Source organism: Crinia signifera, chromosome 6, assembly GCF_055691185.1.
Source record: "Crinia signifera chromosome 6, ASM5569118v1, whole genome shotgun sequence".
NCBI classification, from domain to species: domain Eukaryota; kingdom Metazoa; phylum Chordata; class Amphibia; order Anura; family Myobatrachidae; genus Crinia; species Crinia signifera.
Genome location: NC_139222.1, coordinates 138,841,588 through 138,985,766, shown reverse-complemented (window position 1 = coordinate 138,985,766; position 144,179 = coordinate 138,841,588). Strand labels below are relative to the sequence as shown.

Here is a 144,179-nt window from a genome sequence, read left to right as displayed (position 1 = left end):
GCAACAAGGTCGACAGGGTTCTAGGTCGACATGGATGAAGGTCGACGGGTGTCTAGGTCGACATGGTTTTAGGTCGACAAATGTGTTAGGTCAACATGGGTTAGGTGGACAGGTCATGAGGTCGACATGGTTTTTTTCACTGTTTTGTGAGCCGACATGTGCCGACAGGCAGTATTTCATGACCTACCATCCACTAGGGCGTGGTGGGAGAATAAAATAGTGTGCCCAAAGCATCGGGGGCGATGCGAGGGGCTGAGGTTGACTTCCAACTGTGTTGACGTTGGGGTCAAAAAACAGTGAAAAAACCCATGTCGACCTCGTGACCTGTCGACCTAACCCATGTCCATCTAACGCATTTGTCGACCTAAACCCATGTGGACATTGTCCCATATCGACATATACACGTCGACCTTCACCCATGTCGACCTAGAACCCTGTCAACCTTGCTTCCTGTCGACTTAACGGTGTCGACCTAATGACTGTCGACCTAAGTCGGGTCGACAATACAATCCACACCCATATAAAAGGCTAGCTACTCCTCACCTCTATGAGGTGAAGTACCACTATGAGGCATAGTTGCCTACCCTCCTGCATTCTGCAGGAGACTCCATGAAATAACAGCAATCTCCCTCTCTACCTAATTAGTCTAGCAATCTCCCTCATTTCACCTAGCCCACATTACACTGTTACATTTTGGGGGGAAAAAAGGAATGAGAGATAGACACATTTACATTAAATTATCTGTACCATTTCCCAGCACTTTACCAGTATAGTAGCTCTTACTAACTGCTCTGGGGCTCATCTACATTTGGATATAAGTCATTTTAAAAGATTCCTCCCAGATGTAGCAGTACACATCTGCGCTGTAGGTGCCACGTTCACAAATCTCTTTTCACAATCTCTCCATATATGGAACTAGACACGCCCTTTGGGTGGAGCATGACATGCCCCCTCAATGGGGCGCTAAGCAAAATTCTATTACCAACTATAATCTCCCTGAAACTAGTTTTCAAAAGTAGGCAAGTATGCTATGAGGTGAAGTACCAGCACCAAAGGCCACTCAAATGACTAAATCACTCCTTAACAGAAAATAAATGCAAAATGATCAGTTTCAAACTTGCTGGATATAGACAGGGTAAGCTGTGAAGACAGAGATCGTAGGTAGGTACAGATAGGGACTGGGGCTGGGGTGAAGAGTTTGTGGGCTATAAACTGTCACAGCTCAAAATGAAAGTAGAAACTGTCACAGATCAAAGTGAAAGTAAATTGCAGAAGCTGGCATTTTTACATGTAATATTATCCAAGGATCCTGTGTTTCATGGATTTAAGCAGCAATATATACACAAATGTAGAAGGGCTTCTTACTTTGAGTATGAATGTATTATATACACCGAGGTCAGAGCAGTAGATGACCCAAAACTTTCTAAACAAAATAGCATGTCCTCCCTAAGTGTTTCCTATCAGTTTACACCCATAAAGCTGTCACAGTACGCAAAGTACCTAAACAAAAAATGACACAAGGGAAATTGTGATGGGTTTTACATACGCCTTTTATTAAACACTTCACATGCACTTACTGTTTTTGTTTTCTCAACACACACTTTATACATACGTGTTTATATTTGTATGTACAGGTACACAGGGTTAACACTTGGAATTCTCTTGCTATATTGCAGGCCCTCAGTCTGTGTCTCCTTTTATGGTATCTCAACATGAATAAGTGCTCTAGGAATGTTTGTGGGAGCTGACTGGGACTGTGCAGAGACTGGAGAGCGCAGTATTAAGTGTGCTGCATGTATATATACTATAACTAAATTTACTTGTGTAAAACTACCATAGGTGCAACATTTTTTTCTGTGAGTGTGCAGTCTAACTACACCAGGGTTGCCTACTTTTGAAAAATCATTTCAGGGAGAAATATAAAAGCCAGGGGGCGGGCCTTGCGTCGCCAGGGGGCGGGCCTTGCGTCGCCAGGGGGCGGGCCTTGCGTCGCCAGGGGGCGGGCCTTGCGTCGCCAGGGGGCAACTACAGTATTTTTATAAGCATAGAGCCAGATTGGTAGTAGGGACAGTGCTGGGAAACCAGGCAGAGGGGGGGCAAGGAATGGGTAGTGTAGTGGGGACAGTGCTGGGAGACCAGGTAGAGGGGAGTCAGGGGAAGGGCAAGGAAGGAGTAGTGGGAGCAGTGCTGGGAGAACAGGCAGAGGGGGAGTCAGGGGAATGCAAGAATGAGTAGTGTAGTGGGGACAGTGCTGGGAGACCAGGCAGAGGGGAGTCAGGGGACAGGGCAAGGAAGGAGTAGTGTAGTGGGGATGGTGCTGGGAGAACAGGCAGAGTGGAGTCAGGAAGAGGGCAAGGAATGAGTAGTAGGGACAGACTAGTAATGGGAGAGCAGGCAAAGTCATGGGCTGACTGGCTGGCAACTTTCAGTGCAGGTGGCAGCACAAAGAAGCAGCCCACCACCTCCGTTAACCACCCCTCAGAGCAGCAAGGATTAAAATGAGCTATTTATATATAAATATACAGCTAGCAGGACACGCACCTTCGTCACCAGCCACTTCCAGAAGATCTGCATCTTCCACCAGGGAGCAGCCGGACACGCTGTACTTGTGTTTGTCCAGCCACCGCAGCTGCAATGCTGTCAGGGGCTCCGGCAGACACAGGAGACTGGCCATCCTCTCCTCCTGCTGTCTCCGCTGCTGAGCTCCCGGCCGCCGCCTGCGCTCAGCGCTGCTCCTTCCCGTTTGGGGACAGGATAGGCACAGTCGGCAGCAGCAGGGACAGGGGGCCGCCGGACCCCGAAAGCGTATGTAGCCGCAAAATCCCGGAAGAGCTGGCCTGACTGCTGCTGCCGCTGGCGGCGTCTAGCGTATGCGCACTTTATATCGCGCAAGAGACGGGCAGCTGCTGCGGGAGAAAGGGGCCCTCTTCCGGGAGTCCGTGAGATGCCCCATGATTCCGGGAGTCTCACGGACATTCCGGGAGAGTCGGCAACGCTGAACTACACATCGTGTGCTACACATCTACACAAGAAGTTGTGGCTAGTAAACACCAAACATAGATTTCCAGGTACACTTTGCTAGCGAGCTGGAACTTTCTAAGCACATTGCCTGTGGCACTTTCCCTACAGATGTTAGAGCATCACATCTCAAAGTAGCCTCATATACTGTAAGTGGAACCAAGACAATCAGGGATGGATTGGAAAATAAAAGTGGCTCTGGAAAAATTTCTAGTGTGGCCGGCACCAAATCAAATGTGGGTGGAGCCTACACCAAAATAGGTGGGATCAATACATCACGACACCTGTGTGGAAGACCTTGGTTTCAATATGCTTGGCAGATTAGTGGCCCCACAGACCTTTTAAACTGCTATGAGGCATGACAAACCTCCACATGTCACATAACACCCCACAAACAACTCATTACCATAATCCCCTGCATATCACAAATATTCCCACCCCTCCATCAGTGGAGCCTTGAAACACCCCAGACATTGTTACACCCACAGATAGCGCACAATCCTGTCCCTTGAACAGACGTCACAATGGATAGAGATGGGCACCCATTTTAGATGAGTTTTTACAGCATCAGGTACTCTGTGACCCAGAAAAGTTTATGTGAGAGACAGGAGGGGTGGGGCTACATCTTTAAAAAAAAAAAAAAAATCTGACAGGTGGCCTCACAGGTGCAATGGCCTCCCGGGAATCTTCCCTGTAAGTGCTATGGCCAATCCGCCCCTGAAGACAATCATGGGCTTCACAGTGGCTACCATAAAACAGAAATAGCATCCTAGTGTAAGCCATACAATAGAGTGACAAATATGATAAAGAGAGCTTCCCATTGACCAGTTTTCAATATAGAGAGCATCTTAGTGACGCATGTATAACACAGATGTATTAAGCCTGGAGAAGTGATAAACTGGATACAAATACAAACAAATAATATCAGTCCCAAGGCGCAGTCGCTTTTCTTCTGCCAAGTCCGAAAAAAGGGGTCACCACTCAACACCGTATTGGTACAGTTTGTAGAGAAGGGGACCAGGCGATGAAAAGTTGTCACCACATCGGAAGAAATATGAAAATAAATTTTAACAGTGTGTTAAGTATAAATCTTAACTGCCTGAAGGTACACAATCTGGGAGAAAGGTCTCAAAAGGCGTACCCATACTCAAACTCAGAAACAAGGATGGTGCTCATAAAAGTTTCTTTAACATCTATAAGGAATTTCACCACAGTGGATATATAATTTAACAATGAGGTGCATACCGTACTCACAAGTAGGTATGGCTGGTACAGATGCATCTAGGTATCTTTAAAGAGGAAACCCAATTTCACAGGTAGACTGCCTTTTACATAACAACTCTCCTCTCACCGTGTCTGTATAGGAAGATAAGACAGAGATCCTCTTTAAGTATTGGTATACATTTTATTCACAAAGACAGTGACTGGGAACACAAGATGGAAAACCACGGTACCTGGTGACTGGGGTATTGGCCTTATACCCCAATCGCAACAGCATGAAAGAATAAATTTCCAGTATAGGATACAGCAAGGCGTCTCTCCTGCCAACACGTTTTAACAGGATAACCTGTCTTTTTCAAGGCTTGGAGAGGAGTCACAATAAGACAATATTTATACACCTGCACACTTATGGCATCCGCCGGATGTACGGAAAACCCGGAAGTCAGATTAATTATTAGCAAAGTAATAGTTTCTCTAATGGTTACTGACTGTAACCATCTATATTGGGTATAAAACATGATGTCCTGGCTAATATCTTCATGGCCCGCTGTGAAGACACCATGGTCTGGACGGGCCATGAATGGGGGGGCGAACCTGGTCCAGTGGTGGTGATATATTGACGATCTCTTATTTATATGGCGCGGGGAAGAATCACTCCTCAATGATTTTTGCAACTTTTTAAATACTAACTTATTGAATATTAAATTAACTTTTAATATCAGCAAATCTAATATTATTTTTTTAGATTTAAATAATTATGTTGAAGGAGAGACATTACAAACAGCTGTATATACTAAGCCTTCAGACTCAAACACCTATATAGACAATAAGAGTAACCACCTTAATAGATGGCTTTCTAATGTCCCTGAAGGACAATTCATTAGAATAAAAAGGAATTGTTCCAAGCCTGAAACTTATGAATAAAAAGTATCAAGGAAATTAAAATGAAATTTTTACAAAAAGGATATAAATCAACAAATTTAGACAAAGCGATTGGGCCAAAGTATTACCAGACAAACCGAAATGTATTTATAAAAGAGCGCCAAATATAAAAGACAGAGTGATCTCAAGTGCTTTTATAGAGAAACCATTGGGGGGCCTGATCAGAAATAAGGGTTTCCACAGATGCGGAGACTGCGCTATGTGCAAATCCTGCCCTACTACAGATAAAAAGACTACAGAATTAACCTTCAACAAACAAGTTTTTAAACTTAATCATTTTATGACATGTAATTCGAAATTTGCTATATATGTTTTTATGTGAACTTGTGATAAGTTGTATGTGGGGAAAACTACAAGGACCCTAAAGATCAGGTGGACGGAACACGTAAGGAATATAGACCACCACTTCTCACAAAATTTTTAAGAAATTCACCACTGTTCCCCCAACCAAATAAAAGGATTTTGGGGTGTTGAATTAGTTAAGGATAATTGGCATCATAAAAATAAAGAAAATATTTTAGCCAAAAAATAAATGAATTCATTATCCCCACATGGTTTAAATTTCAGATTTTGAATTGAAATGGTTCCTTTAAACTGTTTTAATATATTTATTACTTTGCTAATAATTCATCCGATTTCCGGGTTTTCCGTACATCCGGCGGATGCCATAAGTGTGCAGGGGTATAAATATTACCTTATTGTGACTCCTCTCCAAGCCTTGAAAAAGACAGGTTATCCTGTTGAAACGCATTGGCAGGAGAGGAGCCTTGCTGTATCCTATACTGGGAATCACTACTTTCATGCGGTTGCGATTGGGGTATAAGGCCAATATCCCAGTCACCAGGTACCGTAGTTTTCCATCTTGTGTTTCTAGCCACTGTCTTTGTGAATAAAACTGTATACCAATACTTAAAGAGGATCTCTGTCTTATCTTCCTATACCGACACAGTGAGAGGAGAGTTGTGTAAAAGGCAGTCTACCCTTGAAATTGGGTTTCCTCTTTAAAGATACCTAGATGCATCTGTACCAGCCATACCTACTTGTGAGTACGGTATGCATCTCATTGTTAAATTGAATATCCACCTGTGGTGAAATTCCTTATAGATAAAGAAACCTTTATGAGCACCATCCTTGTTTCTGAGTGTGAGTACGGGTACGCCTTTTGAGACCTTTCTCCCAGATTGTGTACCTTCAGGCATTTAAGATCTATACTTAACACACTGTTAAAATTTATTTTCATATTTCTTCGGATGTGGTGACAACTTTTCAAGTGATAAACTGGGGTTAAAGTTAAAGGAGATAAAGCACCAGCCAATCAACTTCCAGCTGTCATTTTCAAACACAGTTCATTGGCTGGTGCTTTATCTCCTTTCACTTTATCTCCAGTTTATCTCTTCTCCAGGCTTAATACATCTGCCCCACTGCTTCCTAGTAACCACAATGTAATAATGATTTTCCTAGTTACCTACCAGTACAACATACAAAAGAGCATCCTAGTATCTACCAAACAACAAAGAGGGCATTGTATAGGCAAATATTATAGACTCAAACCAAAAATTGTTAAACCTCTGTCAGTTTTGCTGTATTCCCTGCAGTACGTTTCCCTGCCACAGGAGGCTCCTGTTATGTCAGTAGCAGAGTGTGACCCATACCAGAGGTCCTGCTCTTAGGCCTTTGGACCCAATTCAGACCCGTTCCGAGGGCTGCAAATTGGCGTTGATACAATGACTTCTGGGTCATGTAGCGGCTGTGCGCACTGGGCACAGTAGGAGAAATTCAAATGCAAGCAGATGTGTACGAGTTCTCATCCATTCGCATCCCTGCTCAGGGATGCCTTTGGTGGGAGTGGGGTGGTGCATTCGCTGGGGCAGCGGGGTGGCGTTAAACTGCTCTCTAGGCTGCGAAAACACGCATCCTAGCGAGCAGGACGGGCCCATTGCTCTGCACTCAAGTGTCCCAATTTTCGTGGCACAGCCCTGTTATTTTGGGACTATCCTGTGTCCCATATGAGGCCGACAGCGTCCTGCGGTCGGGGTCGGGGGCAGTTGGAAGTCCCCACTACCAATTGCTGATCTGCCTAGCAACGTAGCAGTGACAAGACACTGGGCTAAATTTACTAAGAATACGACTATGTCTCATCCATATTGGTATTTTGTATACAACTGAATACGACTGTTATCAGTGGAGGATTCCATTTACACTTTCGTATTCCGGCGCATAATTTACAAAGGTGTCGTATTTTGGAGATTCGTATTCTTCTATGTCGTACGGAGGAGTCATATTATTTTGGAGTATTTTTTACAACTCGTACTAGAATACGCCTAGTATACGTTCATATGTTGAAACAGGACTTGATAGTAAATTTCAAAATTTACATTGGAGTAATGTAAAATTCAAAGCGTATTCATTTGTATTTTTTGTAAAAATATGAATACAACAGGTTGCTACAGTCGTAAAATGCAAAATACTAACGTTATTTAACATTAGTAAATTACCCAAATACAAATACGTGCCCTGATATGAATATGACTAAGGCCCTTATTCTGATCGGTGCGGATATTCCCGAATTCTTTCGGATGGCGTTTTTTAGCCGTCTGCGCATGCGTGGAGAACGCTACGCGCATGTGCCACGCATGGTCTCCGTACTTGTTCTCACTAATCCCGTACAGAAATGTGCACCGCAATCATTCGGCCAATATGGGTGTGTTATGGGCGTCATGCGGAATGACACAGGGGCGTAGTTTCAAAGTGGGCTAAACTGGGCGGAAACATGGGCGGACACGGGGGAGTACACACATTTTGGTAGGCGTGCATTCGGACAGCACGCCGAATGCACGCGAGCAAAAAGGGAAGAAATGTGCGGTGTACAAAAGGTTACTCTTGCTTTGCGTACACCACTCGGTCATGCGCTAGGCAATCGGAACGCCTAATCAGGACGAACGCACCTCAAACAATGTCACCTGAACACAATACAATCACATACTTTACCCATTACTTGTTAGTTACACGCTTCTCACTGCTACAATTGGAAGCATTGCAGCTTAAAGGGAACATTACATGCTGCACTTGTCACACACTTTTACACTGCAAATAATCAACACAACTTAATATTAATAATACTAATACACATGGCACTTGTGCATGTATCAATTAATACAGACATTTGGGGGGCCAACATACAGTACAATTTATTAAACAAATTTTGGTACAAATTTCAAAACCATAACAAAACAAATGGTACCATACCAGGACAAAAATGACATAATATATAATAAATAGCCACAGCAGAATCATTGGGAACACATCAGGTGGCTTCACAACAAAAGTACAGCACCAACACTTCAAGTACAGCACACAGTAATGGTAGCCGAAACAGGGCAACAGGTGAACCAAACATGACATTTGAACCGCGGGCAAAAGTGGTGACCCTGGGCACGGATTTGGACACAGGATGCTGACACACACAGCTCAATGGAAGATTTGGGAAGACATAACGGAGGAGATTAATGGGGACACAAGTTCATTTGCGAGCACGTTTGCCCCTGGCAGGCTCCTTGCCACGTGCAGCAGCTCTTCGGCCTCGTCCACGGCCAGAGTCCGATGGTGGCTCATGTGGAGCACATGCTGGTGAGGGGGTGGATCTTCTTCCCCCTCTGGCAGCAGGGAGTGATGAGGTTGGTAATGCACCCGAAGCGGGTGACATTAGGGCCCTATTGCTGTTAACTAGCTCCACCATAAGTTCATTATGGCGGAGGAGGAGGTCGTTTTGCCGCAGGGCTTGATCAGCCAGCACCTGCAGGCTACCAGCAATAGCTTGGTGGCTGCCAGCCATAGCTTGCTGGCTGGCACTCATAGCCTGCAGGCTCTCAGCAATACTCTGCTGGCTGGTGGTCAAACCCTGCAGCACCTCCTCGGCCCTACGCACCCGCTCGAATGCCGACTCTCCCTGCTGCACAATACTATCCAGCACACGGCCCCACATGGACAATTCAGCCGCAGACAATCCCGGCGGCTGCTGCACGGGCCTGCTACTGGGGCAAGGTGGCACAGACTCCACAACCTCCTCAAGAGAATCTTGACCAAGCGGTGGCGATGCTGTTGACCAAGAAAATTCCAATTACCACACATTCCATGCAAAATTTAAAACATTTACTTATGGCCTGGCAAATAATTACCTTCAAGAGTAGAAGCCATCACTTCCGCTGGGGACTCGCTGTCTATAGTACTCACCCCCCGGACCTCCTCCACTGCAATACAGCACTGGGCCATCTCTTCCAGGGGGGTGAGCTCCAGCTTGGATGGCATGGGGCCAGCCCCAGAGGTCTGGCTGTGTTGCCACCGCTCGGTCAATTTCTTCTTGAGGTTGCCTTTGAAGTCGTGCCACCTGCAATCAAAGTGTACATATTAATACATGTCACTCCTCATGTTTGGTGTAGCACCCATTGCAATCTGAAACATAATACAACATGTGCCTACTGACACCAAACTTACATTATATTCATTTTTCATACCAACCCTTAGAAGATACAAAAACAGTCACCCTCCAATAACTATCAATTCAATGTCATGGCCAACATGTCTGTGCCTCCAAGCAACGTGAACACCCATTGGCCAACTCCATCTAATATTGAATGTAAACATTACTGGACTTGTACTACTCTAATGTAACACACATGAACTTGCCTCTTCTTAACATGCTCTGTCTGACGAACTTGTGGAGCCACTGCATTAATCTCCGCCGTTATCTCCTCCCAGATCTTCCATCTCCTTGTGTGTGTCAACTTCACCGCTGGACACTCATTTAAATCACGTGCCCGGGTCACCAGGATGTCAAGCTCCCGCGGTTCATATGCCATGTTTCGTGTTGTTGGTTCCCGTGTTGCCCCACTGCGGCCACGGGCACGGGCACTGCCACGGCCACGTCCACCGGTTGCTGTACCTGAAGTGCTGGGCTGGCTACTCTGTTGGGAAGCCACCTGCTGTGTTCCCAATGATTCTGCTGAAGCTGAGGATGGCCCAGCTGTTGATTGGCCTGATGTTGATGGGCCATCTGGGTCCTCTGGGTTGAGGGGGACATAGGTGGTGTTGGCCTCCATGCGTGCCAAGAGATTCTGCACCACCTGGTCTTCCTCTGACTCTGAGCCTGGCATGTTTGCAACAAGTGTTTGCCTTTCTAGGACTACTTTAAATACTATTTCTGTAATTTCGTAAATCAGCTGCAACCTGCGTTCCGTACGGCCGCGTCCCGTACGCCAGCGTCAACCGTGCGGCGCATACGGGCCGCCCCTTGGTGTTGAAAAATATTTCCAAAAAACCTGGCAAACTCAGTAAGTGTGATTTATTAGATAAATGCAGATTCCAACACCAATGACCAAATACAACTGAGGTCACACATGCAATGTATATTTCAATGTACTTCTGTACTGTGCACTTGTTTGCTATGTAGTACAACTGCCACTACTCATTCCATATGTCAATCCAGTCCACCACTTAGCCACAAGTAATCAGTGCTAGCATCCAAATCACATGTGAAAGCACTCCACATTCAGGTTAGATGCTAGCTACTTTTCATGACACCTCTGTAGTAGGGGCCAGTAGAAGGTAAGTGTACACATGGCAGCATGTGAAGTTAGGTGTAAGTGTCTAGAGATGCACACTATTTCACCAGTTGCTTAGACCCATGTTTGGTGAATGTTATAGATTAGATATAATGTGTTTCCATCTTATTTTACACTGTTTAGGATGGGTGTGCAATGCAATGGGTTAGCTGTCTGTTCGGGCGCATACACGCTGTTAGTGTACAAATGAACAATAAAGTTAATACCAAATATCACTCTGATCAACCAATGACAGCACATGATTGTTTGATTTGTGCCATTGCTAAGATGGCGGCTTATGGCAGAGCAGCACCCTTCTCTGCAGCCGAGCTGAAGACACTGGTCTCCGTTATGGAGACCAGGCTGGGTCGTGCGGGCCCATTCATCACAAATAGGCAGAAACGCTCTGCCTATGCGGTGGCCCGCCGGCGGATATACGCCCGCACCCATGTGCGGCGGACCATCGCTCAGCTTGAGCGGCGGTGGTCCGACCTCCGGCGCAGGGAGCCAGAGAGGCTTCAAAGCATAAGGGCCAGTATTGCTAGATGTGAGTATTTCAACAGTAAATGTGGATTTGTACATGATTGCTTACCTGACATTATTTAATCCACTAAGGTCAGCAGCCTGATCATGAGTTAAACATGCCATACAATATATGAGTGCTACTTCCTGTTTGACACCCTTTAATGGTCATAAAATATGTTATTGGGGAGGATTAATGCTTGTGATGCTTACAATGGCCCAAATGTCACAGCATACCTGCCATGTTACAGGCTGTGTTTTGTAAAGGCCACTGAGGAGCTGTTTGCATGTACAAGTATCAGTACCTCTAACCTTGGCATTTATAGGTTGATAAGGCTTAATACAAATTACCACTAATTGGCACTTTTTTCATTTTTCCAAAACACAGCACGTGCACGAGCAAGGCAGGCCCGGGAGGAGGCAGAGGCAGGGCAGGCCCGGGAGGAGGCAGAGGCACCCCAGGCCCAGGAGGAGGCGGAGCCAGTGATGCCCGAGGAGGAAGAGAATGAGGAAGGGGTGGAAGAGGAAAGTGAAGGAGTGGAGGAGGCTGAGTGGCCAGTGGAGGCAGAGGTGGCAGCCGAGGAGGAGGTCGTGGCGGCCGAGGAGGCCCAGGAAGAGGGGGAGGATGAGGAGGCCTGTGTGGTGGAGCAGGCGGCCGAAAGTGGTATGTATACATAAAGATTCGTTCTTCCTTTTGTCATCCACTATTTGATATGTAGCACTGTTGATTCAAATGTGTTTGAAAATACTATAAAGGAAAACAACAAATTGGGTAGCAACAGACACACTTTGGGGTTAGATAGGGTGGCCAAACCATCCCTTTCATCCTGGACACATATTAATGACACAGGTTGTGCGGATGGCTTTCAGGTCGAATTGAAGTGCCACTGAACCTGTGTAGTTAATCTGTATCCAGGAAGAAAGTGATGAGTTGCTCATGTAAGGGTTACATGTCCCTGCTGGTTGCATACAATCTGTAGGCTCATATAGGTGAGTAGAGTTTACTGGCGAATGATCTTTGTTAACTAGATTCAGTATGGCATAAATGGAGTATGGCCAGGCGTGGCTTAGACTGGAGTAACAAGTGGTGAGTGCCCCTGGGCCCTCCTCTAGCTAACCACCCCCTGCGGTCTGCATGTATGTTTTTCACCATAATTGTGTGTTGATTTGGTCTTAGTAATGCTTTTGAGCATGGGAGTGGGTTAGTGCTGCAGCTTCCCCTAACTGGCATTCTGACAATGATTTCTGGAGCAGACCATCAGCAGCCAAGCCATGCTTGATTGCACAAATGTACTGAGCATTCCTGAGAGTTGTGTAACTCCCCTGCCAGGCTCCATCATATAACAGACACTGAACTTTGTTTGCCGAATTGTGATTGGTGCAGCGCGTGGCATGCTTCTCAGAGCTTAGTCATGGGTGGGTTTGGATGGAGAAGGAGCAGTATGACTGTGAGGTGTTCTACAGAGTAAAGGGTAGAGGGCCAAAATCAGGCTTTCCATGTAGTATGTATGCATGTATGTATAGGTGTATGTCTCATATATATAGGTAGATATGTGTGTATATATATATAGTTATATATATATATATATATATATATATATATATATATATACACACACACCTCTCAGAATGCATGTTTAAAATGTAGGTTTGACTATGTTAAATGTATGCATGAATATCATTAGTCAATTTTCATTTTTAATTTCCTCCACAGATGAGCCTGCCCAAGCAGAGGAGGGTCGCCGTGGGGCCCTCCTTAGACTCCGAGGCCTGATGAGGGAAATGTTGGTCCTAATGGACGAAATAATTGATGGGGAAATGTAAAGTTATTTTTATTACGGTTCTGTATGAATAAATTGTTCTTTAAAGTTGAAAGTTGTCAGTGATTTTTTCTAACATGCTAAAGTATATGTGTAAGTTGTTTAAAATGTTTAAAATAAGCAAAATGTACATAGTGTATCTAGATGTATGTTAGGGTCACATGCTGTAAGGGTTAATGTGTGTCATGAATGTAGTAGGAATGTGGGTCAGTATAGATGAGCATTTAATTGATTGCAATTGCTAACAATCCCTTTTTCAGGAGGTTGCCTAATAGCCTAAGTGGGTCATGTGATCGCTGTGTGTACTCAGTACAAAAGTGTAGGATTGTGCGTAAATACTCCGCATCGGGGCGTACGGACAGCTTTCCGTACGTTCTCACGCGGTAAGACCGTGCTTGTGCGGGAAGACCGTGCAAGAATCTGTACGTTTCCCCCGCACACGCACGGTTTGTATGTCGTCCGTACACACGCCCTTTTCTTAAAGAGTGACTCCGTCCGAATGCGGAAAACACGTGGGCGTTTCTACGGACGATGCCCGCACGCTGCCGCACAGCGTTGCGTGCGGCCCGCACCGTAAGAATTCGGGAATATCCGCACCGATCAGAATAAGGCCCCAAATACGAATACGCATTCGCTTTTTGTGAGTCCCGAGTCCCCCCAGCCGAAAATTGGGAGGTATGCTATAGTTGTGGCAGTAAGATGCCGGAGCCACTGGGTTCTCAGTTGCAGGCACTCCCTGAAAACTATGAGGATACACCTACATTTATGCTGCCACTCCTTCTAACCACTCTTAAATGGTCCCTGAGTCACTCACTTTGCAAATAAATCCTCTTGGTGACCGCCATTATAAGACCAATGTGGCACATGCAGAGAATGGCATAGAAGCAGTTGGCTGATAATCACCCTTATAAGCTTCTCCTGCTGCTATTACTAGAACACAAACTGTACCAACAGGAATATCTTATACAATTGCTTTTGAACTTCTTATCATCTAGATTACAGCTACAGCTAGACATGGAAGAAGACCACACCAGGGGCCCTCAATGCCAGCCGACAATAACTCACTGGAGGCGCACTTGTCAAAGCAAGGGTGGGTGACTCCAGAAATGTCAGCTGCTACAGGTGCTGATTCCAAGCCTGAAGAATACAATGGCAAAAAGCAGCAGAGATTGAGGAAGAAAACCACAAAGCCACAGACTCAGAACTGTCTGCCTCCAGAGGCTGCTGGCTATAGCAGAAGTACCCACAGCAGCTGACCATTCAGTGGGGTTTTCTTCCACAGGCACATGCCTTTAGGCATGTACCTGCACCCCCATACTACCTAGCTGAGATTGAAGAAGCAGTGTGCTTCTATGATAGTGCCTTCTAGAGCCTGTCTGAGGGGCACCATGGTTCAGGAGCCTAGACACAGCAATCTCTAGCAGTTAGGAGAGCAGAAGGTGCAGGCGGCAGGCTCTGTCCCTGGACAAGAGTAAGCATATCATCTGTCTACCTTATCCTGCCCCACAAGCCATACAGGGACATGAACAGGCTGCCACTACAGACATAGAAGCAAGTCCCTTTTGTGAGTATGATGCCGCAATAATGATGTTACATTGCCTGTCATGGGATCAAAGGTAGTGGGAGAGCAGGAAAGGCCCAGCTTAATACGTACATGAATGGCAAGGGTTATTATCATCCAATATTTGCAAAGTCAGAGTACTACAGTGTTTGTATCCTGTTAGTGATGTACAAATAAAACAGTTGACTGTGACTGGTATCCATTGGCAGTGATGGCTGTTAACCACCAATTACTTGTCCTTATTACAAGTCGGACTAATGTATGGGGGCCTTTAGACTACATATTCCTATTGTTATCTATAGTCTACTATCACTCTGCACAAGATTCCTCTATCGTTTTGTACAACACACCATTCCCTTCCTCAAAATGCTGACTATTTTCTTCCATGTGGAGGCCAAGGCCAGGAGACTTGAAAGCCATGTGGGTCTGATTATTATCCAGCGATACAGAGAGTAGAATGTTTATTGTGTAAAGCAGCCATGGCCACATGGACATACTGTATATCTGTACATAAGTCTGAACACTGCCCGCTCATCCACAAGATTCATAGGCTAAAGCCTCATGCACACTAAAGGTCAGGATATAGGAAAAGATACGGCTCAGAAAAGGCATACTGACCTTCTCGCCTCATCTTTGGAAGGGTAGTCACATATCCAAAATACCGTAACCTGTCTGTATTTTGTACTATAATTGATGTAAGCTTTTTAGCTTTATGTGCTTATACACAGTTTTCTCTGTGTCCATGATGATGGTGCCCACTTTTGAGTCCATTTCCCCCTGGGGAGTCAGCCGAGGTGCCAGTGTGGTGCACATCATAACGTCATTGTTATTCCCCCATGCGGATGGACAGTGTTTTTCTAAAGTCTTCCTTGAGTGCCAGCCATTACTCTCTCTCTCTCTCTCTCTCTCTCTCTCTCTCTCTCTCGATATATATATATAAAAAATTTTGATCCCTGAAGACGGGCAGATTGTGCCCGAAACATGTCGGAGGACTTGTACCAGCAATAAAATAGCTTTTTTCACATTGCTAAATCCGTGAGTGACACCTTTCTGCCTACAACCTATACAAAAAGGACGAGTTCCTAACAGGGAGGCACCGGGTAAAGAATTCTTGGATTGACGCTGAGGGAGTGCCGGTTACTGTGGACTGTGTGTACATACAGTATATACATACAGGTTTGTTAATTGGACCGGCACTTTGGGTTCTGATGGTTCCTAATCAGGTAGGGGTAACCTCATCAGTTGCAAATGTAGGGAACAGTTCCATTGGTCCACATTGATGTGAATGTAATACCTTTGAATATTATGTTAGAGATTTAGCATCCATTACAGACATAGGCAAATCTAGGGGGTGGTCCGGGGGTGCACAGCCCAGTCCCGTGTCTCTAGCCCCCTGGGAACTGGAGATACTGCCAGGCAAAGCTGGAACGTTTTCCCTATAGGATAACATGGGACCCGCTAATTCCGACCCCCACCCAGTTCAACGGCTGCCAATTCCTTCGGCATCACTGAAGCTCGAGGTTGATCTCGGTCGAACCCAAATCGCTGGGCCTTCAATCTGATACCAGGCTGGATCCATATGGGTTAATTGGTTCCAGGGATATTGAGGTTAAACCGTTTTTTTATTTTATTTCTTAAATGTAATTTCATGACTGTTTATGTTCTTTGAGGGCAGATTTCTCTGGAACCAAACAGCCCAGTTTCACGGGACCAAAATCATTCGAAGCCAACCCAAAAGTTCTTCAATATGATCCTGGTCTCATGTAAATGGGTCAGTTGGTTCCGAAGACATAGCTGGTTGGTTAAAGGGGGGTAGGGAGAGGGGAGTGGTTGTCTCTCCCCCTCACACCAGAAAATGCAGGGACTAGGCTGGTGTATAAGGGGTCAGCCTGGGAATGTCCCCGCATGATCCTGGGACCATATTCCCGGGTAAATTCCTGCATTTTCTGTTGTGAAACGGGTATTATTTCAAACAGCCATGACCTGCAGTGCTCTGAATACAGCCGGGCAGCCCCCTGCTGTCTGCCAAGCTGTCAATGACTGTCACCCCTGCAGCTTCTGCTCCAATTCTTCTCCCCGCTTTCAACTCAGCCCGCCCCCCTTTAATCATGTGGTGTCGGCGCCTGGCGTGCTCCCCCGACATCACGCACAACAACAGCGTGCACACTATTTCAAATGTCCACTCGGCTAGAGGGGACACCAGGAGGGGAGTGGGAGCGTGCTCTGCACTGCACTCTGCTCCTCTCCCCATAGAAGCAGCTGATATACGGCGTGTGGCTTTATGTGTAATGGGTATTACGGAGTTTGCTAAAATGTTAAATGGGCATTACTGTGTATGGTCTAAAGTGTAATACCACACCCCTTTTTGTGATGCCACGCCTCCTTCCCATAAGGCCATGCCCTCTTTTGCTACGCGGCTACTCTGCACTAAGGTCCCCCTACTATTATGTCTAGATCTGGGACCACCCATTACCATAATTCTAGATTTGCCTATGATTACAGACACCTTCGGTGGGGATTTTGTATGCACATTGTCCACATTAGATTTTCCCGGTGTCTTAATCAACTCAGAAATGCCTAGCCTGGGTAAGCAGCTCTGCGCAGTTTCCACTAAGGTGCATAACATGGCGGGGAGTTCATATATATCCCCCACCTAATTGGGGAAGTCAAAAACACCCAATTAATAGTGCCACTAAACCCTCAGTATATAATATGCAGCATATATATTAACGGGATGCAGTTAAAATCCCGGCGGTCGGGATCCCGGTGTTCAGAATCCCGACGCCGGAATCCCGACCGCCGAAATCCCGACACATTCTCCCTCCTGGGGTGTCCACGACACCCCTGGAGGGAGAATAAATTAGTGTGCCGAGCGTAGCGAGGCACCGTGCCCGCTGCGTGGCGAGCGCAGCGAGCCCGCAAGGGGGGGCGATCCACTTCCCCCCCTTGTCGGGATTTTGGCTGTCGGGATTCCGGCGTCGGGATTCTGAACGCCGGGATCCCGACCGCCGGGATTCAGTACTGAATCCATATTAACCATCATCAATTTGAGACACTGCAAAACCATGTGGAATTTTCAGTACATTGATTCATCATTATTTATTTATTACCTTTCTTATATAGAGCATACATATTCCACAGCGCTTTACAGAGAAGATTTGAACATTCACATCAGTCTCTGACCCGGTGGAGCTTACAATCTATAATAATAATACCACATGTACATGCATATACATTCATTCTAGGGTTAATTTTGTTAGGAGCCAAATAACCTACCTGTATATTTTTTGGTTTGTTGTAGGAAACCAAAGTACCTTAAGGAGACCCACGCAAGTACTGTATGGGGAGAATATACAAGCTCTGCACAGTTAAGGCCATGGTGGGAATCAAACCCATGACCTGTGATGCAGCAATACTAACCATTACACCATCCGTATTGCTCATTATGTGTTTACATTGTCTATTACTATGTGCTCTTTTGTTACAGCCGCTTGGTGAACGTGGGCCGGCGAGGCTCCCGTTGGAGCTAGGTTCTCTGTCGTCATCGGTAGGGGGAAGAGACAAACAGGGGGAGGGCAAGGTAATGGAAGGGGATAAGGAAAACGGGGTGTACTCGGCCGGAGAAAAAATGACTGGACCTGCTGAGGAACTCTTAATTGAGACTATAGCCGAATCAGGGTGATCAAATTCAGTCCGTCAGTTCAGGCAAAAAGCGAGAAAACTCCGGACGCTGGCCCAATAGCAGAGCGTAGCTAGTCCCCGAGTAGGATGGACAAGGATGGGGGAATAAACAAGTGACCTCAATCAAACACATACATACAAAGCGCAAAGGACCTGCCGCGCAGTAGGTGAGGCCTAATGTACTATTGAAATTGCAGAGCGCCAAACTCGCTGGTAAAACGCCACCTCAACCTGGCAAACTGACAACAGGTCATCAGAAAGCCACTAAAATGCAGGATCCAGAGCCTGCAAAGGAAGGCTCGACCAGTATATAACTGTTCGCCAAGGCCACTGGGTGGATGACCAGCGTGGGTCCTAGAAAGCGCTACCAGCTAAGACGCCCTAGGGGCAGCATGCAGCCGCAGAAAAATAAAAACAAGGATGGACCATAGCATACCATAAGCAGAGTCTGAGCAACCCTACCCTAAACCAGCAGCAAGCTAAAAATGAGGGGGAGCGGGAGGGGCATCTCTTGGAACAATCAGAAAGAAATACCCGTTAGGTAACGCGCCAGTACTACCCTGGAGCTCGCGGCACTAAACATCTCCTAGCATAGACCATATTAACCCCAAACCCCGCCAACCTGACTGCTCAGATCAGCTATTAACCCAATGCCCGGAACATACCGTTCCCTAAGTAGGATTGCAAAGTGCAAACATTGCGGGGTGAGCGGCCCCCAGCCCCCGCAACCAAGGGAAAGCGGCCTACGCGTTAAACAGCCGCAGCCCTGCATTGACAGCTACTAGAGCCAGCCAGGTTCAATCCCGTTAAGTTCCCCCAGAATGGAGGTCCCCATCACCAAGTACCACCCAATTAGTGCAGACAAGAGAACCAGATGATGGGATCTGGCCATGCCCGCAGTGGCCCTCATTAGTGAGCGGCAAACAAGCGACCCATGTGTACCAATGTTTTTAGGTAACAGATGTCATACACAGTGGCAACCTGGGTTCCCAGAAAGGACAGGTAAGCAACAGATCCTCCCTTCCAACCTAAACAATCAGTGCACCAAAATTTCAGAATAGAGATCAGTAACCACCCAGGAGCCTAGCGCAGTGTTCAGAATAAGAGGGGGAAACAAGCAGCAATTCCTAAAGGTAGTGAGAGATAAGGCCCCGACACGAGGACGCCTCAACGCCCCAGTGTAAAGGTGTGTGACCCCTTGACTTATGCATGAGAAATGGAACACTCCATCGGCAAGCACTTGACGATGAAGTATTCGACGCCTCTCCGTTAGAATATACATTCGCTAAGGCTAGTGAATAACAGGCTAAAAGGCGCCATAATCCTGATTTATTCATGGCATTGCCATTCAGTATTTGGTAGCGGTAATTTCCCTTGCTCGCATATTACTTTTTTTTTTAAATTCAATAATTTTTATTGAGATTTTGAAATATGCAAAATGAACCCCCGAAACAAACATAGGGTATCGTAGACACAGACAGTGATTTCCACAAGTACTGAGACAAAAACATATGGTGCACCAGAATATAGAGCCAGGGTATTGGTAATAATACAATGGTGTATGAGAGCAACAGCAAAATGAGGGTATTATGAGTGGACACATCAAACAAGATCTCTGTATTGCAGGATATATCAGCTCCCATTGCCCAAAGGCGCCATCTGGGCCCTAGGAACTGCCAGGCGCATGGCACACACACATACAGAGTAAAATATCACACCACAATATAGCAAAGGGATGCTATTACGGATAAGGATGTCTGATAAGACAGTACATTTCTCAGCTAAGAGAGGTTACTGTACTAGGAGATATTAACATTGCAGAATCTAAAGTCTGGTCAAACAGGGGGAATATAAAAGAAACCCAATATATATATATAAACTAACAAGCCCACCCAAGGACCCAAAGCAACCCCCCCTATAACCCCTCAAAGCAACCCTACCATAAAACCCCCCACCCTGTACAACCCACCCCCAACTTTAGGCGTACCTGGATCCCCGAAAAACGCTTACCCTTACCCCACTATATATTAAGGGTTACAGGAGATGGCAAATTAGTGGCCTTTAGCTATAATAACTAATCTAGCCAAACAAAGATCTAACCTACCTCTGCTGCTTGACCCAACCACCCCCCCCCCCTACCCTACAAACTATACTAACCCACCCCCAAAGAAACACTAAAATAACCCAACCCCACTCCCATGGACGGATAATGAACGAATGGACTGACTGGGGCAGTGACACAGCATTTGTCAGGAAAATATAGTTAGGATATGGCCGTGCAGCTACAATGTAGGAGAAGGCTCCATCATATACAATACTAAACAGCATAACATAGGGCCTTATTCTGGTTCACTCCTTCTGGCAAATTACTTCTTAGATGGACAAAACCATGTGCACTGCAGGGGGGCAGATGTAACATGTGCAGAGAGAGTTAGATTTGTGTGAGTTATTTTGTTTCTGTGCAGGGTAAATACTGGCTGCTTTATTTTTACACTGCAATATAGATCTCACTTTGAAGTAAAACCCCACGCAAATCTAATTCTCTCTGCACACGTTACATCTGCCCCACCTGCAGTGCACATGGTTTTGTCCGTCTAAGAAGGAATTTGCCAGAAGGAGTGAACCAGAATAAGGCCCATAGTGAGTGAAATCATATAACAGGACACAGGCATCTTAGCATAGAGAAAGACAGGATAAGCTAAAATAAAATGTAAATATTAGTCCGGCCATGCCTCCATCAAGCGACAGGGCAGGAGTAGCATCATCCCATCATCACAGGAATCAGAGTGGATATCAAAATAACCAGCATAATAGAAAATTAAAGATGTCAGCATATTCACTAGGAACAGGGGTAGCATCATTAGCGGCAATGTGGACAGTCCAGAGCATGAAAACCTGGAGTGGTAGGGGACCGAGAATCCGGATATGATCTCGGAAGAAAGTCGGTCGCAAATATACTTAGGCTGAAAAGGAATCGTGGAGTTGTTGCATGAGAGTGTAGCTGTCCTTTCACCATTAGTAAATGACCGAATGATGTACCCAAGACAAGGTGTTTCCATAGGTAAGGCGGCGGGGTTGATATCAAATATCTCGCTGCTGCCATCTTCATGTGCAACACCATAGACAACAGGGGGTGTTTTCAGCTGCATAATCTCATGGTATGTGGAAGTTGCAGAGTTACAACAGATAGGTGCAGCATCTGTAACCCTGTCAACGCAAGCATCAGGGGTATAGGAAAAGGGAACATCGACCACTTGTATCCCCTCAAGTGTTTGGAGGAGTCTTTGGGTGGAGGCTTGAATAAATGTGAGGATTTGAGAGACATCCATGGCTGCGTTACAAAACATGCAGGATCTAAGGCACACCCCAAAGAGTCAGAAGGGGCAAGGTAGTGGCGGCTAGCACACCACACACTGAGTGCAATCTGAGGGATACTGAGGCTGTATTCAGACCCAAAACACACTGTAATTAGAAGGCCAAGGCTTTAACAGTATAAGCCAAATATGGAAATCACGCAGGGTAAATAAAAAGAAAAGTTCCCAGAAATTTTCCCAGTGGAATTCAGTAGCTTCAGGGGCCCAAGTGGAGGAAATGGCGTCGAAGCAACAGCAAGGGAGTCGCGGATGTCACCCTCCCCATCCACTGTAGTATCAAGCAGCGTAGCAACCGCTCACAGGATGTAACAGCCAGTGAAGTAAGGTCCAGCCGGGCAGAGGATGAAACATCCAGCTGGATAGCACAGTGCTCCCACAATCCGCCCCTCCAAACGCTCAGCAGTGGAAGCAGGGCGCAGTTGGACACCAGCCAAAGGAGCGCACCACGAAACAGAGCCTTCCAAGATGGCGCCGGGTCACGAGCGTCCCAGAGCCAGGAAAACAGCAGGAACCAGGCCGGGGGTCCCGCCGCCGCTGTGTCTGACGCCCGCCGTGGACACCAATCAGCTCACCGTGATCAGCGCTGGAAGGTGGGTAAGTTTAAGCAGGGTAGGAGCGCCTGTGCCCCCGTGATCAGGATTTTTTGTCGGATTTTGCACGGAGCTCTCTCCCCCTGCAGCCGCTCAGATGCCCGGCCAAGCCACGCCCCTTGCTCCCATATTACTTAGTGAGTTACAGGGGACGTGTGCACCCACAGATTGCTGTCTTGCACTTAAGGCCTATATTTGAAATGCACCCAGGCGCGTAAGCCCACCAAAAATCAATTTGTTCCTTGCAGCCAATGAATTTTAGAAGTATAATTGTGGAATAATAACACAGAGCTGCCATGCACAAACCTGCTGAGCCCGGCCAACAATCATGTCATATTTCCCTCGCCTATCATAATTTTAGTATTGCCAAGCAAATGACAGGTCCTGCGCCCTAGAATATAGCTAATCCGGCCCTTAGAAGGTGATGCTCTTAAATAACGCATTATCTGGCACCATGCTTCCACCGTCCTAATATGTAATCTATTTATTCTGCAGTAATAACACGCTTCCGGAGAAACGCCCTTGATAAGGATGTTCCCTGAGCTGCACTACTTTATTAGGAACGCTATATCCAGGGCAGGGATACCTAATCTTTTTCTACAAGAGTCACTCTAAAGTATCAGAATTTTCCAAAGGCACCCCTAGACCCCAAAATATGGAACAAATAAAGTAGGTTGTGTTCATATGTGATTCTTAGTTTAGTTATGTGTAAAGGAGAGGGATTTGGTTTTGAGTCTAAACATGTTATGATTGGCAGCCACAAGCACTGGTCTAGTCCATAAATAATTGATCGTAGCTAATTTGCATATAGACACAGGGTAATTGCCAGAGCCATGAATTCGGACCTTCTCACGGCCGCACCACTGGCCCAGCTGGCCAGGAGAACTGCCCAAAGCATGACCCTCCCTTCGGCTAAGCCCCAGAACGTTGAGGAGTATATGGCTGCAGGGCAGTTACTAGAGCAGGGCGATATCCTTCCGCCGCGTCTAGATGCACCCGGGCCACTAAGGACCGCACCACTACATACTATAATTATTATATTGTTATTCTAAGGCTCCACAAGTGGTAACCCGTGCTGTACCTATAGCACGCATTACAATAGTACAGGGTTTACTAGCACCTGGAATCCCTGATGGGATGGCAGTCCTGAGTGCGGCGGGACTGACCCTCTATGCACGCATCCGGCCTGTCTTTTAGCTACCACGCCAGACATGCAGAAATCGGCCGAATTTACCTAAGACCGAAACCCGCCGTACCCTATACCTCCCTTCGCTATATTGGCAATAAATTCCTCCTTGGGCTCGTCAGCCTCCCTCGTTCCCTGTGCGTGTACACTGCCACTCTGATGTGGTACCAGCGGTAAAAGGGGGGGGGGGGCACCCCAATTCCTTACTAAATTATTTAGTAGCGCGTTACCTGGGTAGGCAGCGCAACCCACCTCAGCACCACCTGTGGAGGAGGAGAAGTTGGAAGAGTGGCTGGCGTGTGACCCCTAAGGGGAAAACTTCCCACAGACCCAGCCTAACCAACGGAGGAAACCTCGCCCGCTGACCCGAGCAGCTCGGCCAAAGTATCATCATCATCGACCCTCCCCGTCACTGCCCCTTTGGAACATGGGGAGAATATACAAACTCCGCACAGTTGGGGCCATGGCCAACCAATAGACCATAAGCGATGCCCCTCCAGTAGCAGGATCTGCTCAAGAAGCAGGGCCTGTGAAGACATGCATGGGGGTAAGGCCCTTAGAGCCTCCCCTCGTAGCCCCGATGACCTGCGTTGACCGCCCGCAGCATTACTAAATAATAGCGTCCCTCCCTTCAATAATGGCCCAGCCGAGCCATGTCCCTGAATGCACCCACAAATACAGCAAGAAGCCCGGCATGACCTACCCCGCAGCGCCGAATGTCCGTGGTCACTTGCCCCGGATTTGCAGGCCCATGTGGAAACCCATTCGGCCAGCGTCCCCAGCTACAGGTGTTAGGGCAGCAGCACGCAGGCTGGAACAATGAGAAAACTAGCAACACCAGCAATCCCTGCAGCAAGGCCCCCGTTACACCCTGGAAAGGACCCATAGCACCCCTTGCGGCCATGATTCGGCCTGTCCTACCCAGTCCCAGCGATTAAAAAGAAATTGCACTGGGATAAGAACTAGGCACCATAGGGTCAGGGCTAAGGAAGAGACCAGCGCCTGGCCCACTTTACTACGCAGGCTACTGCGCTGCCACGTGGCGTCTCCCACGGCAACCCGGGATCCCCGGAGTGGCCGTGTCACCTGAGGGGACTACCACAGAAAATGCCTGGGCAGACGGCTAACCTACTGCGCTATCCATCCCACACCCTCTGTTCCCCCTCCCTCCCCCGCACGGAGAAAAACAGCCGCACCCGCCCCCATCAGCCATCCAGGCCAAGACGCAGAAAGAGAGAGCCGCGACCGAGCCTCCCCGGCCGCCAGCCCCCTCCCCCGGCCAGCCTGTGAGCAGAGATGGGGACAAGGCCACGCTGCAGAGGTACAGTGGCCGCGTCGGGACATCCGGCACTTGCCGTGAGATCCCTCCCTGCCAACAAGAATCGCCAGCACCGGGGACACTTACACAGCTGCCGCAGGCTTCACATGACCCGCAGCAGCCGAACGCTCCCCCGTGTACTGGGAACCGGGACCAAAGCTGCAGGGGGAACCAGCACCGGGCCGCCGCCGACCAGCGCGATGTCGCCGCAAGCAAGCGGGCGGGTGAGCTGCGCACCGCGGGCAGAGAGAGGGACAACAGGAGAGCGGGGCAGCAACACTACCGGAGGTAATAAAAACCCCAACGCAGTTAGCCTTAAGGATGCAGGTTAAAGCAGAGCCCAAATAAAACACAGCCACTCACCCAAAAACTTTCAGGAAAGAGAGGAAGACTCCTCCCTTTCCTGCCCTGATATCCCAGCTAACACTGCCCTTCCCTAAGTCCTTATTGGACCACCGAGTCACATGCTCCCCTAGGTCACACAACAGTCTTGGATGTTTAACCCACTCCATGCCTATTGCAGTCATTACGTTATTCTTACATACCATATTTAGGCAGGTAGAAATTAGACAGAGAGGCGGAACTCTTGAGGATAAAAAAAAGCAACTCTGGGCGATGCTATGCGTCCTAAATAATGTAAATAGTATAGAATGTCAGCTACTGTACATATAGCACATATATATGTGTGTGTATGTGTATAGATACACCACACACACACACACACACACACACACACACACATATACAATTGTTGTAAAGAAAAAGTGAAATTGCCACCTCTACATCAGTAACAGATTGAACAACTTTACAATGCTGTAGACTTCAGCAAATCCAGATTCTGCATAATGAAGCCCAGCAACATCTGTAAGAGACAAAACACTCTAACTGTTCCCATCACTTGCCCACTATTGGCTGAGTTCCATGAAGACCACACCCTCACAATAACCTGCTCCTCTTTCATGGCTGCTGTGCTGGAAATCACTGTCACATACAGAGATTACAGCTACTGTATGTGTTTGAAGTTTGCAGAATATTGCAGCCTGTGCTCTCCTGCAGAGCATTGCTGCTCACATTTTTTCTTTCATCTCAAGGGCTGGAAACAGAAATCACATGTGCCAGAGATTGAATGACCTTTCATTTGTAGCAAAAGAAAAGTTAGATGGAGCCGCTGCAATGAGAGGATATCTCAGCTAACAGTCTTTTGTTAGAAAATAGCACAGAACAGCATGTAGACACCAGAACAATCCCTGAGATTACTACTGTATGTACTACAGTACATGTGATCAAAGGTGTAAATGTGTGTAAATGAGCTTTGTGTCCTGTTGGATAGCGGAAACGTATTATTATTATTATACTTTAATTATATAGTGGCACAACATTTACTCTGCACCTAACAAAGTACATAAACAAATGAGGAATACAAATCAACAGTTACATATAGTACAATCCAATGCATGGTTTCTATGCATTGCATAAATAGTGATGATAACACTCAAATAATCAGTAGCAGAATTCAAGGGTTAGGTGTCGTTGTAGGGAGTAGATGATAGTATAAGTGAGGGAAGGCAGAGCATATGAAGGAAAAGGGCCCTGCTTGTGAGAGCTTACATTCTAAAGGGGAGGGGCAGACAGACAGGGACAACACAGGTGAGGTAGACTATAAGTATGAAACAGAGGGTAAAGATGAGAGAAGCCTCGATTTGATGAAGAGGTGGGTGTTTAGAGCCTATTTGATGTTTTCTAGAGAAGTTTAGAGTTTCATATAGTGGAGCAATACTGGCAAAATCTTGCAGGAGAGAGTGGGAGGAAGTAATCAGTTGGCAGGAGAGGCAACATACAAACATACCTCCCAACATTTTGTAACACAGACTCGGGACTCTCTGCGCGGCCCTTCACCGCATGTCCCAAAAAAGGGGGGTGGCCTTGGGTAAAGGGGGCATGGTTTCACAGAATGACCATGATGGTGAAGCCATGCCCCCATTCTGTCACTGTGGCGGCATTGGCCAGTGCTCTGAGAGCTGCTGGCCATGTCCCCTCTTCTTTCTGTCTCATTGCATAGGCGCTAAGCAGGGGGACTCCTAATTGCCCAATCCCCCCCCCCCACACACACACTCACACCCCACTGTAGGACACTGCTGGCCTGGGTGGGACATGGGATAGTCCCAAAAAGAGGGACTGTTCCGTGAAAATAGGGACAGTTGGGAGGTATGTACAATTATGTCTTGCCCCAGGGCTGTATTAAGACTGGCTAGGCTAAAGGCTAAGAACCCTGAAGGGAGGGCCCAAAATACCTGAAAGCCTGGGGTCATGGGTTATTACAGCCCTTCCACACCCCATTCCCCAACTTAAGTGCTTAACTGCAACTATGCACAATTTTATTACCAACCATTAATGGTCAGAATTCATAGAAGTTGTCTTTACCATTTTTCTTTTAAATTCTGTAGAAATCATCTGAATTACTTTGTAGACCTAATAATAACAGTAATAATACTATTATTATTATTATTATTAATAATAATAATAATAATAATATATTATCTAAAAAGAAATGGTACTTGTGTATTATCTCGGCGCCCATGCGTTTTGCATACGATTGCAATTTGCATCGCATGATTTGCATCACATGTGTTTTGCATATGATTTGCATACAATGCGATTTAGCAGACCACCACTAGCCACATGAGCCCGAAGCGTGGCGAGCGCAGAGAGCCCCGTGTGGGGACGTGGTATGCGTCCTCCCGACCTGTTCATACCCCCACTATCCACATCGGCGTAGAGTTGACATTATAAAGTGTGGCGAGCGCAGCGAGGCGAGCGTAGGCATGAAACCCCAAGCCCAAAGCTAGGCAAGCACAGCACGCTTCGGGCTTGGTGGCTCACTGTGCTCGCCACACTTTATAAAATCAACTCCATGCTGATGTGGATAGTGGGGGTATGAACAGGTCGGGAGGACGCGTACCGCGTCCGCTCACCACGCTTCGGGCTGACGTGGCTAGTGGTGGTGTGCTAAATCGCATTGTATGCAAATCGTATGCAAATCACATGCGATATGGCACACGCCATATACAAAAAAATATTAAACAAACAGAAAGGGAAAAAATGAATTAGTGTTGATTGTTAATGATTTAATTATACACCAAATGCTTCTTATTACTTATAATGAGAACTGCTATACGTTTATATGGAAGTTAACGCCTGGGGCAGTGAGAGGAAAGGTATTTTTTTTAAATAGTTCTTTCAAACTTTTGGATGTTTTTTAAAATAGCTATTAGCTAAAATAAATTGTAACACAAGTTTTGTGAATTCCTTCCATTAGGTAGAAAATGTAGTGCATTTCACATATGTCAAAGACGCAGAGAGCAAAAGAATGACACTAAGCAGTCTACATATTAGAAAACGTTGAGAAAAGAGAATTTCTATTGCTTCATCTCAACAATCCATGATCAAACCAATGACTTTTTGGCCAACCAGAATGGGTCCTTCTGTGCACATTTAGCCAGAGTGATGCTGGGTAAAATTACATACAGTATGTACACTTCATTGGAAGCCCAGTTGATTATTTAAAAGTTAAATAATAGAAATATATAAGATTTAAAATATAATTTTTCTTTATTGAAAATATTTCAAAGGAAGCAATGTAATAAAATAAAGCATTTTTCCCTGCATTAAACTCTGTTATCACTATTGGTATAGCCGACTCCACATCATGCCCTAAATGCAATCATTCTCCAGCCACATTACTCCATTGCCTCTGGGAATGTCCATCAAAGTCTTGTGGACTAAGATTCATGTAAAATCGTTCTCTGGTTTTACTTTCTCAATAACCCCTGAATGGGCTAGGTTAGGGATAACAAACTCCCTCTCCCATCTCCCAAAGGAAGACCGCCATTTTAAGTCTGTTGTAGCCGGTGCAGCCAGGAAAGCCATACTCCAGCAATGGTTATCACTACACCCTCCATCCATTTCTCTATTTCAGGAAAAACTTTTCTTTATTTCTAAAATTACATGGATTGAAGTCTAACATTTTTATATGGCGTATCTTGCTTCCAATTGTCCAGACTAGTGATCATTGTCTCTTTCCCAGAGCCCAGTGCATAGTTATACCTATTATACTAATATAGTATATAGTATAGTTATACCTATTATACCTATTCTTGTATGGCAAGAAAGAAAAAAAATATTGGGAGATTTTTTGCGTGCACACTGGGGATTGTTGTGCGGTTCATTCAACTAATTTGAGAAACTGTAATTCTATTAAAATGTAACCTTTATTTATACTTTCATAAAAAAGGGGGGAGATATATGTTATCACTCCTCTACACAAAAGGTGATAGTGGTGTTCTGATTTTCTTAGTGATATTGCTCGTATTTCTGTGTTGATACTTTAGGTACCCTTTGTGTTATCCAATGAGGATACACTTCATTCTTGTTCGAATTCTTCTTGAGTAAATTACTCTCTCTTTATTTAGTTATCTCGAGTGAAGTGGGCTAGATTATCTGTTAGTATGTGTCTTGTGTAACATTTATTTAAACTTTGTATCACCTTCAGTTCTATTCATCTACTCCCATAAAAATCCTGTGTAATGTAATGAGGTCAAAATATAAATAAAAAAATAAATAAAAAAAACTTGAACCCAACATCTAATGCCATCATCACACAGTGCTAGCCATTGTAGCCTATGGACTAAATAACACACATTTATTGGACGATGAATCCTGTTTGCTTGTGTCAAGATTATTTTCAGCAATTAAAGAAACAATATTTTGCCCCTGGTGTTAGAGCAGAGTATAGCCTATGATATCTATGGCATCCAAGAGTACAGTATTGGATTTTCTTTTTAAAACATATTTGTTTATATGACTGTGGAATATCAAACATATTTTAAGGTGCCCATACACGGTACAATTGCTGAGTGTGATGAGATGCGCGTTCCCTTCACACATCTCATGGGACAGTTCAAAAAGTATTTGCTGCACATACTGTACTTTTTGTGCTAGATCTCATCTCATCTCATTGCATTGCAAAACGTATGCGATGCGATCTAGTCCAAATTGCATATAATAATTGTACCGTGTATGGGCACCTTTACATAAATAATTCAGTTTTAAAAAGTGATACAGTATTGCATTTTAACACATGCATTGGTGTGTAAATATCAAGGTTAAAGTAGCCTAACCATACCTAACCCTAAACCATACCTCCCAACATTTATGGACAGTATGCATGCGCACAGCGTCTATTCACGGACGACAGAGGGGGACTCCCAACTGCCCCCCCCCGCGCAGCGGGATGGTTTGGAGGTATGCCTAAACATATATCAAACCATAAACAAGTACACATATTTTGTTATGACCCTATCCTTCACTGTGTGGCAAAAGCTTTATGTTCATAGGCAGCCCCATGGCCACACATGTTCAATATCAAAGCTAAAGTAGAAGTAAAGCGATAGATATAACTTTAATAGCAACCTCTTCACCAGAATATCTACCTTTTGGTTTCCCTTTTCCACTAACACCAATGAAAAATAGACCACAAACATTTTATGCTCGACTGACCAGACCGTCATACCTACTTCTGTTCCATTTGTTAAACCAGGTGATTTTGGTATGCGGTCGAATGGTCAACTGTGAAAAGGTCAACAGTCATTAGGTTCACCACTATTGGTCAACAGGTAAAAGATCGACACAGCAAAAGGTTCAACATGCATTTGGTCTGGTCACATGTCTGGTGATTAGGGACGGGACGGGCAGCTGACATCCGGTGATGACGGAAGGCAAGTGGCCACCCGCAAACCCCCCCCGTTCGCATGGGGATGCCCAATATTTTTTTTCCGTGGGTACGCACTGAAAATGCATGCGAATGCCCCCTGCTGGCCTCCTGCATGCCCCCCCCCCCCTCCTGCATGCTGCAAGCTCCTCAGAGACTATGCAAGTCTCTGAGGACGCCCGCAGTGAAGACTTGCACATGAGCCTGAGCGATTATACGCAGGCCATCAACATCGATTGATAGCAGTGCTACAGATAGCTGGTATATAGAATCAGTAACTGGGAGGAATATTTTGAGCCGGGATGTTGCAGTTGTTATAAATGTATTTTGTTATAAATATCAGATAGTCAGACAGCACACCTAGAGGTGGAACTTCCATTGGTTAAGCAGGTGCATTGCACCTGGGCCCCTGAGGAGTAATGGGCCCACTTCTGCACAGACCGGCAATGATTTATCCCATTTTATGCAATATCAGATGAATGGCCCAGTGCAGAGAGCACCTTAGGGCTGCTTTTCTGGGTCAGATGATAGGAGAGTCCTGCCACCTATCAGGACTATTGATCACAGTCATATACTGCTATACTGCCTCTGGTTAATAGGCCATTGTACACTTTTTCTTATTCAACCTCTCCCTGCAATACAGTCATCCTAAGCCTCTCCCTTCCACCCAGTGCCCCCCCCCCCTGTTCACTTTCCTTCTGCTGTCAACCTCTGCCTCCCACTGCCTTATGCAGTCATCCTCCACTTCTCCCTGTCACCCACTGATTCCCCATACTCATACTGTGTGACATATTGTGAACTGGGGTTGGAATTAAGGCGGCCCAAATAATTTTTTTTGCACCTGGGTATCCACTTACAAGTTCTGCAACTGAGCACACCTACAGTATGTAGATTCCTAGCATAGCTTAAATCCACAGACATTGGCAGCTGAAGGCCTATCAAGCAGGTAGTCATGGTTTATCATTTAGTTTTCGTACTTTCTTTCAGCTTGACATGGTATATTTTCTTACTTTTTATTGCTTTTTGCCTCTTTATCTGACTAAGCCTGATCATTTCTGCAATATCTTTATCTAGCAACTATTCTTTCCTTTATTTTCCTTAACCTTACACTAAACTTTGCAAGTGTGGCGAAGGATTTGTCTGCCACTCCCCACAGAGGGAGGGAGGGAGGGAGGGAGGGAGGGAAGAGAGAAAAAGAGTGATCCAGATGGAAGAAGGGGGAGACAATACACGCAGAACTAACAGAGGCGGAGGGAGGAGAGAGGTCTGGAGTTTATCCCAAAAATGTATTGTATCTGCCACATCAGCACCACACTAACTAGTCACTCAGATGTGGAGCAGATGGGGAAGACAGCATTGGCTTTCAAGGGGTTATTCAGCAATGATTTGTAGATTTGGGGTAGGAGATGGGTTAATGGTTGCACTGCAGAAAAGCTGAAGTATTTTCAACTTTCTTTGATACGTGGACACATCCAGGTGTCTTCTACATTACATTCCTTGTTTAGATAACAGTACAGTCACTAAGTTACAGAAATGTTGCATTCCTGTTCCCCTTAATTTATAATGATTAAAGATATCCTTTCAGGTTTGTATTGATTAGTTAAGAGAACTTTTTGATTTGAATATAATACTTTGTGGCAGCTCCGTTCTGGACTCATAAAACTGGTGAGTCAGCTGCTGCCAGCATGGTGCAAATAGCAGTATTAGCTGAGTCTAATGATTTAAGTGCTGGGCATTATGCTCATTCACACACACTACAGAAGGGGGAGCTAAAGAATTGCTCTCTCTGGTTCTGTAGTTATTTCCTTTCCTAGTGGTGAGGTATTTGGTTCTAGTCTTAATAACATTAATAAACTTAAATACATATTGGTTTGAATAAATGATCCTAAGGGGGCCTTTAATGAATGCATGAGTGCTCACTCACGCCAAAATTAGGTTTAGTCTAAGGGGGAAATTTCCAAATCGAATGCACCCATTCATACCCATTCAATGTGATATACACGGCATTGCAAATTGGCAATCAGGCTAATTCGGCTGATTTGCATTTTTTACGAGCGGCAACTTCACCCGCATTCATCTTTAGGAATTAATACACCATGAATACAGCATCTATAGTAAACGGGGTATATGGACTTCTAACCGATCGGCAAATTTACAATCATTCCTATGGCTGAATTCAGCAGTAAATACGAATGGAAAATACACCTAATTTTCCATGCGTATTTGGCTGAAGCCTGCACGGATCTGTGTAAATGAAAATATATATATATTTTTTAAATGGCGTGGGGTCCCCCCCATGAGCAGAACCAGCCCCAGGCTCATTGACATGGTCCTGGTTGCAGACATACATGGAAAAAATGTAATGAGTTCCCCCTGCATATATATAACCAGCACTGGGCTTTTGGCCTGGTCCTGGTTCCCAAAATACGGGGGGACAAATGATAGAGTAGGGGTCCCCCATATTTGAGAAACCAGCAGCGGACTCAAACAGCCAGCAGCAGGGGCGGATTGGCCCGGCAGGAAACTGGGCCATTTTCCGGTGGGCTGGTCCAGATCTGGCCACTTTCCCCCTGGCTTGGCCACCGTTTTCCCCCTGGTTGGGCCGTGGACCACACTACCACAGCGGTTAGCGGCCGCGGCCGCAATGACCGACTCCATTTGGTGAGCGTGGCGGTGGGCGGACTCGCCATTGCCGGGTAAGTAGCCTTACCACCTCCCCACCTCCAAGCCGGGTAAGTGTATTTCCTATGTAGGAACACACATCTCCATGGTTCTAATACAGGGTGTGACACTTGCAAAAGTGATGTTTAGAATAAAGAGAGTTGTCCTGTTAGGAGGCAGAGCAGCCACAAAAGCAATATTGATGGCTTGCAGGTAGAGAGAGAGGTGCCCGGTGGCAGATTACTCCATTGCCTCCTAGAATTAAGCCTCTGCCGCTACCCCTGGGATGTGGGTGGTGGGCTGAGGGTGTGAAAATGTGAATAAATGGTAAAAAATAGATATTGGGTTCTGTAGTAGAACTACAGGGCCCAGGAAGCCACCCTGCATGCTTGAACTTGGAGAACCACAAATCCAAGCATGCAGGGCACTAATGGACCCTCTGGGACTTGTATTCCTACTACAGAACCAATACCCTAAGAACATACACACACCTGTTAAAATAAAACTTTAATACCTACTACATGCAGTCATCCATATGACCTTATGTAAAAAATGTTTCCCTGGCTGTGGCATGACACCGCTGGCTGTGTGAGCCCAGTGCTGGTTTCCAAATATGGGGGATCCCTATTCCTTTTGTCCCCCATATTTTGTGAACCAGGATCAGGCTAAGAGCCCGGTGCTGGTTATAGACATTGATTGAGAACCCATTTTATCCCCCCTATATATCCTTATATAAGTTGCCTGGCTAAAGTAGTGACACATACAGGAACGGCAGATAGGTTCCCAGTTTGAGAAAAGAATATACACGAAAATGTCTATTTGACAACTCAGAAATGACAAAATAATTTTATACAAATTAATTTATTAATTAATACAAATTACAAATCAATGAGGTTAAATGTAGTAGGTACTGTGGGGTAGATTTATTAAGCTCGGTGAAGTGATAAAGTGTCTGGTTTTATCACCGGCCAATCAGCTCCTAACTGTGGTAACAGGCTTGGTTTGAACAATGACAGTTAGGAGCTGATTGGCCGGTGATAAAAACCAGACACTTTATCACTTCACTGAGCTTAATAAATCTACCCCTGTGTGCGTAAAAATATGATACTTATAATAGCAAACGATAAATGAATGCAGCAACCATCTAGAAAACAACAACTTTTTTTTTACTAAACAAACCAATTACAGGTTGAGTATCCCTTATCCGAAATGCTCTGGATCAGGACAATTTGGGATAAGGGATTATTCTGAATTTCAGAATATTTTTAGTTTTTCATAATCACCTGGTTCAGAGGCGTCCATGGTGTCCAACTTCAGGTGCATCCCCAGTCCCAATGATGCATTGGGAGGCTGCGTGGGTGTGGTCACCTGTGCATCCACACTATGCTTCAGGAATGCTCAACAATGAGGGCAGTGGGGACACACTAAATTAAGTGGGGGGGGGGGGTTTGCAAGCATCTGGGGGGTGAGTGGCGTATGAGTGGGGATTTTGGGGCGGACGGTATGGTAAAAGAAAAATAGGACATTCTGTAATAATTTGGGTAATGGATATCTGGATAAGGGATACTTAACCGGTATATCATTTTGAATGGTGTTACTGTTTTTCTTTTCCCCAGCACATTGTGGTGGCAGCTACAAAAAGCAGCAAATAGCAACAACTTCAAATAGCTTTAATTCTGTTATCAATCATGGATAATCTTATAGAACAGGAGCATCCCAGTACTACTACAGGCAATAGTAACAGTATGGGTGCTCCCGATCAAACAATGTTTGCAGTCTCAAAGAAAACATCAACATCTGATTTAAATATTTAGGTAAAAATTACTAATGAATGGGAATTGTTAAAAAATAGGAAAATAGATAAAATCCTGTACACCACCTAAAGTGGCAATGAAAGGCCCAGACCTCACCCAATTTTTACTAATAGTGTTCTAGTAAGTGTCTAGGTGTGTCACCTCTATAACAGGTATCTATCAAATCAGTGCTTGTGAAGAACACTGATGCTGACGAACAAATTGAATGTTAACAGAATTCTGATGACAACTTAAGTGGCGTATATATCATGCAATATTTACATCCCAACTCGCAATGAGGTAACTAAAGTTACTGCTTATGTTTGCAATGTGGTAGTTACCGAATTTCAAAAGCCCCATCTTGGTGATTTGCTATATGCAAAGTGATAGCTTCCAACAACAGGAAAGCATACTGTGCATGCACTTCTGCCAGCCTGTACATGCAACAGTGGGGCCAAATAAAGTGGATAAGGAGGACCCCCCCCCCCAAAAAAAATATATATATATATTCAAAAGAGTAACCCATATGCTTGCATGTGTTTATGCCATCTAAAAAAACATAGCGCTTTCAATATGTTGCAAAAATACAGGAATGTCATAACAAAATGGCTGACCCTGCTAAGACTCCCCTCAAGTTTTTGAATCGGCAGTTGCTGCCTGGTTGACTCGGGTCAAGGTGCGGTGTGAAAGCACCAAACCTAATAACCCGGGTCGACCAACCTGGTAATTTGACCCTTGTTTAAGAAGGGTTAATCCTGGGTCGCCCTGTGTATAATGGCCAAGCCGGGTTTAGTGTGAAGGGCTAGACCTGGGTCAGAGCCGGGCTGGACCTGGGTCAGAGTCGGGTCGGACCTGGGATCAAGATCTCTGGTCTGACGATGTGAAAGCGGTAAAACAGAGCAAACATTGTGTGTGCATTACAATTGAGTACATTTCAAACATGGCTTGCTTTCAACCCACAAAAAACATGGTGCCTCAGATTGTCCTAAAAATTTAGAGATCCGTGCAGAAGAACAATGGGCCTGATTCTGGTTGACTCAGTAAGCTGCAAAGCTCCCAGCTTACCGAGTCCCAGAGTGCCCACCCCGCCGCTCTGCTGCCCCGCCAAAAAAAACCACCCCCGCTGCTGGATACCCTCGCAACCGTGTGATGAAAACACATCCCCTTTGCATGTCCAGCAGCAGAAAAAATCATTCGTTGGTTGGCGACCATCAAATTATTTATCTGGGTTCACAAATATAAATCATTGGAGACTGACTTATATTTGCGGGCTCCCGACCGAAGACAGGGAGGGTGGCTGACAACATGTGACATCATCCACCCGTCCCCGGTACACCACGTCACAGATGGATTTACATGGGAATGCCCAGCATTTGCATAGGGATGCCCAAGAAACACTGGCCATTTCCATGTCGAAGTGCTGCCACCGCCCCCGTAGTGGCTTTACCTAGTGGAAACATGATTCATGCTAATTTATTCATCTATATTGTAAGTGCGATGTATCTTTACAATTTGTGTTTTTATCTGGAGTACTGCACAATCATGTTCTTTGTTAATGTCCTCTATATGATTCCCATGCAAACTGGAATAGGACTTATTGTAATATTTTAAGTGGACCATTTGGGCTAAATACGTCTTACTCCAGGCCACATACAGTATATTTTTTATGATATACACATCAGGTGTGTGTGCTAACATAAACAAAGTGGCGCTAATCAATTTCCTTTTTTTTTCTATGCACCAATCTTTGACAATCACTATTTAAGTGAAAAAGATACCTGCGTATCTCTGATTTGCACTTTCTTTGTAAACACCTCCCTCCTCTGACAAGTTCACATAACATCACCTTCCAAGGTTATCACAGCCTTTTCAACCTTGCATGACTTATTTTTATATAAAGTATTGACTTATGGGCTCCCACCACCTGTCAGTGGACAATGAATCTGCTCTTAAGGCCACACCATTAGTATGCAGCTGCATACATGAAGGATATCCCCTCCCAGGACTAAGAGTCACGTATATCTAAGGTGTTACTCATGGTGGTTGGTCTGATTGCCATTTCTTGAGAATTACTTGGGGTACAGAGTATGACAATGTAAAGTCAAATCCCAATTGATCAAAGTGAAGGCTAACAGAGACTAACCCCACAAGTGCAGAAGACCCAACTGAGAACTTTCCTGTGTCTAGTAGTAGTGTACAGGTGCTGGCTTAGCTATCATGAAGTTTGACACTAGAGCTGCTCCTCTTACCGAGCTCCTTTAAAAAATTGTCTAAACAAGTTGGTTTTGGGAGCTGCCTTTCAAGGTCTCTGAGTAGCTCTGAGTTCATGGCCAATTCTAGAAGCACCAGGTTTTACATTGGTTACTGACCATGCCTCACTAAAGTGGATGCAAAGGAACATGGAAGTGAAAGCCTTAGCTTCCTAGAGCTCCATCCCTACAATTTCACAGTGGAGCACAGGCCAGGGAGTTTGCATAAAAATGCAGATGCCCTTTCTCACCGAGATGTGCTTTCCACAGTGCTTGTGTCACTGGCGGTGGTGTAGCAGAGCGCTGGACATTGTAACAAAGAGATATCTCCTGTATTGAGGGATAGCTGAAATAAATAGAAACATCCTGCAGTCACGGTCTAGCTCCCTCTGGGTTTTTCTTGTCGCACACAAACACATAGATACACATAATTAATGGATTTGTACTTTTCTGTGATTTGTAGTGCTTGGGTCGAAGATAAAACACTGTCTGTTCTAGTAGGTGGGGTGACAGCTGGTTGGCCGGTGACTAGGCAAGCAAATTGTGTCTAGATAGAGCCAGGGTCACCTGGTGTCATCCTGATTTTTGCTTGGCTGTACTTTGTATTACTAGGTGGCCAAAAACTTTGCATGCTAACGGGCCAAATGTCAATTTTTAAACAAACAATACAATGTGCAATTCTAAATGAATAATTCGGAAGGACAGGGGTCCAGATGCACTAAGCTTCAAGAGTGATAAAATGGAGAGTGATAAACAGCCAGCCAATTAGCTCCTACCTGCCTTGTCACAGACCATGGGCCATGGGCCAGATTCTCTAAGCTTCACAAATGATAAAGGGGAGAGTGATAAACAGCCAGCCAAACAGCCAGCCAATCAGCTCCTACCTGACATGTCGCAGACTGTGCTTGAAAAATGCCAGGCAGGAGCTGATTGGCTGGCTGTTTATCACTCTCCATTTTATCACTTTTGAAGATTAGAGAATCTGCCCCTGTGTTTGAAAAATGTCAGGCAATAGCTGATTGGTTGGAGAGTTAATCACTCTCTATTTTATCATTTTTGAAGCTTAGTGCATCTGGCCCTTAATCTTTAAAATGGTACCTCATTTATAAATTTTTTGGTCAAGTATGAAAAGAGAGAAAGGGATATGGAGGATGCTTTTGCTGTGCTGTTGAAACCCTTGTATACTTTCTTGTACAGTATTTCCTGAAAAGTGCAAAGGGACCTCTGCTGTATTGTGGCGTTAGCTGCAGATCTGGGTATGTGAGGGCAGGCAGACTTCTTTGTAATCCTCAAATTGAAAATTCCACGTATAAGACCTAAATATAGAAATGGGATGCAGCACTGGGAGGCATTGATGAGTAGGAAAACTGGATAGAGTTTACACCCCTTCTCCATTTACACTGTTTCATGTATTATTTCTGCGCTATCTCTGGGGCCGAGAGCTAAATCCATAGGTGCATTACCCAGTTCCCATGCAGGGCGTGTACAATGTCTATGGAAACACTTTTACAGCTTTCTTCAATCTCTATATGTAATACTTAGACAGCACTGATGTGGAACACAGCTCATACATTAGGAATTCAAGTGAACGATTCCTAAAACACAGCGGTCACACTGAGAAAGTACGGTATCATTTGATAGTAAGATCATTTGCAAAGCATTTAATTCATTTCAGTCCTTGCAAGTGTCTCTGCAGTGAAGTTAAATAAAAAGCTGCTAAAGTGTCAGGGATTTAAGGGACATACAGTATGTGACATGCAAACTGGATTGCGGGCCAGATGCACTAAGCTTCAAAAGTGATAAAATGGAGAGTGATAAACAGCCAGCCAATCAGCTCCTGCCTGACATTTTTCAAACACAGTCTGTGACATGGCAGGCAGGAGCTCATTGATTGACTGTTTATAACTCTCCATTTTATCACTTTTGACGCTTAGTGCATCTGGCCCTGAATATTTTATGTTAACCAAAATAAAGAAATAACATCATTTTTACTTTTACTATTTATGAGTTTAAAATACTTTAACAAATCCTAACTGAACCAGTATGGAGAAGGTGAGGTTGCTTTTGCTATCTACATTTGTTTAATATTTTATATTTTGCTTTTTCAAGTCATACATTTACATGATACAAATCCCATATCTGCTTGTGAAGGACATTAATGAGGGCCGGTGCCACCACTAGGCAGCCTTAGGCATTTGCCTAGGGCGCCAGCCATTGCAGGGCGGCACTTAGGAGCAGGTCCCCGTAGATGGAGGTTAGCGGCAACTCTTCCCGCCACCGCCGCATCACCCCCCATGGAGTTACTTTGCGGCCCTAGCCGCTTCACACCCGCTTCACACCTGCCCCTTCCTGTTGAACAACGCTGCGGCCCGCACCGCATTACTGGGCACCCCCCAGTGGAGCGACGGAGCGACCCCCCTATGGTGGAGCGGGTGAGCGCCGGGGCGCCCCCTCGCCTGGGACGGTCCGGTGCCTTGCACTAACTCTGATAACAATATGCTCCATAAGGCATACTTTAAATAAAGTATAATAAAGGCATGCATTATAGCTAAAGCCACTTAACTTAGTTGCCTCTCCAATATTACTTTAACCTCCTATAACGTAAAAACTTCAATTAACCAATCATACTGAAAGCACTTCTTCCCTAATTGCAAACATTGAAACTTTCAAATCTTATTTTAGCCCCAAGTTCAAAATACTTTCTGTCAGCAACAGATATGTTATGCACAAATATAAATTGCATTGGGGTCACTATACTTTGTGAATGTTGACCATGTAGCTCCTTGATGGCTAACCTTGACACTCCAGATGTTTTTAAACTACACATCCCAGCATGCTCTGCATCAGAGTTAGCATTGCCAAAATAGCAAAGCTGAAGCAGAGCATGCAGGGATGTGTAGTTTTATTTATATAGCAATATAAACCATCAAATGGTTTTATTTATATAGCAATTATGCTTTTAAATCAGACACTGGAAGCAATTTATAAAGAACAAACACACCACACCACTGTGCAAATGGAGCTTTAGATATTGCAGGCACCATGATTTCTGCAAGTGCGTCTTGATTTCCTCATATACAGTATTTATTGTGACGGATGATTGCAATCATAGAGGAGCAGCGAGTTGTTCAGGTACAGGGGAGGAGCTGGGAAGAGGGATGGCATTCCTAGTAAACTATGCAGAACACATCATTTTTGTGGAGCAGAATTACTTTTTGGAGATAGAATTCTGCGTTTAGATAAAGAGAAGAAATATTTTTAGGAGTGGTCTTTGTGTTTCAGTTGTCCTGTATTGACCCTGTGCTGCTCTTCAGTAGAGGCAGAGGCGGATTCAGAACTTATGGGGCGCCAGACAAGATACTGGATTAGGGCCCTCATCCCTCCTACAATCCATAGCATTTTTTTTTTTTTGGTGCTGATTGCTGAATGCAGGCAGCATACTGTAGAGAGAGTACCTTGGCGCTTGCACAGGCTACCGATAAATGCTCAGCTGCATTGCATACAAATCTGAATCAGGCTCTAGAAATAGAAATAGGCTTAATACATGTGTCACGTAAAGTAAGCTGACTGCCCACATACAGTGGATGAAACCATTTTGTGGGTCCAAATATATTTTTATCCTGTCAAAGAACATCAAAGGGACTTTAAAAGTGTGGGCAGGTTCACGTGATGTCATGATGTCAAGTCGCGCAATGCTTGTCTGGGAATGTTCGGACCACCAGGACAGGATATCTTTATGGGCCCCTTGGGACCTGCTGGGCCCTAGGCAGGTGCCTAGGATCTCACAAGATCACTTAAAAATGCCCCTACATCGCTCCGTGTGTAAGGACCATCGCGACAGCAATGCGTAGCCCTGCACACCGCTATTGTCCAGCATGGTGGATAAATCTATAATCGCCTGTGTCAGGGCCAGTGTTCTCACTGTAGAACACTGGCCCTGACAGATCGCTCAGCACACAGCGCTGTTTGCTGAGCAAAATTGGTGAAGCATTTTGAGCGATCCATCCTTAAGAAATACAGTCCTGATGTCCCCTGACCCCTTTCAAGGGTGTGGAAACAGCTAAACAGCCAAAGTGTTACATATATCTTGTGCTACATAAATTACTCCTATTGTTGCTTTTTGAGCTTTTGTATAAGAAATGGAATAAATTATAATGAATATGCTTTGAAGCGCTTTCCAAACGTCCTTACCATACACTGCACCTTAACGCTATACCTTCATAACTGATTGTATGCTGCCCTCTACAGGATATTGTGCAAATCTGAAGATAAAGATCTTTAAGCATCATGGATTTGGCTCATTAAACACAGCCTTAATAGTTTATATGGCGGTTACATTAAGAACTCCGGTAAATAACTGTGGTAATGATGCAAAAATAAATTAGAGACTGTAATTAGGAAACAGTTATCAGAAGATCATTTGGTGGGCCCTAGTTTAATTTTGCTTCTGCACCTGTCTACTAAAAAAAAAAAAAAAAAACACAATAGAAAAAAAAGGTTTTGGGGTCTTTTTTTTGGGCTGTCTGAGCTCACAAATTCTCTATAAAATAGATGGGAGTAGCTGTATGACTGTGTTCTTCCAACCAAATTCAGATATTCAAACTCCCCATAAAAACACTGGGCATTCCCCTGGCAATGCAGGCATGGCCTTGCCTGCTAGGGGGAGGGCTGACATCATGTGACATCAGAGCCCACCCCGAATTCGCTGATCTGCGAATTGAGTTTAGACTGCCAGTTTAGACTGTTAACTCTGCAGCGGATGTGCTGCAGAGCTCAATTGGAACATTAGTTCCACAGAAAAACCATCGGCGACCATTGAAGGATTTCTCTCACCTTTGGCCGCATGCGAGGAGATGTGTTCTCGTACACATCCCCTTGCATGCTAATGAGGGTATGTGGGCGGAGCATATCTGAGAGTACTACATTGATCACACTACAATATCTCATATATTGATAACAAACTATGCATTTTGAAATAGCTATTTGCAGATGGATTCCAGAAATATTTTTTTTAATAATGTGCCAGTGTCCAAGTTAGAGAATATGGCCCTTATTCTGCATCGTGCGGTACGGCCCGCGTGCGGCCGTACCGCCGATGTTTTCAGTCTGCACATGCGCAGAGGTCAATCTGCGCATGTGCAGCCCAATTCGCCGCAGACGTAGTTCGTCCGCCGCAAAGGGGGCGTATAGGGGCGTGAGGGGCTTCATACCCTCATTTCCCTATGCATACGCCCCGCGTTTCATGGGCGTTCCCATGCAAACGCGGGGCGTATGCATGCTAATGAGGGTATGACGCCAGTGATGGGGGCGGAAAGCTGACGTCGCCGGATGTCAGTTCTCCGGCCCCATACAAGCTATCACACGGACGATTGTCCGTGTGGTCTCAGCTTGCGGGACCTGGTGGGGCGTGCGGCCCTGCCTTCGATGGTCGACGACCATCGAATGCAGGGGGCAGCTCCCACCATGGTGGAGGCGTACGCCCCACCATTTTCTTGCGGATCGCCAGCCGTCCGTGTACGGACGGCCGTGGCGATCCGTATCGTGGGCGGGGATTGGTTTGTGCGGCCGGAGCCCCGTGTGCGGCTCTGGCCGCACCAACCAGAATAAGGGCCTATATGAAGAAAAGAAAAAGAACTTTAAGCAACATCCAAGAATTTCTGGAATATAACTTAAAAAAGTCTGATATCAATGTTTTGTATATTTGATGAATATAGGAAAAATAAATTAACTGTACAGTGGATTTGCTAAATAAACAAATGTAAAGACAACCATAAGTGAATGATGTATTTGTATTTCTTAATCTGCATGGAGTACTACGGGGTGATATAATCCTGAAAGAGAAAGAAGAAAGCGAAATAGAAAAAGAGTAAGGGGGATAAAGGGCGGGATGTATTAATATACATCGCCGCCCTTCACCGGCTGTCCCCCACGATGCCAGCGCATATGTACTAACATATGCGGCTGGCATCGCGGTGCGGTAACGGAGCCCCCCGCGATACCTGTACTCTGGTCAGCGGGGGTCTCCGTCACCTCCCAGCCGGCTCCTGATGCCTACACGCCGGGGACAGCCTCCTCCTCCCCCCTGCAGCCGGAAGGACGTCCGGCTGCGTTGATAGGGGGAGGAAGGGCTTACCTTCCGGGGTCAAGGAGGACCTGCAAGAAGGTAAACCCAAGGGAGGGGGAGAGGGTGGGTCAGCGAGGCGGCGGGGTTGCGGCGACGCAGCGGGCAGTGAAAAGAAGCCCATAGGCTTCTATAGGGTATCGCCACCCAAAGGTGGCGATACCCTGTCCTGCGATAACGGTGCGGCCGGGTAATAGTACAAAGGAAAATGCGGTAAAACGGGGGTTTTACCGCATTTTCCCTTTAGTACATCCCGCCCTTAGTAATCATTTAGTCTACAGGATGTTGAATTACGTTGTTATTCACTGAAGGTACTGAGAAACAAGCATTTATTTGTCAAGAGATTGCGACTGAATATATCTTACCCCTTTCAGACCGCACTCTCAACCCGGGTTATTGCGGGTCATTAAGTCACCAACCTGCATTGGGGTGCAGTGTGAAAGGACCACCCCGGGTCGAGAAAACCGTGAGTTCAACCCTGGTAACGACCAAGGTTAAACACGGCTCTGACCTGGGTGTGAGTGTGAATGGACCTTTCACAGTATGGAGGAGGCAGCGCCATCAGCTCCAAGCGATGCCCCCTCTACTGCCCCCAATGATGCACCGCCGCTCAGCCCCGCCCCGTGTGACATCACCGACCCGGCAATAAGCTCTGCATTTGCAATCTGAAAGTGGTATTTTTCACATATCTGAAAAAAATTGTTTGGTATGGAGTTCTTTATGCAAGGATGCCTCAATCCAAGACATTTTAAAAAATTAAAAAGAGTGTTATAGAGGGGGGATTTGGGACGATCCATTTGTGCAAGGGGGGGTGGCGTTTCATCCACACTCAATGCTGCGAATTTTGCAGCATTATGTGTGGATCAGAATAAGGCCGACAGTGTGTTGGGATGAAAAAGATCTGCTCAGTTGTCAATCAGCAGCCATGCACCCCCCCCCCTCCCCTGACTTAAGGTGGCCATACATCAGAAAGACCTGTCCTGTAAATGTAAGAAAATACATTAATTTGCCTTATTTATTTATCTACAGTTTCTTACATAGCGCAGCATATTCATTTGTGCTTTACAATTGGAAACAACAGTGGTTAAACAAACTGGGTAGATACAAACTGACAGAGAGATAGGAGGGCCCTATGTGGGGGATTCTCTTTCTGGCATGGAGCACCATAATGTCAAGATACGGCGCTTTCACTATGTTTGTGAACTTACTGGCATTTTATCAATCCTAATAATAATTATAATTATCAGAGCAGTTCCATTGTTATTATCAATAATTGTGTTAAAGAGAAACATATTGAAAATTGTAGTCAGACTGTTGGGTACTTGTTTCCTATCTGGGCGCCCAGGTTTTCTACGTACGGCACCGTAATGAAATCGGATCGCATCGCATGCGGTGACGCGATCAACCCCCGATTTTTACATTGGAATCAATGTTAAATGGTCCCTGAGACCCGATTTTACATTGATTTCAATGTAATAACCCCGCAAACCCACGATTTGTATAGGAACCCCCCCCCTGATGGTTTAAAATGCGCCTCCATTGTTAACGCCACCCCAGTATTGACGTCAACCCGAAGCGTGGCGAGCGGCGGCGGTACGCGTCCTCCGACTTTTTTATACCCCCACTATCCACGTCGGCGTGGAGTTGAGAATAGAATAGTGTGGCGAGCGCAGCGAGCCACCGAGCCCGAAGCGTGGCGAGCGCAGCGAGCCCCGCGAGGGGACGCGGATACCTGTGAAGCCCGCGAGGGGACCCAGATACCTGTGAAGTATCCGCGTCCGCTCGCCACGCTTCGGGCTCAACTCCACGCCGACGTGGATAGTGGGGGTATGAAAAAGTCGGAGGACGCGTACCGCTGCCCCTCGCGGGGCTCGCTGCGCTCGCCACGCTTCGGGTTGACGTCAATACTGGGGTGGCGTTAACAATGGAGGCGCATTTTAAACCATCAGGGGGGGTTTCCTATATATCCTATGGGCCAACCATAAAAGCGGGAACGAAATCGGATCGCATCGCATCGTTCAATATCGTGTATGTGCATTTGTGGTATCCGATGCGATGCGATCCGATTTCTATACGGAGAATAGCATGGTGCGCAATTAACGTAGCGGGCGCCCAGATAGGAAACAAGTACCGACTGTTGCATTATAGCATCATCTAGTGGTGATAAGGATGTATAGCAAACAAGAATAATACATTTATTCATTAAAGGTTATGTACTGTATAGTGCACACAGTGACATATGCAGAAGTTCTTACCAGAGAAAATGTAATCATTCACATTAAAAATTGCCCCAGTGGAGCTTACAATCTATGGGGTGAGTGTATCAAGCTGTGAAAAGAGTGGATAGGTTGCCTATAGCAACCAATCAGCTTTCAAGAAGCATTTATCAAGTATATGCTATAAAATGATGGATACAGGGGCATAAACATAACTTTGTTGGTAACATATTGAAGTGGCCCCTGTCCCAATGCTTCTTGAGAGACACCTCTCCACAGTATTTATACTTTTCATGCCCCATAATAGTGCCCTGGTTAATATTATACCCCATAGAGGTGTCCTACAGTAGTTTATTTTATGAACCATTGTATTTCCCTTGTTTATATGATGCCACATTATTAGGCATGTATATGCTACACAGGATGCTTAATTCACATTCTGTCCTCAGTTTATATTATGCCACATTACTGTGGCATCCAGTTCATACTGTGCCACATTAGAGTGCCCTCCAGTTAAATTATGCCACGTTATAGTATCACAGTTTTTATTATGCTATTCTGCTTGGTGGAGGATTAGGGTCGCTCGGAGAGGTTCGGTCATTCGTGTTTTCGGGCGTCCAAACCCAGGAACAGAATAGAAGAACGGCTGTGTTACCAAGCACTCCAGAGCCCCCCTGAAGCGGGCGCAAACTTCTCCAAGCTGCCGCAAACAGCCGAAGCTGGCAGCAGAAGTGCCAGGGGAGCAGCGGCTGCTGCAGAATGCAGTGGCTGGCCCTTCTGTGGTGAGTATTTCTGGGGCAGGACAAACCTACCCATAGGCCCGCCTAGGTCTGTTGGAGGGGCTGGGTCCCATGCCCCCTGCAGAGAACGGGCAGTGGGAGTAGAGAGCAGAGGCTGCCGCAGCAGCAAAGCCTCTCTCCCCCACTTAGCATACGCTGGGGGAGAGAGGCTGCAGCAACAGCCGCCGTGGGGGTATCGCGATGCATGCACCCCCCTGTTACTGCCACCTCTCCTCCCGATCCCAGCAGAGTTCCTGTCACCTGTGCTATGTTGACAGGTGCCAAGACTGGCACATGCACAGTACAAACCTCTTTACTGCGCATGCGACCAGCTTCTATGGGCTGCTTCGGCAACAGCCCATAGAAGGGAATCATGGATCCGGTGCCTGTATAATACAAATGACAGGCACCAGGCCTGGCGTGTGCACAGTACCGATGTAGGTACTGTGTATGCGCAATATTTTTGCTCAGCAGCCTGCAGAAAGGCATCCCAGGGCGAGGGAACACCTCCCAATACGACTGCCTTGGTGACGCAGGTCGGGATTCCAACACACTCCTCTAACTGAAGATGACACACAATTAAGGCTGGATAATGGATCAGACACAATGGCTAAATAGGCAAATCTGGGAAATTAGTATGCAATTTTGAAATCGTTATCCAGCCTTGTGGCCCCATACCAGTAGCACCCTCTATCTACTACATTTATGCCCATGTGTAGCTACTGACTGGTTGCTTATGGCAACTTCTCTTTGTTGTCGTAATTACCAAAACAATATTGTATGTTCCCCAGACATTATTCCCCAAAGCATTATAGGTTAACTTACAGCATTGTCATGCCAGTGTAACACCCCTAGTGGTGCTGTTGTGTTTCAGTGTGGACATACCTTATTTTTAGGTCCCCTACCCCACACTGAGATATAGGAAACTCTCTTGGTTCCTCATTACAATGACAAAACAAATGGGTCTGTTTTATTGACCTGGATCACTCTGTCACTTTTAACCTGTTTCAAGTAAAAGCAGAAATACTCCCACAGTGCAACGCAATATCAAGTGAATACTTCACCTTGGCTGTCGCAGCTACTGACTCTGTAATGCTTTAACCTCAATACTAATGCAGGTTTATTATCTATCCCTTATCTGAAATACTAGCGACAACAAGGGATTTTTTTGGTTTTTGGAATATTTTTTTTTCATACTTACCTGGTCCCCTGGTGGTGCCCAGATGGTCACCCAATGTCCACGGTGTCCGCCGGTGTCCTCGGCGGCCTTCAGGATCCTCTTCAGTGGCATCTCTGGTCCCAGCAGTGCATTGCGTGAGTATGGGGTCGCGCTGGTGGAGTCACCGGCGCCACCGCGCACTTGCACCACTGGGAGATGCTGATGAAAAGGATCCCGGAGGCCGCCGTGGACATTGGGGCACGGAGTAAGTATGAAAAAAAGAGGGGGGTGGGGGGCGGGTGGGAAGCCTGAAATATTCTGAAAGACCCGACCTGTAGCGCAAATAATTCTCAATAACAACTCTGTGTCCAAGATTTAGCTATCAATGCTGAGCACAGTTTAGCAACAACAAACACACAATAACAATAACAGTTGTACAATAGTGAATTAGCAGGCGATGACTATATACGCATATAAAATGTAACCTTTAAATAGTCTTGTTTTACAGAATACCCTTGGAATCTTCAGTTATGGTATAGGTGGTCGATAATGTCTAGGTCGACAGTCACTAGGTCGACCACTAATGGTTGACAGCGACTAGGTCAAATCCTGAAAATAGTCAACATACTATAGGTCGACACAAGATTAATGTTGATATGGTCATGGTCGACGTCCGGTTTTCACGGATTTTGGGCCTTATTCTGGTTCGTGCGGCTGGGCCGTACGCGTACGTTCCGGGTTTTTTTTTCATCTGCGCATGCGTACCATCTGCAATGCGCAGGCGCGACCACTCCACAACGCTCACGGACGGGTCTTTCCGTGCGAAAAAACCTGTACGCGAGAGTACGGTCATTGTGGGCGGCATAGGGGCGTGTTGAGGGGAGCGGCCGAAATAATGAGGGAAAATGGGCGTAAACATGGGCGTACACGGGGGTGTGCACCAAAAATAAGAGGTGCTACTACCGCTGGATCGGCTAAAGCACCGTTCATTTCGGACACAAAACAGGCGGCCGCCAACCGCCACCTCAGACCACCCCTACAGATACCGCATGACAGCGTGCGCCTGGGTTTGCTAATTTACGCTGATTACTACTCAAACACATACACCTGAATGTAATAAGCAATGCTGCAGTCTATTAAGTCCAAACCATTATTTCACTACCTGCAAGCCACACACAGCACTCAAACACCTTGGAAGCTTATCTTTCTATACTTCTCGACATTTAAAGGTTTGTTTAATTTAAGGTAAGAATCTTTTTAAGACCTGCTTATATATGCTAAGGTAGGTATTTGTAAAACATTTATACACATTCACTACGTGCTTTCATAGACTTTGCACAGTAGCACACTCAATCTACACAAGTCGACATGTGTCAACGTGTTCACTCTAATACAAACATAGGTTTCGTATTTATGATACAATAACATAAACCACATCTAACACCTACAAAGAATGTTTCAGCAATGTTTTAAGCCCATGCCCACTATTTTGCGCACAATCTTTGTATAGTACCCAAAATACCGACCTGTACCACTTTCTGATCTGCTATGAATTGGATTTTACTACACTCTGGATGTAAGATGCCACCAATCACATTATTGCACTCACATCTCCCTAACAAAGGATTCCTACATCTGCTTATGACACTGTAAACTCATATATATTTAAATAGTTAAACATGTTTGTTCACAAGCAATTTTATCATGTTTGGCCGATTCACACATTTTTTTTAGGGAGGACACATATGCATTCCTACACAAATGTCCCTTTTGCCCCTTGTTTGTCTACCTCACCCACTCCATGAGGAAATCATTGTTCTGGACCTGCTTTTACCTACTAATGTAGGAGCTACCTCACCTGCACACAAACTGCTTTCTCACCTATTAAATTGCTCTGCACATGTGCTGACACAAACTAATTAGCAGGGAAAAGTTGGATATGAACATGTGAATGGCCATGGAGAGGGTTACACATGGGAAACTTCTACCACACTTCAAGAAATGCTCAAAAATACCCTGGTCAGTAAGTACACATAAATGTATTATTTGTTTCACACAAGAAATTACACATACAACAATTGTGTTGTAATTGGGAAAATAAATTTATTTGCTGTTCAGAATCACAGCTTATTTGCCACTTTAATGTCATAAATAAAAATAAAATATAAAATATACACAAAAATAAAAATCAGCCAGAACAAGAGGTTGCATATCTCCAAACATGTGGTACCCTGCAAATGCAATGGTGAAAGAAATGTGGACACCAGAATACGTACTGCAACAACCAGGGTGAATACTAAGCATGATATACACCACCAAAAATTTATCCTGCATTTCTAGAGGTCAAAATAAGAACTTTAATGCCCATGGCACGAAAATGGATCGATGGCCAACTCAGGAAGTGGATGTCCAGTGCAATTTAAACATTTGGGGTTTAACCACAGAGGAAGTGAACCAGGTGTCATTATTTTGGCCCTTTTTTCCCCTTTTTAGATGGGGCCTTGGGGACAGGGGCCTTTGGCTCTGATGGCTTGCGCGGCCTTCCCCTACTGGACACAGGAGGGTCAGCAGAGGTGAAAGGTTGGGGAGCAGCTTGGGGTGGGCCAGCAGATGGGGGATTGTCCCTTAGGGACCTGGCGGTGGTGAGCAGCTCCACCAGAATGTCATTCTGGCGGCTGAATTGCTGGACAATGCTTTGCATGCCAGCCGCCAGAGTGTCATTGATGCGGTTTAAGGCCTCACACTGCTGCCTCTTTGTGGACTTCCAATCTGCCAGAAATTCCATAACCTTCTGCTGACAGACCGCAGACTCCTCCCCTCGCTGCTCCATCCTCTCCAGTATCACCATCCACCTGGCATCCCATGTGTCCTGTGGCTGGGGGTGTCGTGTTGGTGGAGGCTGGACCACTTGCTCCACCTGTGGCTCTGCAGAGGAAGATGCTGCTGGTTCATCCTGTGTTTCTGCTTCTTCTAGGATAATAATTGAAAACAATGTCACCATCACATACACACTAAAAAAAATCTTTCCAAATACAATGCATTACTGTGACTTACCATCAAAAGCAGCAGCAAAGACCTCCATCGGGAGCTCACTATCCATATTGGATATCCCCCTGACCTCGGCCACATCAATAACATCCAAGGCGTCCTGCTCCAGGGGGGTATATTCCAAATGATCTGGCATAGGCCCCCTCCCGGTGGAGATGCTGTGGTTGTACCGGTCAGTCATCTTCCTCTTCAGTGTAGTTTTGAAGTCTGACCACCTACAAGTTAAAAAATACAAATATCACCATGAGATATGTGCACCACTGTGCTAGTGAACATCATGACTACGTTACATTTGCTAGTGTGGGTGATCTTATGTTTTTTAGCCATACTGTATGTTTCCCACACACACATTAATGTCTCCATTATGAGGCATTTCAGTGTCTCATCTCATTCATTAGGCCACTAAATGCACATTCATAGATCACTATGCAGAAATGACATCATCCATGGCCAAATTATGCACCTCCACCTGGTGTCAAACTACACATTCCACCATAGCTTGACAGTGTTGTTATTATGGAGTAATTTAACTATGGGAAGGCATACTGTTATGTGTAGTTTCTCACCAGCTACATGTGCACAGTTTGGTCATTCTTGTTTCAGTAGCATCATATGGAACATGTTACAACAACTCTTTTTCAACAACACACTTTCTATTGTCCCATCACATACTTCACATGAGCAGAACTGTGCCCATAACCTCACATCACACCAATGGTGCATGTTTCATATATAAATGTGGGTTATTAGACATGGTTGTGTTCACATGTGACATTGAAGTGTAGCACTATCTACAAACACACCTTTCTATTATTCTCAAAACATACATGTAACATATGTAAACACATATGACATTATCAGGGGGAGAAACACACTTGCCTTTTCTTCACTGCTAGCCAATCTCTGACCACTGGTGACACCTGGTTCACTTCCTCTGTGATCTTGTCCCAAAGGTTTCTCTTTGCACTGACACCCGGCTTCCTGGTTGGCAATTCGATCCATTCTCGTGCCCTGGGCACTAAAATTCTCAATTCTGCCTCTAGAAATGCAGGGTTTCTCTTTTTGGTGGTGGTATCCTGCTCAGTCCTCGCCCTAGATGTTGCAGCTCGTTTTCTGGTGGCCCCAGTTCTCTCACCATGCACCTGCTGGGTCACACCTGTTTGGAGAGATGCAACCTCTTGTTCTGGCTGGTTGCTTGGCCCTTGTGTAGCTGGTGGCATTGCAGTAGTGGCTGTTAGTGAGGGGGGCCCTTGCTCTTGGGTCCTCCTTGTCCTCTCCTGCTCCCTGTGCCTCAACCTTTCAAGCAAGGATTCTGCTCTTGCTCTCTGTAGAGCGTCCTCAGCTGCGAAATCATCTGAGCTAGACATGTTTGCAGCAATTCTGGCCTGCATCTGACTGAATATTTATATGGTAATCTCCCGCCATGAACAAGGGGGCGTATATTTTTCCCGCAATGTAGTAGCTAATTTACGCCGATATTTCCCGGCGATAATTGCCGCTTAAATTACGCAGGTCTCAACGCACCTGAACATTCACCTGTACATGCACATACACAGGTTGTGGACCATTGTGTGAAACATGGTGAAATTTGTGCACCTGTTATTCCAATGATGAGTGTTGTCAGGTGGTATCTGTTGGAGTTCGTGTATGCTTTCTGAATCACATTTAAAAACATCACGTTATAATGCTTTCCTTACATATGTAATGAGTATGAAATTGTCATACACCAACATGTTGTATTGTGCCTTTTTATCAGCGTATTTATTAGTAGACGGTTGCGTGTATTATTTTCAGCACACTGTATATACAGTACGTCTCTCCATGGAAATCGTTGTATTGTGCTTTTTTTATCAGCGTATTTATTAGTAGACGGTTGCGTGTATTATTTTCAGCACACTGTATGTACAGTACGTCTCTCCATGGAAATCGTTGTATTGTGCTTTTTTTATCAGCGTATTTATTAGTAGACGGTTGCGTGTATTATTTTCAGCACACTGTATATACAGTACGTCTCTCTATAAATTGAAAGCATACTGTTGGTTATGGTGTGTGTATATCAGAACGGTCCGCGTAAGTTTCTATTCGCATCCAGTTTGTTAATGTAAGAAGGATTAATAACGTTAATACTAAACAAACAAGTTTTTAGACCAATCAGCAAGCACCAAAAGTTATATATGTACCTGCAATTAATAACTGCGCCATTGCCAATATGTCTTCAACCAGGGCTAACGCCTTTTCGAACCAGGAGCTGGTGGCCTTGGTTGAAGTGATGGACCGGCGTCCGCAGAAGCCTGGCCCAAGTGGAGCGGCGCTGGTCTGACCTGCGCCGGCGGCAGCCAGTGATGCTCTCTTCAATTCGCCGCCATATTGCCCGATGTAAGTTTTTATTTACTAGTATGTCTGCGTTTTTTTGCAATGATTTCTGTACTTTTTATAAATATGTTCATGAGTATGTGGGTGTATATGGGGTGTATAGGGGGTGTATAGGGGGGGTATATGGGGTGTATATGGGGTGTATAAGGGGTGTATAGGGGTGTATAAGGGGTGTATAGGGGGTGTATATGGGGTGTATAGGGGGTATATGGGGTGTATATGGGGTGTATAAGGGGTGTATAAGGGGTGTATAGGGGGTGTATATGGGGTGTATAGGGGGTGTATAGGGGGGGTATAAGGGGTGTATAAGGGGTGTATATGGGGTGTATAAGGGGTGTATAAGGGGTGTATAGGGGGGTATATGTAATCACTCTGTTTTTGGGTGTAGCATATCAATTAGTTAGCATGATAAATGTATGAAATATAACATAAATGATAATTTGTAAGGTTATGAGCATGACTAATGTGAATTTTTCATTCCCCCATTTTTATGAAACCCAACCTTCGTTTTCTATGCCATCAACATGAACATTTCAGCACGCGCAAGGGCACGCATGGAAGCCCGGGAGGAGGCAGCCCGGGAGGAGGCAGCCCAGGAGGAGGCAGCCCGGGAGGAGGCAGAGGAGGAGGAAGAGGAGGAGGAAGAGGAGGAGACATTGGGACCTGCTGGTGACCACCCCATTTCTACATCCCCTTCCACCAGCCACTCCCCTACCCCCACCCACACCCCTACCCCCACCCCCACCCCTACCCCCACCCACACCCCTACACCCACCCCCACCCCTACCCCCACCCACACCCATACACCCAGCAACACCCCCTCCCCACCCCATTTCCAACCCCCCTGCACCTCCCCACCACCCACCCCCAAACCTCTCCAATCCCCACTCCAACCCACTACCTGTTTCCCAAGTCCAATCCCCTCCCCCTTGCTCCTGACCCCCCCAACCACTGGACACCCAACCAGCGGTGAGCAGGATGGCTCAACTAGCCGTAAGTAAATAATGTGTCTAATGTTTACCTACACATTTCTACACATAAACAATCACAACAACCACATATGTGTATCCAACATCAACATTAGTTGCAACATATCACTGCTTGGCGACCATGAGGTGTGGCCTGTCCTTCTCCAGGAACAAGGGTCCCCTTGGTGTTTTTTTTTAGTGTGGCCATGCCTCAACCCTTGAATAATTGACATAACAGTACATCCAATGACATATCCGACATTAGTGGTGTTGTAGTTATGTGGGTCCAGGTGTTGGGTAACTCCACTTCCCAGCATGATGTGCAACATTAATTTATAGATTGTTTTGTTCATAGTGTGTGAGCCCATGCGGATGCATGCTTTACAAACATAGCTTTAGGCCTATAATTTGTACAGCAATGTCCTAAATTTAAAATAGTAAGCCGCAACAATGTCATAACCCTTAAATAGCACAGCCTAATTGTGAGGTTAGAGGTGAGTCCCCCAAAACAAAACTACCAATTGGGATACAGCATACATTCATCAAAGAAGGAGGAATCTATTTAATGTTATGTAATATGTACAGTATGTGTGTGTTTACATATTAGTTTTTTGTACTGTGTTTACAGCATACCCTTCTTCAATGTAGTTGAAAAATGTATGTGGCCTTCACACTTAACTCACAACTTCTTATTATGTTCAAATACAACAAACATTTGTGTTTATTATATATTAATTATAATGTTTTTTTTTCCCCTTCACTACAGACACTGAACAGCACCAGGAGGAGGTGGCAGCGATAATTCAGGAGATCTTCCTGACCCTCCTGTATGGTATACATGTTACACATTTTGGACAAACTAATTATGGACATAATTTAGTACATACACACAAACACCAACATAAATTTATTTAAAAGTAAAAGCAATGTGGGGACACATAGATAGTGATTAAAATGCCACATTAGAACATAACAAATATACATGTAATGAGGGTTAAAATGTTGTTTTATTACGGTGTTTATTAAGGTAGACAATTGAGTTAATAGAAAACAATAATTGAATAACAATTAGAATAATTAATTCATTGTCTTCATTATAGTTGAAAGGCAAGATTTGCAGGTCCATATATGTGAAGGGTATGCCAGCGTGCACGGACGTACGCTCACTCTCATGAGCGGTGACATACGCTGAGTTTTCCATTGAAAACAATAGAGACCCATCCGTGCACGGTGGCGTACGCCCAGATAGCCGCAAGAAGTCGGTGGGAAGACGGACGAGAGACGTCCGTAAACGGTGGCGTACGCTCTGTTGTACGCCAGTTGTCGGAGTCTAAGGGCTGATCCGTCCGTGTACGTTGGCGTACGCTCAATTGTACGCCACTCCCCTTCGACGTTGTTTCTCGCCGTACGTATGCGGCTGATTTGTGGGTGGACTTAACCTCAACGGCCGCGTACGGAGAGCGTACGCTAATATGGAACGTACGCACGTTTGGCCGCACCAACCAGAATATCCACCTTTATGTCTATGTTGACATATGTCGACATGGACATCATATAAATGTACCGCTGCGCTCACCATGCTTCGGCCAATATTATATACTCACTTTATAGTAAAGTATGAATCAAGTCATATATATATATACGTGAGGGTTTAGAAACTTCCGTGCGCTACTATGATTGGGGTTTGCTTGTTCAGAATATGGGGATACTACCCTTCATCCCCAATCCCTGTATACAATTATGAACCAAGTCAGTCTACACCCAAAAAATTTGAAAAACTCATAACGAGATTTTGAGTGTCGACCATGTTCATGTCGACCTTAAGCTTGTGTCGACCTTCTGTCAATCCCAAACCATTTCCAGGTGTCACCATAGTCACTGTCGACCATTATCGGTCAGCCTAGACATTGTCGACCCAGGGACCGGATACCAGAATCTTCAATGACAAGGCTGTCATTAATGCGCATCAAATGCAGAGTGCAGATAGAGTAGGGGTCAGGGAACTTTTTTTACCTTTAACCCCAAAATATTTTTTCAATACACCAACGTTACCCCCTTGATTTGAAAGGAAGGAAATCATATAATTGTAATACACACTGTACCCCCAGAAATGTATGATATATCCTGCTAATACAGTACACAGCCTGGCAGCAATAGATGATGATGATTACCATGTATGGCTGTGTGTGGTACAAAAGCTGTACCACACACAGTCATACAATGTAGACACTCTCGTCAGAGTGACTCCAGGCATGCCATTCACCACCCACCAGCCTCCGAATGGGGCACGCACGCATCGGAGTGCCCCATTCATGGCAATGGACACACGAGTGCATGAGACGCTTCACGTACAACTACTCCACTCATGTCCGACAGCGATACCCATCCGCCAGATACCACCATATGGCAGAGAACGGCCCCTTCTTTCATGGTAATCATCATCAATGGCTGCCAGGCTGCGTGTGGTATAGCCATTGATAATGTGATGTCCAGGCAACTATTAGTGTCAGTATTACAAGATGATATAGTGACAGTCTGCGCAAATTTTTTTTCCCTAGGCCAGAAATGGGTAAACCATGTCAGGAGCCTATAACCAGGCAAAGAAACTCGCCGCCGCAGAGGCAGTACAGACCGCGCGCTGCTGAGATGGTGCAGCAACTAGTCGACTCTACTGAAGAAGCGGACACACTTGGAGGTGGGGCTCGGGCAATCACACAGAGAAGCATGTTATACACAAGGGCCTGATGCACTGCACTTTGTCAGGTCCTATACTATATACAGTACTATAACACACACAGCCGGGCATGCATATAGAATCTATATATATATATATATATATATATATATATATATATATATATATATATATATATATATTCTATAGGCAATTTAATTAAATTCCTGTGGGTAATTAACAATTGCGCTGCCACTACACAGCAGGGCATGCATATAGATTCATATGCATGCCAGGCTGTGTCTCGGCAGTGCGACTGTCCATTGCCCCCAAGAATTTCATTTTTACCCCATTTGGGGTCATTGGCTCCTGTTCCCTGGCCACTGAAAGAGAGAGAAACAGTTTCCCATAATAATATTTTGCTGAGTGTCTTTGGAATTTCCAGTATATAATGTGTTATGTCCCAGATAACGTAATAATGCTGCCTATTGCAGTTATCGGCACCATGGGGGATAGTCAGACCTGATCACTACTCTGCTAATTTGCAGAGCACTGTGATCAGGTAATGCTGCCCAGCTAGTGTGAAATCCCGTCCTTTGCAAGCCTGCATATCGATGTGCACGCTTGCGAAAATTACACAAATCGGCAATTAGCAGTAAATCCATAGACAAGCTGCCTGGGTGTGGTATATGGTCCCGACAGTCGGGATCCCGACAGTCATTAGCACGACGTTGGGATCCCGACTGGCCGGACTCAGACAGTGTCCGCTGTGGGCACGGTGGCTTGTTTTGGTCGCCACCTATTCTATTCTCCCTCTATGGGGGTTGTGGACCCCCTCGAAGAGAGAATAGCCGGTGGCCGCCGGGACCCTGAGTGTCGGGGTTTTGACTGTCAGGATCCCGACGTCGGGGTAATGACTGTCTAGATCCCGACTGTCGGGAAACTGCCCGGCACCCAGCTGCTCTCCATGGAATGGTTTTTCCACTAGGTATAGTAGCTTGCATACGGCTAGCAATGTAGGAGGGCCACAGCAGATATCTCCAGTACCTGCTGTGATCCCTCCTTTGCTTCTAGAATATATACATCCCCTATAGTAGGGGTGGGCAATAAGCGGCCCTCCAGCTGTTGATGAACTACACATCCCAGCCTGCTTTTTCTTAGTTTTGCTATTTGGCCAAGCTGTACCTGATGCAAGGCATGCTGGGGTGTGTAGTTCATCAACAGCTGCCCAGCCCTATAGGTTCCTATGGTGGATCTGATGCTTCCAGATGTATCAATATCTAGCATTACTGATATTGGCCCTGGAGCTACCAACTGTAGCCTATGTGCTACTCCCCACACTTGCACACTTCCCTGAAACTCTCCCTGGAAGTGGCTGCTGTGCTTGTGCGGTCAGCAAGGGCCATGTATGCGCAGAAGCCCCAGCACTACACGAAGCACATTGCAGGGACAAGCTCCTTTCAGAGTCCCTGTCATTGCAAGGATACGTTAACCTGATATGATTGCGTTTTGCATGCGATTAAGGGTGTTACTATCACAAGCAAATCGCATTACAAATGCGATCATCAATGATACGAGGTACCTTCATTGATGAACTAATCTATTTGTATCATATATATGGGGTAAAGCTTTTCCTTTAGTTGCTCAGCTGAAGATTAGGCTGGTGCATGCTTTGCACTTCAAGTAGGCAGGTTGATGACACAGGGAAGTGTCCTAATTACATTACAGAAAGTGTCTCTCAGTGGGAAGCACATCTTAAACTGGAGGAGAATGGGTCATAGGGTTGATGCACAAGATCGACATACAGTACATTAGGTCGACCACTAAAGGTCAACAGGGCCGGAAGGTCTTCAGGGTTAGAAGGTTGACACAAGCATTAAGTCGACAATGGGAGGGTCGACAGTCCCTCCCATTGATTAGAGTTTTTCACTTTTTTTGTCCTGCATTTTGACTAGAGGTGAGCGGTTTGGATTCCATGGAATATGACCGCTCCAAAAACAGCCGGCCCGATGACCCGTGAGCCACGATTGCGAGTTTCCGGCTTTGTTCGGAAACCCAAGTGCGGCCGAACGAGGGAATCTGGCATCGGATTCTCAAGAGACAGCGAGTCTATAAAAGCTCGGCATCCCGAGAATTCGGCGCCATTTTACAGTCACACTTCCTGCTGCACACAGCTCTGCTGTTCGCGGCGGTGGCGGGCTTCTGGGGCATTGTCCATTGGGGTGTTTAACTTTAACTGAACTTGTACTAAGTTGTCATAGTGTACAGAGGCGTGTGATGCAGACTGCAGAGGGGTGCTGTGCAGTGCAGATAGAGGGGTGTTGTGAACTTGTGCAGTGCAGACTATACATCATACTACTGTCAGAAGAAGCTGAACAAGTTCTGTGTGTGATTGTTCTGCCTCCACGGTCCACGCAGTATTATCCAAGGGCCGTCCATAAAAAAGAAATACAATATAAAAATACATTTTGCTGTTCTTTATTTTTTTGCTGTATACTGCACCCTAATAGTATACACCACAAGTTGCGTGTGTTATTGTTCGGTACTTATATGTTAGTTGGGTGCCCACTATAGTTACTATGTTCATACTATGCTTCCAGATGTATCAATATCTAGCATTACTGATATTGGCCCTGGAGCTACCAACTGTAGCATATGTGCTACTCCCCACACTTGCAGCCAGAACAGGGTTTCCCTGAAACTCTCCCTGGAAGTGGCTGCTGTGCTTGTGCAGTCAGCAAGGGCCATGTATGCGCAGAAGCCCCAGCACTACACGCAGCACATTGCAGGAACAAGCTCCTTTCAGAGTCCCTGTCATTGCATGTGCTGGGTGATACGTTAACCTGATATGATTGCGTTTTGCATGCGATTAAGAGTGTTACTATCACAAGCAAATCGCATTGCAAATGCGATCATCAATGATACGAGGTACCTTCATTGATGAACTTATCTATTTGTATCGTATATATGGGCTAAAGCTGTTCCTTTAGTTGCTCAGCTGAAGATTAGGCTGGTGCATGCTTTGCACTTTGAGTAGGCAGTGTTACAGATAATCACATGTTACTGCTGCTGCAATTCACCTGACATAAAGTATGCTCATTGCTCAGCCAACTCCTGACTGTTGATGACACAGGGAAATGTCCCAATTACATTACAGAAAGTGTCTCTCAGTGGGAAGCACTTCTTAAACTGGAGGAGAATGGGTCATAGGGTTGATGCACAAGATCGACATACAGTACATTAGGTCGACCACTAAAGGTCAACAGCGCCGGAAGGTCTTCAGGGTTAGAAGGTTGACACAAGCATTAGGTCGACAATGGGAGGGTCGACAGTCCCTCCCATTGATGTGAGTTTTTCACTTTTTTTGTCCTGCATTTTGACTAGAGGTGAGCGGTTTGGATTCCATGGAATCCGACCGCTCCAAACACAGCCGGCCCGATGACCCGTGAGCCGCGCTCGCGAGTTTCCGGCTTTGTTCGGAAACCCAAGCACCGCCAGAACGATGGAATCTGGCATCGGATTCTCAAGAGCCCGCGAGTCTATAAAAGCTCGGCATCCCGAGAATTCGGTGCCATTTTACAGTCACACTTCCTGCTTCACACAGCTCTGCTGTTCGTGGCGGTGGCGGGCTTCTGGGGCATTGTCCACTGGGGTGTTTAACTTTAACTGAACTTGTACTAAGTTGTCATTGTTACGATCCGCCTCCAGCGGATCGTTGTAAATGTGCTATTCACATTTTCTGTGTGTAGTTTGTCTGTTTTCCCTGGATTCTGCTCCCTGGGTTTATTCCAGCCTGTGTGTGTGTTTACTCGCTGGTGGCCTCCAGTGGTCAGCCTGCGCCGTTGCAGCTCACTCTCAGTGGTGTGTTATTAGGACTCAGGTGTGTCTTAATTAGGCTGCTAGCTTGCAGAGCTCACCTGCAGGCAATGTGTGATTATCACCTCCTTGTGCTCACTATATAAACCCTCTGGTCACTAAAGGTGCCCACAGACGCATCAATTATCGAATGCGTTTTGTACTTTTTAAGTACAAAACGCATCTTATGTACAATTATCGGGTGGTGTTTATGGGCTTGTGCAATGCTATGCGCGTTCCCTGGAGCCCGATATTGTATGTCTAAAAATGTACGTGCTGCACGTACTTTTTAGACTACATCTGAAAATTAACATTACAAACATGGGTTCATCGCATCGCATGCATCCAAGTGCACATCGCATTGCAAGCTGGAAGAAAAATTGTATAGAACCATTGTACAGTCAAAAACGCATAGCACAGTAAAATTGATGCGTCTGTGGGCACCTTCACTCCCTTGCCAGTTATACTGTTCAGTTCCATACTGTTTAGTTCCACACTGTCCAGCTTCCAGCTTCCAGTCAGTCTCATGTCCAGTCTGTATCCCAGTCTTGCTGTGTTCCTGCCGGTCTGTCGTGATCCCTGGATCCTGTATTGCTGTGTTCATTGGTGTTTCTGGTCCCTGGTGCCTAAACCTCGTCTGTCCAGTCTGTTTGATGTACCGTGTACCCAGAGTGTCATCCCCGCGATCCAGTGTACCTGTTCTGGGTTGTCCTTCAAGTCTGTGCTGTGGTGTCCCAACTTCTCGGCTGTATAAACATCTCTCAGCTAAATTGGGGATTACCCACCTGCCCATTGCTTTGTATTGTTACAGTTGCTTATTACATCTCAGTGTATTGTTACACCTGCACCCTGTATTGGCACTATTGGTACCGGTGCATTCATTTTTATTGTGTGTCATCTCCTGAGCATTGTTGCTCCCCTGGGGTTTCTGGGAGTTCCCTGTTTCTTGTGGGTATTAGTTAGCTTGTCCCCTTGCTCTCTCCTTGCCTTGGTGGGCTCGTTGTCACTCTTAAGACCAGGTGGCATCGGGGTTGGAGCTAGACTAACTGGCTCCTTCGAACGCGGCTATTATTGGCAAAGCCTAGTTCTGCACGCGCCCGCCAACCCTAGTCTGAGGCAACGGAGGTAGGTTTGGCGGGGACACTCGGAGAACCCTTACAGTCATAGTGTACAGAGGCGTGTGGTGCAGACTGCAGAGGGGTGCTGTGCAGTGCAGATAGAGGGGTGTTGTGAACTTGTGCAGTGCAGACTATACATCATACTACTGTCAGAAGAAGCTGAACAAGTTCTGTGTTTGATTGTTCTGCCTCCACGGTCCACGCAGTATTATCCAAGGGCCGTCCATAAAAAAGAAATACAATATAAAAATACATTTTGCTGTTTTTTATTTTTTTGCTGTATACTGCACCCCAATAGTATACACCACAAGTTGCGTGTGTTATTGTTCGGTACTTATATGTTAGTTGGGTGCCCACTATAGTTACTATGTTCATACCCCCAGTATCCATGTCGGTATGGAGTTGATGTTATATAGTGTGGCGAGCGCAGTGAGCCACCGTGCCCGAAGCGCGGTGAGCGTAGCGAGCCCCGTGAGGGGACATGGAAAACTAAGCAAATAGCTTAGTGGGTGCCTGACTAACATATAAGTACCGATTGTTCTGCCTCCATGGTCCACACAGTGTTATTCAAGGTCCGTCCATAAAAAAAGAAATACAATATAAAAATAAATTTTGCTGTTCTTTATTTTTATGCTGTATACTGCACCCCAATAGTATACACCACAAGTTGCGTAGGGGATTGTTCGGCCTTCACGCAGCTGTTAGCTCACTGAGCATTCAAAACAAATTGAATTAATTAAAGTAAAAAAATTCAAATACATGGTGCGTGTGTGATTGTTCTGCATCCATGCAGCGTTATACAAGCTGAGAATTGAAAACAAACTAAATTTAAAAATTCCTAATCAATTTTTCTCATCTTTAATTATTCATTCTTTGTGTGTACTGCACCCAGACAAAGTACATACTGTCAGAAGATGGGTGTGGGATTGTTCTGCGTCCATGCAGCATTATACAAGCTGCACATTAAAAACAAATTAAATTGAAAAAATCCTAATCAATTTTTCTCGTCTTTATTCATTCTTTGTGTGCAGAACACCCATAGTATATACTGTCAAAATGTGTGTGTGATTGTTATGCGTCCTAGCAGCGTTATACAAGCTGTGCATTAAAAACAAATTAATTTTAAAAAATCCTAATCAATTTTTCTCGTCTTCATTCATTCTTTGTGTGTAGTGCACACATAGTATATACTGTCAGAAGGTGGGTGTGTGATTGTTTGGCCTACAAGCAGCGTTGTCCAAGCTGAGCATTATAAAACAAATTTAAAAAATCCTAATAAATTTTTCTTGTCTTTCTTTATTCTTTGTGTGTAGTGCACACATAGTATATACTGTCAGAAGGTGGGTGTGTGATTGTTCGGCCTCCAAGCAGCGTTGTACAAGCTGCACATTAATTAATATACTGAGTCTATCAGAAGGTGGGTGTGTGACTGTTCTGCGTCCATGCAGCGTTATACAGTACAAGCAGTGCATTAAAAACAAATTAAATTAAGAAAATCCTAAATAATTTTTCTCATCTTTATTCATTCATTCTTTGTGTGTAGTACACCCATAGTATATACAGTCAAAAGGTGGATGTGTGATGGTTCTGCATCCTAGCAGCGTTATACAAGCTGAGCATTAAAAACAAATTAAATGTAAAAAATCCTAATCAATTTTTCTCGTCTTTCTTCATTCGTTGTGTGTAGTGCACCCATAGTATATACTATCAGAAGGTGGGTGTGTGATTGTTGGCCTACAAGCAGCGTTGTCCAAGCTGAGCATTATAAAACAAATAAAAAAAATCCTAATCAATTTTTCGCGTCTTTCTTTATTCTTCGTGTGTAGTGCACCCATAGTATTTACTGTCAGAATGTGGATGTGTGATTGTTTGGCCTTCAAGCAGCGTTGTACAAGCTGCGCATTAAAAAGAAATTAAATTTGAAAAATCCTAATCAATTTTTCTAGTCTTTCTTTAATCATTATTTGTGTGTAATGCACCCATAGAAAGTATATACTGTCAGAGGGTGTGTGTGTGTGATTGTTCGGCCTTCATGCAGCATTATACAAGCTCTGTCCTCAAAAACAAGAAAAAAAATATTTTGCTCTTATTTAAATTTAATTTAAAAATGGAGAACAAACAGCTGGAACCAAATACTCTCGCAACAGCTGCTGCCATCATTCATGGTGACTAAATGGTACTATTACTAATACTAACGCCGTCACTGATGCTCATCCTCAAACCGGGTAAGGAGAGTCACCCCAAAAAGTTTCTAAACAAAAAAAACCTCCAACAGGAATAAAAAGAAAAAGAAAGTCTGTTCTGAGGGGAGTCCAAGTGTGTCCTTGAGTGCTACGTGTGAGCCTAATCTCTCAGAGAAGCCGCCTTCCACTCCCGTTGAGTTACAGCAAGAGGATGAGGGGTTGTCTTGTGTAGCAGACGATGTCACTACTGAGGAATTGGATATTGAGGATGAGGATGTTGTGTGTGTAAGTGAGGCACAAGTGGAACCATCTGTTGGGCATGATAAGACTGCCATTGTCATGCCTGGTCATGGGACCAACAAATACACATCTTATGTGTGGAATTATTTTTACACCAATTCAGAAAAAAATTGCCAAGCCATCTGTAGCCTTGTGTGGAAACAAAATAAGTTGAGGTAAGGACATTAAGCATCTCGAAACATCTATTGACCCTATTATGTCATTTGCAGCGAGCTCATGGGACGTATAGGGATGTTTCCAAAATTGGTGCTGAAAAATGTCTAGCATCAACTGTGTCCCTTCTCTTTAGATTACCCCACCACTTGCGATTTCCACTACCAACACCCTCACCCTCAACTTCAGTATCCTCAGTAATGACCAGGGATGGTCTTCTGATATTACTGCTGTGCTAGAAGAATCCTCCCCTTTCCGTGATTCTGCAGATGAATCCTTAATCGAAAGGCCTTCTGTTACTGCTGCAGTTGCTTCTGGGGGTAGTTGTTCAACCCAGACGTGTCCCAAGAAAACCCATTACACTACTTTGAAAAAGCAACTGACTGTTCAGCAGTGCATGGCGAGAAAAACAAGTAAGTCAGTTCTTACCAAGTGGCACAGCGTATCACAGAAGCCATGACTGCCATGATAGTATTGGATGTGCGTCCAATATCTGCCATTAATTGTGTGGGTTTCATACAATTAATGGAGGCTGCATGTCCCCGGTACCAGATTCCATCTTGGTTCCATTTCATCCAGAAAGCCATTCCTGAGATGCACCAGGACATCAAGTCTAGAGTAATCCATGGCCTGAAAAGTGGGATTGGAGACAGTGTCCACTTAACCACGGATATGTGGACAAGCGGCAGTTGATAGACCAAGGATTACATGACTATGACAGCCCACTGGGTGGTTGAATCCCCTCCAGCAGCAGAAGGATCTATCAAGCATCACCAACTCATTCATACTAGGCATGCTACTCTATGTATCACCGGCTTTACTAAGAGTCATACCACTGAGAACCTCTTGGAAAAACTGAGAGATGTCATAACGACATGGCTTACCCCACTTGGACTCTCCTCAGGATTTATCATTTCAGATAATGCCAGTAATATCATGAAAGCATTACAACTGGGTGAATTTGAACACAACCCCTGTTTTGCTCATATTAACTTAGTGGCTCAGGCATTTTTAAGGAACGACATAGAATTTGACGGCAGATAATAACCACTTGGTCAGGGGCGGGCTGGGCTGGGGGGCAGGGTGCCATGTGCCCCCCCGGGCCGCTTACTCAGTCACTGCTTGCGGGCCGCGCTGGATCCACCTCATCCAGCCCTCCTGCGCTGGCCGTGGCTTCCAGAACACGGCCGCGGCTACAGGAAAATGGCCGCGAGGCCAGCGGCCATCTTCCTGTAGCCGCGGCCATGTTCTGGAAGCCGCGGCCAGTGGAGAAGGGCTGAGTGTTGGTAGTAGCCTCACTGGTGGGCAGGAGGGGCATGTACTGCGGTTTCCCCAGCCCCCCCCTCCTCCCAGCAGCAGCAGCAGCAGATAGAGAGACAGCAACAATGGTGAGTTGCTGGTGGGAAATTCGGGCACTGTGGGGCATATGTGTTTCTGGCACTGTGAGGGCATATCTGGCACTGTGGGGGCATATGTGTATTTGGCACTGTGGGGGCATATGTGTTTCTGGCACTGTGCGGGAATATCTGGCACTGTGGGCGCATATGTGTCTCTGGCACTGTGGGGGCATATCTGGCACTGTGGGGGCATATGTGTATCTGGCACTGTGGGGGGAATATCTGGTACTGTGGGGGCATATGTGTCTCTGGCACTGTGGGGGGAATATCTGGTACTGTGGGGGCATATGTGTCTCTGGCACTGTGGGGGCATATCTGTCACTGTGGGGTTATATGTGTCTCTGGCACTGTGAGGGCATATCTGGCACTGTGGGGGCATATGTGTCTCTGACACTGTGGGGGCATATGTGTCTCTGGCACTGTGGGGGCATATGTGTATTTGGCACTGTGGCGGAATATCTGGCACTGTGGGGACAAATCTGGCACTGTGGACATCACATTGTGTGGTGTAATGGGCATCATGGTGTGGGGCGTAATGGGCATTACAATGTGGGGAGCATTGGGTAATTGCCATCACAGTATGGGGTGCAATGGGCATCAAGGTGTGTGTCATAATGTGTAATTAGCATCACAATGTGCAATCTGCAGGTACACAATACAATCATGGTACAGGTCACGCCACTTATTATAGGCCACATGCCTAATTTTTCAGTGCGCCGCCGGCGCGCAACAAGCATTCCATCTTCCAGAAAGTTGGGGGGGGCCATGGGGTGGTGGTATGGGCCAGTGCTCTGGACTTGCCCCCTAGGCTAAAAGTTGCCAGCCAGCCCCTGCGTGACCCCCTCTAGTTTGCCCCTTTATTCATGCGAAATAGAAGGAGGAGACATCACGTCACGACAAGGGCATGCAAGAGATGCTGTGGGTTGCATGAAAAATTTCTGGGCATTTCCAGCATTCCGCAACAGCGTGCAGGAGATTGCAGCAGTTGCAAGATGAATGTAATCTGCCCTTCCATCAGCAGGAGGTGCCAACAAGGCATACAACAAGCCATGACTTTGGGAAAGGAAGGGGGATGTACCTTAGCCCAGCACATTGGAAACTCATATCTGTGCTATGCAAGGTGCTGAGACCCTTTGAAGTAGCCACCTGTGAAGTGAATGCCAAGACTGCTAATTTGAGCCAGGTGGTTCCCTTAATTAGGCTTTTGGAGAATCAACTTGCGAAATTGAAGGAGGAGTTCAAAGAAGGCCCATGTGCAAAATATGCTGGACTTGTAGATCAAGTCCTTTTTTGTCTTTGACAGGATACACAGGTTTTTTAGACAAGGGACGGATTGGCACAGGTTATTTGTACAATTAGTAGCTATATTGTAAGGTTTAATTTATGTATAGACCAACATAGTCACTGCTGTTGGTGGATATTCTAATAGCGATATTTGGTTGGTGGTGCTCCCAAAGAAGTTCAAACCGAACTAGAGAAAAAAGTCAAAGAGTGACTACAGGGAACGCTATAAGGTTTTTGGGGCACACTTTATGAAATAAATGATAGTAGAAATAAGGTGAAAATAAGACTTAACTTTTATTAGGTAGCTAAAAGATTATAAAGAAAATGGATACATTTCAAATACATATAGAAAAAACTTTACAATATGTTTTATATTTAACGTGTGCTCAAGGTACAAAATATAGGTGCATACAAATTAATGGTTCAATCCAATTATGGCGAAATGTTTAAACTGTCTCTCCTGTAACCATTGCATAAGACTGCCAAATTAGTCACAAATGTTCAGACAGTTTATATTAGATCTGTCTTTCTGTTAGAGAGAACAGTTGGATTAGCGCAGGACACGCCCCGTTTATTAAATTTCCCTACTTTGAAGTAAGTTTCAGAGTAATGTGAGTGTCCGTCCCACCTATGGAGGGAGAGATCTTGGCTTGGTTCAGCGAGTGAGATAAACAGGAGCAGAGGAATTAGAAGAACAAAAGCATCATCCTCTCAGTGATATTATTTCTGCTTTCTTGGATGGTTACAGCACCGGATATTCCCTACGGGTCTCCCACATAGGTACTGATCCGGCCCTTCACTGCGTAGCTTCTGAGTTCAGATGGTTTCAGGTGATCCAGTGTGGTATGGCTGTATTGCTCACAGATGAGAGAGCAATTCTGAGTGGAAATGAGCTGCAGTCAGCTTCTGCTGTTTACCAAATCAAGTGGTTCCACCCTGTTACCCTGTTTTTCTCAGGATACATGGGTTGCCAATATGTTGAGAGTGGAACACTACATTTTATCAATTTAGGTTCAAGTCCTATGCTGTGTCTTTCTTTCCAACTGACACAGATCTTACGACATGCAAAGAGCTCCTGGTGAGCAAGTTGGCAGTTGAAGTGAAGTCTCCTTCTATTTTGCAAGAATCTGCCCATAAAAAACTGCATTTTCCAAAAACATCTAGAAGGGGGTGAAAAGCAGTCCACAAAAACACCATTTTGGACATCTGGTCGGATCTAAGTGATTTGAACATTATCAGTGACACCTCTAGCGTGACTACTCCATCAGAGACAGTCATCATGCAGAGGTTAGTGGAGGACTATTTTCAGGATAGCGTCATTGTAGGCATGTCAGAGAGTCCTTTCACATACTGGGAAGAAAAAAATACAATATGGAGGCCCTACGCGTTTCGCTGGCCTTACACCAGCTTTATCAGCTTGATAAAGCTGGTGTAAGGCCAGCGAAACGCGTAGGTGCTGTGCTATTGTTTGGTTCCAGATCTAAGGACTAACATTGGAGGATCTACCTGCTCAATCAACTGCCCACTTTATCTCCCTTCATTGGATGTCAGCGGCTTAATTCCAAGAAAAGTGAATACTTTAGCCACGAGGTTGCAGGTGAGCTCCCAACAACCAGCTCCTCCCTCGTTTTGGCCCACTCGGATTACAAATCGCCGTTCTTGGGACTCCAGCTCAAATTAGGACCAATTGGAAGGACAGTGCAGGTCTAATCCAACCATCTCTTGCCTTGGGACTGCCCCTATAACGTGAGATCTGGCTACCTTTGTTTTTAAATCTACATTTTTTATATATATTTTTTGTCCATTTTTATTATATGTTTGAAATGCCATACCCTAACAGGTATTAATAAATAAGTGTATTTTTTACCTTTAATTTTGATTCACTCATTTAATTTTGAGCGCTGCTATTACTCTGTATTTTTCTTGATGTTCTTTTTGGGGCCTAGTTTTTTTTTATAGGGGGCTTATTGAGTATTAAACTGACAAAAACAGATACACACTTGCAGAACAAGTCACATCGTAAACACGATCAAGCCAGATAGGGGTCTTTTTGGGGCCTCGTATTTCAAACTGCCATCCTGTCTGCCACTGCAATGCCACTCCAAGATGAGCCACGTGTTTGTGCCGCACACTTGTGTGGTTTAGCATAGTTATCCAGCTACCTCGTGCAACCTTTTGCCCTAAAAACAATATTGTGAGGTGTAAAGTGGTCAAAATAACCTGGAACGGGCTGGAAATGAATGTTATTGAGGTTAATATTACTCTAGGGACAAAAAAAAAGGCAAAAATTATGTGATTTGGGCATTTTTTTAAACATTTTTACCGCCGCTCGACAAAGCCAAATCCAAATCTTTGGCCCTGGTGTTCATCCCTAATTTTAACATAAGTCGACATGGACACCATATCAGTGTACCACGTTCCTTTGCATGGCTGGCTAAGCTCGCCATGCTTCAGGCATGGTGCCTCACTGCGTTCTATTATATTCTCCCCCCACGCCCTAGTGGATGTAGGGTATGAAATACCGCCTGTCAGCACAAGTCGGCTCAAAAAAACGCCGGCGATAGGGACTGGGACGCGCGTGAGACACCAGTATCCAGTATCACGGCGGTTGGGCAGCATCTCCCTGCCCATCTCCGCTTCAGGGAGATGCTACTCAGTTTGGGGGGGGGGGGGGGTGTCGGGGCTCAATGTCAGTGTTCATTATACAGACACAGGCATCCCGACTGCAGGTTAGAGGCCGGCGCTGATTCCTTAAATCAGGGGTGTCCAACCTTTCGCCTTCCCTGGGCCACATTAGAAGATGAAAATTTGGTTTGGGCCGCACATAAAATAAAATAACAGTAACGATACCTGATCATCCCAAAAAAACATAGAAAACATAGTTAACATATTAAACTTACTTGGAAATGAAGTTAGTGAGATGTTTGACATTGTTTCTCACATTCTGACACAGAGAATAAGCCGAAATTCACATTCTGACACAGAGAATAAGCCGAAATTCACATTCTGACACAGAGAATAAGCCAAAATTCACAATGTGACATAGGGAATGAGTAAAAATTCACATTGTGACACAGGGAATGAGTAAAAATTCACATTGTGACACAGGGAATAAGCCGAAATTCATATTCTGACAGAGAATAAGCCGAAATTCATATTCTAACACAGAGAATAAGCCAAAATTCACAATGTGACACAGGGAATGAGTAAATGAGAGGCTGGAGAGGGAATGAGAGGCTGGTGTGTCGTGGGGGAGGGGCAGGTGTGGGTGTACTGTGGGTTGTGGAGGTGCGGTTGTGGTGATTTGCAATTGGATGCTGGGGTGATGAAGGGTAGGGTGTGGTGTGGGTGGGGAAGAGTGGGGTGCAAAGGTAATGTGGGTGTGGGATGGTGTTTGGGGGAAGTGTGGGTGGAGTAGTGGCAGGTACTGCGGGTGTTGGAGATACTGCGGGTGTTGGAGTGACATGTGCGGGTGCTTTCCGTGTGGGTTGGTGAGGTGCGGAAGTGCACTCGTTGAGTGACGGGCAGTTGGGGGGGTGCTGTGGGTTCGGTGGGGGTGTGGGTGGGGGAGGGATGGGTGCGTGGGTACTGCATGTTGGGGATGTGCGGGGACGATCATGGAAATGCTTTGTGGGCGGCTGACGTTATATTCGGCAGCAAATAGCGGACATCTGAAAGGTAAGAATAGACTTTTTAGAGTGAAGGCTACGGAAATCATTTGATGCTGAGCGTACATTAAATGATTTCTACTCATTGCAGCCGCACCTGAGTGGATGCCTAAGTGTTCACATCCGCTTTTATGGTAGGGCGGGGATTCATTGAGGTGTGGGGGAGGCGTGTATTTGGCTGGGGATGGTGCCAGGGGAATTAAGGTGGTGCTAGAGAACTGCCGGGTGATCGTGGGTGGCCGTGCGGCTAGGGACCATGCTGGAGGATTGAGGAGGTGCGCTGGGGACACTGCTGGGAGTTCACGGAGGAGGGGGTGTGGTGCAGCTGAGGATGATGCCAGGGGATTGAGGAGGTGCTTGGGGGGGGTGCGAGTGGGGAACCTGCTGGGGGATTGTGGAGGTGCTTGGGACAGGAGATTACAGGGGCAGGGGTGAGTGGTGCGGCTGGTGACCCTGCCAGGGGATTGTGGAGATGTGGCCAGGACACTGGGCAGAGTGTTTGGGTGGATGTTTGGCTGGGGTTGCTGGCGGGGGAGGTGCGCTGGGGACACTGCATACCTCCCAACAGTCCCGAATACTGCGGGAAGATCCCGGTTTTCGGGGACGTAACCTCGTTCCTCCTGTGGCCAGCAGTGTTCAGCGGCAAAGGGGGGGCTGTTGGGAGTCCCCCCTTAAAGTTGGTGACCAGTGCTAAATAGGCGCTGTGCACATGCACACAGCATCTATTTCCTCAGCCTGAGGGGTTGGCGGCATGGCTAGAGGCTCACAGAGCCATATAGGTCGACAGGTCATTAGATCGACACAAGCATTATTTCACCATGGACAAGGTCGACAGTCAAAAGGTCGACATGGGGTTTTTCACTGTGTTTTGAGCCGACATGTGCCGACAGGTGGTATTTCATGCCCTACCATCCACTAGGGTGTGGTGGGAGAATAAAATAGTGTGCTGAGCGTAGCGAGGCACCGTGTCTGAAGCATCGCGAGTGATGCGAGGGGATGCGGTGCACTTCAAACTGTGTCCATGTCGACAGTGTTGACATTCGGGTAAAAAAACTGCGAAAACCCCCATGTCGATCTTTGACTGTAGACCTTGCCCATGTCAACCTAATGCTTGTGTCGACCTAATGTCCTGTTGACCTACACCCATGTCGAGCTACACCCTTGTCGACCTTGCTGCCTGTTGACCTAGTGGTGTCGACCTAATGCTTGTCGACCTAGTTGCTGTAAAACGATCCCAACCCATCTATACTTTATTAAAATCACTTATGCATACTGATATGAACAATAAAAACAAGGAGAGAAATAACAATACAAAATAATAATGAATTACTGAGGGGACCATATTGAATTGCATAGGGGTTTCTTCAGTATAAACTAATTTGCTACAAGGTCTATATAAATCATCAAACCTGTTGCAAACTGAAATAATCCACAGTCTTTAGCAAATAGTCTGTAAGGTAGCTCCAAGTATGCCCTTTGTGACAGGAATATGTAAGGACCAGGCAATGTGTCATGGGTAACTCATATTAGAGGAGAGATCAGAAGATGCAGGCACAGGTGTGCAAGGCTAATACTGTGATATAGGAGGAGGAGGAGGAAGTGTAGCAGCAGCAGGATGGGAGGTGAGAGAGAGAGAGAGGGGGAAGAAGGTGTGAACCAGGAAAAGAAGAAGGACAATGAGGGTCAGAATGAGGCGGTAAGAGAAAGTTAAGAAAGAGGTGGGTGGAGACCTAATGTAAGGAGGAGAAAGGAAGAGACTCAGACAGTAGTCAGACAAGGCAGAGGATGTGAGCAGCAGGACAGACAGTGAAGGAGCGAAAGAAAGCGTGACACAGAAGCCGTGCAAGGACACAGGGAGTATAGGAGACTACTGAGAGAGAAAACTAAACCCAGACATGGCAGCATGCTCTCTCTCCAGGAACATCTATGGAAAGTTTCTGGCCGGCTGTCTTGTACCTGTCAGTGCATCGGTAAGAAATCATAATCCTATCATACAGTATATGTGTGCCACATGTGCTGTGCACACACATACACATACAGTTTCCAGCAACTCTTCACAAAGATCCCACAACACACTCCCATACTGTAACAAAGGCACTACAGCAACTCTGTCATTGCCAAGGTCTCCACCTCTGTTGCTCAAAATCAGGTTGACAAAATACCTTCCAAAGCTATAGCAACACTACAGAAAGACTGCAAACATCAAAAAATGATAGTAAACATTCCTGTGGGCATACCAACAACATTGTATAGTATAGTAAACAGGCATACAGAACAATACTGTGTATAGTATAAATTATAGTAAACAGGATACAGAACAATACTGTATAGTATAAATATAGTAAACAGGCATACAGAACAATAGATCTTTGCATGCCATACCTTAATAGAAAAAGTTGGTATAGAAGAAAAATAGTTTCAACCCTATTTTATACAAGGTACTCAATGTTCACATTATACTGTATAACAGCACAGTTTTGTTTGACAGAATAATACTGAAGTGTAAAGCATACAGCTATTAGCTATGGACAAACAATTTTTGTTCCGCACAGGATTTCTACCCCAATGGTCCTGAATTGTCAGTTATATTTGGGGTTCGGATTTCAGTTAATGACCAACTTCACCTTATTTAAGAAATGGGTGTGACAGGTCTCATCACCCTGAAAATTCAGTGGTTGGTGGTGCTCCCAGAGTCAGAAAAAAAGATTATTTTGCAAAGTGAACAGAAGACTCTTTTTTGGGGCACTCAAAAAAAAATAATAATCACAATATTCCACTATTGTTTAATTTGTTCTGGAACAAGTAACTAAGCAATAGTGGAATATTGTGATTATTTTTAAGGTCTGAATAATTACAGTTGCTTAACTCGATGCTTCTAAATCCCTTCATATTGTTATGTTTTGTCTACTTATAAATGTATATTTACATTGGGCCTTATTCAGATCTGAGCTCAGTAGAAATTTGTTTGGAAAATGGGCAAAACCATGTGCACTGCAGGTGGAGCAGATGTACCTGTGCAAAGAGAGTTACATTTTGGTGGGGTGTGCTGAAACTGAAATCTAACCTGCAGTGTAGAAATAATGCAGCCAGTATTTTCCCTGCACAGAAACAAAATAACTCACACAAATCTAACTCTTTGCACATGTTACATCTTCCCCACCTGCAGTGCACATGGATTTGTCCATTTTCCAAACAAATTTGTACTAAGCTTAGATCTGAATAAGGGTCATTTTGAAATTATAAATGTGTGTGTATATAATTGTAATGAGAATCAATAAAATATTTTATTTAACAGAGTACTTACATATGTGCAAGTGAAAATACACCCTGGGACTATTCTTTTCGAGTGCCCGAAAAAAGAGTCTTCTGTTCTTTTTGTATAATAAGCTATTAGCTATGAACAGTAACTACAGATAGCCATTGCAACAACATAGGCAGCCACCTCAATTCAATTGTAAAATACAATAGTTGTTTTTTACCAGATGCTAAATAAAAACATAAATACTATTTGTCAGTGGTATAAGTAGCCCAATAGGATGAAACCTATTAGAAGAAATAGAATAGGGTTCCCATCTCTCCCTTGGTGGGACTATCAATGAAAATCTGATGCCAATGTGAATTTAAATTTGTTGCAACCCTTTATGAATTAGTCATGTTTCGTGTGTATCCCAGTGATGACACTGGTGAAATATGTAAATGAGGCCCTAAGAAAAGGTGCCCATACACTAGTAAGATTTATCTTCAGATCTGGCTGGTTGGAACAAAAACATGGTTATGGATGACTGACAGTTTGTCAGTTTTCCAGCATTTCCAAGCAAATGGTCAACTGTCATTTGCTCTCATCCATAACCACTTTTTTGTTCCAACCAGACAGATCTGCAGATAAATCTGCATGTGTATGGCCACCTTAACCCCCCAAAATATGGTTTAGCCATTTATGTCATTTTATTACATAAAGCAATGTGGATTGTTCATCATAACATTGAGATATGAATGGCAACTGTCATCACAATATAGTCTAAATCAGTGTTTTTCAACCACTGTGCCGTGGCACACTAGTGTGCCTTGAGCTGTTCTCAAGTGTGCCCCAGATCTAGAGATGCCCAAACCAGTTTACAGCCACCACCAGTTCAACCGTTATTTACTGGTCTCCTCTTTTCATGTAAAGGGCCCATGTATTTTATTTTTGTTCTCTTGGGGGGTCCAGTGTGATTGTTTTTTTATATGGGGGCCAATAGGTTTGTATTTTTACCTGTGGGGGCTAATGTGTTTTTTACTGTGGGGATCTCATGGTGTGCCTTGTCAATTTTAAAATCTTATTTAGTGTGCCGCAAGGTAAAAAGGTTGAAAATCACTGGTCTAAATGCAATCAATTTATTAAAAAAAACATAGTCTATTTGGTACTTATGTAATATCTGGGCTCCCGTTTTTCTTATGAGACCGCGTCCGCTCGCCACGCTTCGGGGCACGGTGGCTCGCTGCGCTCGCCACACTATATAAAATCAACTTCATGCGTAGTTGGATAGTAGGGGTATGAAAAATGGGGTGCATTTAACATGGGAGCCCAGATAATACATACGTACCGTCTATTTAAATGGGCAACGAGATATAAAGAGTGAAGTAAATGTTTTCTGTGTCTCCCTCGCTCTTGATCACAATTGTTAGTGATGTTACACATTAGTTAGGTGTATGAAACCTTATAGTGTGCACACACAGTGCGATATGGCTTCCGATGTTGCTGATATAGTGAACGTCGGAAGCCATATCACATTCTAAATTGTGTGCTTTTTTAGGTCTTGCGAGCCCGATGCCCTGCCGATGTGCGCTCCTGTGTGAGCAAAAATCGGCAGCCAAATAGAGGGCAGGCAACACTATATAGTGCAGATCTGCACTATATAGTCAAAATTGTGCCTCTGCAGCATGCCGTGCTATGCGAGTCCCGATACCATCTGATCATATCGGGACTCGCATAACACGGCATATCTGCCATGTGTACACACCCTTAGTTTGTGCTTAAAATTAATCACAGGTAAACAAAGCAGGTTAGATCATGCTGGGACTTGTAGTTACAAAAAAGTTGGCGACCCTCAGGTTGTTAGTACATAGCCTGTAAACACTAACATGATCACACCATATCCTGCACTCACATCCTGCTTATTGTCACTCATACATCCTGCACTCACATCCTGCTTATTGATACACACACATTCACTCAGGTATTTATACTTTAGAAACATACACTGTTACCTCTTGCTGTATTAAAGGCATGCTGTATAAGGTAAAAATGAGCTCCATTGCCTAGACAGGGTGCACAATGTTATCTTTGCAGTAACCAATTTATCTACCCCCCCCCCCCCCAAAAAAAAAAAAACCCCTCCAAAGCAAATACACATGATTAACTAACAATAAATCTACAGTACACCATGTGACTTTACCTGCAGCAGTTCTACTGTGTTGCATGTAATTTTCAGGTGAGAGGACGGGAAGCATCACATTGGTTGTTTAAAGAGATTTCCCTTTTATGTTTCTCCTATTTCATCACCAATTAGAGAGCTGATTTTTTTATATTGAAGATGATTGGGTTCTGGTTTTGCTGTAGTACAGTTTCTGGATGGCTGACAGAAAACTTCTAGGGCAACACCATAATGTCGACACACACATATGGTGGACATTGTCAAAAGGTTGACACTGCAACCTTTTCATATGTCAACCGATTGCTTATGTCAAACTTTTTCCAGTGTCGACCTTGTGCATGTCAACCTTTTTTGGGCCGACCTGTTGACTGTGGAATTAGACATTGTCCGTGAGCTATACCATACACCTTTGCTGTTCCCCTGCCATAGCTCCTGATTAGAGTTTGCTGTGCTATAATTATATTCATTAACATTAATATTATAATGTCCTATAATAACACTATATCATGTTGCAGCCACACATACAGTATATGTCAGAGAGGCTCAGGTAAGCCAATACCTGGGAACAATGCCAACCACCGTAACCATAACCACCTGCAGCCAGGACTCTTGGGCAGAGCAGAGGCAGCACTTGAAGCTGTCAGACCGGAATAGTGTTTATTATGTAATAATGACATGATATTCAGTATAATATTGAAATAAAATAATATGTAAAGTTAGGAAATGTGTTCTTGGAACAGCTGCAAATTGTCAGCAAATTTGTTGGACGTAAAAATCGTTGTGAAGGGAAAATTCAAACCTCTTTTAAAATAACCTGAGTCCGGTCCGTTGTAAATTGTATATTGATTTCATTCTTTCAGTTCTGGTGACATATGGCCCGGGGTCGATGTGCAGTCTGAAAACACCACATCCTATAACCCAGGTTGACCAACCCTGGCAATTCAACCTGGTTTATTAAAAGGGTTAAATCTGGGTTGTCCTCTGTATATTGGGCGACCTGGGTTAAGTGATGTGAAAGGGGTAAACCCAGTTCCCCTCTGTATAATAGACGAGCCGGCTTTGCGAGGAGGTTGTAACAATCTGCCGCTGAAAGTTTACAGTTCTATAGCTTATTCTGCTGATGAATATGATTCATGCAAAATGCAGTCAAAACTTTGCCCATCTCTTATACAATAATAATGTATCCTATCAGTAAAAATACTTATCGGTAATTAAAAAAAATAAAAAATTGTAACCATATTTTCAAGGGTAGACAACATTTGCATTAGGGACAAATAAGTGAGAACCTCTTAAAGAAAAAATGTGCTGAACATACACAAATACCATACTTTATTTAACCACAAACATGTTTCTAAACATGTGTCATATATACACACACTTCCAATAACTTGTTACACAAATACATTGCAATTTGAAAACACTGAAATATGTAGAAATATACTGAATTTGCCTCATTTATTTTGCACAAACAAAAGAAGGTGTATTTGTATTCATATCAAACAAAACTATATCTGTATATACACAGCATCAGTATGTGTATATGTATATATACACTGTGTGTGTGTGTGTGTATATATATATATATATATATATATATATATATATATATATATATATATTCACCATTGACAAAGGGGCGAGCCAGGCCCGAAACTTTGGCTTGTTTCACTAATACAACCTCTATATCCGAAGTCCATCACTCCTCCTCTGGGCTTAGCTGAAAATACTTGCCTGGGTGCTCACTCTGCCAGGGGACTGTGCCGCCGTTCAATTGTAGACAATGGAAAATAAGTCACTCCAGGGCTTTTTCAAGTGAAAAGGAGGGCTTTATTGGTATCAATACCAATAAAGCCCTTCCTTTCACTTGAAAAAGCCCTGGAGTGATGCCTTTTCCATTGTATGTGTATGTATTTATGTATGTGTATGTATGTGTGTATATAGATACTGTATACTCACAGGACGTATGAAAAGAAAAAAGAATGACTTTTTTTCAAGAACAGTGGCATACAGTATGCCACTGTTTTTGAAAAAAGTCCTTGAAGACTGAAACGTTGAACAAGATACCCTGTGTGGGACTGACCTCTTTTCATACGTCCTGTGAGTTCCGCCGTCTCTACTGCTACGTTGATTGATGTGTACCTCATAGCTCCAAGTTCCTTGATAAAGGACCTTTAATAGGACCGAAACGTCGGAGCATTTATGGAGAGTAACACTACATTGCCAATAAATTGTCTACTATTGGAATACTAGGAAACCCTCTTTATTTGTTTATAGAAACTGGAGAGTGCTCCATCACCACCCACCTTCTGGTGTGTGGATTCTGGACTACATTTGGTGCATGTTACCGCGTGCGTCTTAGATGGGCACCCCATTGCTGTAAGGCTGGGTGAGAGTGCAGGTTTCCCTCTTTCTTTATATATATCTATATATATATATATATTGCTTGCTCGTGAGGGTATGGTCGACCTGGTCGACAGTCATTATGTTGACACCACTAGGTCGACATACTGGAAGGTCGACAGGGGTCTGGGTCGACATGGCACAATGACGACACAAGCATTAGGTCGATGTGGTTTTTTTTCACTGTTTATTGATCCGAATGTCGACACAGTTAACATGGACACAGTGTTAAGTGCACCGCATCCCTTCGCATGGCTCGCTGTGCTTGGCACACTATTTTTTTCTCCCACCACGCCCTAATGGATGGTAGGGCATGAAATACCACCTGTCTGCATATGTCAGCTCCATAAACAGTGAAAAACCCCATTTCAAACTTTTGACTGTCAATCTAGACCAGGCATTCCCAACCACGGTCCTCGAAGCACACTTAAGCTGTGTACACACGGGGTGATAGGGGCTTAAATAGCTGGAAATATGGTCGATGGTGACCATATTGCCAGTGATGGGAGTGTGCCCCGGCGATAAATCGCTGGGTGCGCGCTCCCGTTTTCAGCCCCATTCTTATTGCTCGGCAGAGGTTCCCTTTTATCAGCGACCATCTCTGGTCGCTGATGAAAAGGAGACACTGAGCAATATATTGCTCAGCAATGTATTGCTAGCAATATATTGCTGAGCAATATATCTCCCGCGTGTGTACGGGGCTTAAAGGTGCGTACACACGGGAAGATATATTGCTCAGCAATATATTGCTCACTGTCTCCTTTTCATCAGCGACCAGAGATGGTCACTGATGAAAGGGAACCTCTGCCGGCAGTGCCGCAGAGGTAATCAGCTGGTCGCAGGAGCAAGCTCCTTCAACCAGTAATTAGAACGGGGCTGAAAACGGGAGCGCGCACCCGGCAATTTATCGCCAGCGACCATATTCCCAGCGATTTCCAGCGATTTCAGCCCCTATCGCAGCCGTGTGTACATGGCTTAACAGTGCAGATTTTTGTGATATCCAGGCTTGAGCACAGGTGACTTAATTAGTACCTTAGTGATTCTGATTAAACCATCTGTGCTGAAGCCTGGATATCACTAAAGCCCCGTACACACGGGGGAGATATATTGCTGAGCAATATATTGCTAGCAATATATTGCTCAGCAATATATTGCCCAGTGTCTCCTTTTCATCAGCGACCAGAGATGGTCACTGATGAAAAGGAACCTCTGCTGCGGGAGCCGTAGAGGTAATTAGCGATTTAGAATGGGGCTGAAAACGGGAGCGCAATTTATCGCCGGGGCACACTCCCATCACTGGCAATATGGTCGCCAGCGACCATATTTCCAGCGATTTCAGCCCCTATCGCCCCCGTGTGTACACAGCTTAAAACCTGCACTGTTAAGCCCCGTAAACACGGGGGATATATATTGCTCAGTTTCTCCTTTTCATCAGCGACCAGAGATGGTCGCTGATGAAAGGGAACCTCTGCCAGCAGTGCCGCAGAGGTAATCAGCTGGTCGCAGAAGCAAGCTCCTGCGACCAGCGATTAGAACGGGGCTGAAAACGGGAGCGTGCACCCGGCGATTTCTCGCCGTGGCACACTCCCATCACTGGCAATATGGTCGCCTGCGACCATATTTCCAGCGATTTCAGCCCCTATCGCCCCCGTGTGTACACAGCTTTAGTGTGCCTTGAGGACCGTGGTTGGGAATGCATGATCTAGACGATGTTGACCTAATGGGGTGTGGTATGTTTCACCGACAGTCGGGATCCCGACAGTCTTTATCCCGATGTCGGGATCCCGACTGGCCGGTGTCAGACAGCGTGGCCAGCGCAACAAAGCCACCTATTCTATTCTCCCTCTATGGGGGTCGTGGACTACCACGAGGGAAAATAGCAGACGGCCACCGGGAACCCGAGCTAATGCTTGATCAACCTAACAACCTGTCGACCTTGTGCCATGTTGACCTAGACCCCTGTCGACCTTCCAGTATGTCGACCTAGTGGTGTCAACCTAATGACTGTATTTCTTGTATTAAAACGTTGCTATAACAAAAAACAGTTATTTCAAGTGGACGGAGTGCTGTGTTGAGATGCACTAATCTGTACTTGCCTTCACTCCTAGAAAGACCAGGACATTTCAGGGAGCCGAATAGACTAGGCCACTACCTGAACACTGAGGCTCTTATTCTGGTTCACCTTTAGAGGCAAATTCCTTCTCAAATGGATAAAACCATGTGCACTGCAGGTGGGGCAGATGTAACATGTGCATAGAGAATTAGATTTGGGTGAGTTATTTTGTTTCTGTGCAGGGGAAATACTGACTGCTTTATTTCTACACTGCAATATTGATCTCACATAGAATTAGATTCAATCTGCACACGTTATATCTGCCCCCCCCCCCCCCCCTGCAGTGCACATGGTTTTGTCCATTTGAGCAGGAATTTTCCATCATATCCTGCTGAAGAGGGTTTCGGTGGGTTCTTAAAGATGCAGTTTGGTATAAAACTTGTCATCATTGGCCCCCTTCACTGTACAATGACTCACGTTGTATCAATGTGCACCTGGTGCAGGGCCATCTTCATTTATTTATTTATTTACAGTTTGTTATATAGAGCAGCAAATGCCATTGCGATTTACAATAGGAAACAGTGCTAAAACAAATTGGGTAGTAACAAAACTACATAGAGGTAGGAGGGTGCTGCTCGCAATCTTACAATCACAAATAATGCACTATAGCAGGGGTTCTCAAATTCGGTCCTTGGGACCCCACACAGGTCACGTGTTCCAGGTAGGAGAATAATTGCAGTCATTACTCATTGACACATTTTAAAAGATCAGGTGGAGCTAATTATTTCGCTTGTGATCCTATGAGGAGACCTGTGATGGTGCATACACACGGGGGTGATTATAGTAAATATCACTGGAAATATGGTCGCTGAGCGACCATATTGCCGGTGATTGAAGTGTGCACCAGCGATTTTCAGCCCCTGAATGGTCGCTGGTCGGACCAGCGACTTCCCCGGCCTCTTCTCCCGGCAGTGTGACATTTTCATCTGCGACCATCGCTGGTCGCAGATGAAAACGGGACACTGAGCAATATGATTGCTAGCAATATATTGCCAGGGATAATATTGCCCCGTGTGTACGCACCTTGAAATATGCACTGTGTGGGGTCATGAGGACTGAGTTTGAGAACCTGTGCACTATAGTTATATTCTCCCTGCCATTTTCCTTTGGAGATCCACAAAGTAGGCAAGTATGCATTAAACAGTTTCCTAGTGATATGCTGGATGTCATGTAGGAAAATAGCTGTTAAATTGTCAGCAATTTCTTTCTGAAAGCCATGTATGGATCTGTTTTTACCACTGTTTATTCCACATTTTGTCTTTTCAGATGCCATGTCGTGTTACAGAGTAAGTTATTACTATTTTAATAATCATCTTACTTAACCTATTATTCTATGTGACGTGACGTCTCCTTAATCAATATAACCTCTCTGCATAACTTCCCCCTTTTACTCATTGTAAGCCATCGCTATTGCGCTATATAATTATCTCTCGCTCGCCTCCTACAGATGTGTCCTCTTACGTGTAGAATCTATACACCATGCAGCGTGACTACGCTGCTCCCAGAGCATAACTGTATTGTGCTTTTAAAATTTGACATAGCATTATGCCTCTTGCTGTGTACTACTACTACAGATGCCAGGTTGCTATACTAACAATGCTGGTATTGTTTTACACACATACGGTTTCATGTGGCTGGAGTTGTTATCTCTGCTGCTTACAGGCAGAGCCGGCCCTAGCCTAAATGATGCCCTAGGCAAGATTTTGGCTGGTGCCCCCTAGCACCGCCACTAGTTCCGCCTCTGACACTGCTCCCCTTTCCCAGCACCATCAACCCTCATCATAGCAGTCATCATTTTGGTGCTCCTACCTGCAATATTTTAAATAGAAACAGTGCACACATTTGGTGCGCAGCCCAAATAGGGGTGCGTTCTTGCTGGGAAGGGGCATGGCCACACAATTTTACCCCAAATTCAAATTATGCCACACAGTAGTGCAACTTTATTCACATTATATCATGTGAGAGTGTCCCTTATTCATGTTACATCACATTGTAGTACCACTTTACCTTATATACATTACTCATCAAATTATACCCTTAGAAAAAAATCCTGAGAAAATATTGTATTTTAACCACCTCCATGGCCACACTGCAACCCAGCACAAAGCAGTGTGTGCTGGGCAGAGGAGAAGAGCTGCAGCTGCTGCTGTCACTTAAGGGGAGGGGGCCCAGGGCCCCCACTGGGCCCTCCCATCAGGCTTTGGCCTGGGTAATTTGTACCCCCTACCCCTTTCTCTCGGCACCCCTGATAATACCACACAGTAATGCCCCTTACACATGACACACATTATTTATGTCCTTATAACCGTAATGCCCCTTACACATTATGCCAACCTTTATTAATGCCCTTCATACACATGACACACATAATGCCCCTTACACATATGTTTCACATTATTAATGCCCTTATACACATGACACACAAAATGCTCATTACACATGTCGCACATTATTAATGCCCTTATACACATGACACACATAATGCTTGTTACACATATGTCGCACATTATTAATGCATTTATACATGACACACATAATGCCCCTTACACATATGCCGAACACTATTGCACAACCAACCCACCCGCAGACCTCACTCGCACAGCCGCTAATACTGTGACCTCTGCCTCTGCTTGGATTCAGATGTTTCCTCATACATCTTGTCTCAATAGGCCATGCAGCTCCTGGCCCTTCTGCTAACGTTGGGTGCCTTTTTTGCTGAAAATTCGTCTTATTTGCATTGTTATGACCAGCACACACAAGGAGCTTCCGATGATTAAAATGATATGCGGCATGCCTATATTTTGTGTGCGACTGTGGCTGTACCTGCATACGGAATGCTATGTTACAGTGATTTCCATGAATACACTATTTCATATGCAGATACAGCCTCACTCACACAGAATATAGGCATGCTGCATATCATTTTAATCAGCAGAAGCTGCTGATGCCCCTAGGAATTCCAAATGCCCTAGGCAATTGCCTAGTGTGCCTATGCCTAAGGCCGGCCCTGCTTACAGGAAAGCAGCAGCCATAGCCTGGGCCGGATTGAGCCCTCAGGGGGCCGGGTCACTTTAGACAGGGGCCCTCTCCCTTTTGTAAACTGCACGGGAGAATATTACTATGTCAGGACACAGAGTGAAGGCATTATAAACGTGCTGTCTAGAGTTGCTAAAATAGCAGGTAAATGCAAGTGACAATATTAGCAGCAAAGCCTGGCATGTAGATCATGTATATGTATAATGTCTCCTACTAGTTCAAATAAACTAGGAGGCAAGTTCAACTGTAAGGACTTGTTGTAAGAGTACATGTAAACTCCAAAGTTGTTGGGTACATGTAAACCCCATGGGTAAGTGTGCTTGTCAGGGCATTTGGATTATAAGAGAGTTGTACCCATAATAAATGTAGTCTACAGCTGGAGGTGGTCAAAAAGAGTAGTGAAAAATGACATGGGAGAGTACGTACAAACCTGCTGGTATTAGATGTCTTGTGGGACCTAGAATGTACAACAGGCTGATAATCTGAAAGCTTTAATGGGGAAGTGCCCATAAGGGGCTCGGGTTAAAGGATCAATGGTCAATGGGTAACTGCAGGGGGGCGGTGGGGGGGGGCAGATATAAAGACCACATGAAAAGCCTATTTTTGGAAAAGGGTTAATCCCAACCACCTCAAGCGCTCCCTTCACCTGCTGCTGCTGAACCCAGGTAGGAAAGTTCAATCCCAATTTGTTTTCCAAGAAACAAGTAAAATGGTGTAATTAAGGTCTAACTGCAGCGCTGGTGAGTATATGTCCCAGATTTTCTGTAGGGTATGCAGAGGAATATTAAACAGTTCTTGAGGAAAAAATATATATGATCCTTGCACTTTTCTTAAAACAGCCAATACTTTATTTCCACCAACGAAATCAGAGAAAAAATTTCCTCTTTAAGGAAAAAATAATAAAAAATGCAAAAATTGTAATACACATTTAAAAACAGTTATTTCCACTTGAACAAGCAGAGTTTTACTTTGAGCTCACCGGACCTCCAGGGGAAGCAATTTTTCTCTCCTCTCCACTTGATGTTATAAATCCACTTGTCACACTAGGACTCCTCTTCTGGACGTCGCACTGCCACTGGGGCTGTCCTTCAGATTACCTCCGTGTGTTAGGGATAGTGGACAGGGGGCTGATGTCTACGAGCTAGGTGCACGGCTATTGGAAGCACACGTGTCACCCTCCCGTCTGTCCCGCTAGCGCCTGCAGGTCAGCGGGGTCTCACGGCCAAGATTATTATAATGCCGGCGCTCAGGAGTGCTTCAGCAGGCTTGGGATCTTTATAAAGCCGGTCAGTGCCGCAGATGTCTCAGGCTTTTGCTTGGCGGCTACTGACTGTTCCCCTTGTGTGCGGTAACTCTCTCTCCCACAGGCTCCGGTCTCCAGCTGCTCACCAACGCGTTTCTACCATTAATTGGTCTTTCTCAAGGTGCAGCTGGAGATCGCAGCCCTCACTAATTTATACCTCTCCCGGAAGGGGAACAGTTAGTAGCCGCCAAGCGAAAGCCTGAGACATCTGCGGCACTGACCGGCTTTATAAAGATCCCAAGCCTGCTGAAGCACTCCTGAGCGCCGGCATTATAATAATCTTGGCCGTGAGACCCCGCTGACCTGCAGGTGCTAGCGGGACAGACGGGAGGGTGACACGTGTGCTTCCAATAGCCGTGCACCTAGCTCGGAGACATCAGCCCCCTGTCCACTATCCCTAACACACAGAGGTAATCTGAAGGACAGCCGCAGTGGCAGTGCGACGTCCAGAAGAGAAGTCCTAGTGTGACAAGTGGATTTATAACATCAAGTGGAGAGGAGAGAAAAATTGCTTCCCCTGGAGGTCCGGTGAGCTCAAAGTAAAACTCTGTTTGTTCAAGTGGAAATAACTGTTTTTAAATGTGTATTGCAATTTTTGCATTTTTTATTATTTTTTCCTTAAAGAGGAAATTTTTTCTCTGATTTCGTTGGTGGAAATAAAGTATTGGCTGTTTTAAGAAAAGTGCAAGGATCATATATATTTTTTCCTCAAGAATTCTTTAATATTCCTCTGCATACCCTACAGAAAATCTGGGACATATACTCACCAGCGCTGCAGTTAGACCTTAATTACACCATTTTACATGAAAAGCCTATGTTTGTCCCTCTGTACCTTGCTCTGTAGAAGACCACACAGGTTCAGCACTGCCCCTGATTAAATACCCTCCCATACCGAGATCATAGCTCAGCACAAGTCTCTCAGCCTCTGGCCTCTTGTGCGAAGTCTCACTGGACTAACCCAGTAATGCACTGCACACTTGTGCAGTCAGTGTGCCTCGGCTCCCGACGCTCAGCACCATTAATTATTGTCACATCAGCAGATAGGTGCACAAAACCTTTAGCTAAAAAAAAAAAATTCAAATACATGTCAGCCACACAGGGGAAGGGCTAGATAGAGGGGGGCCCAGGGGTACTGACCCCCCTGTACCCCTCCCCCTTAATCCGGCCCTGGCCATAGCACTAGTATGGTAATAAAGCAGAAAATGTCATGCATTACTGGTCCGAGTTGCATCCTAGGAGGTAGTATCGTACCATCTGCGATATCATCAGCCAGCTGTGTCACTTACTGGGTCTGCAAAATGGCCACCAAAGCAATGACAAATAGGCTAGGAAATATATCGGCCCTCGGACAGAGATTCAGGCCTCCGCCCCTTCCCCCTCACAATGGCTGTAAGATGCCCCCGTTTTAAAAGACAGATGTTGTTCCCTCCCTGTTCCCACCCCTAAACAGCATCAGACTGTCAATCACTGGCTGTCTCGTACCATACTTGTGCCGGACACCAAATTAGCCTGTGCACAGTACTGTATGTTGGTACTTTGCATAATGTGCCCCCACTTCAACAGGACCTGAGTCAGAACCATGAAATATCAAATTGATCAGTGTAAAGGAGCCCATACACGCTCCGTTTTGCTGCGGCTCCGTTTTGTACTATGCGATGCACGCTCCCGCGCATCTCATTGTACAGTACAAAAAGTATGTGCTGCACATACTTTTTGTACTTGGTTTACATTGCATTGCATCGCATTGCATGCACAGTGCATGCACAAGCAATGCGATGCGCTGTGTACTTTAAAAGTACAAAACGGACCGGCAAAACGGAGCGTGTATGGGCTCCTTAAGATAGCAATGTCGTTTTGTCACTTCAAGTTGCTTTATTGTAGTGAGAAAGGACGCTAATAAGTGTGGGCAGTAGACCTTTAGCACTTAGAGACGCTTTATGGCATTGGTGAAACCAATAGGCCAAATGTGATAGGGTCCAAATTCGCCAGAGATGTTGGATGACAGACGAACCTGGACGTTTTTTTAAAAAGCGGCAATAAATTACAAGGCATGGTTTTGACTTGTAAATGATTGGCGCTTTAAAAAGTTTGGCCGGCACCCCATACCTCTAGCACACTTTGACCCTATTACATTTTGCCGATAGTGTGAAAGGACACATCTGTATTACTTCATATACTCTCTCCCTATAAAAACCCATATAAATTAATATACCCTCTTTTTGTATCTAATCCTATTGAAATCTCATCTTCTAACTCCTCCTACTCCACATGTTCACTTCTAGGACTATTTCTAGTACACCAAATATCCTGTTCTGTATATGCAATGTGTGTGTAGTTTTGGATACAAATTCCTGATTTCTGGTACTCTAAGTCCGGTCTTACACAATGATGCTCTCAGTAGAAATATAAACCAGACAGTTCTCTGTTTGGCCTGAAAGCATGGTCTTTAACGGACTCTTTCATAATACTATTATTTTATTTCTATTCAGCACAATGAAGAGGATTAATAAACATTAGACCTTTATCCTGGTTATAAAACAGTGGAAGAGAAGACTTTTGTGTGCTTGTTGTAAAAAGAAAATAGATAAGTCTTTCTCATAAATGTCAATTTAAACACAATTATAAATAATGCATCATGACTTTTCCGGTTTCCTTCCTTCTCTTGTGATTCAGTTAGCCACAAGGTTCCGTATTTGACTTCTGTGTTATGTTACTGAACACAAAATGCCAATTTATTGTGGCAAAAATATGCAGACTGACATCATTATCTGAAACATCACGTGAAAGCTACTACAGAACCTTGTGGCTAATTCAGGTGCCTCCAAAATAGTAATATTATGGGTGTATCTCCTGAACACAACCACATTTACATTCCTACTTACTGTACTTCCCTAGTTCATCATCACTAGTATCTCGGTCTATTCTTCAGGACACAGTGAAAATGTTTTATATATATATATATATATATATATATATATATAAAATATATTTTGTTTTTAATATTTTACTTAGTTAGATTTTTTTACAAGTAGCAAGAAAATTACTTTAAGAAAGTTGTGTTTATATCTCATCCTTAGTGTCAGTTATGGACAGGATTCACTTCTGTTTGTCCAAACTGTAATACTTTTAATTGGAATTGGTCATCGACCACCAATCCAGGGACGTGGTATAACAGCCCGACAGCTGGGATTCCGACAGTAATTAGCCCGACATCAGAATCCCGACTGCGGGACTCAGACAATGGGGGGAGCGCAATTATTCCCCTTGCGGGCTCGCTGTGCTCGCCACTCTGTACTCACCATGCTGCAGACACAGTGGCTTGCTACACTCGCCACCTGCTTTTAGCAGACGGATTCCAATGTCGAGGTAATGGCTGTCAGAATCTCAACTAACAGTGAGTCCTCCGACACCCCAATCCAGGGTAAACCAGCAAGTCTCCCTTAAGGCATACTTGCCTAATATTCAAGAATGGCAGGGCGGCTCTCAAAAATCGTGTGGTCCTCCCAGCCCCCCAGTTAGGTGGGCAAATCCCCTGCTTTCCCTGAAGGCCTCCCTTTGTCACCTACAACAGAGTACAAGGAAGAGGGGGCAGAAAAGGAGGGAAGTAAGCCTCAAGGGAAAGTATGGAGGTGAGGTCTTAGAAGTTCCACAGCAGTAGGGATGGCCATCAACCATCGATGATTAAAAATCATTGATGGTTGATGGCCGATGTCGAATACTTTTGCCATTGATGGGGGAGAACCATATGGTTTCCCTACATTGATGGCATAGTAGAAACAATGTTTATTTTTTCTTCTTCAAGGTGCCAGGACACAGAGCATGGCTCTGGCTCCTGACACCTGGAAGCCCCACCGGCCATTCAGTCAAAGGTGATGGATAACCATTGATAGCTAAAACTATTGATGGTTATCCATCACATAGTTTCTGACTATCGATGGCTGGGTGCAGACTCACCATCAATGGCAACCAGCGATGGCGACTGCACCGATAGTCATCTCTACACAGCAGCCACCTGCATTAAGTGCACTAAGGATCCTCATAGACATCCTAGAATTTATTGATAGGCAGACTTGGTGGAAACGCTTCCACATCGCGGCGCCCTAGGCAGCTGCCCAATGGTAGAGCCGGACCTGCATGGCTTGGCTTGAGGGGTGCAGTCATAAACTGAAGCTTACTGCTGTTTTTCTATATAATGAATAGCTGTCATAACTCTTTAGCAAGTACTACAGTAATTCATGACTAATTTCTAGTGATAGTGACAAGCACGTAAATTATATGTTGACTTAACCCTTTGAGTGCCAAGTGAATTTGTCAAAATTGGTGTGAAAATTACCAAGCAAACATTTTTTTAATCCTAAAGACTTGTACCTTATATAAGAAATGTAGGGTGACATTTAATAGGATGCGCTAAGTGTATTTGTGTGATATTTAGGCAACAAAATGGCATTTTCGCACATTTTGGCGAAAGCGCTTACTTAATAGGGTGCGCTAAATCACGTAAATTGCATATCTAAATTGCCGGTTTAAATTCGCATTTTTTTCGCATCCAGATGTTTTTGCATTGAAAGTATACAAATCTCTTATTTAATGGAATGCGCTAACGGAAATTGCATTTCAAAAGTGTCTAAAAATTGCCACTGATGCAGACCAGGTCCTGATGGGCTAATTGACCCAAAAGCAACTTTGTACAGAAATGGTTAATTTTCACACAGGTGTCCAGAATTTTATTCATAAACTCCCCTAAATATACCCAAACATTAGTAAGGACACCTGTGAGGGTTTGAGTGATGGAGATTGTGCAGAGTTGTGTTGAGCTGGCTCTTTGTGACCTTGTTTGTTTGGAGGAGCTATGCAGGAGGAGGGAGGCTGCTGCGCGCCAGATCCAGGTACCCCGATTTACTGCGTGTTTCACGTAGGTACTGTATCGTGCTAGGCTGTACCTGGACTCCCTCTCTGATCAACAGGTTGTGGGGTTGTTTCGGCTGAACCGCACTAACCTCTTGAACTTATATGAGCAGGTGAGAGATGATTTGGACCCTTATGGGGGTGCCAACTATGCAGTGTCTGGGCTGCAGAAATTAATGTGTGCCCTCTACTTCTTGGCTGCAGGCTCCACTCAGGCTGTGACCTCATGGTCGTTGGGGGTCTCATGGCGCGGACAAGGGCTGCATTTTCCTCATATGGGAAACGCACCTTACGGCCACATTGGGTGCGGGCACTTTCTGGCTCCTCCTCAACCTCCTCTGCGGCCATGTCCCCCTCCTCCAGGGCAGCATCACCCTCCTCCTCACCTCCATCTTCCTCCACCTCAGGCCAGTCGACCTCAGACATGTGGCCCTCCTGCAGCTCCTCCTCAGACTGTGCTGAATAGGTCCTCCTGTGTGAGGGGATGAGATGGGGAGGCAACAGGGTCCTCCACCTCCTCCTGCTGTGCCTGCTGCTCCGGGGTCTGCCCTGGCCCAGGCCTTGTTGTAGCCATGCTGGCTAGCAAAGTGCTGCCTTTCCCTCTCAGACTGCTGGCTCTTAGTGTGCCTCTGCTGGCTTTCCCCCTGGCTCCTCTGGTGCTGCTGCTGGCTGTAACTGGCCCACTGCTGCCTCGGCCACCTGCACTCCCTGTCACTTCTCCTCTCCTGTCCATCCTCATATACTTACTACCTTTCAAAGGTCAAAATGGCACCTGTGCCCCTTTATATAGGGGGTGTGATGCATATTGTAGGGATCTTAGCTGGGCCAATAGGTTAGGAGTTTTTTTGGCATTCGGAGGCAGTGTTGTAATTCGCATTCTGGTTGGTCAGAAAATCGCACATGACCTGCGCTGGAGATCACGCATTACGGTGTCAAAATTTTGCACCACATGGCATCTCTTCGCAATTCACCACATTTTTTGGACACATTAGCACATCCCATTGAATAATCGGTTTTGGAGAAAAAAAATGCGATTTGATAAAGTGCGATACAGTGCGATATTGAAATACTAAAACTCGCATCCTATTAAATGTCCCCCTATATCTCTTTTTACACAACATTTTTTATTTAAATTTATATAACAAATGTGAGCGACGCTGGCATTTTTAGCCGATATTTTGTGCATCTCTCACAGAGGTGTTGGCACTCAAAGGGTTCATACAATATGTATATAATAACTGTATTAAATGTGTAAAGGAGAAATTAAGTCACTTTTACCTACTGTACTTTTCAACACATTACTTTTTTCTGTAACTGGATGGAGTTTACTTCAGAGTTTTGTTTCAAATCATAAACATTGTATGGGAAGTGCATTAGCATGGTATTGTGTGATGTTAATATATGGCCTTTGCTTGTATCACAATCCCATCAATGTACAGGGTCCTTTAATATGTTGTTGCTTTTAAATAATAATAGTAAGGGTAAGATCACTGTTTTTATACAGTATTGGAGTTATTTATGATGATTATGGCACGTGTTACTCACAAAGTACGTTTCTTGTGTAGGTGCCTTGATGGCTTTTCCTGCTGTGATTCACAGAGCAAAGTCTACCTGGACTACAGCTGGTATGGGTAGGTCTCCATATTGTTATTTACTGTACTTTGCCGAGCATCTGTCTGCATTGCGTCACATGTGGCGATAATGGAAAAAGACTTCACAGAAATAAATATTTTATTCTAGAATACAGAGTGATGTCACATTCCTCTTAGTGACAAAGACAGATTACTCATGCAGAGTAGGGCAAAGGCCTAAAGCCTGTAGTAATTGCTGCCTTGTACCTAATGTTATCAGCATGCTTTTTTCCTAAGTGTCAGACCAGTGCCAGGAAGTTCTCTTATCTGATAACCTTGCCAGCATAAGGCAAATAAGAGCAATTCTGACAATTACAGCAAACATCAATCTATTTGGCTTGCATGATAATGATGCCAGTACTGTATGAACACTCACCAACTAACAAAAGGCAGAAAGTAACATTGAACATTAATTCACTCACAATAAAAATCAGTTAATTTAAAAAGGTGAGATACATGTTAAGCTGCCCATACACGGTCAGTTGTGGACCGGCTCCGTTCTGTACTATGCAATGCGCGCTCCCGTGCATCACATGGTACGGTACAAAAAGTATGTGCTGCACATACTTTTTGTACTAGCTACACATCATATCGGATCGCATTGCATGCACAAGGCATGCGATGCGTGCTATTTAAGTCCCAAACGGATCCGTTAAACGGACTGTGTATGGGCAGCTTCAGTTTGGTAATGGCAAACTCTTTGTTATCTGCATTGGTGGACTGCAACCCCCTCATACAGGGATTCCTTGCAAATCTCATAAGCATTGGTATAGTCATCTCAGTAAAGTTTGCAAACTCATTTATCGCTGGCAATATGGTCGCTGAGCGACCATATTGCCAGTGATTGGAGTGTGCACCGGCGATAAATTGCTGGGTGCGCGCTCCCATTTTTAACCCCCTTATGATCACTGGTCGCAAGAGCTTGCTCCTGCGACCAGCTGATTCCCTCTGCAGCTCCCCCGGCAGAGGTTCCCTTTCATCAGCGACCATCTCTGGTCGCTGATGAAATGGAGACACTGAGCAATATATTGCTCAGCAATATATTGCTGAGCAATTTATCGCCCCCGTATGTACACAGCTTCACAGGATCTGTTTATAACAGTAGATCCCCATTAAACTACAGCATTGTGGTTTATTTTTTACAAGTTATGTCTCCTTATTTAATAGCCATATGTGTCCTAGTGCTCAGTTTTTCCAAACATCTTTCCTCATCTACCTCCCAACTTATCCAAACATCTTTCCTCCTGTAGCTCTCACCTCTCTTCTAATTTCTCTCATAATCAATAACAACACAGTTTTCTCATTCTCCCAATTATGCTGCCTTCGTGTCACACTTAATTCTGTACTCCAATCCTTTCATCCAGTCGCTCCAATTGCTGCATCATCCACCTATCAGGTCACAATATTCCACTCACATATCCCTGCTTTGGTCTATCTTATATGACCTTTCTCTTTCATCGCTCCACATCTCCCACAGCAAATCCCTATACTGGTTTCATGTAACTTCCTAAATACAATTTAAATGATTCACTCTTACATAAAGGCCTCATCACAACCACCATCCTCACCTCACAAGTCTAATCTAAAATGTTTCTCCATCTCTTAGTTCTAACTTTTTGATCTTTAATTACCTTGTGAAAACCCATCACTTTATTAGCATTTATCCTGCTCTCACCAACTGTATATGACTCACTCTAACGCGCTATTGTAATCTTCAACTTCTGGTCACTCAGGAGGTTACAGCAAGGTGGGAGAGACTCCGGGGGTAGCTCAGCATCTCCTACTGTGCTTGCCATTCTCCTGAGGGTGGTGTGCCTTGAGGCTGGAAATGATTTGTGTGCAGATTTTGATATTGCAGACTAGCAGATGAGTCAAGCTATGAACAGCCCAGCTACTTAACCAGTGGTGATGGTTTATTGATAGTATGTATAGCTGTACTCGCTGTTTTACACATTGGTGATGGAGCGAGCTGCAGCTGATTTAGGTTTCATGCTAGCGGGTAATTGTACAGGGATGCAGGAACAGCTTGTGGATTGGAGGTAATCGCAGGTCTCTCTGGAGCTAAGAAGGAAGGTTCTTTCTCCCATAAAGAACAGACAATCAATGTGCTTCGTGTTTTTTGTATGCAATTTCAATTGTTCAGTGCTCTCTTTTCACTTAAATTTACTTTATGTAATAAAACAATACAATACATATGCATTACAATAAAATACACATATATATGCTTAAAAACAATAACAAAAGCTCAAATGCAAGCATGCTCAATAAAGCTCCGTTGTAAATCGCCAACGATAAAAGGCAACTACGCTAGTTTGTTAAAACACTATGGGGCAGATGTAATAAGCCTTAACAAGAGATAAATCCACGGGTGATAAGGAGAGATAAACGTCCAGCCAATCACCTGCTAACTGCCATGGTACAGGCAGTGTTTGAAAAAAGGAGGTGATTTTCTGGATGTTTATCTCTCCGGGATGCGGTCATTTGGTCTACTGCATTATGGTAGAAAGTCATTAGGTCGAATCCATTAGGTCGACATGCTAAAAGGTCGACATGACTCTAGGTCGACATGGGAAAAGGTCGACATGATTCTAGTTCGAAAGGTCATTAGTTCGACAGGTCATTAGTTCGACAAGGTCATTAGTTCGACATTGTCTATGTCGACATTCACAAGGTCGACATGAAGTTTTTCACTGTTTTTTGAGCCAACATGTGCCGACATGCGGTATTTCATGCCCTACCATCCACTAGGGCGTGGTGGGAGAATAAAATAGTGTGCCGAGCGTAGCGAGGCACCGTGCCCGACGCATAGCGAGCGCAGCGAGCGATGCGAGGGGATGCAGTGCACTTTAAACTGTGTCCATGTCGACTGTGTTGACATTCAGGTAAAAAAACAGTGAAAAACCCCATGTCGACCTTGTGAATGTCGACATAGACAATGTCGAACTAATGACCTTGTCGAACTAATGACCTGTCGAACTAATGACCTTTCGACCTAGAATCATGTCGACCTTTTCCCATGTCGACCTAGAATCATGTCGACCTTTTAGCATGTCGACCTAATGGATTCGACCTAATGACTTTCTAACATAATGCAATAGACCAAATGATCCCAACCCATCTCTCCTTATCACCCTTGCATTTATCTCTTGTTAAGGCTTAATACATCTGCCCCAATGTTCTTTTTTTTTTATCAAGGAAGTTGCTAATCCTTACATTCACCTGAGCCAACAAGCAATCACACATAAGCCAAGCAGCATTACTATGGATGTAAGTAAGCATTGTCACGGTAATTGTGGGTAGTTAAAAGTTTTTTGTGTGCTCAGAGTAATAACAGACTGTCACTTCTTTTTAATGCCAGCCCAGCATAGTCTTAGGGCTGTTTCACACAGTACGGTTCCTGCCGCACGGTGAAATCCCGTACGGTCAGGGAGCCGCGCCGCACTCAGAATTTTATAATGGCAGGGATGGCCACAGCCCGGCAGCCGTCCCTTCCAGTGGGGGGATCCGGCTGCAGCCGTGCGGCCGGGCCGTGGCCGTCCCGTGTGAATGGACACAATAGTGTCCATTCACAACTGCTGAGTGCGGCACGGCTCCCTGGCCGTACGGGATTTCACCGTGCGGCAGGAACCGTACTGTGTGAAACAGCCCTTACAAGTGAACAGATCACCACTGCAGCACAAGACTCGGATTGCATTTAGCGCCGGTAGTGCTAGTGCTAGTGCTGGCTAAATAACAAAAAATCTCTCTTTAGAGTTAAACTACACAGTCTTTAGATGACCGCTGCACATGCTCAGTAGAGATTTTAGCAGGCCATATATGGTTAGGGCATGAATCCTTCCTGGAGAACAGGAAGACTGGAGCCTGCATAGTAGAGCACTCTTCTTTCAACAGAGGCCACACACCCAGCGATGCTACTGATTTCTCCTATTATTTTTATTCCACCTAGAATCCAACTTATCTCCTGCTGATATCTGGACCTGCCACCCCTTCAGTAATCTCCAGCTGTGGTGCATGCACAGTGGTGATCACAGGCGAGGGATCGCCACAGTGTATGCACCCCAGCCGGAGACTACCGGGGTGGCAGGTCCCAATTTCAGCAGGAGAGAAGTAATCTGGACAGTCCTGCTAATTGGACACTGTCCCGCTGTCCTGGACAGTCGCACTAATTGGACACTGTCCCACCCGGGGTTGCAGTCAGGGCTGTCTTAACAGTATTGTACTTCCGCGACAAACCAATGCATTTGGGGCCCATCCACACCTGTTCACAGGAAAAAAAAAATCAACAACAAAAATAAGACACTCCTCCTGTGATCCCATGCCATGTCTCTCACTTGCCTCCATAGAGTGAATGGCTGTCAGCAACTGATTGGTGGATAGCTCCAGCCATCCACCAATCAGCATTCATTGTGTGGCTGGTGGCTGGGAAGCAAGAAGAGAATGCTGCCTGGCCACTCTGTTTGTGTGTGTGACTAGGCAGCATTTTCTACTGACTCTCAGGAGGCAGATGCCCACAACTCAATCTGCGCCAGCTCAAAGGCCCCTTTAATTGGGGGCCCTTTGGCAGCTTCCAATTGAGTCCATATGTTAAGATGGCACTGGTCACCATCCCACAGAGGCGGGGGGGGGGGGGGGGGGGGGGGAGTTGGGGGACTGGTGCCCAGCAGAGCAATCAGTGATTACTGAATAGATGCCATACAGAGAGGGAAACCGGAGGACTGCCCTTCTGCACAGGGAGTGCTGGGCATGCCTCAAAAACAGAAGTTTGCTTTCATTATACTTGTGTTTTGTATGAATACATATGTGCTTACCATGCATGACAAATAATATTCTCTAGAACCATGAATCATGGGAGTTTCCAGCTGATGTTGAATGATAAGTATTAATTTGTCGTACTTCCTTGATAGCTGAAGAGCTACAGGTTTCCGCCCTTTTAAATTAGAGTGTATAGTAAATGTAGATGTATATCGTTTCCTGCATATAACTCATTTCTGTCCATGCACAGAACTCATACCATTTTATACCTGGTATGCATGCCCGATCCATTTTCATGACCATTATGAATCCGTTTCCAAAACCAAATCAGTCAAATGTGAATCCATAAAATAAGAACTTGACATTGATCTTTAGTTGAAATTATTCTTTAGGCATAATCTGTATAAATGTCCTGTACAGTAAATCACCTGTATAAGTGTGTGGATGATCCTTAAATCATAAATGATTAAATAAAAATACAATTTAGTACATTTCTGGTACCAACTGTAAATTATTTAACTTGACCTTTGTGTCTTTGAATAAGCATTTGGTTCTTAGCTTTCACTAACAAGCTGCAGATGCAGTTACCTTCATGTCTCTAAGGTAACTGCATCTGCAAGCCCTGCAAACAGGACAAATCAGGTTATGCTCACATATAGTTACGAAAAGAGAACTTCTGGGGCGGTATATACTGTATATGATGGTGTTGAATGCATGAGATAGGTGGTTTTACTATTGCAGATATGAGTTGCAGGTGTTTAATGTAAAGTGGTGTTTGTAGACCAAACCAACTTTTTTTTGTATTTCTATGCATCTTAAATTTCACTACTTATTAATAATTTATAAGTGCACAAATTAACCATTTATATTATTATACAAATATATGGTTGTTGTTTTTTTTTTGTTGTTTTTTTAATCCTGCAGGTTTTTGCCTGAAAAACTAGATATACAATAAAAAAGTTTTCTTTTTTTTTTTCTGCAGGCCCCTGTTTATTTGTATGTTAATAGTGTTCACAGTTCTGTGTCTGTGTGGGATCTGTAATAATGTCTGCCGCTTCCGACAGCGATCACCACCATCACCACGAGAGACTCCTTTCACGGACATGAGTGCACCTCCGCCGTATAATGAGGTAAGGTAGAGCAGTGTCTATCACGGTTACTAACTTTGTGCTAGTTCTGCATACAAGACCTCATTCACATCTGAACCTAGCTATGGTGCATGCTGCAAAGTGCAGATGTTCAGTACTTTACACGTGCAGAATCCCTTATGAACATGTAGGGGTTCTGCAACATAGGAAGTGGGGACTGCATCAGACTGATGCCATTTTGGGATGGGGAAGTGGTGGCGATGGCCGTTTTTTTGTGAAAATGGAGGAGCGTCGCTGCTGTGATAATTTAAGTGAAATTGGGACAAATGGAATACCATTTAGTGGTTGTTGCAATAAGCATGTGAATAAATCATATCCTAAGTGTAGGGGAAAGAGCAGATTAAAAGATTAAACAGGAAATAATTTGTTTTTGATTGCGTGTAAGTAATGGGCGCCCAATGGGAGATACACAATTGTTCTGCAGATAGGTGTGCCTGCCATGGGTGGCCACTACATATCACATTACATATTGTGGCTTTCTGCTCGGCATCTAAAGCAGAAGTAATGGTTGCTGTGGAACTAGTGCCTTTCGGCCCCCTAAGAAGGTCATACTTACCTAGGTGCATATATGAGTTAGTGTTGCTAATACATGCATAACCACTGTATCTGTATTTTTACTGTCAGAGGTTTGCCTGTTATAAAGAATGTTAGGCATATGCTACAGTACATGTTGTATTTTTAAAAAATGATTTTAAGTAAAAGTCAATGATCTTTATGTATTAATACTAGAACTCTACTTTTGTCACTTCTCACAGGTTACAGCCAAGCCTTTCCTTTACCCTCCAAGCACAGCCAGTCCGCCATCTTATAGCAGTGTGGTACAGACAAGCCCAGCCCCTCCTTTTATGGGAGATCAGAGTTGATGATAAAGTCACTGGACAGAAGTTCGTCTACTTGTGGTCACTCAAAGACGTTGTCATTCAGAGCAAAAGGAGTGGCATATGGAGGTGTTACATGGTGCTGTAGGAGCAGTTATAATGAGGGGATAAACTGCATGAAGCTATGGCTGGGATTGTTAGCCATGGTTATTTGCAGTCATTAGAATAATTACAGATGGTTATCCTTTGTAGTAATAATAGGAGAACTGATAGGGAAAAGTATTAAGAGAAAGATGGAAGGGAGAGGTAATATGGTGGAGATCTTATATGGAGTAATAGGACAATTTGGGAAGAGAAGTTGTATGGAGTAAAAGTACAATGGGTGATAACAAGCCAAAGAAATGACCATATATGGGATGCCCTTAGATCCCCGGCAGTCCAGATGGCGGCAGTGAAAATGACACTAAAATCCTGATTCGCAACCAGACCGGTGCTGGAATACTCTTGTGCAGATACTTAATGACTGGCTGGAGATACAGTACAAACACTCCTGACTGCCACTATCCTGATCGTAAGGGTGAGATTTAGGCACTAAGGGGTGGTTTATGGTTATGGTCTTAGTGGTGATCAGGGTTAGGCTGTAGGCAGGGAGGATTAGTAGGCTGCAGGGAAGAAGAGTTGAGGGGAGGGGGGTTGACAGTGAGAAGTTAAATTATAGATTTTCTCTATCGGGATGCCAATGTCGGTCTTCTGTTTACTGGTATCCTGTCCACCAGTCATATGTATGTATTCCCTGTAAATAGAGTAATAGGAAAAATTATAGCGAGATGTTATCTGGAGTAATAAAAGGACATTAAGGAATAGGTTATATAGAGTAATAGGAGAAGCTGTAGGGAGTTGTTATATGGAGTAATGGAAGGGGATATAACAAGATGTTATATGGAGAAAAGGGAGACATTTATAAGGAGAGTTTTTTAAGAAACAAAGGAAGATTTTGAGCAAAATATTATATGGAATAATACGTATTTAGAATGAGCAGTTTTATAGCCTAAAATGAGGAATTATTTTGTGGAGAGATTATATGGAGATCATAGATGACTGAATTATAGGGGGGTATTCAATGTCGGGTCATGACTGTCTCGGGCTGGCCCGACAGCCGTGACCATGTCCCGTTCTCGGCCTGCTTGGTGCTCATTTCGCAGGCAGGATTCAATGTCCATGAGGAGCTTCCGGGAATCGATGAGCTGCGGCCGGGAGCTCATCTATCCCAGACGTTCTTGGCAAAACGAGCCTGACTGCTTGTGAAGTTGGGCTCGTTCTGCCAAGATCCCCTGTTCAATGCTGTTGAGGAAAACAGCATTGAATAGGGCCCCGCCACCATTTCCCCTGTCGGGAATGGCAGTGGGAGATTGAATATCCCCCATAATCTTTAAAGAAGAGGTTATGTGGAGTAATAGTAGATGTTATAGAGCCAGATGCACTAAGCTTCAAAAGTGATGCAATGGAGAATTATAAACAGCCAGCCAATCAGCTCCTACCTAACAGTTTTCAAACATAGCCTGTGACATGAGGTAGGAGCTGATTGGCTGGCTGTTTATCATTCTCCATTTTATCACCTTTGAAGCATATGGCCAAAAAAGAGATATATTATATGAAATAATTAAAGGCATTAATGGCGGATGTTACACAGAGTAATATGAAGAGTTGTTGGGTGAGATATGAGAGTTTATGTAGAGTAATATAAGTAGAGATGGATATAGAGGGAAAGGCTTTTTATCTTAAGGTAACAGTGAAATATTTATATTAGATATACATGGACCAGGTGCAATCTCAGCTTCTGTTTTATTTGTTTATTGCAAATGTGTGAGATGTAGGGATTGAGAGTTTGGATGCGTGTCTGTATGAAATATATATGTGTGTATACAATCTCTCAATTGAAACTCCATTTATTAACATGGTAACCTGAACACTTGCTCGAGATTGCTGCAGGAAATCATTTATTTCCCATAGAACCATATAAAAAAGTCCAGCACCACTATCCTATCTCTGTTCTCTAATACCAATTTATTGTAGTCAATTATATCAATCATTTTCTATATCATTTAAAATCTAATAAACATTAATAAATTACGAAGATGAAACATTTTAGGAACAACATGGCAATATATGATAACCACATTTCTACGGTAAAAATACAACAATGTTTTGAACCCTTTTTGAAAATATGTATTTATTACAATTACTGACAATTTCAGTTGCCCTTTGCAATTCTTGTTAATTTTGTAAATAATGTTCTACATTTTATATCCATACATATAAAAGAAAGTCCCTGAAGCACGTCGGTCTGTCTGTATGAATTCTTTAATTTCAAAGTGCAGGTCAAATTTTTGTGCAATTTTTACTAATACTTTATGCGGTTCTCGATGAAAGTTTAGGTATATAACCATTGGCCTATCCCAAATGGGAGCTGAGAAATAACAAATTGAGTGAATCAAGTTTATCATTGACGTGTGCCGCTCACGTGACAGTATATAAAGTGGCGATGAACACGGCACATGTACCAGTGCAAAGGAGGGCCGGGTATAATGGTACAATATATCAGTCAGGTGTTCTGTGTGCAGACATTGGGATACATTATGTAAATATACAGGGTTCCAGCAAATCGACCTTTACTTGCTGCATTTCTCTGCATAGAGTGATTTAGCTCTGAAGCAATTCCCATACATACAGTAATGCATATACACAAAAATATGTTTTCACATATGGATTATCAATATTTAACAAAAGGAAGTATATGATTTGGAGGTGCTATGAGCTCATACACAAGAAAGGACTTTTGGTTAATAGATGCTATTGATTCATCTAGGAGTATCTCTTGCCCATCCGTTGTTTGAGCCTCTTTTTGAGCATAAGTAGGTCCACATACAGGATTCTATTAAGAACAGCTGAAGCGCACAGCAATCCTCCGTGTACAGCTCCTGCTATACCACTACTGAACACATCCTGTCCTGTAACAACAAACAGAATATTTCTACAGTTTACTTGTGACTCTCATGCCAGCTGCAGTTTGGATTTATGTACAGATAAAATTCCACTCCACTGTTTTCGAATGGCTTTATCATCAGCCTTCTGTAAATAGTCTTGAAGCTATGCTTTTGAACCTCACCGCAAACAACACCTGATCCTTGTCAGGTGACATCTGGGACAGTCAGATTAGACAGTCGATACACAATGGATACACAGGTGGCACTGCTGCCAGAGACTATGGGAATGGAACCCTAAAGTTACTGCTGACATGTGAAGTCTAGGAATCTCCTGCACTACTAGGTATCAGCAGCACAAAAAGTTCCAGCAATCAAAGAACAATTAACAATCATTACTCTCTTGCTCATATACACCCATACTCTACTACCCTTTTGTCTCATACACTCCCATTACTATTCAGTCTCATACACATTTATTACTCTCCTGTATCATACATACACTTTACTCTCTATTCCAATAAGGGAAAAAGACAAAAATGTCTGCACTAATGCTGGCCACACATCAGACCAACTTTCCTCCAACCATCCAACTAGTTGGTTGGATGGAATAAAAACCTTGTACTGGATGGGAGCAAATGTAATTTGTAATTAAGTCATTTGTTTCCCAAATCGGAAAATGGACAACAACTGTCACTCAGACAATGTACTGTAGTTGGACCTATTTGATTTAAACAATTTCACTTAATGTTTTTGTCTATTCTCCTGAGATTGTGAGCAAATTGCTTATTGCCATTTTCCAGAGTACAGTCACAGATTTTCAGTCCAACCAACCAACTAATTGGATGGTTGGAGGAAAGTTGGTCTGATGTGTGGTCAGCATAAGACTAGGGGTCATTATAATAGAGACTCGTTACTCCCCAGCCTTCCTGTTTTATACACACCTATTACCACCTTGACACTCAGGGGGAAATTTACCAATATGAAAAACCTAGTTTTTCGTATTGGTTGTTTCCCTACGACTGCATACGACTGTTTAAGTCGTATGCAAAGTCGTGTTCCGGAGGATCAGTTACAAAGCAGTCAGATACGACTGCTTTGTAACCCTCCGATGGTGTAATGATTCGTATTAGCGGCCGTATATACGGCCGCTAATACGAATTATTTCTAGCAGTCTGCACGGATCAAGTCAGATCCGTGCAGGCTGCAAGGTGTAAAAAAAAATAGAAAAATAAATAAATTAAAAAAAAAACGGCGTGGGGTCCCCCCCACAGCCGTAACCAGCACCAGGCTGAAGGAGCCGGGGCCGGTAATTAAAAATCAGGGAGCCCGACAAATAGGGGTTCCCCGATTTTTAACAACCAGCCCCAGGCTCCAGGTCCGGGGCTGGTTCCCAAAATACGGGGGACAAAATGAGTAGGGGTCCCCCGTATTTTAAGAACCAGCCACAGGCACAACCAGCCGGCAGGGTAATGTCACAGCCGGGGGACACTTATAATATAAGGTCCCGCGGCCAAAACATTCTCCCTACCGACCAGTCAGCCTGGCCAGGGGCCCTGGGGGAGTGGGGACCCCCCCAATGAAGGGGTCCCCCCCCTCCAGGACTTACCTGACCAGGCTGAAGCCTGGTGCTGTCCTCGATGCCCCTGGGCGGTGGGCATCGAGCTGATAAATGTTGTAAAAAATAGATAAACCATTGTTTTTTACTGTGGCACTACAAGTGCCAGCAAGCCTCCCCAGCAAGCTGGGACTTGGAGAACCACAAGTCCCAGCCTGCTGGGCATTAAAGGGCCCGCTGGCACTTGTAGTTCTACAGTTAAAAAAATAGTGCACAAAACACACTGACACACTTTTAAAATAAAACTTTATTACACACAAAGCCCTTACATACTGATACTTACCTATCTTCTCTCCGTAGGTAGCCCTGATGTCCTGTGTCGGCGTCTTCTGGTCCTGTGTCGTCTTCTTCCTCCATGTCGACGTCGCTGTCGGCGATGGTGTCCCCGTCCGGATCCGACGAAATCCATTTGGGAAGCTGTGGAAGGAAACCATACTCACCTGTCCCAGCGCGACGTAGTCCAGGTAAGGGTCTTTGCAAAAAAATAAACCGAAAACCCCGAAACCAAACCGGACACGACGGAGACGCACGGTGTTTACATCGTGCGGCTCCGCCTCCCGAATGCCGCTATTGGCCGCCTTGCGGCCTAGCGGCCAATCAGGAGCCGCTAGGCCGCAAGGCGGCCAATAGCGGCATTCGGGAGGCGGAGCCGCACGATGTAAATAAACACACGTGCGTCTCCGTCAGTCCGGTTTGGTTTCGGGGTTTTCGGTTTATTTTTTTGCAAAGACCCTTACCTGGACTACGTCGCGCTGGGACAGGTGAGTATGGTTTCCTTCCACAGCTTCCCAAATGGATTTCGTCGGATCCGGACGGGGACACCATCGCCGACAGCGACGTCGACATGGAGGAAGAAGACGACACAGGACCAGAAGACGCCGACACAGGACATCAGGGCTACCTACGGAGAGAAGATAGGTAAGTATCAGTATGTAAGGGCTTTGTGTGTAATAAAGTTTTATTTTAAAAGTGTGTCAGTGTGTTTTGTGCACTATTTTTTTAACTGTAGAACTACAAGTGCCAGCGGGCCCTTTAATGCCCAGCAGGCTGGGACTTGTGGTTCTCCAAGTCCCAGCTTGCTGGGGAGGCTTGCTGGCACTTGTAGTGCCACAGTAAAAAACAATGGTTTATCTATTTTTTACAACATTTATCAGCTCGATGCCCACCGCCCAGGGGCATCGAGGACAGCACCAGGCTTCAGCCTGGTCAGGTAAGTCCTGGAGGGGGGGGACCCCTTCATTGGGGGGGTCCCCACTCCCCCAGGGCCCCTGGCCAGGCTGACTGGTCGGTAGGGAGAATGTTTTGGCCGCGGGACCTTATATTATAAGTGTCCCCCGGCTGTGACATTACCCTGCCGGCTGGTTGTGCCTGGGGCTGGTTCTTAAAATACGGGGGACCCCTACTCATTTTGTCCCCCGTATTTTGGGAACCAGCCCCGGACCTGGAGCCTGGGGCTGGTTGTTAAAAATCGGGGAACCCCTATTTGTCCGGCTCCCTGATTTTTAATTACCGGCCCCGGCTCCTTCAGCCTGGTGCTGGTTACAGCTGTGGGGGGGACCCCACGCCGTTTTTTTTTTTTATTTATTTATTTTTTCTATTTTTTTACACTGAAGCCTGCACGGATCTGACTGATCCGTGCAGGCTAAAACGCAAATAGAACAGGAAAATGGTGTTCTATTTTCCTGTCGTATTTGCGTGGGTGTTTCACACCACTAAGCAGCCGTATTGTCAGTACGGCTGCTTAGTAAATCAGAAACCACCATTCTTTTGAATGGTGATTTCTGTCGTATCCTATCGATGGTGTAGGGCATTCGTATTTGTAACTACAAATACGAATGTTCCATCTTTAGGACTACGAATTGTTGTATTTTTGGGATTGTAAATCCCGAAAATACAAATTCGTAAAAAAAAGGTGTATTTCTCCCTACGAATACACCTTTTTTCTACGAATCCATTTTAGTAAATTTCCCCCTCAGTCTCCTCCCTCATATATATTCATTACACTCCTGTCTCATATACACCCATTACTTTCCTGTCTCAAGCACATTCATTAGTGCTGCCCTCCTATTTCATACACACTTATTACATACCTGTTTCTTACACAGATTACTGTCACTGCTCTCCTGTCCTACTCACAGCCTTTAGTTTTACTTCTCTCACACACCCATTACACCCTGCTTTCTCATATACACCCCTGCCTAAGTCTCCTGTCTCATACATACCTCATACTTGCCGACTTTTCAGCTGCCCTCTACGGGAGAGGGCAGCCAGCTCTGGTAGGCAGGGGGGCGGGGCCACATTCCACCGATTTCCGGGACCCTCCCGGCCATTCCGGGAGGGTAGGCAACCCTGACATACATAATACTTCTGCTCTGCCTTCTTGTCTCTTTTATACTCATTCCCAGTAAGGAAAATGGACAAAACATCTGCTTTGGGGTGTATTTTAATGTACATTACTCCCATGCCCTTCTGTCTCATACATACCTATACTCCACTGCCTTTTATCTCATACACACCCATTGCTGCCTGCTCTCTTGTCTCATACACAACCCCAACCCACACTCATTAGTCATGCCCTCCTGTCTCATACACACCACTACTCCTCTGCCTTCCTGTCTCATATTCACCCACTACTCCTCTGCACCCCCGTCCCATACACACCACTACTCCTCTGCCTTTCTGTCCCATACAAACCCACTACACCTCTGCCTTCCTGTCCCATACACCTACTACTCCTCTGCCTTCCTGTCCCATGCACACCCACTATTTCTCTGCCTTCCTGTCCCATACACACCCACTACACCTCTGCCCTCCTGTCCCATACACCCACTACTCCTCTGCCCTCCTGTCCCATACACCCACTACTCCTCTGCCCCCCTGTCCCATACACACCCACTACTCATCTTCCTTCCTGTCCCATGCACACCCACTACTCCTCTGCCTTCCTGTCCCATACACACCCACTACTCCTCTGCCCTCCTGTCCCATGCACACCCACTACTCCTCTGCCCTCCTGTCCCATGCACACCCACTACTCATCTGCCCTCCTGTCCCATGCACACTCACTACTCCTTTGCCTTCCTGTCCCATGCACACCCACTACTCCTGCCTTCCTGTCCCATGCACACCCACTACTCCACTGCCTTCCTGTCCCATGCACACCCACTACTCCAGCCTTCCTGTCACATACACACCCACTACTCCTCTGCCTTCCTGTCCCATACACACCCACTACTCCTCTGTCTTCCTGTCCCATGCACACCCACAACTCCTCTGCCCTCCTGTCTCATACACCCACTACTCCTCTGCCCTCCTGTCCCATGCACAACCACTACTCCTCTGCCTTCCTGTCCCATGCACACCCACTACTCCTCTGCCCTCCTGTCTCATACACCCACTACTCCTCTGCCTTCCTGTCTCATACACCCACTACTCCTCTGCCCTCCTGTCCATACATACACACTACTCTTCTGCCCTCCTATTACATACACACCCACTACTCCTTTGCCTTTCTGTCCCATACACATACTACTCCTCTGCCCTCCTGTCCCATACACCTACTACTTCTCTGCCTTCCTGTCCCATGCACACCCACTACTCCTGCCTTCCTGTCCCATGCACACCCACTACTCCTCTGCCCTCCTGTCCCATACACACCCACTACTCCTCTGCCCTCCTGTCCCATACACACCCACTACTCCTCTGCCCTCCTGTCCCATACACACCCACTACTCCTCTGCCCTCCTGTCCCATACACCCACTACTCTTCTGCCTTCCTGTCCCATACACACCCACTACTCCCCTGCACCCCTGTCCATACATACACACTACTCTTCTGCCCTCCTGTCTCATACACACCCATTACTCCCTGCTGTCTCACACACCCATTATCCTGTCTCATACACAGAGCTACTTTTCAGGCAGAACATACAGAAACACCGTTCCTGGAGCTCTTTTGGAAACTTACCTCACCAGGAACAGCGTTACAGAACCGCTCTCCAGAGGTGGGCACACACTAGATCCCACCACCCTATATGTAAAACCCTGTTCTTGCTATCCCAGCTACAGTTTGCCCCGCAGGAGTTCCAAACTGCTTTGCTGCTCTTGCCGGGGTGTTGTCACCTTTGGGACTCTGCATGGTAATCCAGCTTAGAGCGTCAGCACTGTGCACAGATGCATGTCTGCAAGCTGGTTCCAGTACACGGACTAGAAGCCAAGCATGGGGTGGCCGCTATGACTGCTCATAATTGGTTCGCGAGCTATGATTGGCTCACAGTTGGCACCACTTTCGAAATATCCCACATGTGATACCTTCCAGGCCGGGACCACTTAGTAGGTGGGAACTGCTGTCACATATACACCCATTACTCGGCTGGCCTCCTGTCTCATACACACCCATTAGTTTCCCCTCTCTTAAGGCCCCATACACTACCGTTATTTGGCCTTATTTCACCCGTTCCCGATGGAACAAACTGGGTGCATGTGATGTCCTCTCAGTTCCGATGCGTAGTCCCCTGTGCATTGGACCTGAAACGGAGGTCGGCCCGGCATGCAGGTCTGACTTCGGACCCTCCTTCCGGTGGCACGGAACAGGGGTTGCATGCAATCCATCACATGTGAAAGGGCGCATGCGATGTATCGCATGCTACCCTGCCATCCGGGACACCTGCTCATGGGGGATCAGCTGGCCATACACTGCTGTGAGAGATTGCAGTAGTGTATGGCCAGCTTTACACACCCATCATGCCCTGCGGTCTCATAGACACCCCTTAGTCTCATACATACCCATTTGTCATAAATGCAATTTACTAAGTTGCTAATTAAAAATTAATATTATGTCATAAACCAAATGTATGACCTATATATTCTTTACAAGCGTGACCTTTCTCTCACCTGTTAGGTATAACCCAGGGACTGTTGTCTGTGATCTCATCCTGCTGATAATCTCACACTGGTATCTGCTGCAGTTCTGTTCAGCCCCATACATGGATCCTTGTGGTGCCCGCAGGTAATATTCATTACTCACTGGTGTGGCAGCTTCCATGTATTCAATCTATGTTTGTGAAAGTACAAATATTTATTGACTATATACATAGATGCGGATAAATTGGCATACAGCAGCAGGCAGCGCTTCTGACAAAGGGCCTAATTCAGGTTGTTTTTCAAAAGCAAACTACTTCTTTAATGGACAAAACAACAATGTGCACTGCAGGTTGGGCAGATGTAACATGTGCAGACAGAATTACATTTGGGTGGGGTGTGTTCAAACTGAAATCGAAATTGCAGTGTAAGAATAAAGCAGCCAGTACTTGCTCTGCACAGAAACAAAATAACTCACCCAAATGTAACTCTCTCTGCACATGTTACATTTGCCCCACCTGCAGTGCAGCATGGTTTTGTCCATTAAGGAAGGACTTTATTTTTGCAAACCAACCTAAATCACCCCAAAAAGGCAACCATGGCCCTTAATCTGGCTGACTTGCAAGGCTGTTATATTCGCAGGTCCGCCGAACCTCCCCCCCCCCCCCCTGCCCCTTGCATGCCAGGTTCACCCTCATGGCTGCGAATGGATGTGTAACATAAGCATCCATAAGCAGCCTATGGGGAAACGCCCACATCGCTGATCAACAAATGATGTGGAAGGTTCACACATACTCTTTGGTAACTTTGATTTGAGTGCACACTTGACAGGAATGTGCGGGCAGCTGACTTCCAGTGATGTCAACTGCCCGCTCTCCACACCCACGTCACCGCCGATTTCCATGGGTGGATCCCCCGCCCCACACCCCCCACCCGCAGTCTTGGATGCATGCTCCCGGCAAACACTCTGCGCAGTGTGCACGGAGGATCCAAACAAAGCAGAATAACCCCTTATAGCACACAAACCACACCAGTCCACATTTGGGCATATGCGTAATGCTATATGCTGCAAACACATCAGACCACAGCTACTATTTGAGGATGCCGGTAACTCTTTGGGAGCAGCACTTTAGAACATTTCTGTTTTTATTCTATAGAGTTAACACTTATTCTGAATTGGTTGCGTCTGATTGATTTTCTTTTAGCACTATTTTAAAGGCCAGGTTGGAAACAATATGCCAGTGTTATTAATAGAGTAAAGAGTGTTTTGTATTTCTAGAAAAGGTGGCACCATGTACTGGCTGCAGTCAACAGCTTCGAAATTATCCTTGCATCTGACACACTGCACCCACTTCACCTCTCTGGAGTCCCCCATCAGATAAAGGAGGTTGCACACTGGCCTCCTCCTCTGTTATGGGGTTATTCAGACCTGATTGCTGGGCTGCAAAATCTCAGACCAGACGATTATTGATCAACTATGCATGCATTCGGATCAAAGCGCATATGTGCTTGGCCATCCAGCAGTACAATTCACCATCTTTTTTCATCGCAAGACGTTCCCAAGGTGTTTGACAGGAAGCCTGCGTTAGACTGCATATGCATACTGCTTGTAGCACGCATGCACAAGGCCTCCTGTGATACAATCCTGCAACTTTTTTTAACAATGGCCGTACCTAAGTTGACTGACATGATGCCAATGTTTTCGGTTGGTAACAGGCCATTTTCTGTGAGTGTTAAGGAAAATGCAGGCGTGCCTAGGCGTTTTCAGGGAGGGTGTGTGACATCAGCCTGTTTCTATCGCAGCCACCGAGTAGGTCCTGGGTTATGCACAGATTGGATTTGCTAAATTTTTGCAGACCTGTCACACAGCAATTGACAGGGCGGGATTTCACTCCTGCGGGGAAAGGCTATCTGATCGCAGGGCTGCAAATAAGCAGAGAAGCGAGCAGGTCTGAATTACCCCCTTAAAATGCACAGCCTCCAACAAGGAACTCAATTGCTAGTCTAAGACTGCAGGTTGAAGCCATACAATGGAAACAATTTCCAATTTTTCTTTACAATTGACAGATTTTGGAAACATTTTAAATGGTATTTTCATACCATATTTTTTCGATTATGTCATATGCACCATACTCCGGAATATACAGTACATACATTCCAGAACTTTGACTCGTTAGCATTCTTTTCACATTGATCCAAATAAATTCCCCTCACCATCTATTTTTAGTCAACCAGACATTAGATTATATACTATAAACTGCAGTGGAATGTTTTAGAATTGGAATATGATTGGTTGATTCGAGTTACATTATATTTCAGTATAAAGCACAATTTTTAAGCCCCGCTATTCATATGTTTGTTTGCTCATATTTGTGTTCATACTTTGCCTTCGAGTTGTGGAAATTCCTGTATGGCTCTTTCAACCATACATTCTGCTAATTTCATCTTCATGCTGTGGTATTCCTCACCACGGTTCCGTGGCTTCTGCCCACTCCACTGGCAGAACCAGTCATAAGGAGCCATCGTCAGCAGAGTCATACAGGAGTTGCCTTTAGAAAGGTTAATAGGGAATTAAAAGAAATACATGTGCAGAAAACAAATATAATGGTTAGAACACAGTCATGCTTCACATTTTGTACTATGAGAGCCCTGCTCATATGGTGTAATCTTCTCCCTTAGGTATTCTTCCTAGTTATTCTAAAATCAATACAGGAGCATTATGAATTCACAAAGTACATAAAGCAGAGTAATCAATAGTTTGATATGTGTGGATTATCCTCCAAGTTATAATACCCATAGGTGATCAGATACACTAGTTTTACCATGAGTGGCCATCCCTGCAGAAGGGCATGGTAGACCATGGCCAATCAGGTTCAGAGGCAGGGCTTAACCATCACTGAGGAAGTTACTATTGGCAAAAAAACATAATACCTGCACCATCGATGGCAAAACCATTGACTGCCAGTGATAAACCATTGATAAATATTAACCATCAATGATTAGTGGCAATCCCTATTTCTTATTGCCAGGAAACTAATGTTTTCAGTACAACAACTTGCAGTAAGGATTTATATATATATATATATATATATATATATATATATATATATATATGTGTATGTATGTATGTATATATATATATATATATATATATATATATATATAATGGAGAAGTGGCACCCACGTTCTTTGTAGAAAAAAGAAGACAACGCTTACTGCAGCTTCATATCGTATTGTAAGCGTTGTCTTCTTTTTTCTACAAAGAACGCGAGTGCCACTTCTCCATTATATATATATGTGGTTGCTGGGCAAATTTGCTGAGGAATCTTTGGGGGCACCCATTTCAAGTAATCCATTATAGACTGAGGGGTGAATTTATGAAGCTTAGAGAAGTGTTATCTATCCCCATAAAGAACGTTATGAGCAAGGTGATAATGGTTCAGCCAATCAGCTCTTACCTGTCAATTTACATATTGTAGCTGATTGGCTGAACCATTATCACCTTGCTCATAACGTTCTTTATGGGGATAGATAACACTTCTCCAAGCTTCATAAATTCACCCCTGTGTGCCGGATGCTGTATATCTAGGCAACCTGAAACTTATCATGTCAACCTGTTAGTAAATGTAATAGCTTGCTAACTATAGGCATCTGCAGGTCTGCCCAATGTTCTAAAGTACAGGTAGCAATAATACAAAAAGAAAAACCACGCTGGTTTTGCCTTTTGAATGAAGGCTACTTTAAAACATTAGGCAAACTCACCAGGAACCCGCTGTAGTTCATAGCTATAAAATTTACACCTAAGTATTTTAAATATTACCAATTTAGGGTGGGTGCTCTAACATCTGCGCCCCCTTACTGCCCCCTACCGCATACATAATTATCGCATATGCACTAACATATGCTATAATTATGGCAAAGGACAGCTCTTGCGTTAAGAGCTGTCCTTTGCGGTGAGAGTCAGCGGGTCCCATGGTGACCCAGTGGCTCCCCCTCCCTCCCTTACCCGGCGCTGCTGCTGCTGCGCCGGGCTCTCCTCCTCCCTGCACCTGGAAGAGGATCATAGTGCAGGGAGGAGGAGGTCACAGGTCCGGGCAGCACAGCTCTGTGCTGCCCGGACACAGGTGAGGGGGGCGTTGGTGCTGGGCGGCGGTAGGTCGGTGCGGGGCGGCGGTGGGTGGGTGCGGGGGGTCGCGTTAGAAGCCCATAGGCTTCTATGGGGCATCGCCAGATTTTTCTGGCGATGCCCCCCGCCACGGTAACCCGGCAGGGGATGCTTACCGCATTTTTAGTTTAGAGAATCCCACCCTTAAGCATTGTACACTGCATATTTTTATTTTTTGTTGGTAGAAACAATAGTAATGACAAGCCTAAAAGCAAAATACATTATTGTATAATGTCAATGATCTCTTAACATGGTCTGATTTCTAGACTTACGTCCTATTACATCTTTTTTTAGTTTCATTAATGAATGGTATTAAATGAAAAAAATGTTGCTACTGTACTTTCTACAGTACTTCTCTGTTGTCACTGGTTCCCATTCAGCCCACCATGTACAGTAGCTGCCTACACAGTTTTCATGTACAACTTAACCAGAATCTTTGTAGAGCCATTTGAAAGGCTGTGAGAATATGATTCCTCACGTGTGTGTAAAGGACTTGTGTAAAATCTGTGTACATTCTGGTAATTCACACCTGGGTGTCTCTGACTGTAAGTAGGATCCTTAGCAGATGGGAAAGTGATGAACATTAGGGGTAGGTGCTCACAGACTTCTTCCCAAGGTAAACGAACGTATTCCTCCATCCTGTATAAGGAACAACAAAGAAATGTAAATAGGATAGCCTTAGCTCACTCACCTAATCGTATGATTGGTAATCAATAAAATCCTAATTACTATTTATCGAGTACATTCTATAAAATGATACCTATGATTTGAGTATTTCATACCGGGAACTTCTCCACTTGGCCTCCTTAGAAGGTTTAACAAAGAAACCATAAAATAATAGAAGAACTAAAGGTACTTGTGGAGTATCACGGCTCCCACGACCTGCATCGTATGCAGATCGTATGCTAAAAATCGAATCGCATCGCATGCGATCAAATCGCATGTGATGCGATGCGATGCGATCGCACCCGATTTTGCACTGAAATGCATCAGAATGCATTGAAATGTGTATTAAACTTGTGAAATGCCCCCAAATGCCATTTTTCATAGTGCACCACCCCCACTATCAACGTCAACCCGAAGTGTGGCAAACGCAGTGAGCCCGCGAGGGGCGGCGGTACGCGTCCTACGACCTTTTCATACCCCCACTATCCACGTCGGCGTGGAGTTGAGAATAGAATAGTGTGGCGAGCGTCGGGCTCGGTGGCTCGCTGCGCTCGCCACACTATTCTATTCTCAACTCCACGCCGACGTGGATAGTGGGGGTATGAAAAGGTCGTAGGACGCGTACCGCCGACCCTCGCGGGCTCGCTGCACTCGCCACGCTTCGGGTTGACGTTGATAGTGGGGGTGGTGCACTATGAAAAATGGCATTTGGAGGCATTTTACTAGTTTAATACACATTTCAATGCATTCTGATGCATTTCAGTGCAAAATCGGGTGCCATCGCATCGCATGCCATCGTATGGCATGCGATGCGATCGCATACGATTTTTGAGCAAAAATGCTCAAAAATCAGTAAAAAATTGTAATCGGGTGCCATCGTATCGTATGCCATCGTATGGCATCCGATGCAATCGCATACGATTTTTGAGCAAAAATGCTCAAAAATCTGTAAAAATCATATCGCATCGTATGCCATCGTATGCCACTACATATGGCATACGATGGCATACGATGGGAGCCGTGATACTCCACAAGTACCGAACTAAAACCTAAGCAGATCCTTTTTATTTTACATTGAAGTCTATTCTGTATGTCCTGCTTCCACTGTCTCTCCCAATAGCTATTGTCAAGGTTTCTTTGCCACACAAATGTGGTTTCAGACACCGGTTAGGACCTAAAAGTGCATAGCCTAGACCATACTTGCTGACTTTCTCCCCTCCTTGGGTGTGGAGAGTGCTGGAGTGGCAGTCCTTCTCAATACTGTAGGCATAGGGTAATGCAATTCATTGAGTATTGCTTCATCCAACCTCCCAACTGTCCATTTCAGTCAGGAAGTTGCATGCACTGGTAGACGGGTCAATTCTGTTGGAAAGCCAGGAGAGCCAAATCAAATTCATGCCTCTCCTGGACCTTTCAAAAGAATTAGTAATCACAGTATGTCTGACATTTAAATAAGTGGATTTGGGGTATTCCATACCTTTATAACTAAGCTATTAACAATCTGCTTAAGAAAAAAAGATGTTATGTTGGTCATTTGATATGGTTCCTTTGGGTTTAGTCTGCAGCTACATGAGAATTGGGAAGATTTGATGTTATAATCATTTTCCACAATACTCACAGGTTATTGAGATCACTCTTCTGGTAGATCCAGAGATTGGTGGATTTAAGTCCCAACTCATCACTTGTCCCTTGTAGACCAACAAAGACTAGAAAACATCCCATCCCATATTGTAAGCTGGACAGGAGAGACTCCACTTCTATTGAGAGAGAAGAGATAATAATGGCAAAGAAGGCAGTTGTTACTTTTGTACACTAAGCAAAGTAATCATCTCAGTAGCCCTAATTTGGGTGAATATACAATATAAAGCAGCATTTCTCATTCTTGACTCTAACAGCCCGCTAGTAGTGTGTTCCAAAGACTTATCAGAAGAACAAGTGTGTTATTTAGTGGCCAAATCATTCTGCATCTCAGAGCTGTAACTATTGGGATACCATTTGTAATTGTAACCAACATCAACATTTCTTGCACCTCTGTATCAGGACCTGAAGCTTTAGTGTAGGTCAGGGGTGTCCACACTTTTTGAGACGAGGGCCAGATTTGGTGAAGCGTAAATGTGTGGGGGCCGACCATTCAGCCTGACATTCTTTAAATCATTAATCACATCAGAATGGTCCCCCACTCTTCCCCCATTCACTCTATGTCCCCCAGCCTGCCCCTTCACTGTATTTCCCCCAGCCAGCCCCCATTCACTGTATGTCCCCCAGTTTGCCCCTCCTTCACTGTATGTTCCCCATTGTATGTTTCCCACTCTGCACCCATTCACTCTGTCCCCCTGCCTGCCCCCTTCAATTAATGTCCATCAGTTTCTCCATTCATTGTATGTCCCCAAGCCTGACCCTCCTTCACTGTATGACTCCCATTCACTGTATGACCCCCATTCACTATGTACCTCACTCTGCCCCCATTCACTGTATGTCCCCCAGCATGCCTCTGTTCTCCCTTGTCTGAATGGCCATCACTGCCTCCATTCACTGTGTGTCCCCCAGCCTGACCCTCCTTCACTGTATGTCCCCCACTCTGCCCCCTCCCTTCTCTGTATGTTTCCCAGCCCCTTGTGTGAGCCAGAGGAAGGAGATGCAAAGCAGGCACTGCAAGGACAGGAGATGCTTGGGCTCCCACTGCTGCCCTCCTCCACTCTGCATGTTACGGGAGCAAGCTTCCCCCTTGCTGCACCCGCTCTCCAAACACTGCTGTCACTGTGATTGTGGAGTAGGGTGATATACGATTGCAGCAGCAGGGATAGGACGCCAAACACATCTGACTGTGGCGGCCGGCACCTCCTCACCGCAGCAGACAGAAAGGTAAAGGCGCGCATGCCGGGGCCCCACCTTTAGTGTCCTGTGCTGTGCTTCCCACATCTGATGCTCTGTCCACTTCCAGCTGGAGGCTGCGGGCCGCTTGAAATAACAGCAATTGGCCCCCGGCCTGACTTTGGACATCTATCTGCAGCTCCTTTCTTGTACTAATCTAATACTCAGCCACAAGAGCATGACATGATTTGGTACCTGGGAAAAGAAGACAGGAAGAATGCCTTTTGTGGGTGCACCTAAGAAGAATTAAACTCATAATACATAACTTTTAATAAATCCACATATAAAATATCTGCGAAATATAAAACCAAAACATACAACAATCATACAAAATAAAAAGGGGAGGACATTCCCCTGACTCAGTGTGACCCCCTGATCACCACAACCCCAATGTATTAATAGGTGCTATAGATAACAATAAAGGAGTGGGTATTCTCCTAAGATAGCGGTAATATTGGTCAAAAAATTTATATATATATCTGTCTCACTTCTAGGGAGATAGTGAGTCAAATGAGGGTAAGGCACGCACTTGTTGAGGACAATCCTCTGATAGTGCTGCCCTCAACCTAAATGTCCACTAATGTTCACAGGTGCTTAAAGGGCTGGTGAACCCAATCCTAGAGGTATATAAGCACACATACGCCTTTTTTACTGGTAAGTAATGAAGGAGTAAATATTCTCCTATATATGGCGTAATAGCAATAGTATCTGTGAACCGAATACTGTCTCATGCAGTGAGAAGGTAATTAGTGAGAGAGGGTGAGGCACGCACCTATTGAGGACAATCCTCTAATAGTGCTGCCCTCAGCCCAGGTAACCGCTACCGCTCACAAGTGCTGCCGGCTGGTGAACCAAATTTGAGGTGTGCAGGAATGCACTTGCCTCGTTCACTCAGCTCGTTCTGACCGCGCTGAGTCTGGCGCCAGACTAGCGTGTCAGTCGTCGGGCAGGACCGCTCTCAGTTTGTTCGCAGCAATACAGATTAAAATTTCAACATTATAAGTGGGGAGGGGAAGAGGGGGTTTTAAAACACACTGAGTGTGTTTTAAAACCCCCTCTTCCCCTCCCCACTTATAATGTTGAAACACTAATCTGTATTGCTGCGAACAAACTGAGAGCGGTCCTGCCCGACGACTGACACGCTAGTCTGGCGCCAGACTCAGCGCGGTCAGAACGAGCTGAGTGAACGAGGCAAGTGCATTCCTGCACACCTCAAATTTGGTTCACCAGCCGGCAGCACTTGTGAGCGGTAGCGGTTACCTGGGCTGAGGGCAGCACTATTAGAGGATTGTCCTCAATAGGTGCGTGCCTCACCCTCTCTCACTAATTACCTTCTCACTGCATGAGACAGTATTCGGTTCACAGATACTATTGCTATTACGCCATATATAGGAGAATATTTACTCCTTCATTACTTACCAGTAAAAAAGGCGTATGTGTGCTTATATACCTCTAGGATTGGGTTCACCAGCCCTTTAAGCACCTGTGAACATTAGTGGACATTTAGGTTGAGGGCAGCACTATCAGAGGATTGTCCTCAACAAGTGCGTGCCTTACCCTCATTTGACTCACTATCTCCCTAGAAGTGAGACAGATATATATATAAATTTTTTTGACCAATATTACCGCTATCTTAGGAGAATACCCACTCCTTTATTGTTATCTATAGCACCTATTAATACATTGGGGTTGTGGTGATCAGGGGGTCACACTGAGTCAGGGGAATGTCCTCCCCTTTTTATTTTGTATGATTGTTGTATGTTTTGGTTTTATATTTCGCAGATATTTTATATGTGGATTTATTAAAAGTTATGTATTATGAGTTTAATTCTTCTTAGGTGCACCCACAAAAGGCATTCTTCCTGTCTTCTTTTCCTGTGAAATTCCATGCCTGATGTAGCACACCCTCAATAATTACAAGTAATAGTTACAGAAACTATACTTATCACTAGGAGGGTCCTATTGGTAAACACACTTATTATGTCATTTCCCAGTGCAACTGACCTTTGCTCTCTCTCTTATTGATTTGGTACCTGCCAGAAGGCAGAGATACGTATGGCATCCACTTTTTGCAGGATACCAGGAGCAGGAGTCAGAGTCACAGTGCACATGTGTCCCACAATGCTGCTGTGACTTCAGTCTCAATGAGGGGTAAGCAACAGCCAGAAGCTGGCGGCAACAGGGAAACGCGTCCTTGTCACAGACGGTTTAGTGGCATGCTGAACCTGTCTCAGTACCTGGACATTCTTAGCAACCTTATGGCTGTGTGTCCTATGACCCATGTTATCTACAAAATAGGCATACCGTTCAGATCTGCTGCCACCAATAATACAGCCCCAATCTCTTCTGCATCCATCTGTGAATCAGGCCCTCTGTTACAAATATCTGTGGTATAAGATATTCATCTTGCATTTTGTTGCTAACCTGGTGCTAATCTAATGTCTGGAGGCAAAAGTCGCTCATAGGTATTGAAGATACCAGCATCCGATATGACCACTGGAGCATAAATACATATTTCTGTATCTTTTTTCTGTAGTGCCACCCCTAGATAGAAAGAAAAATACAGTATCAATAAGAGATATATCATTAACTCCCAAAGACCTAAATTGTGTAGATTCCTGTGATGTGCCATATATTACCATTACTGTTTCTATTTCTTCCTTCATCCTTTTATCCAACTCATATTTTACAGTATGTCTTACCTGTAGCTCTTCCGTTGCTTAGCAGGAGCCGTGTAACAGGGGCCCGCACAAGTACTCTTCCTCCAGCACGCTCAATAATGGGAATCATATGAAAGGCAATTTCGCTGCTCCCTCCCCGAGGGTACCAAGCCCCTCTTTTGTAGTGATGGAGAAGAAGGGCATTGATCATGAAGCTTGAATCACTTGGAGGCACACCTGGAAAGGAAAGCAATGAGGATTAGGATAGAACAGGACACTCAGCTTTTAGAGAAAGTTGGCTTGACTTAGCGATGTACGCAAATGCTGTCACAGTCCCAGTCCTGCACATTCATTTACTTTCTTTCTTGAGATACTTGTTGAATCTAATGCTCTGTACACACTGTTCAATCTGGTCTATTTTTGTATTCATTTTTGCTTATACAGGTATAAGCAAAATCAAATCAAATGGATATCGAACACTTTTCAGCCGCATTTGATCCTGATTTGCGGTCCCGCAGCATTGAAATAGAATAGAAAAACAGACTGTGCAGGCAAGACAATATAGTACAGATCTGTACTATATAGTCCAAATCGAATGCTTTTGCTTGCCATTCAATTCGATCCCAATTGAATCTCAAGCTAAATCTCACTGTGAGAACACTCGCTAACAGTGAAGGCTACATTGGGATATTTATAGGTAAGAGCTGTAACTAAATAGCAAACAAACCATTACCAAGAAAACTTTATTAACTAATGTGAATTTCATCCTGTATTTTAGTTAGTGTTAATTTAAAGAAAATAAGAAATTACATTTTACATATTAATATTGTTTTCCTGTAATGTCTCACTTTAGAATTTTTGCGAAGTCTAAAGGCCATTACTCACTACTCATTCTTCTAGATCTGTGTTTGACACTTGATCACACTCTTCTCATAACACTACACTTTCTAGGTCTTAATGATACAGCCCTTTCCTGGTCCTCATCTTAGCTATCTGATTGCTCTTTCAGTGTTCGCTTCTCTGACTCCACCTCCTCTTCACTACCTCTGTCAGTTGGAGTTCTGCAAGCTCAATTTTAGGTCCTCTTCTTTTCTCAATCTATACTTCCTCTCTTGGCAAACTAATCAGCTCTTTCAGATTTCAGTATCACTTGTATGCGTACAATACTCAAATCTATCTATCAACCCCAGAGTTGTCACCAGTGGTTTTCGGCCGAGTCTCTGAATGCCTCTCTGCCATTTTATCTTGGATGTGTTCTCGCCACCTCAAAATCAATATTTCCAAAACAGAATTAATTATATTCCCACCAGCCAAGAATAGTTACCATCCTGATATCTCCAAAACTGTTGACAACTCATCAATCTACCCTACCCCACAAGAACGTAGTCTAGGGGGAAATCCTCGACTCTGAACTGTCCTTTGTTCCCAACATTCAATTTGTCTTCAAATCATGGGCCTTATTCTAGTTCACTCTTAGAGGCAAATTCCTTCTCAGATGGACAAAACCATATGCACTGCAGGGGGGCAGATGTAACAGGTTTGTTTCTGTGCAGGGAAAATACTGGCTGCTTTATTTTTCCACTGCAATATAGATCTCACTTTGAAGAAAACCCCACCCAAATCTATCTCTCTCTGCACATGTTATATCTGCCCCACCTGCAGTGCACATGGTTTTGTCCATTGGAGTAGGAATTTGCCTCTAAGAGTGAACTAGAATAAGGCCCCATGTTACATGCATCTAAAAAAGATATCCAAAATATGACAAGACACTACTAATTCTCTTATCACTGCACTTATTATATCCTGCATGGGCTATTGCAATAGTCTCCTAACTGGTCTTCCCAAGAACAGACTCTCGCCACTGCAATCCATTTTAAATACTGCTGCTGGGCTGATCTTCCTAGCAAGACGCTCATCGTCTGCTGATCCGCTCTACCAGTCCCTCCATTGGTTGCCTGTATTTAACTGTATTTAATATAAAATACTTCTACTCGTATTTAAAGCTTTTAACCATGCTACACCAGCATTTATCGCTTTACTTATCACAAAATATCTCCCATCTCGACCACTCTCCTCTGCACAAGATCTGCATCAGATCTGCATCTCTCTTCTGCATGGATCACTAGCTCCCATTCACTATTACAGGACTTTCATCAGGCTGCTCCCATCTTATATAATGAACTTCCACACAATAAGACTCTCCACTAGCCTACAAACTTTCAAGCATTCCCTAAAAACTCACCTCTACAGGCAAGCCTATCATATTTAATTCTAAACGCATAACCCTCTGAGGCACTTATGTATTATATAGCTTTTCTTCTGGACTTGTAACTTGGTGTGACTGCTATGCTATTACTGGTGCCTGTCCTTGTGTTTCCCTCCTATATCCCTATAGATTGTAAGCTTGCAGCAGGGCCCTCCTACCTCCATGTCTGTCTGTTGTTACCCAGTTTGTTTTATCACTGTCTACAATTGTAAAGTGCAACGGTATCTGCTGCGCTATATAAGAAAGTGTAAATAAATAAATAAATATTGTCACGACAAACTGTACTCCTATCTATCCCTACTTGCAAGGACACTCTTTAGTGTACTTTGAAAGTACATAGTTAATATGTCCATTTCTGGTGTCAGCATTAATTGGTTTATCAGACATTTAATCAGCACTTCGATAAACAAATTGAAGAGAGTTAATGGATAACCATGGGCTAATTCTTAGGAGATGTACACTGAGATAGGTCTAAGAGGACTGGAATGAACACGACAATAGCCTAGGGTGAAAGTAGAATGCAACAGGTTTGTAACAAACTTTAGTGGCCCCTTAAGTTTTGCATAGGGCCATTCTTCCTAAGCCACCGAATCCACCTTCTATCTCCAAGGTACACAAAGCACAGTAGGTACCTTTATGGAATCAGAATCAGCTTTATTGGCCAGATATACTGTACTTGCATATACTAGGAATTAGATTTGGATTGCTGTGTAACAGCCAGGATAGGAACAAGTACAGTGACAGTACAGATATATATCACATGTACAGATATGCACTAGACATATCCTGATGAGGGACATGGATAATGGGATCATATAATTACTGAGCTGCACAGCACCCAGGCAGCCATTCAGTGGAGCCACTTGGTGATTGCACCAGCCAGATAGGTAACAAGTAAAAAACAGTACAGATATGGAACCGCGTCCTACGGCAGGATGCTCTGTTCTCCAGCTTCCTTCCCCTCACCACCCTCCACCACGCTTCTCTAGGGGCCGAGGATGGGGAGCTCTGTGGATGGTAGAATGGAGCTCCACTTGTATGCAACCATCCCCGGCCCCCACCGGAAGTATAATGTCAAATACAAATACAGGGTCTAAGTCAGAGATGGATGTAAAACTACCGTGTTTCCCCGATAATAAGACCTACCCCGAAAATAAGCCCTACCCTTGATTTTGGACACTGGTCCTAAATAAGCCCTACCCCAAAAATAAGCCCTAGTAAAATTTCATTATCTGGCGTTCAGACAATAGATTCTACACCTGCCAAACCCCCCTGATCCCCCACTCACCACCCCTAACCCCCCTCACCTCCGTTGTGTAGGTAAAAGCACAGGCTTCTTCTGAAGCCGCTTCTATTCCCATGGATGCATTGCGGTGCGGTACGTCACCGCGCACATAACGCGGTTGCAGGACGGAGCTGTGTCACAGCAAAGAAGAGCTGGACATTATTGAGACTTAAAGGAGTACTGGGGTATGTTTACCTTTATCACGGAGGACTGGGGACATGTTTATTACTGTAAGGAGGACTGGGGGCATGTTTATCGATATAATGGAGGACTGGGGGCATGTTTGCCGATATAATGGAGGACTGGGGGCATGTTTATTAAGGAGGACTGGGGGCATGTTTCTTGACATTTGCTGTCAATGTTCATTAAAATAAGCCCTACCCCTAAAATAAGCCCTATGGTGTTTTTTGTTCAAGAAAAAAAAATAAGACAGTGTCTTATTATCGGGGAAACACGGTACTAGCAGTTAGATTACTCAGGGTGCCACGTGAAATCACACAGCAGAAAAAGAGAAATCTGTCAGAAGAAGAAGATCCGGGCCTCAAAACAGACCCCTCTACAGTATATGACCTGCATTGGAGATGCCATGATGATTGTTATCATAGTGAACAGTTACAGTAAGTGCTACAAATGCTATGGTTCATTTGTGAAAGTACAAAGTTAATTTTCACCTCTGCCTGGGCAAACAGGTTTCATCCTATACTTTTAAAAGGGTATCAGCTAGATCTGCTTCCCTGGGAGGACCTTTCCCATCATCTACTGGGTCCACATCTAACTATAGGGGTAATACAAACCTGTAGCAAGTGAAGCCAGACACCGGGCCCAAAGCGTGGCAAGTGAAGTGAGCCTGCTAGGGTCTACTGCAGCTGAAAAAAACCTACACCAACCTAAATTACAGACAAAATAAATAAAAAACTCTGTAAGGCCAACTAACAACTTCCGCCCTCGCCTCCCGTCACATCTCGGTCCTTTCCACGAAGAGAAAACAGTCACAACCATTTTCAAAGGGATGCATTTTGTACCCTACAGCTGCACTTTTACAGTACTGTACAGCTCTAGAAGCGACTGCCCACAAAACGATTAACAAACTAAAATGACACATAGCAAGACAGTCTAGGTATAAAAGAAATATCATGAATAGCTTAAGACATACCGTAAAGCCCAACTGAATATTCTGTGCTATAGAAAAACCTGTAAATAAATAAATTGAACCATATTGTACTGTAGGAGATAAATGTAAACCTGCAAATACAATAATGGTACTAAAATGTAGCAGGTTTGGTTTTGTAGTAACACTGGGGGAAATTTACTAAGCCAAATATGGCTAAAATATTCGTATTTGGATTTACTATCCTGAAAATACGTTAATTCATATTCATGGCACATTTCTATTTGTATTTACATAGATAGAATATGAATATGAATCACCATTCAAAAGAATGGTGATTCTTAATTAGCTAAGCGCCGTATTGAAAATACAGCTGCTAATTACCGGCAATTAGCCGGATATGTATGGATACGTAGGTAGCTTGGCGTCCATCGGTCCGTCAGCTGGTCCAGAAGGAATCCATAGTAGGGTGGCCAATCCCGGGATCGGGATCGGCGGGATCCCGGGATTTGGCCCCCAAAACGCCGGGATTTCAATCCCGGGATTGGAATATCCAATCCCGGGATTTCGGGATTAAACTGCGCATGCGCAGTTTAATGCCGGGCAGCGTCTGAGCACTCAGACGCTGCCCGGCTTCTCCCATAACCCGCAGTGCGCAGCGTGACGAGGTCACGCTGCGAGGTCACGCTGCGCAGGGCACAGCCGCACATCCACGGCTGCCCGCCCAGCGCTCCCGGCCAAACGCCCGATCGCCCACCCAGCGCTGACGCCCGCCCGCTCGCTCACCGGCACCCAGCACTGACGCCCGCTCGCCTGCCCACCCACCCAGCGCTGACGCCCGCCCACCCACCGCTGACGCCCGCCCGCTCACCGGCACCCAGCGCTCGCCCGCTCACCGGCACCCAGCGCTCCCTGACAACCGCCCACCCACCCAGCGCTCGGGCGCCCATGGTGTTTTTTATTATTAGGGAAGCCAATCCCGGGAATCCCGGGATTGAGCATTTTTCAATCCCGAATCCCGGGATTGAAAAAATGCCCCGGGATTGGCATCCCTAATCCATAGGGTACCTGTGGAAGGAAATTATACTTACCAGGATCCTTCAGCATAGATCGCATTCTCTTCTTTTCATGTAGCATCCAGGGGACTTGGCAAAATAAAAACCCAGCATACGCGATACCCCATGGACTGAGGAGAAGCTGCACAATGAGTTTGTTTACATTGTTCAGCTCCTCCCGAGTACTGCTATTGGCCGCCTAGCATGCAATCAGGAGTGGCTAGGGAGCTCGTATTCATATTCTTAGTAAATTTCCCCCACTTTCTTCTTTAGTCCTTCCACCATAAGCATTTTCACGGGGAAAGCTATCTCAGTATAATCCAAAAATATTTTGGAAGCCAAAAACATTTGGCTTCCAACAAAATTAACCCTAGAATGAATGTGTGTGAGTGTACTTCTGGTAGGGAATATAGATTGTAAGCTCCACTGGGGCATGTTCAACTATAAAATTAAAGAAACAATAGAGTATGCCATCCATAGAGGATCTTTATGGTAAACTAAAAACATTCTATGATCCTAAAAACACGTAGCACATCTTCATACATCTGCCCATAAGCGAATCTAGAAATATGGTAATGGGTGGTCCCAGATCCAAATATTGAAGCAGGTTGGACCTTTGTGTGGCGAAAAGGGGGCATGGCCTCATGGAAAGGAGGCATGTCATCACAAAAAGGGAGTGGTATTACACATTAGACCACACACCATAATGCCCATTACACATTTTAGCAAACTCTGTAATACCCATTACAAATAAAGCCACACGCCGTAATGCCAATTACACATTGTGCCACACATCATGATGCCCATTACATACTATATAACAAACCATTACATATTTGATACATAAGTGCCGCTTACCTACATGTTCATTGCTAGTGGGTTCTTGCTTGATGCCAGGTGCTTCATGCACAATGACAGGGGCTTCATGCTCATTGCCAAGGGGGAATACATGCTTGTTGCCAAGAGGGAGGGAATTGTTCCTATCCTAGGGGTAGTTAAATACTCATTGCAAAAGGGGAGTGAATTTTCTCGGGAAGGGGGGGGGGATTGCTCGTGCCAAGGGGGAGGGGATTGCTTGTTGTCAGAGGGGAGTGAAATTGCTCATTGCCAGGGGTGGGTGGCAATTGCTCGTTGCCAAGGGGGAGGGAATTGCTCGTTGCCATGGGGGAGAGTATTGCTCGTTGCCAAGGGGAAGTGACACCAGGCAAACACAATTTATTAATCTATAAGGGCCAGTGTTCTCAACGGGCAACACTGACCCTGACAACTCGCTCAACACACAGCGCACTGCAGCGCTGTGTGCTGAGAGAGCCTGAGCGTTCCGAGCGAAGTAGCTTTTCTCAGAGCGCTCGTCAGCCTGTGTGGAGGGCCACTCTCTTACTTGTACTTTAATTGCAGTTTCAAAGTCTCATACCTTGTCCTCACTAATTGATTTATCAGTCACATAATCTTAGCATCAGTAAACTACTTACAGTAATAACCACAAAGGTTTATTACATGTAAATTGGGGTGGAGGCACACAGGGAATGACGTTGAGAGTCAGTAAATAAAAATGACTTCAGATGTTTTAATACTTGTGGAGAGGACTTAATTATTTATATAATAATGTTTTTGAACATTATATGAAAGCAGAATCCACAGGTGTATCAGCATTGGTGCATTCCTAAGCTTTGTTCAGCATCACTTGAGTGTTGATTCCTGTGACTTTTTTTGTCATTATTTAGTCCACATGTGCATTGCTAGTTAAGAAGGATGAGATTTACCAAGCCTTTGAGAGTGACAAGGTGGAGAGAGATAAAGTACCAGCTCCTAGCTGTCATGTTACAGGCTATGTTTAAAAAAATTACAAGAGCTGGTTAGTTTGTACTTTATCCCTCTCCAAGGTTTAGTACATTGGCCCCAAATTACGTTCTATGTTAAATAATTATCAGGGTCTGTAAGCTCACAAGAGCAGGGCCCTCTTCCCTCATTTGCTTTTCATTCTCTTTAACCAAAGGCCTTATTCAGACCTGTTTACTGGGCTGCAAGTGTTCAGAGCCCAGCAACCAACTAAATTCCGCCCCGCCGAATGAACGCCCCCACACTCCGCTGCCGTGACGCATTTGCAGCTGTGCACACAGGCGGAAAAGCATTCACCATTGAATGATTTTTCCCCTTGCTCACAGAGCTCACATCATCAGCCTCCCTTCCTCCCAACGGCCAGGGAACGCCTGTGTTTCCTGGGGATGCCCAGAAAATGCCAGTGGCATGCCCCCAGTAACCCTACGAGCAGCGAAGACTAGCCTTCGCTCACTGCTTTCAGTGGAACTGCTGGCGCATGCGCACTGTGTACTGTGCATACTGTATGTGCTGCCACTCGTTATTGCTGATGCAGCTGTGGTTATGTACCCTGTACATGACCTCTGTTGCATTCAACCGTAAGTCACTGTTTTGTTATTTGTTTATGTACTCTGTAATTGGGCGCTGCAGATCCCTTGTGACGCTATATAAATAAAGGATAATAAAAATAATAATTAAAAAGAGAGGTAAAATGGAACAGTACAGATGTATTCACTAACCATAGAAAAGATAGCTAAAGACAGTCTGTAGCTCTTTATTGCTGGTCAGGGTTTTCACCACATCCTGGTGACTGGACTCTGCTAAGCGGAATATGGGAGACACTCTGTGCAGCAGACCAGATCGCAGGAGAAACAGGGACAACCATTGAGGGATTATCTTCAGAACAGCCAACAGAGGCACATGACGAGCAACCTTCTGTTCATTGAAAAATTTAGAATAATTATTATTAAATACTGTTGTCCATATCATAGTCATCATAGGTTCTGGGTGTCTCCTTACAGTGTGATAGCACTGGTTAACAGACATAGACAATGCCTATTGAAAACCAAGCTTACTGTGTTATCAGAAAAACAGATTTTTTTTTATAAAAAAATACAGATCTCCCCTGATGTAGGCTAGATACGTTGGGGGAAATTTAGTAAGCAGCACTTTTCACAGTCACAGCATCAGTATTATACATTGGATTTAAATGGGAAATAATATCAAAAACAAAACACCTCTTTTTTTATTTAGGTAGCGTTTTTGAAAAATGGTGCTTAATAAATGTACTCCTTGATCAATTTCATTCAAGTTATTGTCATACATTACACTACACATCCATCAATATTCAGACAATGGGGATTATTCAGATTCTGCAGCTATTGCACAATGTACCATATAACCCAGTGACTGATATTCTGATGCTATTGAGGATGTGGGAAGGATAAGGCGACACCTCCATTTGTGAAAAAGGAGGCATGTCAAATTGTTTAGGGGTGGGAAGAGGCATTGGATGGTGATTTCCTGGCCACTTCAATGGGTGGTTGGCACGGCAACATGAGTGTTGGAACCACCCAATGGCGAGTGAGAGATCCAATAATGCATCTTAGCACGTAGCATGGATCACTATTACAGTGGGTGATGTCTGCATGTAATAGATACCCCCCTCTATTAACATTCAGTCAGAGCTATTAATGCTGCTTCCAAGGAAGGCAGCAGTGATAGCAACTCCAGCCACATCTTAATTAGGCCCATTATGTGGCCATATCTACACCTGGTCAGGGCAGCTAATATAGATTAAAAGCCTAAATAGCAACAGAAATCACGTAGTTGTAACATTAGTGCTTGTAATCCGCCTTAAGCAATATATATATATATATATATATATCATACCCTCCAACTTCTGAGAGACTGAAATCGGTACATGTTCCAAAGGGGGCGTGCCCATTGTTAAAAGGGGGCGTGACCATTGGTAAAAGGGGGGCGTGCCCATTGTTAAAAGGGCGTGTCACTGACACGAATAATAATAATACACCTAAAATATATATTGAATGAGGGGGATGGCTTTGGTGGGGGCTGATTGGCTATTGGGGCAGAAGAGATGATTTAAACAGGGAAGTAGAATGATTATATGTTTAACCTGAGCTCACCCCAATGTTCCCAAATAGACTGGGAGAATACAGGCACATTGATAGACGGAACAAGCTTCTATTTGTTGTGCTCGGCAGCCGGGCTGGTGGTGTGAGATACCGGCACTGCGTGTGATCCAAGTCGCCCTCTGTTCTCTTGCGGCCAGTCTCAAATGCTTGCAGCATGTGCCCGTAGATGGAAGTAAGTGGGCTGCAGTTACTGCTGTGTGCTGTGCTGTGTGTGCGGACCGGCGCGCCCCCGGCTTCATGAGCTGCAGAAGGCGATGCAGAGTATCAGGAGACCGGACTGCCCTTCTTTGCATACAACCGCCGCCTCCCAGCTCCTTCACTGTGATTGGCTGCAAGCCTCGCTCTGCAGCCAGCCCCTCTTCTCCCGGCGCCACCTTCGCTTGTGATTGGCTGTTTACGGGCGACGGTCTGAGGCAGTGCTTGATCCTCAAAAATCGGTACATTCGGTGCACGTTTATTTAGCCGGTACAGACCGTAAAAAAACGGTACTGTACCGGCTAAATCGGTACAGTTGGAGGGTATGATATATTAGAGATGTGCGGGCTCGGATTCCTCAGATCCGAGCCAGCACGGACGTCAGCAATCCGGGCCCGGATACGAGCAGCGCTCGGCGCTTCCCGCCTTACTCGAATCCGGGCGCACGGGCAAAACGTCATCGCCCGGCGTCGGATTCTCGCGAGATCACGGAACCCTTAAATTCCGCAACCTCGCGCCGCTATCTTCACTCCAATCTCGGAGAAGGGTAGGGAAGGGTGTTCTGCTGCTGTTTCCACTGGCTACCAGTATTTATCGCAGTATATAATTCCAGTCTGCTGTTGCCGCTGGCTACCAGTATTATTTATCACAGTATATAAAAATCCAGTCTGCTGTTTCCACTGGCTACCAGTATTTATCGCAGTATATAATTCCAGTCTGTTGCCACTGGCTACCAGTATTTTATTGCAGTATATAATTCCAATCTGCTGTTTCCACTGGCTACCAGTACAGGGGTGCCCACATGTGTGCTATATCCATCCAGGGGTGCCCACATGTGTGCTGTATTTGTCCAGGGGTGCCCCCATGTGTCCTGTATCAGTCCTGGGGTGCCCGCATGTGTGCCGTATAATTCCAGGGGTGCCCCATGTGTCCCATATCAGACCAGGGGAGCTGCCCTTTTTTTTAATGAAAATAAAATTAAGGTGTTTTTTTTATTTTTTTTACTGCAAGGGCTGTTAAATGCACTGTAGTCCAGGGGTGAGCCAAGAGTTCTGTATAATTCATGGGGTGTTGCTAAGTAAGGTGTGCTGCTCTTTTTTATAATTAAAAGAATACACATTTTTATTTTTACTGCAGGAATTTGTCTGCCGTATAATTCCATGCCTGCCGCCATGTGTGCCGTAACAGTCCTGGGGTGCCGCCATCTGTGCCGTATAATTCCATGTGTGCTGTATCAGGTCAGGGGTGCCACCATCTGTGCCGTATAATTCCTGGGGTAAGCCAAGTCTGCCGTATAATTCATGGGGTGCTGCCAAGTGTGCTGTATTAGTCCAGGAGTGATGCTACCTGTGCCATATCAGTCCAGGGGTGATGCTAGGTGTGCCGTATCAGACTAGGGGGGGTTGCTAAGTGTGCCATATCAGTCCAGGGGTGATGCTAAATGTGCCGTATCAGTCCAGGGGTGATGCTACCTGTGCCATATCGGTCCAGGGGTAATTCTAGGTGTGCAGTATCAGCCTAGAGGGTATGCTAAGTGTGCCATATCAGTCTAGTGTTTGTGCCGCACACTTGTGTGGCTTATCATAGTTATCCAGCTACCTCGGTGCAACCTTTTGCCCTAAAAACAATATTGTAAGGTGTGAGCTGTTCAGAATAGACTGTAAATGAGTGGAAATGAATGTTATTGAGGTTAATATAGCGTAGGAGCAAAACAAATAAAAAATTCTGCGATTTTAGCAGTTTTTATGCTTTTTTAACAAAAAAATCAGAACCCAAAACCCAAGAAATCCAAACACAAAACACTTAGGAGGTGTTTTGGCAAAACCCATTAGAACCCAAAACCTCAAGGTAATCAGAACCCAAAACCCAAAACCCGAAAAGTGGCCGGTGCACATCTCTAATATATATATATAAAGGACTGCAGTGACAAGGGTAGAGGAGAGGCGGAGGTCATAGGATTACCAAGTGCGTAGGGAAATTAGGTTGGAGATCAGAGAGGGCCTTGCATGTGAGGGTGCGGAGTTTAAAGAGGATTCTGTAGGGGAGTTGAGATAAGTAGAATATAAAATGTTCCCTCCACAACCACAGAATAAATTAAACTTCATCCCAATTATATTCCTATACTATAACTCCCACAAAACACAAGTGTACAAATACAGTCCAAAATGGCAAAAGGGAAGGAACTCAAACATTCACCTACAGTATGTGAAAACGGTCTAGTCCAAGTGCTCATATATACTTCCTATTCCCAGCTTATGAAAAATAGATCTATTTTGCTTACAGATCTTTTAAAATGGCAAGAGAAAAAATAAGTACAGTACAGGGCATATATTTAATATGCTGGACCATGATTGGTATGTTGCATTGCTCTTGTAACTGCTAGGATTAATAAGTAGCATAACTAACCATAATTAATTTCCTATATTTGAGATATAAATATTAGTCAAGTCAGGAAAAAGAAAAAGAAAAATATAATTCCCTTACTTTCATCAAAGCTGTAAACTTGTCAATGGCTTCCTCTTCTCCTGGGAACTGCTTCTTCAGGGCATCTGGAAATTCTGTTTTTCCTGCATAGAGCCGATACACCTTGTGTCCTACTATGACAGAGTCATATTGGTTTCCCAAACGGTTCCACTGAAGTTGTCCTTCCGTTAACTGGTCCATGATTACACGCAACATTCCTCCTTCATGCATCTGACCCACATAGTGAAGACCTGTACAGTTTTAGAAAATGTTAAATACTATTTCTATAGGTCTCTTACAGATCTGGAACAGTTACTGTCAGGCTGGAATTTACACTGTCAAAAACAACAAACAAAATAACCAATACTAATTCACTCAACGTAACTGTTCCATGGATCAGGAGTTCTATGTCCAGTGGCATGCAGCATAGAATGCGAGTTGTTTGGGGAATTGAAGAAGATAGGGCCCAGTGCTTCAGGATCACTGACAAGATCCTGGGGAGATACAGCACACAACAAAGTGACCTGTGCAGGATACTTACAGATGACCACCATTTGGGATGCTGGCGTTCAGAATACTGCCGCTGGCATCCCGAAAGGAGGGAATCCCCACAGGGATTGGGCAAGTATACTTAATTAGCTCCTGACCCCCCCCCCTTACCCCACCTTCATTGCAGCCTAACCCTCCACCCAGCCCCCTCTAGTCTAACCCCAAATCCCCCTTAGTATCTAAATCAATTCCCCTTCACCCGGCCTAGCCCTATCCAGCCCACCACATCATCTGCATGCAGCACAATGTCAAGGGACCCCATTTCATTGCAAGTCCTAACACCCAGACTCTTAAGAACCTAGCACTGCTGCTTCATAGTCAAAGATGAGACAGTCCCCAGCACAGCTCCTGAATTACCAATAAAGAAGCAGCTGTCACAAGTTTAAGATAAATGAGCTTACTACATAGGGGTGCATGAGAAAGCTGTGATTACAGAAAGGGTAATACAAATTAACCCAAATATACATACAGATTTCCACTGCACTGGTCATTCCTAGGAATGGAGTGCACATCTGCACCGGCACTCCCACTGGATGGGGGTCAGTGGCCTGTGACCACATTGCTTAGATAAATAAAAATAAAAATGTAATATATATCTATATATATATATATATATATATATATATATAGATATAGCGCAGGAAGAAAGAAGGATCAGCTGAAATGGGTCTTATGTCCATCCTGACACTTCCTGGGCGCCCAATCTATGGACTGACACCTCTCAAATATTTGAGAATCCCCATCTGCCCCCTTGCCCCTTTATCCCGACACCTATGATGCCACTGATCATTTCATAGACAAACACAGGAGTTTGAATAGCACAGAGACCTTCCCGTGCCACGTTAGTGGTTCACATCATGACTACAATAGCAGTTTTATACAAAAATAAATGACTGCAGCCACAATATGCATATAAGGCAGGGGTTCCCAATCTTTTTTGAATCGCGGCACCCTAGAGTATCGGAATTTTTTCATGGCACCCCTAGCCCCCCAAAATGTATTAGATTGGGTTTATATGCAATTCTTAGTGTCAGTTATGTGGTAAAGGGAAGGATTTGCTTCTGTTGTACACATTTTATGAATGGAAGCCACCAGCACTGGTTTTGCCCATAAATAATTTGTATTGTTCCCGACCACAAACCTGGGGCACTGAGTTAGGCACCATGTCTGTAATTTGAAGCTCGGCCCTAGCAGCTAATGTTCTTCTGATAGCCTTGTCACTATAGCCTATGGGCTACATTTTGCATGAAATACCAGTAGAGGGTTATGCTCAGTAGTTCATGTATGCACAGTAGCACCATAGTGTCTGATATGATTATTTCACATCTTACGGCTCACAACTTAGCCGCCTCTGTACTTCATGTGTGTATTAATAAATTCCAGCAATAACAAATTTCAGTTATCGAGTCAACATATGCAGTTATATTACACAAGCCAAAAATTAACCATTTTCAGACAGTTTTCTGACTTTGCAGTTTGTCAGCTGTTGTGGAACCACAAATAACAGCGTCCTCAGGCTGCAAGGCATGGCAGAACTTGTAATCCCACTGTAGCTACATGTGACTAATCCTCTATTTTGTTCCACATACTCACCCACATCAAACTCGTATCCATGTTCCTGAAAAGTGTGACAGCTCCCTCCTGCTTGGTCATGTTGTTCTAGGACTAGAACTTTTTTGCCTGCCTTAGCAAGCACAGCAGCTGCCGACAGCCCTCCCACACCGCTGCCAATAACCAATACATCCAGGTTAGGAGGGATCCGGTCCTGGGAGAATCCTGCACTAGACAAAAGATACATACATTAACAAATAGCAGGACAGAGTGTTTCAGCACTTAAAGCAAAGCTGACAATCTGCTGTTATGTCTGTAAACTAAAATCGGTACTCTTTACCTAGAACGGCGCCCGTCGCGGGCATCGCGGGTACATTTATGTATGGCCGCGACGCGACCGACGCGATGCCCGTGATTTCCCATTGAAACCAATGTTAAACTTTGAAATCGTGTCGGTCGCGGCCGGCCATAAATGTACCCGCGATGCCCGCGACGCGATGCTCCCGATTTCCCATAGGAATCAATGTTAAAAGGCGCGATGGACCCGATTTTACTGTTAAATGGCTCAATCCACCCGATTTTGCCATAGGAATCAATGTTAAATGGGCCACAGAGCCCATTAACCCTTAAATGTCCCCCCAAATTTTTAACGCCACCCCACGATCCACGCCAACCCGAAGCGTGGCGAGCGCAGCGAGCCCGCGAGGGGCGGCGGTACGCGTCCTCCGACCTTTTCATGCCCTACTATCCACTAGGGCGTGGTGTGAGAATATAATAGTGTGGCGAGCGCAGCGAGCCACCGAGCCCAAAGCGTGGCGAGCGCAGCGAGCCCCGCGAGGGGACGCGGATACCTTCACAGTTATGCGCGTCCCCTCGCGGGCTTCACAGGTGTCCGTGGCGAGGTGGACACCTGTGAAGCCCGCGAGGGGACGCGTCTACCTGTGAAGGTATCCGCGTCCCCTCGCGGGGCTCGCTGCGCTCGCCACGCTTCGGGCTCGGTGGCTCGCTGCGCTCGCCACACTATTATATTCTCACACCACGCCCTAGTGGATAGTAGGGCATGAAAAGGTCGGAGGACGCGTACCGCCGCCCCTCGCGGGCTCGCTGCGCTCGCCACGCTTCGGGTTGGCGTGGATCGTGGGGTGGCGTTAAACATTTGGGGGGACATTTAAGGGTTAATTTGCCCTATTTGGCCCCAAATCGGGTCCATTGAGGCATTTTACAGTAAAATCGCGGTCAATCTGCCGTTTTAACATTGTTCCCTATGGGAAAATCGCGGTGATCGCGGTCATCGCGGGCATCGCGGCCATCCCGATTTACCCGCGATGCCCACGATGACCGCGATCACCGCGATTTTTACCCCCGACGCCCGCGATTTCAATCGCGGGCGCCGTTCTAGGTAAAGAGTACCCTAAAATCATATAAAAATTAAAAACTGACATCTTGCTCATTATTGGGTGTAGTAATTCAGCTTCCTGGGGTGGAAACTGAATTGATATGCTAATCAGTCCTGGACTACTTAATTGGATAATATTTTTCCAAATCCTGTGATCAGAAGTTGCTGAGTTGATTGAATTAGGTTAAGAATACCTATTTAAAATATATCCAATACAATTTTATATAAAAAAGCACATTTTTTCTAAACATCAGTACAAATAATGATGATACATGCACATCTCTTAATGCTACCCATACAGTTATGCAATCGGATTCCATGCAACATCGAATCCGATTGCATCTCATGGTGCAAAACTTGCCCCCTTTCAGCACCCAATGTCGTATCCCATATTGCGATGGCACATCGGGTGCTGGACAGGGCGGGCAGAGGGCGGTGGAGTAGCGTAGCTCTAGAAGTATCGCAATTTAAAAAAAAAATACTGGCTGGCCCTATGATTGGCTGAGAGAGCTCAGCCACTCAAAGGGCTGCCCAGTGTTTTAAACAATTCTGCTGCTACTGCTGACCCCCGACGCCTACTTCTAGTGCTAGGCTACTCCACCACCCTCTGCTCGCCCTCAATCACGCAGCCAGTGGTGCCTCTGGCCCCCTCTCCCCAAACTCCACGCTGTTAAAAGCGTTTCCTCCACCCCCTCACACACAGATTGCATTCGAGTGATTGCATGTGGTTACAAACCACATGCGATCGCTCCTGCAATTCGATAGATATTATGTGCAGAACATACTATCTATCGGTGTCATTCAACGGCGGGCCTGCGCATCGCATCAAATGGGCCATTAAAAATGCATACAATCATTCGATCTATTGGCCAGATGTGGTCGAAATCAAATGATTGCATGCAACACCCCACAAGTGTATGGGCAGCATAACATAAATCTCTTTATATACTGATTTCAGCTCTTTGAATATTGTATGTCGGAAGTCAAATCCACTTACCCTGTTTGAGTACTTTTTGTCTGGCACTCTTGTCAGTAACTAGAGGTTTCGGTGGCTGCACACAGTCTTCCCGAAACAGACTCCCCCATCCACAATAAAACCACAGATAGAAATATAGCAGCAGAAGACACAGGACAAAAAGAGACACAATCAAGAACACCATTATTGTGTTTAAAGTGCAATGGGTTATTATAATGTACACACAAGTACATGCAAATATAAGGCACATCGGTAAAGAACATATATAGTACAGGACTACACAAAGGTACAAATACACACAAACATACTGAACACAGAGCTGCACAAAGAAATATATGCACAGATATTGCAGCAGACACAAATACACACAATACACAGAAATTACATAGAGATAACCAGTATGCACACTGCACAATCACCACACTGCAAAGAGACTGTACTCACACATACATAACACACACACTACAGACTAAACTATACTCCAGATAATCAACCCACACACACCGCTTTCCTGCACTAACAATGCAATGAATGTGCTATTATTTGTTTGGTATTACACGGGACAAAGGTTCATTCTTATCACAGCAAATCCAGGAGAAATGCTTGCAAAGCCACTACCCATTATAGAATCAGCTAATTGGGAAAGACTGATAATTACTTCTATACATGGCTGTGCTGCCATCAACGGGATAAAGGTGATCACCCAGGACGGGATACGGTCATTGGGTCACCAGCAAGTTGTTAGACAGTCATTAGGTCAACACCATTAGGTCGACATGCATTTGGGTCGACATGTGTCTACTTCGACATGCATTTAGGTCGACAAGGGTCATTAGGTCAACATGGGTTAGGTCGACAATCAAAAGGTCGACATGGGATTTTTCACAGGTTTTTGAGCCAACATGTGCCGACAGGCGATATTTCATGCCCTACCATCCACTAGGGTGTGGTGGGAGAATAAAATAGCCGAGTCCGAAGCCTGGGGAGCTCAGTGAGCCATGCGAGGGAAAGCAGTGCACTTTGACCTTTGTCCATGTCGACTGTGTCAAAATTCGGATAAAAAACCTGTGAAAAAACCCATGTCAACATTTTGGCTGTCGACCTAACCCATGTCGACTTAATGACCCTGTTGACCTAATGACCCTGTTGGCCTAACCCATTTCGATGTAGACTCATGTCGACCTAAATGCATGTCTACCTAGACCCATGTCGACCTAAATGCATGTCGACCTAATGGTGTCAACCTAATGACTGTCTAACAACTTTCTGGTGACCAACTGATCCACACCCCCTAGGACTCCACTCCAGTGGTTAAAGATGTCTAAAATGCAGAATGATTACTATATATTAATTTATAGTAAGATTTGGGTGAGTTATTTTGTTTCTGTGCAGGGTAAATACTGGATGCTTTATCTTTATTACACTGCAATTTAGATTTCGTTTAAACACACACCACCCAAATCTAACTCTCACTGCACATGTTACATTTGCCTCACTTGCACTGCACATGATTGTGTCCATCTGCAAAAATTGCAGCCATGCTTACAGGTCTGAATGAGGCCCTTAGATTGGACAGTATGTTTATCGCTTCTTCCAAGGTAAACTCATAAGCCCTGCGCACACACTGAGCGACCATATTGCCTGGGTTTTTGTTCTGTACAGTGTGATAAATCGCTCGGAGCACGCTCCTGCAGTCAGCCCTTATTGATCGCTGGTCGCAGGAGCAAGCCCCTGTGATTTTGAATTTTCAGTGGTGACTCGTCAGTTAAAACTGAAAAGTCGATGGAAAAAAAATGGTACACTGTGCGATATGGTCGCTGAGCAATAATAAGTCAAAATAAATCAGCGACCATATTGCATCGTGTGTACACACCATTGCTGTTATTTGTGCTAATGCCAACCACACTAGGACAATGGGGTAGATGTATGAAACAGCCATAAGGGAGAAGTGATAAAGTGTCTGATACTTTATCACCAGCCAATCAGCTCCTGACTCTTAAGTTAACGGCTGGGTTTCCAAAGGGACAGTTAGGAGCTGATTGGCCGGGCCCAGTGATAATGAACCAGGCACTTTATCACTTCGCCTCTCTGAACACTGCTTCATACATCTACCCCAGAATTACATACTGTACACAGGCAATGTTTTTCGATGGAAGCTGTTTATAGAGTGGCATGTGGAGCGGTCTATTGGCAAATAAAGGGTATGTGGAGAGAGGTCTAATGACACATTATCATGACTGTGAGGATTCAGTCTCTCTTGGACGACAGGACCACCCAGATGAGCGCAATTACCCAGTTTTAGCCAAGAAATGCAGCAAGGCAGGATGGACTTTGCTGCCCATAGTCTGCAGGTATTGGTCCCCTTGATAGTAACTAGAGACTGATTAGGGTTACCTGAAGTGGCTGAGACAATGCATTCAAGATATTGCACAGTGAGTCTTGAGGCACTTGCAGGGCAGTTACTGGAACAGGGAGGTAAGATACTGCACTAGAGAAGGAGGTGCCTGATAACACATAAGTATCATGCAGAGTGACTGATGACACATAAGGGGCATGTGGAGTGACTGATGACACATAAGGGGCATGTGGAGTGACTGATGACACATAAGGGGCATGTGGAGTGACTGATGAGACATAAGGGGCATGTGGAGTGACTGATGACACCTATAGCTGTGTACACACGGGGGCGATAGGGGCTGAAATCGCTGGAAATATGGTCGCAGGCGACCATATTACCAGTGATGGGAGTGTGCCCCGTTCTAATTGCTGGTCGCAGGAGCTTGCACCGCCGGCAGAGGTTACCTTTCATCAGCGACCATCTCTGGTCGCTGATGAAAAGGAGAAACTGAGCAATATATGGCTGAGCAATATATCTCCCCCGTGTGTACGGGGCTTAAGATGCATGTGGAGTGACTGATGACACATAAGGGGCATGTGGAGTGACTGATGACACATAAGGGGCATGTGGAGTGACTGATGACACATAAGGGGCATGTGGAATGACTGATGACACATAAGGGGCATGTGGAATGACTGATGACACATAAGTTAAGTACCATTTGAAATGATTGATGACACATAAGTATCATGTTGAAGTGCCTGATGTAACACAAGGTGCATGTGGAGGGGTCTGGTGGCATAAAAAGGGCTTACGGGGAGGTCTGAGGTGTATTTTTAATAAATACTAGAGCTGACAACGCATGGTGGGCTGAGGCAGCAGTCATGCCACCCTCAGAGATTTGCATCCTTGGAAACAACACTGGTCGCACTGTCCTCTACTGTAGCATAGGGGTTGGGATCATTTGGCCTACAGCATGATGGTCGACAGTCATTAGGTTGACACCATTAGGATGACATGAGAAAAGGTCGACATGGGTCTAGGTCAACATGGGAAAAGGTCGACATGGTTCTGGGTCGAAAGGTCATTAGTTCTACAGGTCGTTAGTTCAACAGGTCATTAGTTCGACAATGTGTAGGTCAACAGTCAAAAGATCAACATGGGGTTTTTCACTGTTTTTTTCACCTGAATGTCAACACAGTCGACATGGACACATTTTAAAGTGCACTGCATCCCCTCGCATCGCTCGCTGCGCTCGCAATGCGTCGGGCACGGTGCCTCGCTATACTCGGCACACTATTTTATTCTCCCACCACACCCTAGTGCATGGTATGGCATGAAATACCTCCTGTCGGCACATGTCAGCTCAAAAAAACAGTGAAAAAAAACATTTCGACCTTATGACTGTTGACCTAAACACTGTTGAACTAATGACCTGTCGAACTAATGGCCTGTCGAACTAATGACCTTTCGACCTAGACCCATGTCGACCTTTTCCCATGTTGACCTAGACACATGTCGACCCTTTTCCATGTCGACCTAATGGTATCGACCTAATGACTGTCGACCAAATGCTGTAGACCAAATGACCACATCCCGCTTGAAGATGTCTGCACCTGTGCATAGTGCATGAACTTCTCAATGACAGTGTTATGGGAGACAGATAAGGGTCCCGGATGGCTCCCCGACAGTCGGGATTCCGACAGTCATTACTCCGACGTCGGAATCCCGACTGCTCCCTCGTGGGGGTCCACGACCCCCATAGAGGGAGAATAAAATAGGTGGCGAGCGCAACTCGCCACCGTGCCCGCAGCGTGGCGAGCACAGCGAGCCCGCAAGGGGCTTCATTGCGCTCCCCCCGCTGTACAGTTGGGATTCCGACGTCTGACTAATGACTGTCGGAATCCCGACTGTCGGGGATTTATACCACACCCACAGATAAACCATCACAAAGAAAGAGGGGTTCTGGATTGAGAATAAACGCCACACAATATGGAATGCTGGTAGTCACAGGTTTAACTACCATTTCTGAATCAGGTGCATTGCACTGGGACCCTGAGGACTAAGGGGCCCATTGCTGCCCTAACCAGCAATGACATATTGGATTGGGGTAGAGAAGGGGGCCCACCACCCACAAGTTACACCACTGTTGACATTTGCATCACCACAATAAATGGCAGTGATGCAAATGTCAACAAATAGACCAAAACATGTCCAAACTATGGCCCTCCAGCTGTTGTGAACTACAAGTCCCATCATGCCTTGCCTCAGTTTTGCTATTAGGGAATGCTAAAACTATGGCAAGGCATGCTGGGATATTTAGTTTCACAACAACTGGAGGGTCACAGTTTGGACATGCCTGCTGTACATTAACAGGATAATAATAAGGGAAGCATGGTAAAGTACATTTTAATTAAACAAAGCAGGAAATTTGCTAAGATGAGAGTTCTATTTCACATTGGATGTTGCTATGGGCAACCAATCAGAATCTACTTATTGATTTAGCACCTTCTAGAACAGGGGTAGCCAACTCCAGTCCTCGAGAGCTACCAACAGTTAACGTTTTCCATGTCTCCATGTCTAGAACAGCAAGTGAAATAATTAGCTCCACCTGTGGATCTTTTAAAATGTGTCAGTCAGTAATGAGTGCACCTGTGTATCTGTGAGGTGAGATAGAAACTGTGAACTGTTGGTACTGTAGTTCTGGAGGACTGGAGTTGGCTACCACTGTTCTAGAAGATAATAGATCCCATCTTAAATAGAACTCCAATCTAAAGGCTCATACACACTGGGCAACTTTGAGCTGAAAGACGCTCAAAACAGCCTGTTTGAGCGGCTTTCAGCTCAAAGCCGCCCAGTGTGTATGCCCCAGCGATGAGATGTTCTTCTGCTGGTTATAACAGCAGATGAGCGGCGTTGAGGACGGCTTTGCATAGCTCTGCACTATGCAAAGCCGTCCTCTCCCCTCCGTGGGCACCGGGCAGGGGGAAAGCTGCTCAGTGTGTATGCACTGAGCGGCTTTCCCCGCAGTGATGATTTTCATCATCGCTGTCCATACACGCTGGGCATAGTCGCCCAGTGTGTATGGACCTTTAGTAAAAAAAAGTGTATTTTACTACTAAAGTCACCCACTTTTTGGGTCCGACATGTGACATCATCTGCTCGTCCAGAGCAGGCATTGGCATGCCTGCGGGCCCTCTGGCCCGCCAAACATTTCAATGGGTGTGCCCACTGTTTTTGTATGCATGCCCATGAAACACTGGGTGTCCATCCTGGAATGCCCCCTGCCTGTCAATTAGGCAACAAGCTCCCTGGTGAATGAAATTTTCACTGAAGGTGCTCCTTACGGGAGTCTGCACAGCGCAGTCCCGCACCATCGGTAAAAGGGACGAATTCAGAATCAGGCCGGAAATGGCCCCTATATCTGTTAAAATTCAAATGTTGTGGCAACATCAGACCAACCATTATCATCTAGTGGTGAAACTGATGTACTGCAGCCAGGAGGAAAAATATTTTTCTGTTAAAATAGGAAGGCAATGGGACTGATACAGGGGCGTAGCTAAGGGTTCATGGGCCCTGGTGCGAAAGGTCAGCTTGGGGCCCCCCTACATACAACAAAATTAAAATCTCGGTCTCGGTCCAAGAAAATAAAAGCTGACAAGCCTGACAGGACTGGAGTCAGTGCTGTTGTGGAACTACACGTCCCACTGTGTGAGACTGTGCTAGGTAGAGGGGTGGGGTTGGGGGGAGACCATCGGAGAGAGTATCGGGGAGAGTTAGGGCTATAGAGAGGGGGTGGGGGTTTGGGAGCACAGGTAAAGAGAGGGGATGGAGTATGTTAGAGAGAGGGAGAGAGAGGGGGAGCATGGGGAAAGAAGTGGGGAGAAGAGAGGATAAAGTCTATGGGCAGAGAGAGATAAAGAGAGAGAGATAAAGAGGTGAGACAGAGGGTTGAGAGAAGGAGCAGTGGCAGGGGGAAAGAGAGCAGGGGAGAGAGAGCAGGAGAGCCCCCAGCCCCCCCTATAGATGGTGCGGTGTGCTTCTGTGAACCTCCCCAAATTCCCCCCTTCCGCCCCCTCCAAGAGGAAAGGTGGCACTGTATACCTCGGTAGCACCGGGTTCCACTCACCAGTGCCAGGCTACCACTGGGTCTCTGGACCGCATGGCCGGGTCCCCGCACCTCAGGTCTCCAGAGCGCTGCTGGTTTTTCACATTGCTGCGCTGGGTTTTCACTGCACGCACACTGTCGCGCCGGGTCTCCTGTCATCAGCCCTGGAAGCAGGACAGGTCAGACAGCACACTTGTATTTCGCGCTGTCTGGCTTGTCACTAAAGAGTGACGTTGAGCCACAAGAGAGAGGCAGGACCGCCTCCCCAGCGCTACACTGCATCTGTTACGCTGATGGCCCCTTCATATTAAATTTCTATGTGGATAGGACGGTAACTGGGGGCACGGGACAACAGCACTATTTTAAAGAATTGACAGGGTGCAGGGGATTGCTACAGTAGCTTGGTCTCGGGAGCCAGGAGGAAGACAGTTACACGGGACAGTGGCGGGGGTTGGGCCCCCTGGCTCAGGGGCCCGGTCGCATCTGCGACCGCTGCGACCCCTGTAGCTACGCCACTGGACTGATAATTAGGTGTGTTTTTGTTGTCAGTAATAGTTTGTAACAAAATGGTTTGTAAATATATTCTATATCTAATTTTTATTTTATTTACAGGCCTCTACACAGATCTTACTGTATTTCCATCTATCTTTCTTTTGTATATTTTTAGTCATGTTTTTGCAAGACAATCTATTTTTGTCACGTTCTATGCCCACTGCTCTGATTTGCAGAGCAGCAGTTGACAGGGGCACTATCAACTGGTAACCCCTGCCCCCCTCCAACCCCCCCCCCCCCACACACACACACACCACTGGACACTGTTGTGGACGCAGGACAGTCCCAAAAAAAGAGACAGTCCTACAAAAGTTGGGACAGTTAGAAAGGTATGGGTTAAGTGCCCGGTGCTCACTGGCGTATTTATAATGGGTGCAGTGTGACAGTACACATGGGCCCCTGGGTTCCAGGGGAGACCCCACTGCACACCTTGCACCCTTGCCGTTTCCACCTCGCTCGGTCTTTTCAGCGAGGTGAAAACGGCGAGTGTGGCTGTCAAAACAGGGAGATTTGCCACTATATGCAGTAGGCTTGCTGCATTTGTGGCACACCTCACCATTCCAGGGAATCCTTGCTATCTTCTGACGGCGAGGATTTCTCCGGAACCTTGAATACGGCAAGTGGCTGGCGAGGGTACTGGAAAGCGAGGATGCGAGAATGCCGGTCAGGGAGTGACAGCGAGGATGGCTTTTCCTCCCCAAAAAAGCCATCCTCACTGTCACTCCCTGACCGGCATTGAATACACCCCAATGAGGTGTATTTAATGACATTTGCGAGCTGTCACAGCTCGCAGGTTCAGCATTCATCTGACCCCCTGCATTACACCATTTCCCCCTCGCTAGGTTTTTGTAGCGAGGGGGAATGGCGTGTGTGGCCGCTACAACAGCGAGGCTTGCGGCTAACTGCAGGAGGCTACCTGCATTAGCCGCGAGCCTTGCTGTTTGGGGGAATCCTCACCTTCCTGTGACAACGAGGATTGCCCTGGAACATAGAATAGGATGAGCGGCCGGCGTGGGGGTTAAGTGTTAAGGATCAATTGTTTTTGGTGATCCCCACCATTTAACCCCCTCTCCGGCCACATTGAATACAGCCCAATGTATCACATAGGAATCTCACTTTAACTGTGATTTGTGGTGGTTTTAGAACTATACAATTCTAAGGGAATAAATAAGGGCCTTATTTAGCATCGGATACAGAAGTCCAAAAATAAAAAAAATAGTGATTTTTGTACTTCTACGCATGCGTAGCTCCTGCAGAAGTGCAACATTTCAAAGCGGCTGTATGTTACCAGACGCTGAGAATGGAAAGATGTCGGCGATGCACCTTCTGCAACCAGGCTGCGGAGACAGGGGTTGACCCTAATTGCTGCAATTGAGGCAATTCCTGTGACGCAATTGCAATTTGATTGGTATCGCAGTGCAGGACGGACCTTCTCATGCTGGACAGCATAGCCCGGTGTTGGGCGGCCCCAGCATGCAATAGTAAGCAGTAGCAGTTTTGCAATTTTAGAAAAACTGCACATGAAGCTGAATAAGGCCCTAACTTTTTATGCATTTTTGCAACAGTTTTGAGGGTACTCTTTACTTAGAACGGCGCCCACGATTTTGATCGTGGGCATCGTTAGTAAAAAAATCTTGGGCATCTCGGGCATTGAATGCACTAAAAAATTGGGTGCGATGCGACCGACGCGATGCCCGCGATGCCCGCGATTCCCCATAGGGAACAATGTTAAATGTCTCAATTGACCCAATTTTCCTGTTCAATGCCTCAATTGACCCGATTTTTCCATAGGAAACAATGTTAAATGGCCCACAGAGGCCAAATAGGCACCCTGAAGTGTGAAATGGCCCCCACAATTGTTAACGCCACCCCACGATCAACGTGAACCCGAAGCGTGGCGAGCGCAGCGAGCCCGCGAGGGGCGGCGGTACGCGTCCTACGACCTTTTCATACCCCCACTATCCACGTCGGCGTGGAGTTGAGAATAGAAAGTGTGGCGAGCGCAGCGAGCCACCGAGCCCGAAGCGTGGCGAGCGCAGCGAGCCCCGCGAGGGGACGCGGACAGCTGTGAAGTCCGCGAGGGGACGCGGATACCTGTGAAGGTATCCGCGTCCCCTCGCGGGGCACGCTGCGCTCGCCACGCTTCGGGCTCGGTGGCTCGCTGCGCTCGCCACACTTTCTATTCTCAACTCCACGCCGACGTGGATAGTGGGGGTATGAAAAGGTCGTAGGACGCGTACCGCCGCCCCTCGCGGGCTCGCTGTGCTCGCCACGCTTCGGGTTGACGTTGATCGTGGGGTGGCGTTAACAATTCGGGTGGCCATTTCACACTTCAGGGTGCCTATTTGGTCTCTGTGGCCCATTTAACATTGTTTCCTATGGAAAAATCGGGTCAATTGAGGCATTGAACAGGAAAATCGGGT

The 144,179-nt window shown here is 45.2% G+C and overlaps 2 protein-coding genes across 3 annotated transcripts; one reads left to right on the top strand and one right to left on the bottom strand.

The window, feature by feature from the left end:
• The first annotated feature begins 72,229 nt into the window (after nt 1-72,229).
• LOC146008262 (uncharacterized) lies at nt 72,230-100,331 on the top strand. 2 transcript variants are annotated; one of them, XM_083147371.1, is made up of 5 exons: nt 72,230-72,566; nt 81,790-81,809; nt 91,333-91,398; nt 97,133-97,280; nt 98,054-100,331. In XM_083147371.1, the coding sequence occupies exons 1-5, from the start codon at nt 72,492-72,494 to the stop codon at nt 98,159-98,161; spliced, it is 417 nt and encodes a 138-aa protein (XP_083003497.1). In that variant the 5' UTR covers nt 72,230-72,491; the 3' UTR covers nt 98,162-100,331. The 2 variants fall into 2 exon arrangements, with proteins under 2 accessions (XP_083003497.1, XP_083003498.1); XM_083147372.1 differs by lacking the exon at nt 81,790-81,809.
• Nucleotides 100,193-135,411, bottom strand: LOC146008261 (all-trans-retinol 13,14-reductase-like). Its single transcript, XM_083147369.1, has 11 exons — nt 134,780-135,411; nt 132,429-132,611; nt 130,308-130,537; nt 126,210-126,405; nt 117,980-118,174; nt 117,702-117,821; nt 114,025-114,163; nt 112,270-112,379; nt 109,958-110,124; nt 107,609-107,768; nt 100,193-101,124 (listed from the first exon to the last, which is right to left on the bottom strand). The coding sequence occupies exons 1-11, from the start codon at nt 135,006-135,008 to the stop codon at nt 100,979-100,981; spliced, it is 1,875 nt and encodes a 624-aa protein (XP_083003495.1). The 5' UTR covers nt 135,009-135,411; the 3' UTR covers nt 100,193-100,978.
• Nucleotides 135,412-144,179: the final 8,768 nt, after the last annotated feature.

Bases quoted from the DNA above. Each gene is read 5' to 3' on its own strand.
- LOC146008262 (XM_083147371.1), top strand. From the start codon at position 72,492: ATGGCAGCATGCTCTCTCTCCAGGAACATCTATGGAAAGTTTCTGGCC. The intron at 81,810-91,332 runs GTAAGTTATTAC...TTTCTTGTGTAG, and splicing joins ATGCCATGTCGTGTTACAGA to GTGCCTTGATGGCTTTTCCT. The intron at 97,281-98,053 runs GTAAGGTAGAGC...CACTTCTCACAG, and splicing joins CACCTCCGCCGTATAATGAG to GTTACAGCCAAGCCTTTCCT.
- LOC146008261 (XM_083147369.1), bottom strand. From the start codon at position 135,008: ATGTGCCTTATATTTGCATGTACTTGTGTGTACATTATAATAACCCAT. The intron at 126,406-130,307 runs GTAAGGGAATTA...TTCAATGAACAG, and splicing joins AGTTTACAGCTTTGATGAAA to AAGGTTGCTCGTCATGTGCC. The intron at 110,125-112,269 runs GTGTGAATTACC...ACCTTTCTAAAG, and splicing joins TTACAGTCAGAGACACCCAG to GCAACTCCTGTATGACTCTG.